The sequence below is a fragment of the Python bivittatus genome, unplaced genomic scaffold (genome assembly GCF_059951505.1).
Source record: "Python bivittatus isolate LINGU-HERP-01145 unplaced genomic scaffold, Pbiv_v1 ctg000580_np1212, whole genome shotgun sequence".
NCBI classification, from domain to species: domain Eukaryota; kingdom Metazoa; phylum Chordata; class Lepidosauria; order Squamata; family Pythonidae; genus Python; species Python bivittatus.
In genome coordinates, this window is record NW_028277087.1 from 31,252,763 (window position 1) to 31,365,332 (window position 112,570).

The following is a 112,570-nucleotide window of genomic DNA, read 5'->3' on the forward strand; positions in this document are numbered from 1 at the left end:
GAGTTTTTAAGCCTCTATGGTTCTAGATACCAAGCCTCCTATCAAATTTACAAGTGGGTAAGTATATCTTGAGAGAGAGAGTTTGGCGTAATGGTTAAGGTACCAGACTAGAAACCAGAAGGGCACATGTTCTAGTCCTACCTTAGGCACAAAGCTAGCTGTATGACCTTGGGCTAGTCACTCTCTCTCAGCCCAAGGAAGAAGGCAATGGCTAACCACTTCTGAAAATCTTGCCAAGAGAACTGCAGGGACCTGTCCAGGCAGCCACCAGGAGTTAACACTGACTTGAAGGCATCAAAAACAAAAAAACAAAAAGCGCTATCTTGAAGTACACTGGATTTCCAGAGTCTTATGCAATCTCTTTTTAGGACTGAACTCTATTTTTGTTTAAAAAAAAATGTCAAGCACTTCTACCAACTTGTTATGGCATCTACAACACTCATATCTGCAACTTACTTGTACCTATTATGATTCCAAACTGCCACTTTTATATGCATACATATAATGTCTGCATATAAAAACATGATTGCTATTATATAAAAACATTTTTATTATAAATGTGCATATAAAATGTGACTTTTATGTGCATGTTTAACTATTTTCTGAGGGATGTTCAATCTGGTGCCTGTCATGAACATAATACTGCTATTCATTAGACAAAACAAAATACCTATCTCTAAACTTGCAGGAAGGTAGAATTTGAGGTCATCTAGTATTTGCCCTGCAGAGTAATCACAGTAAAAATAAATAAATAAATAAATAAATAAATAAATAAATAGTGCTGTTGTGTTAGAAAGTTTTCCACCCACTTTTACTGCAAAAGAAAAAAAAAAAAAGCTCTTCTTTGGGTAAAAACTCTTATTTAAAAGCAGCAATTTAATAGATGTTATACCTCCACAGACTAATTAATGCAGAGGTTTTCAATTGGTTACTAAACAATTTTATTTGAATTCAGCTTCTTTGCACTTTGCTTTAGAGTTTATTTTGTTATATCTTTATTGAAACAATGATGGGAATTCTTAATGTGCTTAAAGCAAATTAAAATCAGTTCCCTGTAGTACTATAGATATGGAGAATATGAACATGGATAGAACAAGGAATATAGACTGCTTGTCATGATTCAACCCTCATCTAAATATGATCACCAAACATTGTGGAATTTAGTATCAACAATATGACATACCGAAACATCACTTAAAAACCATTAAGGTTCTAAATATCAACCAAAACAGATGGGATATCCAGCAATGGTTCATTGTGATATCTTTTTATAACAACACACAGACTCTGAAGTTTGATAGCAAAGTTAGCACTCTTTTGGTGATAATAGTGGCAGATGTTTGATGCCTATAGATTTTAAATACTGGTTTAACCTTCTCACATTGCATCTGCTTCCATCAACAAACTTGTAATACACTGATTCTGCTGAATAATGATCTAATGCTTTAAAGATTAAAGCAAACAAAAATAATTATTAATAAAGTTATGTTCTAGTACATACACAACATACTTTTTGTTTGCTAAAACATGTCTTAGCAAATTACTGAATTAGCAATAAAGATGAATACTTCAAGCCGATTCAGTTTTTATAACTGGGATGTGTAGAAATCTCCAAATTTCTAGGTATATAGAAAGGTAATAAAAATACAAAATAAAATACATGGACATATAAAGGAATACATGAAGCAGCTCTGAGCTTGGTATCTCTCAATTAATAAAACTGGTTTCATTAGTCATTTAAAGATGGAGTCATATCCACAAGACATCAGGTGGAATTTTCTGGAAAAGTCAGGAGCTTCTACGTACTCAAAGATTAAGATCCCTTTGACCTTTATTCTGCTTATCCAATTTCAATTTTTAAAGTGCCTTCTGATGCTACACAAACAGCTGCAGCTGGGGAAATTCTAGAATTCCTTGAAAATGAAACTTAGTTCTTTGAAACATACCACTCTCTAACTAAAGATTAGAAGTTAATGCAACTCTTAATAAACTGGCTATAAACTATTATGTTAATTTAAGCTGTAACTAAATTCTAACCGGATATTTAAATCATCATCATCATCTATTTAAGTCAGGACTGCTTTTTCAAGTTTGAAATAAAAGTGACTGCATAACATTGAGACTTTTCAGTGGTTTTGTTTTAACCTCAAAGCCAGTGGATAAATAATGTTAAGTAGTATATGGGTTTTGGTATGTCTTTGTTATCACTGTGTGTGGGTTTTAATCACTGAAATGAAAGAAACAGTGACATCTCCTGGCTGAACTATTAACTTACATTTTTTTCATAAGTATACATGCTGATCAGTTCAACAACAAAAAAAAAATAGAAATGTCAGAAACTGCTTAAATTCCATACTCTTCCCCAAGTGAATTAAATTCCCATGTTCCACTATTCCAGACTTAGGTCAACAATATGCAACATTAAGTAATAGGTATCCTATTTGGCCTTTTGAAAAATAAAAGCCAGAAAGTAACTAACAGATTCAGACTACGTACATTATTAATGGATCGTTTTAAAATCAGCTTCTTTTACTTTCAGCAGTGTTGTATTCCCATCTAGGTTTCTTATTTAGGAAAAGACAATTAAGCTAATTTAACAATTTTGGAATACCATTATTTACACATTCAAAAGAAACCAAGCAACTGTGGGATTGTGCTGTTTTTTTATTGTTTTCCATGGAGAAATACATCATCTGTTTACAAAATAGCTCTTGAAAAATACAAGGAGTACAGATACTATAAAACAAAGCAACTCCAGTCATGAGACACCTACGTACATCATGCGAAAGCAACAGTCTGATCTCCAGGTTATGAAAACTAGAATTAAAAAGTCACTATACAGGAAAGATTCCAAGTTCCCAGCTTGGCAAAACTTGGGTGCAGATACATGAAACGTTTAATAAAATGAAGAAAAAAAGATGTCCTGATGTGTAAACAAAACAAGACTAAATTTGTGCCTGGCAAGTTCGATCTAAACTCCATAGCTACACAAAATGCACAGACAGCTTGTACACTTCAACTGATACCCTTCTCGTTTGGGCAGCAGGAGAAAGAGAAGGAGCAAGGAGGGTGTGGGAGAATTTAAGAGGGTGGAAGCTGGATCACAGGAGGCAGAAGGGGGCAAGGGTAAGAATTTTTTATACTAGACATCATAGACAAAATGGCAGAAAATAAAGATCTTGGTTACTGCGTGGTTGGGGAGATAGGGAATAAGCTACATTCTCTTGACTTTGGAAAATTAACTTATAGGGAAAAGGGAAAGAGCAATTTATTATTTTTTAACATGGAAATGCACATGTAGAAGGATTGAGCACAATGCAGGGAAGGAAGTTATTAAACATGCTGATCAGAAAAGATGGGAAGGGCAGTTTAACCGTCCCACTTAATTTTGTTGAAATCAAGGTTACATGTAGTTTGTTATCTCCATCTGATAATCACTGGCATTCCACACTTTCTGTTTAGTCATGAGAGATTTTCATTTTTAAACAAACTTGCTGCTAATAATTTTATAGCTCTACAGAACAAAGCAAAAACAACTGGTTAAGGAGAGCTTTATCAGATCATTTAAGTGCCTGCTAGAAATGTGATTCTAAAAAAATTAAACACTGAGAAAGTAAAGCTACTTTCAGATGAGCTATCTAAAAATAAAACTGTTAAAACCCTAGAGTAGGTAAGATCTGCCTTTATATTTAAAATATGAAATCTTTGTAATGCAGACAGGACTCCTCTGGAGTGTACAAAACTCTTATATTTAATGATGAAAAAGCCATCAAAACAGGGCTATGCTTCACAGGCACACTTTATTTTCTTTGTTTTATTTCTGGGGGAAAGTGGCATCTGTAGCTAAGGGCTACAGAGCTTAAAAGAAAAACCACCAGCATTTCACTGACAACATTAGTCCAATTTTGTGCATACAAACTGAAACATGAGTTAAATGCAAACATTTCTTTTTCCTCTCCAAAAAATATGGTAATAGGAATGGGAAGGTAATAAGGAGAAGGCTTGATTAAACTGAAGGAAACAATTACTTGCTTTTTGATAGCTGATTTGTATGCACCATAAAATAATCCCAAAAATAAAAAATAGACCATTTCTTAATCACGCCCCATCAAATATTTTAAATGTATTTTTCCAAACTCATAACCTCAAGATTTGACATTTTCTTATAAGGGTTCACTGCAGCCTAATGGTGACCGAACTAGATATAGTGCATACTTTTACCTTCAGTATACAATATATCAAGCCATTTTCTAATTTGAAGGTCACAGATTTTGAAGAATTTCTTTAATAAAAATAAAATCTATCAAGCTGAAGCACTAAAATTAGTCATATTTCAATAAAAAAGTACATAAAAGTGCATTTAAGGAATTCTTTTGCCAGTTTTAGCTGAATTTCTTTTCTTCCAAACAATGCATCAACACAAACCCAATCAGTACATCAAATATGGCTAGAAATAGTATTCCCATTCCTTTTCATAGGCAGTAATCCTTTAAAGAATTTAATGTAACTGTTGCTAACACATTAATAGTACTCCTGGCTCCACATACTAACCTGGACTTCCAGATCAAGTGATTATAGCCCAGCAAGGGAAGTGCACAAAATATACCTAAATCCATCTGTGTTCACATTCTTGTCTTGCACCTTCTGTTCTCCTTTTCAGTATTAGAAGACAACAGGTTAAATTGGCAGATACTGTTTATGGACCCCTGAGGTTGGTTTTACCGATTCAATCTTAGTTTTATTGAATTTTTGATAACTGGAATAGGATTTGCAGGGAGAGCAGGGATATCTGAAAGATCGGTACTGGGCATTTTCTGGGGAGAGAAAAAAAAGGAAGAAATATTAGATACAATTTTGAACATGCATTATCAAAAGGTTAAACATTAAACTTTCCATTTGTCCTAATTGTTTCAAATCTTAATTTTTCCCCAATTTTACAGTAAGCTCTAGCTTATTTCAGAATGATGCTAAATAAACTTAATAGGAATTTCCCAAAATTCAGAGTTATTGGGTTCTTCAATAACTCCCATTACAATCTGCCACTTCAGAAATGTAATTAATCTACAATTATGCCAAGAATGTATAAAGGCTGCAGAATCCACTACACAGAATTTACTATGAGGACACAGAAAGCAAACAAACTTGTCAATCCACATATCAGCAATGCAGATCACAGCTTTATACCTCAGCAAGTGGCAGCATCTAGCCTACCATGGCTTACCTTGGAAACTAAGCAGGGTTGACCCTAGTTCAAGACCGTTGGCTAGACTGGAAAGTAGCAGCAATAGAAGCAGGAGGAGGAGGCAACACAACCACTTCTATTATGCTCCCAAGAAAACTGCAGAGATGCAGTCATCAGGAGTCAAACTGAAGTTGAAGGCATCTTATTTCTACAAAATGCAAAAACAGATTCATTCCAGTACCTGAGGAGCTTGTAGAGATACTGTGGTCTGAAGAGTTTCCTGCTGAGAGGCCATATCTGATTCTGTATCAAAAGTTTCCTGAAAAGGAAGGAAAAAAAATATGCCAACACTTCTTAGTAGATCACTGTAATTCAATTATGAGTTGTTTGGATTCTTAACATTTTAATATTAACAGAGTTTATATCTTTTATTTTAAAGAAAAGACTCTGAGGTAGTTCAAATATATTTATTTTGTTGCACTTTCTAACATCTACCCCATAACCCTGCAAAATGAATTCATAGGGTTGGATACAGTTTGCTCCACCAGCGGGGCCATTCCTTGAGATCAATTCTGTTAAAGTCACTGGGAATGAGGGGGTATTTCACCAATCTCAGCTTCCCTTGGAGGATATGTAACTGTCCTGAGCAGATTTCAAAGAACATGCTGGTTGCAAAGGAAAGGGTGAATTAACTGGGGCTAATGTGGTTATCAAGCTTCTGTTAGTTGTCTTCTACTGTGTTGAATTTGTATTTTTTGGATGCACAGGTTTCTTTTCATTTTATGGTTCCTACTTTTAAAATGTAAGCCACCCAGAGCTATCTGGGAGTCAGGCAGCCTTTAAATCCGATAAAATAAATCCAGTAAAATAAATAAAATCCAATCCAAGCATTTTCTCCTCCCCTGTTTTGGCAGCAGAAGTGCTCTGCTGGACTATAAGCCATCCACAAGTAGAAAGAGTTCTTTATAGAAAGTAAGAACTGGATCCAAGCCACAGAGTTCCCCTTTGTAGGTTCTTTTTTCAGTGCTTCTGCCAAGTGAGGTATAACATCTGCCTACCGGGGAGAGACTACGCTGTAGTCTTTTAAGCTGCAGCTGAAGAGCCTTTTATTTTCCTGGACCTTTTAAGACTACATTTTATTTTAATTTTAAACCACTATCATTGCTTTGAGCTGTTGTTAATGTCATTTTACAGTGTGAGACTGTTTTTATTTTCTGCTATTAAGAACTTTTCATGATGCACAATCTATAATTGAATGTAAAACTGTGTTCCAATCATAGAACACTCCAGGAAACACCAGAAAACTCCCTGATCAAAACAAAGAACCTGGCACATCCCTGATTATTTACTCACTATTTTTACTTTATTATTATTTTTTTAACTATTAAGCCACCAACAAATATTAGTCATTAAGAGCATATGAAAATTAAAAACAAATAGTAGGGAAACTGTGGACTTCCAGATGCTGTTGAAGTCCATCTCGCAGCAACACTAACTAGTGTAGTGTAGGTTAGGGAGGATTAGTTTGATTCAAACTTTGGAGGCTGACTTCCTTATCTTTGTCAAAGCTGTCTTACTGAGAGGTACCATATCTCTCAATATATTTTGAAGGGCAGGGAGCAAGTGGAGGAAATAGTTATATGTCCTCATTGTCAACTCCCAATGGTATGTGACTGGCCTCAGTGAAGGTGAATTTTTAGACAATTAACTTGATCCATCAGGTGTCTGTGTACTAGAAAGTCTGCAGTCAAAGAGTAGATTCACAAAACATATCCAACAGCTGGAGCCAAAAAAGATACCTTTGTTTTAAGAACTGTAGGTATTCAATATACTACAGCTACTACATAGTCTAAGAAAATTACCTTAGTTTCCATCTTATCATGATCACTCATATCAAGGCAACTAACATCTTCATTCATTTCATCCTGTAATCAAGCAGAATAATCACAATGAAATAGGATAACTGGCCAAGATACAAGAATAAAATTTCTGTCAAGAAATTTAATCACAATTAAGTTCTATCTATAGCTCTATTAAGAGCATAAAGATCTTTAGAACAAATATGAACAAAAGGAAACTAGCCATAATGAGTTTTTCATAAAGGCTTCACCATAAAATTGTACAAGCAATCAGCTGCGGCTATCATGGTTCTGCCTACTCAAGAGATTGCATAAACAGCTTATCATCTCTGGAATTTATTTCAGGTATAGCTCACTTGAGTTCTGCCTCACCCCACAGTCATGCACAGGTCTATTTCATAGGCCCAGCAGATACTATTTATTTTTTAAATATTCAAGTATGGATGTATTAACACCTGATGACCAAACAAGAAATTACTATGCAACTGTGGTAGGCAACTCTATATGAAACAAACAGTTCCAGTAGACCTTTTTGTTAATACTGTGTGCTTCTTTGGTTTGAATTATGCTTTTCTGTAACAGTTTTAATTTTTTTTTAATCATCTTGGACATTTTTGTGTTATTTTGAGAAAACATATTTTGAGAAGATGTTATTATTTCAAATGTTATGCATTTATTTTCCTAAATGTTAAACAGATACAAATTTCAGTTTAAAATGTTTATAAATGCTTAGGCCAGGAATCTTTGGGTATCAAACTCAGGGAGGCAGTGAAGGACAGGAAGGCCTGGCGCAATATGGTTCATGGGGTCACGAAGAGTCGGACACAACTTAACGACTAAACAACAACAACAACAATAAATTTATTACAAGCAGGCCATCAAGCTCCTAAATAAAACTCATAATACTCCCTTCCCCTTGGGATCAAGTCATAATTTGAATTCTCAGGAAAGTTAACAGCAAAAATTATCATTTATTTATTTATTAAACAAATTTATATGGCTGCCCAACTCACACATGGTGATCCCAGGGGGCTTACAGAATTAAAACTCATAATACAAAAATTAATAAACCCCACACCACCCCCCAGGTAGCAACAAACATACTCAGACTAACCATTTGATTGGCTCCATATCAGCCTGGGATCCCCAGGCCCACTGACAAAACCAAATTCTATGTATGCTCATTGAATTCAATATGATTTCCTCCTTAGTCAATAAGTACAGGGCTGCAATTTTAGTCAAGACCACAACAGCCCATAAATAGGAACACAGGTATTTTCAAAGACTGATTTATACTCCTGAATATATCAAATTGTCAGACTCATTCTATTAAAAGCAGTGCTATAATGTGTTACTACATATATAAAGATTGCAGCAGTTCAAATTCAGTCATGATATACCATTAGAAGGCCTGCATACAGTAGCTCTGCACAGACAATTTTTTTCTTGGATTGTTTCTTTTAGTAGCGGTCCCCAGATATGTCCCAAGCATTATTTCCGAGTTTTAAAAATAATTTGAGGATTTGGCCCTAGACAGATGAATACCTGCATAAAAATTCTACCTACTTGGTATGAATTATTCCAAAAACCTAGAGTAGGTTTTTTATAGAGAGGTCAATAAAATATGAATTCAAGTATAAATGTAAAACTTTATATATCATCTTTACCTTCTCTATATATTATCTTCCAAAATTATATTTATACAAGTCACCTGTTCTCACCAAAGGGGGAAAAAAAGCCAACATAACAAGATATATCTAACCCAGTATTTTTTTTTTTTTTTGCATAATGGTCAACCACATGCTTATTACAAGCCTAAACAAACAACACCAGTAGAATAATATCTTTCTGAACATATTTCCTAGCAACTAATACTAAAATATATACTGATTATGGAAATAAAATACAGAGATTGTAATGGCTAGTCAATCTATCTTTAAATGCTTCTTGAAAATATGTCAGGTGCAGTTAACTGTTTTACATCCTTCATAATGAAAACATGCAATAAGCTATTAGTATTCCATTTAATATTTCTTTAACTTTTAACCTTTTATCATCAAAATCTCTCCCTAGTTCAGGAATGGGCAAGCTTTTGGTGATCAAGGACTGAGAGCAGCAAAATGAAGGGGTTTGGAAGGGATTTTAGTATTTTTTAACCATGATGTAACTATTTAATGGCTTACACCAGACCTGCACAATATGCAGCCCACCAAGCAATCTTATGAGGCCCGCCAGTGTTCTTTAAAACGTAACAAATTCACTGCTGCCTCCCTGAAAGACACACTGCCAAACACCTCCAAACCTCACCACTGCCACCAGCTCCAGCACTGCTGCCACTCTGCTAATCATGGAAGAGCCGACTGTGCGCCAGGTATTCTTTTGCAGCTCACAAGGACTTTTAATTTATCAATGTGGCCCTTTCCCTTCTACTAATTGTGGAGGCCTGGCTTACATTCTACCACAGTCATGTATTTTCTACCTCAAAAGAATGGGAAATTGTGCTATCCATTTTAAGCCTTCACTCAAAGGCCCTTCAAAAACTAAATAAAATTGGATATGGAGCTCTATCCTGTCTTCTTCCCCATTTCTGATATCATTTTTTCATGTTAATTCAATCATCAATATGCTCCTCAACATTCTCTGTAGTTTAGTTTACACGCATTTATTTTGTGCTAGTTTTGGCACAGCTGCCATTTACATAATGAACTGGCCTGCTGGGGAAGTCCATTAAAGCACTCTGTTCACAGTACAGAAGAATCAATGCCACAGGCAGCTCCTTATTAACTAACTCTACCATTCGATTCCTGATAGGTTAAGTGCCATGTTTGCATATGCACAAGACGATGGCTATCATCTGAACATGTGCAAACACAGCATAAAGTTGAGATCATCTTGCATTACCCAGGGACCGTGTGCATTGTTCTGCTGCTCCCAACCAGGAAATAGGAATACCTCTTCAGTCTTTATTTTTTTAGGAGACTCTTCTTTATGGGGAGATGATGTCCGCTTCACACCTGCTACAGGGCTAGTTACTTTAGTTGCAGTGTTTCCTGAAGGTCTCTGTGGTTGGTTGACAAGACGGGTTGAAGAAACTACTCTAGAGATGGTAGGCTTTGGTGGTGGAGAGATGGCTGGCTGTGTGGCAGTTTGAGGAATGCTTTCACTTGAAGTACCTATTGAAATATAATTTGATGATTACAATGTAATCCAATTTTCAGTCTACAGTTCCATGGGCTAAAAACAAAGATTTGAATTATTTTCTTCAAACAAACCATATTCTGCACCAAGGGCAATTATATTTTATGACTCATATAAACTTATTTTAGTAAGTTAAGCAAAACTCTATGGTTTCTTGTTATTTTACATAATTTATTCTTCAGGGTTTACTACTGACAACTATGTATCCTGTACAGAAAACTAGTTAACATGATAGGGGAATTGCAAGCATCGAATCTATGACATTACCCAAGAGCAGCTTTGGTTTTTGTTCTAGATCAAAAAACTCGGATCACATCCATTAGCACTACAATGCTGAACAACACTGAACAAGTGATTACAAAATAATGACTATGTACTTCATTACAGTAATGTTAAGCAGGTCTGTATTATTGTCTCCATATTGTGCATTGTGTATAGAAATACAGAAGGTACCAAGCCTATATTAAGGCTGAAAAATGGCAGATGTTTCCAAAGTGTATTCTGAATTATCTCAAAATGTTCTTGGTATCTTCTGAATAAATTGAGCTGAGCTGGATAAACATCAACACGTGCCTGAATGGGCATATGTAGACTCAGTAAATTGAGAAAGTGATGTGGGCGTACGTTTAAGTCCCACCTCCAGTATTCTCTTATATGCAAGTTCTACTTAGAATTAATCATACAAGCAAAGTGATGCAGGCTGGTTTGTACTCCCACCTCCCTCTTTCAATTTTAGGCTTTCATACTTTCACTCAAAGCCTGTACATGGCTAAAATCAGTAACACCAAGTAACCAGCAAAGAGACTGTTTGAAAAGGATTTTGAATTACTAAAGGCAACTTCGCAGTTTTTATTTTGCTACTTAATCAGTATACTCTTTCAATGAATGAAAAGTTGCAAAAATATGTTAATCCTACACTGCAAATAAGTTGTTGTTGAATGGCAAATCACCAAGAGTCTAAACTGAAAAACGGGCTTAAGTAATCTAGGAACAGATTTGAAGATTCATGTGAGTTTCTTACCCCCTGAGCTTTCACTGGAATTTATTTGTGGCACAGTGACTTCAGAAGCTTGTATGTTGGTCACAGATGCTGCTGTCACAGCTGGAGCAGGACTGCTTCTGCTAAAATATTTTTAAAAAGAGAACATGCTGATGAATTACAGTAAGTTGACACAACTGTGACTCAGCAAGATATTACTACCAGGCCATATTCCCCCTCTCTCCCACTTCAAGCTTTTGAGGTTTACTACCTCTCACAATAGCAAAGATGGGCCAGCTGAACTAGAACACATGATTGATGACTGCAATCAATTTGATGGGTTACTGTTTTGCACATCTAAATTACAACATATGCAAGTTCAAGATATTATGCAGCAATGTGGTCAAACTCCTTCATCAACAATTTTGCTCATAGGCTTAGAGAGGTATGTTGGACTCAGAGATGCTCAAAAAAAGTGTGTGTCTCCGAGTGTTCCCATTGGCAGAAAAGAAGAGTGGAGGCACTATACACACCCTCTACAGTCCTTTTTTGTGGGCATAAACAGGGAAGAAATGGCCAGAAAGAAGGAAGACAGGCAAAGATCCCTAGCTCCCCTTGGTCAACTGGCTGAAAATCTCCATGGGATCAAAAGCCTCCCATCGTATCAGCATTTCAAGGAAGATCAGGTCAAGAGACAGACATCTTAGGAATTCCAGGAAGGCTACTTTATTATATAAGGGTAGAATAAGAGAATCTTGAAAACCTGTCAATTCTTCTCTGTGCCCTCTTATACTAACAAAAACCAAGGCAGGATTATTTTGAATTTCTCACACTTGCTTCAACCTCTGTAATCACTTCTCCACATCCCTCCTTAATCGTTCTTTCATAACAAAGTCATCTCTAAATGCCTTTAGAGATGGACGTGGCAGAAACCCTTCTGAGTATTTGCTTGATCCAGCTGTTAAAAAAGCTCTCAATAAAAGCTAGAGCTTCCTACAAACATTTACTTGAATTTGTGTTACACTTATTAGAACTTTCTTGGGAATCTATGCATTAGAAATCAAGGCAGAATAGTATAGAGTATAGTCTAAATTGTTATAATGTAAAAAACGTATAAATTCTGTGTGAACTTTTTGTAAAAAGCTCAACTTCAATGACCTGAACAGTACTGAAAAACTCACCCCAGACTCTCTATTTTAGCCCTCTGACATGTAGGATGGAACAAACAAGATTAATTATCTACCCTTGTTGGATAGATCTAATGAGCCTGTGTGGTGTAATGTTAAGGTGCTGGACTAGGGAAACATAGGCTGTGTGGATTTGAATGGGGAGAGATGGACTCAGGCTCAATCCTGCCAAGACCAAGCAGCTGTGGATATTAGAGCCCCCTTAATCTGGAGACCTTCCATCTATAGTTTTGGAAGGGACTGTACTCCATTTCAGACTGGCCTACAGTCTGGGGATTGCCATGGACTTACAACTCCTACTCAAAGAGCAAGTGGCAGCAGTGGCCAAAAGGCCCTTGCATAGCATCTTATCTGCCTGTTCCTAGATTGAGAGCTCCTTCAGATGGTCACTCATGCCCTCATCACCTCATAGTTGCACTAGTGCAATATGCCCTTGGAGACCATTTGGAAACTACAGGTGGTTCAAAATGCAACGGCGCAGGCAGTGATGGGCATGCATTTGTATGTCCATGTGTCACTATAGCTCCATAAGCTGGACTGGTTGTCAATGAGCTTCTGGGTACAATTCAAGGTGCAGGCTATTACCTATAAAACCCTTCATGGCACAGTGCATGACAGATTTCTGCCCAACTATTAAATAATGCCATCTATCAGGATATATGATATGTAATGTAATGTAATGTAATGTAATGTAATATATAACATAATCTTTGTAAAAATCCAAGTCTGAAGGAAGAAATAAGGTAACTTGTAAATTTATAGTGTTTAAAATCTGAAGCAAATTATATGTTTTAAAAAGTTAAAAGATTCTCCTTGTAAATATTACAGTATTGATTATGTATATTAGCAATACTCTGAATATTAAGGCAAATATTGGAGACAGATACCCCTGAGAGCTTCCAGAACTGTTCAACGGACTTGTCTTCATAGCACTGGTAGGAGAAGGCACAGAAGTGCTGTTATCACTATCCATAGATAAGTCTAGGCTGCTGTCATTCAGCGCAGTCAGCCTAACTCCTTCTGTTGAATGCTGCAACCAAGAAGACAATATATCAAAGAAGGAATTCAGAAGAAGTAAAAAAGGCATATTGCCCCCTCTGATATAGTAATACAAAAAACTAGGTAAGCACTACCATTTTATGGGCCTGTTCAAGTATTAACATTCTATAGCTTGTTCAGGGGCACCAGGAGAAGTAAATTCTGATACACAATGTACCATACTTACGTGAAATATCTGCCTAACAAATTCCCATTCTTTCTGGACTTTTTAGACTATATGTACATGCATGTACTGCTAATTATTGCCTTCAAAACAAGCATGATACATACTGAATCATTTACTGTTTTCTCACAACTGTGCTATGAAGTATAAAAGTGATATAGAAAGTTCTAAACTTCTACAAGCCTTGTTTTTTGTAATTAACAAGTCAACGTTGCTAATGCTAGAGTCCTGTATTATTTGCAATTAGCCACTCAAAAACTGGACAAGAGCAGAGTATTGATTTCAGGAAATAAAAACAAACAAATAATCCATTCTTTCTGTGCAGCAGTTACCATAGGCCTTTATATAGGTGGTCCTCAAGTTACAACTGCAATTGTGACCGGGATTGCCATTGCTAAGCAATGCAGTCATAAAGCATGACTTCATGGGACCACATCGCTTAGTGACGGCAATTCAGGCAGTCCCATTTGTAGATGCATGGGTTGCGGGTCATTAAGCAGGAAACAGAAGGAGTCCCAGGTAAGGAGCGCAGGGGTGCCACAGTGGGCGGGGGGAGGCCCTGGGAGACCCGATGCAAACCATACACAAATTGGGGGAGGGGGGTGCTGCAGTGCAGCGTGAGCTCAGAAAGAGAGCGCCGGGAGCTTGCGAGTGCAGGGAGGCTGGAGAAAAAGGGCACAGGATGCGTGTGTGTGTGTACACAAGTGCCGGGAAGCTGGGGGAAGAGGCTGCAGGGTGAAGGGAGTGCAGTGAAGCTGGGGGGGTAGTGTGAGTGCAGGGAGGCTGGGGAAAGAGGGCATGGGGTATGTGTGAGCACAGGGAGGCTGGGGAAAGAGAGGTTGGATGCATCCGAGAGAGGCCAGAGAAAGAAGGTGTGGGGTATGTGTGAGCAAAGGGAGGCTGGGAAAACAGAGTGCAAGGTGCATGTGAGTGAAGAGGGGAAGGAGGGCATGGAACGTGCAAGAAAAGAAGGGCTGGGGGGCGGGGAGACCTACCTGAGCGATTTGTGACCTTCCCTGCCAGCTTCCCCATGGATTTTGCTTGTGGGAAGCTGGCAGGGCAGGTTGCAAATGGCAATCATGTGACCATGGGACGCTGCAACCAGTCATAACTGCAAGCTAGTTGCAAAGTGCCTGAATTTTGTTCATGTGACTGCGGGGGCACTGCAACAGCCGAAGTTCAAGGACCGGTCATAAATCCCTTTGTTCAGCACTGTTATAACTTTGATTGTTGAACAAATTTTCATAACTCAAGGACTACCTGTACCTTTCTTCTTAGTTTTTTCTCCTCCACTATCTGCCTCCTGATTTAGTAAGAAAGGGTACAATATCTAAGATAGTGCTTTAGAAAAAACAAGATTGAGACAACTCATTTTCACAAATTTGATAGATTTAATAACTGTAAGCCACATAACTAAGAGAATGAAATCATCTTTAACAAACATTAAACTGTGGTCTATTGCCCTGAGGACAAGTGTTTAATATTGCTCCTATTAATCAGTGCAAACTATTTAAAACATTAACAATTACATCTGAACAAATATCCAAATACAAAAACCCAAACTAAAAGTTAAAGTTAACCCAGGAAACAAATATATGGGATAAGTATAGATGGATTAACTTCTTATGCATGCATAAGAATATTTCTTGCTATGAACTTTTTGGGGCGGAGGGGGAAGCAGTATATACATAAAATTATTAATTAATAACAAAAATACATACATACATACATACATATGAAATATAGTATATCACATTATCAGTTAACTTCAGATGTTACCTTTTTCTTTTTCTGAAGGACATGACTAGGTAGCAATTGATGAAGTTGTTTTTTCTTAACATGCATTGCAGCAATTTTCATATCCATTTCAAACATCTTGCTGTTTATTGCTTGCCTATAAACTATATAATTAAAGTAACATGAAGACATTTAAAGTTTTGGAAAGCTGAAACTTGCCCTGAATTAAATTTGCATTCTGCATATGCTGGTTTAAGCAGGAAGATCATAATCCTCAGAAAATACAATATCATATTGTCATAAGTAAAAACTGGAATTTAATCTAGCTTGCCTATCCACAAAACAGAATGATTCCTTCTGTCTGTGAGAGAACTGGAATATAGTGGAACCTCTCTTCACAGAGAAGGAGCAAGTGGTACAAACATTATTTCTTCTTTTTGTAGCTTCCAGGACCTATATGCTTCAAATAAAGTCTCCATTTCTCTAAAACAACCATTGGCTGGAAGGAGGATGAGCCCATTAAAACTACCATCCTTCCCTCTTCTTGCAGCAGTCATAGATTTAGATAACTCTGGATACAAATGAAAGTAAACCATTTTTCAAAAGCTACAAAATACTTATTCTTATGTGACATAGGAGAGAGTTACTATACCTACTATTTACCCAAAATGAAGAGGGCACTGAGCTTAAATAGTAGATAGAATTAAATAGTAAATAAAAAGAAAAGGGGATAATGCGTCCATCCTTGCTCTTCTTGACTTCTCAGCGGTTTTCGATACCATCGACCATGGTATCTTTTTGGGTCGGTTGCGGGAGTTGGGGCTGGGCAGCACAGTTTTGTGCTGGCTGAGCTCTTTCCTCAAAGGCCAACACCAATGGGTGTTGATAGGGAGCAGGAGATCCAGCCTGCGGCCCCTACTTTGTGGGGTGCCTCAGGGTTTGGTGCTCTCACCTCTCCTATTTAACATCTACATGAAACCGCTGGGTGACATCATCCGGCACCATGGGATGAGGTATCATCAGTATGCTGCTGATACTTGACTATATATCTCTATCCCAGGTGACCTAAGTGATGTTGTAGCTACCTTTTCGTGGTGCCTGGAGGCCGTAGGGGCCTGGATGGGAGACAACAGGTTTCAACTGAACCCTGGTAAGATGGAGTGGCTGTGGATATGGGGAGCCTCAAGATCTAGGAGCTTATCATCTCTGGTTCTAGATGGGGTTACACTACACTAGACAGACCCGGTGCATAATCTGGGGGTCCTCCTAGACTCACGACTCCTGTTTGAAGAGCAGGGCGGTAGTCGTGGCTAGGAGGACCTTCACATAGCTTCTTGTTGTGTGTCAGTTATACCCTTTCCTGAATCAGGAGGCCCTCCATACAGTCACTCATGCCCTGGTCACCTCCTGTTTGGATTACTGCAATGTGCTCTACATGGGGCTATCCTTGAAGTGTATTTGGAAGCTACAGTTTACACAAAATGCAGCTGTGCAAACAATCTTGAATGCCCTTAGGGCGACACATATAACACCTCTGTTACACGAGCTGCATTAGTTGCCGGTTTGCTTCTGGGTCCAATTCAAGTTGTTGGTTTAAAGCCCTTCATGGCACAGGACCAGGTTATCTGAGGAACCATCTCGCCCCAGTTATATCTGCCTGCCCCACTTGGTCTGGCAGAGAAGGCATGTTGTGGACCCCACCAGTCAAGGAATTTCGGCTGGCGGGATCTAAGAAGAGGGCCTTTTCTGCCATGACCCATGCCCTGTGGAATAGATTGCCAGCTGAGGTGCAGGCTGTAAAAACACGTCTATGCCGGATGGCCTGGGGGCCTGATGGGGGTTCGCATTGTTGGAGCTGGCTTGTGGGATGGTTGATACTGCTTCCCCCATCTTCTTGATTTGTGTATATATTTTTTTATAGATTTGTTGTTTGTGTTTTAATGGGGGGGATATTTATATTTTTATAATTTTATTGTCTTGGTTTTTAATTGTAAGCCGCCCAGAGTCACCCTCTGGGGAGATGGGCAGCATATAAATTGATAGATAGATAGATAGATAGATAGATAGATAGATAGATAGATAGATAGATAGCGCATAGAGTCCCCACCTTGCTAACCTAAGTTTGCAAATTCTGTCGATTCCAATCCTAAAGATTCTTCCCTTTCACCCAATAAATGTGTGCATGACACATGTATACGTGCATGCGTATACGTGTATGTATGTGTTATATATACCTGTCAGGAGCCACACTCCAAAGAAATGGCAGGGCCAGGACAAAAAAATAAATTCATATTAATTGAATTAATAACTAAACATTAATTGCCTTAAAATAATGTACCTATTTAAAAAATAATTGATTTCCATTTACATATATTAAAATCATCTCTCACACAAATCATTCTTCCTCCTCCTAGCAGAAAACAGCAAAAAAGAAACACATGACAGAAATGTGGTAAGATGGATAACCCCACTGGGAAGTGAGGTGAAGGAAAAAGGGAATCAAAAGCAAGATGAGAGAAAGAGGCAACTGGACAGGGAAGGAAAAAAAGGTTGGGCTGTTTAGTTGTTACACACAGAGCTAAATTCACCAGGCAAACAGCCTTGTCAAGCATGCTTCAGTTTGCCATTTACATCAAATGTTTCAGTTAAATAGTTTTCTTAAAGAGACCCTGTCCGATCCAAAAAAAATCGAAGTCCTGTGGCACCTTTTGACTGACATTTTTTTTATAAAGACATAGCACCTCACCATCTGATGTTCAGAGTTGCTAGACTGATGTAGGCTTTATTTGGGATGGGAGGGATGGAGAGGAAGGCTGGTTGGTTATGCAGATACAGCTTATATGTGAGACAGATCGCAAGTACTTTATCAATTAACAACTGCAATGTTTAAAAACCCACTGTGTTTGCTAAGCCCTTCTGATATTGCCTGAAACCTTTTGATGTATGTGAGTTCAGCAGTCTTTCACTGAATTGTTTCCAAAATGGTCACTTTGAGGAATGCCAATAAAGTGCCCTGGGAAGTTGAAATGATCTGATATTACTTGGTCATTGTTTTGACTCCTGATGTCACACTTGTGTCCATTAATTATTTTGCACCAAGTTTGTACCATTTGTTCTACATAGAATCTATGTAAGAATCTGCTTCAGGTTGGGTGATTGTCTTTTTATAATTATTGGCCTGCTACCCAGTGCCTGAGAAAGTTCAGTGTCATTGTCCACTATGGGCTGTAGCTTATTATAATGCAGTTGAGTGATTTGAGCTCTGAGCTGCAGGTGACAACCAGTGGTGCTCTGTTGTTCTGTTTCTGTGGTTTGTCTTTTAATAGGTACTCCCTGGGAATCAATCTGGCTCTACAGGTGGTCCTTGTTTAATGACCACTTATTCAGTGACCATTCAAACTTGCGATGGCACTGAATGAGTGGTAGTTATGACCAGTCCTCAAAGTTCCAGCCAGGGCAGCAACCTTCCCTGCTGGCTTCCCACAAGCAAAGTCAATGGGGAAGCCAGCAGAAAGTTGGAAGTCACAATCATGTGAGAGTCATCTGTGCGATCCTCTTTTAACAACAGTCACCAGGGACTGCTGGAACCACTTCGCTATGCAGCACGATCATGTGATGTCCTGCTTTACGACCACATTGCTTAGCAGCAGAAATTCCAATCCAATTACCATTGTTAACTGAGGAATACCTGTACTGATTTGTCTGTTCATCTCAGGTAGCTCAGTCTCCTGAATGCCTGATTTAATTTCAATTGAGCATCTCTGTCAAGTGGGTCAGAACAAATGTGGTTATAGCATAGAACCTGGCTGTAGACAATAGACTTGGTGGTGTGCTGGAAGCACTGAAGTACACAGGGCAATATCTAGGTTTCCTGTATAATGTGGCATTTATGTGTTCTTATTGCTTGGTCTTCAACCTACCCTTTTTAGGGAATACTGTTTGGAGAGTGGTGGAGGATCAGATACATAGCACCCTAGAAGAAGAGTATACATTTATACATCCCTGTTTTGTCATTATTTTTCACATTTCACATTTAAAGTTTATAAGTACAGGTGGTCCTAGCTTAACAACTACTTGTTCAGTGACTGTTTGAACTTAAGACAGCACTGAACGAGTAGTGCTTACATCTGGTCCTTAGAGTTCTGGCCATTGCAATGTCCCTGTGGCCATGTGATCACTATCTGGGCACTCAGCACCTGGCACATGATTATGTCGCAGCATCCCGCGGCCACCACTTGTAACCTACTTTGCTGGCTTCCAACAAGTAAAATCAATGGGGCAGCCAGCTGGAGGTTGCAAATGCTTGATGACCTGTGGTGATTTGCTTAAGAACAACAACTGGGAGTGCTGGAATTGCCGTTGCTAAGCAGCATGGCCATGCAATGCCATATGACCACATTACTTAGCAATGGCAATTCTGGTCCCAATTGCTGTCATTAACCAAGAACTACCTGTATTCATTTCAATTCTCTTTTTGATGTATCAATATCACTCCTGTATAAATTTCTAAAACGCTCCTTTTAGCATTACTGAATTTAGTTTTATTCCAAAACATTTAATCACCACAAATGGATAAGCAAAATTATTAGGAAACTAGAGTAGCTCCTTTATCAAGAAAGATTACAGTGTTTGGGGGTTTTAGTTTAGAAAGTTTGTTGATAAAAAGGGGATATGATAGAGGTATCATGGGTGGCATAGAACATACAGACAGAATTGAAGTTAATCTAATGAAGGTAAATAGAGAAGAATCAAAAAGGAGGCACATCTTTATACTATAAATAGTTAAACCATGGTATATACTGCCATTTGATGGAGAAATGGCCACCGTTTGGGATGGATTTAAAAGGAAACCTGAGAAATTCATGCTAAATAGAGTTACAAGGCTTTTTACTACCTCATGAATCAAAGGTAGTATTCTTAAATACCAGTTGCTAAGGAACAACAATGAAAGAGAACTAACTCCCCCTTTTGAGATTCTGGGATTCATCTGGTCACCCTCTATGGATCCAGAATGCTGGATTATATAGGCTTTTGTTCTTATTCATTTACCACCCTTGTAGAAAGTTACTGCTTTTTATAGACAAAAAAAGTATAGACTATTTTGACTATTTTCTGTGAGTTAATATTCAAACAGAATATAAATAATTGCCATGTTATGGAAACTATAGCATAACAGAGTATGATTGGCTGTGCTATCACAGTTACTGCTGATACTGGTCAGAATACTATACTATTTATATTTAAAACTTTGGAAGGGGCAGAATTATTAATATGAAGGCCAATACTCTGCTAACAGTTGCCAGTAACCCCAAAGTACATTTCTATAATCCAAAGCAAAACCAGTTACCCAATTAGCATAGCTTGGGGAAGGGGTTGGAACAGAACAATTTTAATAAGTCAAACTTACCAGTATCAGTAAAAGACTGAATGTCAAATGTAAGATCAACACTCAGATTTTCAGAATTCTCAGTCTTCTTAAACACTAACCCAATCACCCACATTGTACGAAATTCTTCCCTAGGGAAAAAAAAATAAAAATCACAAGGGACAATAGGAAGAATCCTAAAATATAACTTTTGGTAAATAACTCTTTCCAACATCAGCCATGGAAACATTTGTGTAAAATGTTATAAAATATTCAACAGAGTCATGACAGTTCAGTGATTTTAGAATTATATAAAGATCTTGGAATTCTCATAAACTAAGCCTATTGTTCAGTCCCAAGAGGCCAAAACAGCCAAAGGCTTGTTGTCAAAACAGGATAAGTGAAGTTGTGCTGCATCCTAATTTCAATCAGTTCATGATAGGCACAGAAAATCATGGATTTTTATTTTTAAGTTCCCATTGAATGAAATGAACATTAGCTCAGACTGATTTCAGCCTTCCTAACTATTTTTATATTTATTTATTTATACATTCGATTTATTCTCTGCCCATCTCCCCCCAATGGGGAACTCTGGGCGGACAAAGTATATAATCCTAACAGTGACTAACAGTGATTAACAGTTCTTACAATTACAAATCTACAGTGCTATATATTACACTATATGACCAGCAGTGGTCGCTAGGGGGTCATCCAGGCTTTTCCTCCTCCGTAGATCTTTCTCGCCGCTCGCATCAATCATCACTCATGCCGGTTGCATTCGGAGTTTGGTCAGCACCGGTATTTTGCTGCCCCGCGCAGCACTGCTGGTTCCTCCCGTCTAAATGGGAGTCCCCATTTATCTACTCGCAGATGGAATAGCTTTCGAACTGCTGGGTGAGCAGGAACTGGGGACAAGTGATGGGAGCTCATCCTGTCCCGCGGAGCCGGGCCCAAACCACTGGAGTGTAAACTCCAGCGTCATTAAGCCCTGCGGCACCCTGCCAACTATGTGACAATATTGTACTGGCAAACCAAATCTTGTTTGGATATGAACAACTTTTCTCCCTTGCCTTGCCCATCATCATCATCATCAGCTCCTTTGAAAAAGAAATAATAGCTTAGCAGAAATGTGCATCTCTGAATTAGGGCTACACCCTAATTACCTGTTCAACATTTAATGGCTCTCAAATGCGTACACTGCAACCAATTTTGGATTATAAATGGTATCAAACAACTACTTTGCCACTTCTCCAAGTAAGGACACATAATAGCTGTTGTGACCTTTTTCAAACTTTGAGATCCTATTCCATGGTCTATTCCAGGTATAGCAACTGGGAATTGAGAACTGCTTCTCTGCTTAAAAACAAAACATCAATATTTTCTAACAATGTAAAGGATAACAAATGGATAAATCTTTCTAAAACAACTATTCAAATTATGTTATATAGGGTAAACTTAATGAAAGTTATCATTTTCCATAATCCCTTTAGAAATTGTCTTGTTTATTATATCTTATTTACTGAGTAGCAGTTAGCACCTAGAGACGCAGTTCTATGCACAGAAGACTTTATGCAAGAGCCTTGTATGGGTAAAAAACTAAATTCAGAAATAAATATCCATTTGTACAAGGTCTCAGAGAGTATCCCAAGATGCAAGACAATACAAGGCAAAATCTTACACAAGATTTTGTACACATCACCATACAATATCTTCTGCTACCTCTCTTACACAAGTGTTCATAGAACAAAGAGGACAATTGCTAGAAAGTTTTCTGCAAGTATACCTCCAGATCCAACTTCAGCTTTTATAATACAATAAAGGTACTTTAAATCTTCCTGTACTTGCATATATTATCCCAATTTTAAGTGTTTACTGTCAGCTTTTTTACTGCCCCACATTTCCTGTGGAGAACAAGGAACTGATTTTCTTCCAAATGATGACCTAAATTAAACTGTCAACCTTCTGACAATATTAATAGGAAAAACTGTGTTTTTTTCTTTTTAGTAACATTTCTTCCAGTAATTTTATTAAGATTTAAGTGCCTTACTTGTCAGGATTTTCTTTGGGTGCTGGGAATGACTGAGGATTTACATGAGCCAGTGTAATGAATTCATTCTTCTCCAAGCTTCCAACCAAAATACGTATTTTTGACTCTACTAAGCCAACCCTAAAAGAAAACAAGCAATATTGAATAATACAAATAATAGGTATTCATTTGGAATAAGTTAAAACCATAATTGCTTGTGAATGAAATTTTACAGAATGTGTAATGTAATGTAAATGTCTACTCCCCTTCCCCCACTGTTTCTCAGGAAGACTGCAGAATCTTCCATAACAGCATGGATGACAAGGCAGAGTTGTGGAAGATAAGCAAAAATAGTCTTCTTCATGAGCAAGAGATTCCAGTGGATGAAAGAGTTATCCATAAACATTTATCTAGATCACAAAGTCATAATTTTTAGAAAACGCTGATGTTAGTTTTATGACATCTAATTTTTCAAGCTAATCTCCCCATCAAAAGTTCAAGATTTAGATTTCCCCAATCACAGGCAAGGTAAGGATTCTGAGCTCTTTCATCCACTGGAATCTCTTTCTGAATATATTAATTCTACATTGGAAAAATCTGTTATTGCCAAGACCTGGCTGTTCCAGGAAGCTTTGGGCAGTGGTGGGTCCCCTTCCCAGCAGCAGGTAATCTCTGTTGCTAGGGCTGTTGTCCTCAGTGTGTTAATGGCTAGGGAGTTGGTTGTTTGGAATTTGAAATTTTATTTTAATTATTTTTATTTTATTTTTGTATCATTTGTAAAATGCTCATAGCCTTTTTAGAACTGAGTAGCATTCAAATTTTAGGAAGTAAATGAATAAAATAATCAAAGAAGGGATGTTATGCATACTTATTGAGGAGTGATTGTGTTCTGGAAATTCACCTCAATTTGACTTAACTTGGGACTTAACATGTAGTGAGGTAGTCAAACATATCAATTATTTGCTTAAGAAGCTATCAAACTCTAATTAAGACATAGATTATCTGATTATTCTAGTCTTTTAAAGTTTAAGAGCCCTATCAAATAGAGACAAAAATAAATTGACAATAAGTTGTCTGAAGCTTGGCATTCAGACAAATCAGCCATCAACAGATACATAGAGATAAACCACATGAACACACTATTCAAAAAAGACAATGAAAAAGCTAAGAAAGAAAGAAACAAAAAGACCAGAACACATCCACTCCAGCAGTCAACATCCAGATAAGCAGGGAGCAACACCAAACAATCAAGCAGAAAACAATACTCTAATCAAGGAACTACCAAGGAGAAAACCACACCCCCACCAACACAGGCAGGGCAAGCTACTGCATATAAACATGGAGCAAACCCCACACTCAGTAGCACTGGTGACATTACCTAGTCAGGTAAAACATCTGCAAGCAAACAACCAAGCTCAGAGAGCACCAGGGACTCCACAAGAAAAAGTATCATGCTCCGGCTTTAGTTGAGTCTTTCCTCACTTTTCTTTTTGGTTGTAAGCCTTTTCCATTAACAATTTTAACTGAGCATATTTGCTCAGCTGGTAGCATGAATAAAGTGTGGAGAGATTTAAAATTCATATAATCCCACCTGCTGTACTTTTAGTTTTGAGTCCTATTAACTCCAATCAGTGAAGATAGAAGTAAAGATAGTTACCAAATGATCCTTCAGATTGACATTTTTAGAATATGTGCTTATCAGCTGAGCAATAAAGAATTTTATTATTTCTGAGTTTCACCTTTATTGTTCATTCACTCCCCAATAGGAGGGAAAAGTTAACAGCCACACCAGTGGGTTACCATAGCATACTTATTTACAGATTTTTGCTTAGATCTCAGATTATCTATCCATAAACAGAGAAGAGATCACATTCAAATGCTAAAAGATGGAGATATGGGGAATTTGACTCACCATTCTAGTCGCTGCTTTTCTGTTGGTGCGCTTGCTAGAAGTACAATATAATGCCTTTGAAAATAAAAACAATGTACTATTTCCTTTTTGAAAATTTGATTTGTACCCTATTTTTCAACACTTATTGTATCTTCATATGTTAACATTATCTCCAGTTAACCGAATATCTGTTGTAACTCTTTAACTTTAAAAATATGCACAGACCTTATAGTGGTTAATTTTATCTGTCAGAACAATATTGATAAAATCAGTAGACCTGGCAAAAACAGGCTTGCCAGTCCTATAAGTGAGATGAAATGAGGTTCAGATTATGTACTGAAAAACTTTACTAGAACTAAGAAATGTACATTTATCTTTAGTTGAAAACAGTTAGTATTTTGGTAGTGCATTATTTTGAAACTGACCCATCTCCCCACATCCATACAGATAACATAGAATATATTCAAGGTAATTCTGGAACATTTTAAGTTTATGAACTGAGCAAACCATTTGCACCACTATGAAAACACTGTTAAATATAATGGCCTCAATCCAGAACTCACTACATGCTTTGAGTGTATGCAGAACTGCTTCAGTAAAGAAAAACAGCAACTGTGCCAAGAAAAGTTCAGTGATGGTCTGCCTCTATTGAAGTGAATTGTTTTGTAGGCATCTGAATTCTGCCTGTCTGTTGGGACTTCTGTGATGGGATCTAATTGAACAACATACTATATTAATCATCTCTTGATGTGCATATCTACAAACTGAATGCACACACATATAGCACACAAATGGAAATTTGATTAGGATCACTACAGATACAAGAAATGCATGTCACAGCATTTCTGACATTCAGAACAGTCTTAGAAAATTATAGTGAGTGATATGTGGAATGAACAAGGTTAGAATGATGTAACCTGTTTATCTAACTGTCTCTTCCAAACTCTGCTCTTTATTATTGCTGCTAGACAAAATAAAACTGGAAGCAAGATTTGCTTTTGATGGCCTGCAAATAATATTAAAATGGACTTTCCCAAACAAATGTTGGAATTTGTTCAAATTTCTTTTCTAGCAAAATTTATAAACTCATTTGTAAGCCAGGAGAAATTCAAGCAAGTCCTAATTTACAGAAGTTTAGTATGATAGGTAGTCCTTGACTTACGACCACAATAGGGACCGGAAAATTTGTTATTAAGCAGTGTGGTTGTTAAGTGAGGCATCATGGGACTGCACCCAATTTTACAACCTTTTTTGCCACAGCCGTTAAGCAAATCAACGTGGTCATTAAGTGAGACATCATGTGACCATGACTTTTGACCTTCCCTGCTGGCTTCCCCATTGACTTTGCTTGTTGGAAGCCAGCTGGGAAGGTTGCAAATGGCAATCATGTGACTGCAGAACGCTGCACCCGTTGTAAATGTATGACAGTTGCTAAGGGCCTGAATCACAATCATGTGGCCACAGGGATGCTGCAACAGTCTTAAGAGTAAGGACCAGTCATAAGTCACTTTTTTCAGTGCTGTTGTAACTCCAAATGGTCACTAAACAAATGGGCGTAAGTCAAAGATTACCTTTAATAGCTTTACAATTCATACAAATGTTAGGTTAATGTCAGACTTGTTTTCACTTATTAGCAGTAAACTGAGTATAATCCAACCTATTTCAAATGAACTGAAAGTCAACACTTTTAATAATCAATAATATCTATAAGCTTGCGCTTTTTTCAGCATTTTTTTTCTTAACATGAGATAATTTGCATCTGAGAGACAAAGGGTATTTTCTGATGAATTGTCTTTTAATTAATTACTTTGTTATGAAGTATAGTTAAGTAAGTTCTGAGTTTTTCGTGGCAGAATGCAGTAAACAAAATATTGCATCACTGCACCATTAAATATTAATAACAATCTGTAGTTATTAAATTTGTACCTATCAGTATTCGGAGTTGTATCTCTTACAAGTACTCTGTTAAGGATATTACTGCAAGAAGACATACTATAAATTCCATATGCTAAAAAAGTCTTGACCAAAATAATTTGTGATTCTAGTAAGAATAACATCTTTGTAACTATATAAGCATTTTAGGCCTGGGGAATCAACCTTTATCAAAAGATTCTTGAGAACCTACAAAATAAGTTACTCAAACCTAGTTTTCTTACACAGAGCTTTTCAGAAAAGATAGTACACTTGATTAATTATTCAGGTAAGTCAACTGAAGATTTTTCCTTCCAAAGTAGAATTATTATTCATTCTTTAGTTGGAGAGCAGGGAGTCATTACTATAGCACTGGCTGTTGACAAGCTCCCAGATGTGCCTAAAGGAGCTCTCTGAATTGGCAACAGTGCTCTCAAAGTTGTTAAGATTCAGAAACAATCCACAGAATTCTATGCAATATATAGAATTTTGTAGAATTCTATGGAATAACTTTTTTCTCATATTTCTTTTCTTTATCTCATACCTAATTTACATATAGCTCATTAACCTCTTGTTTCTAACCACAAATCAGACTGATCTGGAAGCTGTTTTCAGTTTCCATTGCTTAATCATAGTAAGACATATATTCTCAAATTTAGTTTTACAAATAAATTAATAATGCATACATTCTAATTGTTCATAAATCAGATGAAAGACAAATGAAAAATAAAATATTTATAAAGTATTTATAAATAATAAAGAATTTATAATATAGTAATATTTTTCCAACCTACTTTCACATACACCTAGGAATGTTATCTTATGAAATTAATAAATCTTATGACAACCAATGATCTGTTCATACAGTATTGTTTTTGCAAATGTTCGTACTGTTTTTGCAAAGTAAATAAAGTAATCAGAACTCACTTATCTTTTAATAACAAAAGTTAAGCAATTTTGTTTGCAATATTTTCTTTAATAGTAAAAACATATGGCAACATAGTACATAAAAAGGAAATTATGTGAAATGAGATGTTGATGTTATTGCAACATGTAGAAGGATTAAATGATAAAAGCTTACATAAGAAAAAATTGAACATCCCTTCTATTATCTGGAAGCTGTTTTCAATTTCCAATGCCTAATCATAGTAATATTTTGTGGCAAACTGAGCTGTTGTTAGAAACATTTTCAGTACTAATGAAATTACTAAATATAGGAGAGAAAATACGTTGCTTCTATTCTGACACAAAGAGGAATAACCATCCCAATTTTGTTTAGTATTCTATAGTTTGTAATGCAAGAATTAGAACAAACAAAACACAGACACATTATCATGGTGGCCAGTCTTCTTTTAATGGGGGAAGGGGAGGGCTGCATTGATTTAAGACATAGGCACCCAACAAAAAATATTTAATTTTCTGCTGGGAATGGGCATCTGTAACTATAATACAGAATACATAAAATGCTTTTAAAAATAAGCGATGTTACATTTATTCTACAAAAATACAAGCTATTTCCTATTAAACTACTTCAATTACTAATAACTTAAAATATTTGGGAAGCCCCAAGAAATCCTCCAGAAAAGAGTAAGACAATTATAGAAGCCATTTGCTAAAAAACTATTAAAGATAACATATATTTTATTTCATATTCAGTTGAAATGATAAAAACAACCCATCACACCTATCAGGTAAAATTTAAGCAATTCTGTGGTGATCAAATCAACATTTGCCCATTACAGCAATGCTGGTCAATTTGCCAGTTGAAATCATAGCAGTAAGTGTAAGAATGTTAGAGATTAATATACTTAGAAAGCATCTTTCATGCCATTAAATACATACTTGTATTTTTGAAAGAAGTTTGGAGCTTCAAAAAGTTTGGACCACTCTGCCTTACTCAGCAAAATTTCATCTGTGATAGCAAGACCTGAATTACAAAAACACATTTTCAGCCTTTTATACATTGTTTCTGTTTGAACAATAATTTGCAAATTACAAGGGCTAAGATTAATATTACAGCTACTCAATTCAATGCCTCCATTATGAAGATGGTTTTTTTCCAGTCTACTAATGATTTGAACTTATCAATGATGTATCAGAACTCTGTACTAACAAGCACATATTCTACTGTTTGTTGTGTAAGATTTCGACAAAGACTTCTTTCTTTGGTTTGTTACTTTTGTTATAAGCTCTTGAAAATCAGAAAAGCTGGGGATCAAACCTGGCACGACTACTGTTTTCATGCCATTAAGCTAAGTAGGAGTTATATATGATCAGGAATTTAGACACCAAATTGTACTGTTGCTAAAATAATTAACTCAAAGAGTAATTTGCTGATATTAAATCTTTAACAATTTTTTTCCCCACTCCACAGTTGAAAAGGCTTACTCTATTGTTCTGAGGATATTTGTTGGGTAATTACTACTATACTTGAAAAGACCCTCCTATAAGCAGGAGCCCCTGGAATATTTTGGAAAGCTAGGACTGGATAAGAAGCCATACCCAATTACTTTCCCTTTAATTGGAAAATGTTCTTCCTAAGTTTTAATATTTGGGAAATCCGTGAGTTCACAACTTACTACTAGATATTCACTAACTGCATGGCTCCTAGTTACAGCACACACGATGTAGGGCAGATTTTAATAGTTTCAGGAATAGATGTTCAGAATTACTTACCTTGCTTAAATTCTTCAACCATGACCATACGTGTAGAAACAGACACATTGTAGGTAGAGTTCTGCTGGGGATATGCTGGTGTAATTATAGGCATAAGATGGTACCTATCACTGGGATTTACCTATACATAACAACAGCCAATCAGTTTTCTTCAATCACATTCAAATTAAAAAATTTGGATCTGTCCATTGAAAAAAACTTCAAAATGATTATTTTGGTAAGAACTAGTAACTGTGAACCATATCAAATAATTAAGCAATTTCAAATGCAAAAAATGGCAGAAGAAATTTATTTTGCTTTCAGCAGTTGAAAGAAAACTGCTATTCTATTTTCTTACGATCATAAAACTGAAGCAATACCTCAATAATACTGAGGGATGTTGAATTACCTGGTAATAATCCAGGCAGTACAATAATATTGGTATTCCTAGTAGTACATTACTACCTGGAACTGTTTTGTAATATGTGGTCCAAATTTAATGTAGTATAATTAAGAAAAAGGCCAATTTCATTTTTTAAAAAAACCACAAACAAAAAAAAAGACTAAGCACCCACAGGATCATATGTGTTTAATGTATCTTTTATTTAGAACAGGTTGTTTGATGAAAGATAGCAAATGCATTTCAAAATTTTTAAAGTTGCATTTTTAGACTTGAAACCCTATCATTTCCTTACATTGTTTTATTTATCTATTAGAGTACATACTGCTAATATGCCAAAAGGTAACAAGGCAATAGGAATGGTAAGCATAACATTACATTTAATGAGGGCTTTTATTAAACTATTTACTATAAACAAAAACTGTCGTCTTCACATACACCCATTTTGCTTGTTTTGGTGAACCAAACGAGCTCCGATTCCATGTACTCTGTAGCCACAGGTCTTATATCCAGCTGGGGTTTCAGCAAGCTCATAATTCAAATGAGATAGCCACATATAATAGGGAGGAAAACACCCTATTCTTTTTAAACCTCTTGTGTAAGCCATATAGAAACCCAATAAATTGTCCAGGAGTACATCAGCCTATAGCACTGCTGAACTAAGGGGATGTGGAGCTGGTCAGTGCTGGATAAAAGATGACTGGGAGTCCCATGAAAGTCACTCTGAGTTTTCTAATGGAATAATTGAGAAGTAGAAGAAAACCATGCTCACAGCCATCCACAGAAAAAAGGTACTGTAAGCAACTGCCCATTAGCAGGCATGCGTGACATACGTGTACAGTACTGGGCCCCCTTAGAACCATTATTTCTAGTAACGCTATGGATCATTAACACTTAAATCTCAAATTGTATGGTGAACGAACTGATGTAACTTCAAACCTGAAGCATCACTGGTGAATTTTTACCAACTGATGACACAGACTTTATAGCAGACTTGAAGTGTAATCCAGGACAAAAAAGTCATCATAATCTATATGTTATAAAGAGCAGGAAGTTCTGAAAAACTGCTTAATGTTTGAATTTATAAGGAATAAGTTTTCAGGGGCTTCATCAATTTGTTTTACTTTACAGTTTGAACTTATATGGGGAAAAAATAATACACTAACCCTTGGGTCCCATACAGGCAAATTAAGATTGCATTCTTCTGGCTGTTTCAATAGCACTGGATTTGGCCATTCCCTGTTTAGAGAGATTGTAGCACTGAGTAAGAAAAGCACTTATTAAAAAGCAAACAAGCATGTTTGAATGTGAGCCTTTATTTTATACACCAGATGCAGTATTAGCTGAAGCTTTTTTCCAAAAGAAATCTCTCTACTTTTATTTCTTCATTAAGGAATGTTCCTTCCTTAATTAAAAAAAAATCAAGCCATTAAGTCAGCAAATGCTATTTTAAATAAACCACTCCCCCTCAATTAATCTTTCACATTTAAAGGGCTTCTGCGGGGGTATAGTTATACTATAACTGTTTATGGAGAAAATTATTTTAACATTTATAATCCATTTCTCATGCCTGAATGGATAAGAATTGCCATCAGCAAAGAATACGAATGATATGAACACTCTACATTACTTGGCAAATGCCTGCAGCATTTGTCCCTGTTAGTTGTATCCTCACAGAAGAGTGCCTTGATCTCTTCAAAGCCAATTTAATATGTAAATTGTCCAACATATTGTTATGAATTATGTTTTAATGAGTTAACTAGCTTTAGTAATTCTATTATTCTGCCCAGTCAAGAAATGTTTCTTCTAAGAAACGAATTTCAATGCAAATTTGAAAAGCCACATAGGTATATACTTCATGCACACCATTCCCTCCATCTTACACTTTATAAATACATGGGGCAATTTAAACCACCTGATATTTATAGAGCCCCTTGCAAAAGGTAATGGTGCATGTGTAAAGAACCATAATGTTTTATGTTTAATTCTCTGACCAATACAGGTATTATTTGTTATTCCAGCTCAACCAATATTATAAAAATTAAATCTTCAAAGGCTCCAACATTAAGAATGACCATGAAGACGTGATTATGTTTTTCACCACAGAGCATTCTTTTTATGAAAAAATGAGTTTGTCTCCTAGTGGTACCTGGAATTATTTCATTCTCATCCACCTGCAAAAAGTCTTTGAGGGGAAGGCTTTAAAAAGCATTCAGACCACTATCAAACATCTCAATTATTCCATGAAATATGTAGCATGGAAATTACATCATGCATGGGCAGGCAATCATTGTGAACTACCTACCCACCTTTAAGGGTCTCTATACCACTCAGACTACATATGTTTTGTGTACCCTCTAGCCAGTTAAAATTAAAATGGGTGACAGTATAAACCAAGAGCTCCTAGGCCCACGAAGGCCATATTCGGTTTAGTTTAAATGTCTCATACAATGTAAGTAGAAGCTCTATACTGAGAGCTATAATATAAAGTTTAGCAATTGTATATCCCTGCCAGAGTGTCTTGTAATCTCTTGGGAAGATAAATGCTCCTTTAAGTGAAATTCTTAACCTGACACCATCTGAACAAATGCCATAGAAACAACACTAAAATTCAGGGTCTATAATAATTTTTATTTTAGTGTAATCTAAAGAGACATACCATTTAGAAAATACCAAGAAAAATTTATGTACAAGAGTTGATGCTATTGCATTTGGATAAAGCTGGCAAGTTCTTGCTACTAGCATAGCCCAGGAAACTCCACCAAGGAAACCTAGTATATTGGAATAGATGTTGTGCCCTGTTGTTGTAGAGGGGAAAAGAGACAGATAAGTTTAATTACTTTCATTCAATAGCAAAGTATCTTTTTTTAAATCCAGTTTTGTAAAATTCCACTTACGTTTGGCCCACAGTTTGATAGCTCTCAGTGTTAACCTGAAATTGTCAATGTTTGGTACTAGATGGAGAATTTCATCAGTTACTCTGCAACCTGAAACAAAGAAACAGTATTTAATTGTTCATGTATATTTTCATATATATATTTTCATATATACATTCATACACACACACACACACACATAAAAATTGTGGCAAACCTAGTGGTATATTATTTTATTATTGTTCTCTTTGAAGAAAAAAATTACAAAAAATCTTACTGGAAATCTAGTCAAAAGACAATGCTCAATTCTGATATCTAGCTGTGATGCTTTATATTAGTAATATAATGCATATATGGACAAAATAATAAACAAAATGATACTCAATCTCAAGTTTTAAATTCTTATTTTCAGATGGAAACCATTAAACACAAGCCAAATAACTTTGGTTATTGGGCAGGCAAAAATTATAATAAATAAAGCCTAAATAAAAGCACCGGCCATAATGCACAGAGGTGCAGCAGTCAGGGCAAGAAATTTACTGATTTCCCAAAAGTTATTTCCCCAGAATGTACTACCTCTTCACACACAAGACAAATGTACACTATACGTAAGCCAACATTCCAGTAGAGAGTTGCTATTCTTCACACAATTATTTACTTTCATACCCCAAGTCATGTCATCTACAATATTTTTTTCAATTCGCCACCAATTACTTATTTGGCTGGGGACAAGGAGATAAATGTTCCCATATACTTCTTAGATCCTCTGCCACATGGCTTTTCAAAACAGGTTACACCTTTGTTTTTTATATTTAAGGTAACCCCAGTCCTTTAGCAGAATGAGAACTAATTTAGTTAGCCAATCTGGCTAAAGAACAAATTGTGAAAAACATTAATGTAATTAAAAGCAAGAATTATTAAGAAAGGTCACACATGCTTGCTTGCTTGAACTAAAGTTCAACTTTTGTTCTGTTTATATAAATCTGGTTAAAATAAACTCACCATTAAGACTTCGTATGCATCTAATGTCTAAATTTTTAAGTAGACTATCATCTCGAAGGTCTAGGTCTTCAGGAATAGTTTGCAGTGCTAACCTGGCAAACAAGATATCAATCTAAACAAAAATAAATAAGAGAAAATAAGCTCTCAATCCCATCAAATTATCCCAGTTGCTGACAAAATAGTACAAAACTGTAGTTTTTAGGGGCATTCTAATGTAATTTTATTACAAGGTTCTCTCAACCAGAATAGCCAGTGATTTTAGTAACGCATTCTCCAGCTTTGAGTATGACATACAAATCTAAACAGTAGGTACTTTCATTATTTTCTAATAAAGCCTGATGCTAATCAGTTAAACTAAATATCCTTTAATTTCTTTGTTTCTCCAATAGGCTACAGGTGAAGTCCTGTGTTTACAACTGCAGCAACCACCAAGGTATTTAATTTTCTTATAATTACCTCAGTAACTAAAAACTCATTCTTCAAAGACAGAAACAATAGAAATCGATAATCATCAAAATGCCTTGCCTACCTATTTTAAAGAAAGAATGAAAGAAGCCCTGAACCTCCAAGGCTGCTTTATGTACTGATAAAAACAGCAGCTGTTTTTCCATTCTATTTCAATTTCCTTATTGAATATATGCTCAAATACCAGTTCTAGTAGTTCAGTGGACAAGGTTGGGATATGATTAATAATTATTATCGCATATTCAGAACTTTTCTTAAAGAAAAATATTCATTCTGCATCAGTATAACGCACACATCACAAAAGAGATAAAATGTTATCAGGCTTCATTTGTGGGATGACAGAATAAATAGTTTAGCAGGAGTGGAGTGGAGTGGAGTGGAGTGGAGTGGAGTGGAGTGGAGTGGAGTGGAGTGGAGTGAGAATGATGCCTGGATAGATAGCATATAAAAGCTAATACAGCACAATTAGCTGACAAAAGCAACATAATACTTCTTACTCCAAAAGAACTCTTGGAAGCAAAAACTGTTTTGCATTTTTGTATCCTTTCATTGTCCTTTATTCACTACCTTCTCTGTTCCAAAACAGTCTTGTGACACTGCTTCTTTCTCTCATGTCCTCTGAACAGTATACCCAAATATTGCAATTGCAAGGTAAGTTAAAGAAGCTTTGTAGTTTATTTCACATACAGACTGCAAATAAACTTATGTACACAGAAAGCCTTGAATAATGAGATCTCTTCCCTTACTCCTTCCAGTTAATAAATAAATTACTATCAAACAAGTTTATCCCATGTTATGGTACATATTTTTGACAATTTGAGCATTTTGGAAGTCTTGGTACTACCTGTCACCTTTAGAACACTACATGGCACAGGACCAGGTTATTTGAGGGACTGCCTTTCCCCAGTAGCTTCTGCCCACCCCACCAGATCTGAGGTGTTAGTTTGGAAGCTCTGAGATGAGTGTATGTGTCCAATGGTTTGTGTTTTGACTGCGCCTTGATGTGGTTTCAGCTGGTTTAATTTTAATATAATTCTCTGCTTTTGCTTGTTTGCCATCCAGAGTTTCTTGGGCAAATGGGGAGCCATATGAATTGGATGGGTGGATGGATGGATGGATGGACGGATGGATAGGTTCTTATAACTGAGGCCAAAGACTCATATACTCTGCCATGTAGAATCTCCATCCACTAGGGGTCCTACAAAGAACTAGAGCAGTGATGGCAAACCTTTTGGGCTCAGCATGTCAAAAATTCGGAAAATGCCTAACTTGACTCTGCTGGCATGTCACCCCCCGCCCCGAAAAAAAGAGAAACAATTCTTTACATATGCATTTATTTAAAAAAAAAAATACAGCCCAATCATGCATGATGCTATGTATTATATAAAGAAACATCAAATAATGACAAAAACGAAATATGATTAAACAGACTCCGTTTCTTTGGTAACTCAAACAGGGAGAATAGTTGTTGTTGGGTGTTGGTGAACAATGGTGTGTCACCCAAAACGTCGTGGCGTGTCATCTTTGACACGTGTGTCATAGGTTCGCCATCACTGAACTAGAGCTTCCTGTGAGAATACGTATAGTTGGAGGCTAGAGCAATACTTGTCATCACAGGGTCCCTCATTCTGCCTTGAGGGCTTTGTGAAAGGCCCTAGGAAACAGAAAACAGGAAGTTGGATGATTAGCTACTGGTAACACCTCTCCCACCTGTGGATCTATTATGGGATCTGTAACAGCAGAAGGTACTGGTTCCTTGAGACCTGCATCCTTCCCTGAACAGTTATGGAAAGTCTGCTTTTTCGAAAAGCCTCATAGACTCAGGAACTAGCTGTGGGTCTTCTAATACAATGATTCCTCTAGGCTGGAAAGGCTTCACACTCCTTTGAGAGCAGCCAAGTGAGACTTGATCCTATGCACCCAATTCTTTTCTGAAGAGCAGATGTGTAACTTATAAGAAAGAGATTTCACCTTACCTCTATTCCATCAAAACACAATTTAATAACAGGAACAAATGCTTCTTCGACAGCCTGAAAAATAAGTATTTTGCAATGAGGGCTATTCATTCTATGCAAAAACCTCAACTACAGTATTTAAAAAGATGGATAAGATTGCTTTTGACTCCTACTCAGTTTCTAATTCTATGATAATTATCAATTAAACAATAAGCAGTTGCAATAGAAACAGAATTCCAGTACTGGAGGATACTGCAAAGCTAGCATTACTTCTATTTCATACATTATAGAATCAACTTTAAAACAGTAGTTTGGATTCATAAACTAAAAGAGAATCTGCATACCCGTAAGTCTTTGACTTCTTCCTGTAATTTCAGTTTTTCATAAAATGAGGTGAAAAAATCACTCCTGTCAACATGCCTTGGTGCCACACATAAGGCATCAATGTCTGCACCTAAAACAAGCAATCATGAACTGTTAAATATATCGCATAATCTATGAAAAATATCAAGACTACAATGTTTAGTTTTAATAGCAATATTCTCTAGTGTAATACAGTCAAGTAAACTGACCAACATTTCACATTTTTTCTTGTTAATACGAATGTATAACCTTCAAATCTGCCATTTACAATCATTCAGAATAATCTAGTTATCAGTTATGTTTCTAATTCACCTTACCTTAAAATTTAAGGTAGAACAGGTAATCAATTCAAAGTAATGCAAGTTAAGTTTTACTAATTTTGCGCCCTCATTTCTTCTAGTGGAGAACTGTTATTTTTAATTTAACATTTAAACAAATGTTTCATTATATTCAGTATTACATGGCCCAAACGGAAAGCTACATTCCTACTGATTGGTATCATGTCTATTAAACTAAGAGATACGTTTTTCACTCTCAGGATACATAATATTTTAAACAGCATGTTTTTAAATTAATATATTGTATAAAATTTTACATAGATTTAATGCTGAATGTTATTCAGTTACATAGCATTTACTGGACAGAACTGAGAGTTTATAATAGGGTTTGAAGTATCACAAGCTGCTTCAGAGCTTCCTGAAGCTCTGGATGGCCGCAAACTGCTGTACTGACAGCACAGAAAGGAGTAGGGCTCAACTTTTCAGACCTTTTTTGGATCTTTTTGGAGATCTTAAAGCTGGGATTGGGAGTGGGAGATCTCTCTGATGAAGTCCTTGAAAAATCTCCAAAACATGAACAATGCCCCAAAATCATGGTGCTAATTTTCAGCCCCAAACAGCCAAATTTTGCTAATACACAAATAGAGACTCCAAAGTATGTAACTGTCACCAAGACATGGAAGGATACCCATGCTATTTCCTGAAGAATGCAAGCATCTTTATAATAGGTGCAACATTCTCCATTGTTCTAAGTACAAAAGTACTAAAGGCTAAAAACTATTGTATACTTCATTGTAAGTCACAAGTGCAGAGATCTGAGTTGACCAGAAAAGTTTTAGTTGCAAAATGCAGTTCAATGCCACTGAGTCTGATTCTAATTAACTTAAGTATCACAGTATCTATAGTTTGCCCAAATATTGAGGCTACATGATTTGATGTGAAAATATTGTATCTAGTCTATTTCATTTGCTATGAACAGCATCTTCAAAGAAACTAAAAGCTTTATTGTGTCAAGAAAAAAATGGAATATTGGAAACAATGTTGGGCAATAGGCAGTAAAACATCATATACCATGGATACTCATGGATAAACCAAGAATTTTAGGTTCCAAAATACACCCAAAAAATTGAGTTTGGCTTATCTGTGGATGGGCTTATCCATGATCATATAGGGTAACTTAGAAACTGCCACATTTGCCTGAACTGAAGATTTTTCCACATAAAAAATTGACCTTGGAAATTTTTCTGGCTCATATCGCCACACGAGTATATATGGAAGGACAGGTAGGTTCTGTTGTACTGGTAAGGGTGAATCACATTCAGGACTAGGTACAAACTATCATGTATAACTAAAATAAAGATGAATCTTAATTTAAGATTCCCCCTGCCCACCCACAAAAGATAAGGCAGAAATTCCTACCTCACCTACCTCCATTACTATACTTCAGAAAATCCAAGACCACCTTTCAATTTTATAGTTAACCCAGGGGAGAAAGAAAGCAATCCTCCTTCCCAGTAAATACAGTGTGTCTTCACACGATGCTGCACCAAGCATAATCCTTTCATAAGATGTTATCTGTACTTCAAACATAGCTTACTTCTAAAATATGTTTGGGGCAAAATCGTATTTTAAGCCTAACTGCAGTGCTAGTTACAGTGTATATATGGTACTGCCTAGTTTATCATTCTGCAGTTAATTTAGGTTCAGAAAAGGTTACTGTTATCATTAATACAATGGGACCTCTAGGGAATATCTTTACCTTGTTTGTTTACAAGTACTTTTATGGCATTTCAATCAAGTTGAAGGGGTTGCTACATTCTGCACCAGCTATTCCTTCTGCTTTGTCTTCAAGAGCATGTATCCCATGTATAGCGAGTTACATCAGGCCAGTTGCAAGGTAACAAGGACATGAGTGACTGTTGACAATGCCTCCTGCTCTAGGAATAGCTGGAACTGGTGCAGCAGCTGAAGCTTTCCTGACTATAGTCTCCATCTGCTGATCTTGCAGGAGCTGTAAGTCCAGAAGGACCACTAGATTAAGGACCAGCTCCTCTAGGAGAATCACAAACCTATTCAAAATTGAGAATTGTTTGGATTGCAGAAGGATAGAAAATGAATGAATGAATTCATGCATAAGTATGGAATTGTCCTGGAATGTTGGCTTATGAATCAACAGTCACTCCATCTTATCTGGATTAAGTCTCAAGTGTTTCTCCCCATCCAGATTGTTACAACTCCAGACACAAAGATTTCTACTGTATTTCACATCTGGCTGGGATAGAGATGTCTAGCTGAATAGCATCAGAACACTGATGATAACATATCCTACCTACACTGTTGGTTAACTTCTCCCAGTGGCTTCATGTAGATGTTGACTATAATGGGAGAGGCCTGAGCCTGGGGCATCCCTTATTGAAGATCCAGAAAGATACCATGATTGATGGCATCAGATATCACTGAATCAATAAAATAGGGCTGCACTCCCCTATCTAAGTGCTGCCACAGGTCATTCACAAGAGCAATTAATACGGTTTTCATCCCATTCACAGGTTTGAATCCTGACTCAAAATGGTCCAGATAATCTACTTCTTCCAGACCCCTTTTTATTATGTCACAATAAACTTCTCCCCAAAATTAGAGAGGTTAGAGACTGTAGTTGTCTGGCACAGCTGGATCTAAGGTCAGCCCCTTTTCAAGATTTCCAGTACTTCCTCCTTCCACAATGAGACATTCACTATGGCCTGGATACAGCTCCCTGTCCCTTCTCTGGTAGCTTGCATAAGCCAGATAGGAGTGGGGTACAGTTCCTAGCTGGTGGAGCTCATTTTACTAAGAACTCTTTTACTTTTTTGGGAATCACAGCTTCAAATTCTTCTCAGGTAACATCACGTGGCTTTATCTTAGTTATTTCTTTGAATTCTGCCCAGCCAGCTTCCAATCCCAAGTAGATCTGAATGATTTACATTAATCCCAAATAGATCTGATTTACATCATAGGGCTAACATCTCACAGTGGCCCTATAAAAGATTTTCTGGCCCATCCTTCTCTAAAAGAATCCAGATCAGTTTAGAAGGGGTAACCAGATGGCACTCCCTGAGGCAACAAGGGGTCTTACTGCCACAGTGCATCTGGGCATTTACTTGTCACATGTAGGAGAGCTTCTGCCAAATAAAAGATTAATTTTACTTCCAACAAAATACTTATGATACATTTCTGAGATATTGCATTAGTTTTTATAACTGTGTAGACACAAATATCTCATAGTCCTAATCTATCTATCTATCTATCTATCTATCTATCTATCTATCTATCTATCTATGACAAATTACCTTTTGTGTGCACGCCTAATCGATATGAGCCAAATGTAAAAATTTTCCCTCCAACATTTTCTATTACAGATTGTGGAAGATTCTGAAGAAAGAAAAAACAGGATTTTAATTTTACAAATTTTATAAACCATGTAGCCAATAAAATAAACAGAAGCTAGCTATCATGTAGATAGTGTTTGCTGTTATATACTGAGAGCCAGTTAATAGCTTATTGTTGACATGTATAGGACAAATTCATCTTTATATAACAGAATCACACCATTTCTAATGACATTTTCCTATCTCAACAGAACTATAGTGAAATACTGAGCAGACTTCATCATGAACAACTATATATTCAATGTATCTAATTAGAAGCTATAAAAAATATAGAAACTATAGAAAGAGCACTGCAACAAATTGATAATTGCAAATAAAGTCATTTCAACATTCAGTCCCTCTTTGTTGCTTTCACATTAGGGAGTTCATAATCTCTGCCTATTGGAGATGATAAGAATTGTAGAGCTAAAGAAAAAAGACTTTAAGTAAATCTGCAAGGATGAATGTCTGAAAGTCTACTTATTTTTTCTCTTGCACATTTTTACTATTTCCCACTTTATTCATCTCAAAACTATGAATGAATATGTAATATTCCTCTCAGGATATATTTTATCCATCTGATGAAGTGGATTTTGAGCTACAAAAAGTTTATACCATAATAAATGTGATGGTCTTTTTAAGCTTTGCTTTTAAATAAATAAAAAAATATTCATACCTTAATTTCACTGATTTCTCGTATCCATTCCTTTACTAAGTTATTTAGTTTTCCCAAAATTAGAATTCTGTTGATGAAACATATTACAAAAATATTACACCTACATAATTTGCTAATGTTACTCTTATCATTATCATCATCAGTAGTAAATCAAATCAAATCAAATCAAATCTTTATTACAGTCATAGACCAGCATAATCATTAGTAGTAGTTGTTCTTTATTATGGTCACTGACCAGAATTCTGCAAATTAAGGAATAAACAGTTTCTGTTTCAGGTAAAATAAAATGCAAACATAACATTATAACTAGGTTATAAAAGTGATCAAGGCATGTCAGTTTTACAAACAGTATAACAAAATTTTGCCACATTCGATGAAATGGAATTCTACTGGTCTGAAATTCTACTGGTCTGAAACTCCCATCAAATTGGGAGTTATGAAGAGACTCCTGCATCTTATATAAAGCATAATACATCAGGACATGGGCTATGGATTCAATGGGCTCTTCGCCACAAGGGAACCATCTTATCTCATAAGGAAGTTTTTAATATTTGCTCTCAAAAACAGCTGTTGGGAGGGCATTAAACCATGCTAAAATTAGTGACTTTGAGAATATTTATTTTATTTAAATATCCTGTCAGCCTTTAAAAATGAACTTAACTACTCAGAAATACATTCTTGGATACAGCAGATTGGTCCAATTAGCCTTCCAAGTTTCTACTTCATTGCTTGAGCAGAGTATCATCATCATTAGATCTGTATTCTAATGTTCTTTCAAGAATTCAGCCTAACACATAAGGGTTATTACATATGTTTCTCAAAGCAGCCTGCAATACTGAGATAGTACCGAAGTCAGACCTTTCCTTACATTTTCTACCAGGGTCAGGCAAATCTCTGGAGAAAGAAGACTGCATGTTCTGACTTTTTTGTGTGATAGATATGCAATGCATTTTTGTTTACCTCTACATACCATTCAGGAATCATGATAAATACCTAGCACTTGTAAATACCTGACAACACAACATGAAACCTTCAGCTACGTATATTCTCTACTGGCACAACTAACATTTTTCTAATTCTGTAAACAGAACCCTGCAAATTACTTTTTTAATATATTTTTATTGAATCTTTTAAAAAAGAAGATAAAAACTAATACAAACTAATATACAGTAAGGACAATCCTGCAAATTACTGATAAACACAGATCAATCACCAATGGTAAGGATGTATATGTTCTTCCTGGCTATTTGAAATTTATCAAGAAATTATGGATTTTTCAGGCATATTATTTCAATAATTCTGAAATATTTTCAGAATTATTTTTTCAAGAAATATTATCAAAGTTTTTGAAGTCATTCATTTACAATCTCCCCCATTTTTAAAAACCGCTATTCTTATTAACTTTGTTCTTACATGTATCTTTTAATGCTCTATATGCATTTGTATTTCTTAAAATTTGTTTGTATAATAAAATAAAAGAGATATAAATCTTACATGAAATCCAATAAAAATTTTCCCCTATTCTTTCTCACTGTCAACAGTGAACTTCCTAACATTCTTTTTAACAGGCTTGTAAGTAAAATAGCTAAAACAGATCATAGAAGAACATATGGCTTATACTAATGTTTGGGGAGAAACTGGTTGCAGTTGGGCAATTCTATTTTAATTATGGATTTTTATGTTTGTCTCTGGTTTTATATGTGTTAAGATGTTTGAACAGGAAAAATAAAATATAGAAGTTGTTACTGCATACATACATAAAACGCCTTTTAAAAACAGCAGAACTTCTACCCCATCCTCCCCAAAACAGTCCAACGTATATATACTCATTTGTCACAGAGGTAGAGAAATCTTCTGAGAAAAAACAGAACAGAAAGGAGCCAAGGAGAGTGGAATAGATGCCCTATTCAGAGGAAACAGCTGAAACCCAAAACAGGAGTGCTCCATTTTGCAAGAGGTCTTGCTTGCTTATATTTTTCCTGGTTTTTTTTTAAAGCAAATATTTATCTAAAATTATTTACAATTATTCTGTATTTGATGCTTTTTTACTGTTAGATTGTTAGCTATTTTAGGACTTCCACAGGTAAGAAAAGTTGGCTGTAAGTACTAAATAACATGATTATGTTCTAAGGGCAATGTACAAAATGAACAAAGCTCCCATTTTGCTAACAATTTAGCATATATTTTATATGTAGTAGATATGATTTATATACTCATTTTATTCCTATAAATGACCAACATGACCAGAAACTGCCCATGTGATAGAAGCTATTATACTACAAGATTAAGAATCAAACAATTAATATAAATTTCACAAAACTATCTAAATATAAAAACAATACTGAGATGCTGTTCAGAAATATAATTTTTCAACAACTGGAGCCTGAGACATTTGGAAGAACATTCCTCTTTGTTCTGTGTTGCTTCAGTTATGGATTTTCATCTCTCCAGAGAAAACTGTACACTAGAAAACTGAAAGAGTTGTACTTACCTGCGTTGCAGTTCTTCCTCCTCTTCAAAGACACCAAAGGGTTTTAGGGTTTCAATTAGCTTCTGGGTAAGTATACAGTCATTCTCCTTAGGGGCAGCTAAACTGATAGGTGAGGTAATGCCATAATGTTTCTGCGGCTGTTGTGTTTGTTGTGATCCCTGGGTTGTAACTGGACTAAAAAAAAAGCAAGCAAGACAAAATTAAAATAAATATCATTTTAACAAGAACTAGTTACTGTACTCAAAGGAAAAAATAAACAAAAGCAAGCTAGAAATTAGTAAACATTTATTTAATGACAAAATAAACATACTATTATATATGAAACCAGCTCTATATAAAATAACTTACTTTGGCTTAGGAGATACTCAATGTTCATCAACAACCTTTCCTTATTCTTAAGGAAGATAATTAATATAAGCATAAGCATTTTTTAATCCCTTTATTATTTTATTTTTATAAATAACTCAAGGCAGTGAACATATCTGATACTCCTTCCTCCTCTTATTTTCCCCATGACAATAACCCTGTAGGGTGAGTTGAGCTGAGAGAGAGTGACTGGCCCAAAGTCACCCGGACGGCTTTTAACATATGATAAAACTAGAATAGTTTGTTTTTCCAGATTAGGTAATAAATATTCCAGATATCTGACAAATTAAGCAAATTTGTTCATCTTTGAACTCTATTGCCACTGTATGAAATTAAGCAGTCTAATGGCCAAACACCATTCATGTTTTTCATATTTCATATTTTCAGTGTCTACAGATGGAATCATACAAGAATTAAATATCTGCAAATTACCTATAAATGCCTATCTAATCCAGCATGCTGTTTCCACACTGGCAAACCAGTGCCTTTGGGAAGCCTACAAAAGAATGATGACAGCAACAGTTCCACTATATCTAATGTTCAATGGCATGCTAGCATACTGACCATGCTGGAATTCTGGGTGCTGTTGTCTTATCTCAAATGGATGTTTAACTTCAGTGTTTCAATCATAATTGGTTGGAAAGGTTACTGGGTTATACAAAAATTATAATATATCAGAATTATGATTGGTTCTTTCTCCCAAAGAACTAATGCCAAATACATATAATTCTAGAATTCCAATAGCACATAAATAACTAAAAGTATGTGGTGGGGAGGTATCATCCAATCAAATCTGAAGAGATTTTTTTTGTTGTTAAATGTAAGAATGCTTGGAAAAATGTAAACAAAAACTGATGCAAAGGGAATAAAAACAATTATCTATTTGGGACAGAATCAGTATAATGTATACGCAAGATCCCATTCAAACATTCTAGTACATGTGGTATGGATGTCAAATATTCTAGCACATGTGGCATGGATGTCAACAAATGGGCATATAGATATGTATTTGGTGCAACTGTGAAAAAATAAAAAAATGATAGGAAATGACACTTGCAGAAATAAGTATAGCAAAACATTGATTTTACAAACCTATTTATAAGATTTTAGATGCAATAGCTTAAACTCACTCCAAACAGCAAAGTCCATTTATGTAATTAATGTTTTTATGTTATTTGCATCAGTTTATGTCATTTGTGATATTAATGGAAAATTTAATCAAATGGACATCCCCTCCACTCAATGGTCCATGAAACTAAGATTTCACTACACAAGAAGTCAAACAAACAGCTGGTTTAGTGTGACTAGGATATCTTTTCTAAGATAAGTCAACTGGAAAATGTATACTTGAGGTGTGATTGCAGAAATCTTTTGAAATTTTAGGTGATTTAAATTTTGTTTTGATTTTTTAAACTGATTATGTGCTATCAAGTCATCAAATCTTAGCAATCACATAGACAGATATCTTTTGAATGAGTTCTTCAATTCTTTTTTTGCTTGACAGCATGTGGAAATATAAACATCTTTGTGCAAAATCTTTAAAAACTTGTATCTTTTTCTGGGGTCATGTAGCTAAAGCTCGCAGAGTGGTAGTTTGAATCATTTCCCATTCCAACTTTGTTCCTATCATGCAATATTATGCAATGATGCTAGGCACCTGAATCCTAAACCAGTCTTCCCCAGCCTTGAAAGCATGTTGAATTTCAATTTGCAGGATCCCTACCTAGGGATTCTGGGAACTGTAACATAAATGTAGAAGGCTCCAGGTAGGAGAAGTGTAGCATAAAGTTACTTGATATTAAAAGCATTAATCTCTATTCCTTTCCTAATGATCTTTGGCATACAATCCATATTATTCAATGTTTTGATCAGCCTTCCCTAATCTGATGCCTCCCAAATTCTCAAAATGTTCAACAAAACATGGACACTGAGATTTTCAGTGTTTCTTTAAACAATGTTTCTCTAATTATTTCTTTAAAAAATATCTTACTTCTTTTTCAATCTAGATAAACTCAACTCTAAGTAATACTGTTAGAGCACTATAACCATACAGGTCTATTCAGACACATCCTAACTTTCTCAATATTTTCATGGCAATACATCTTGAAATGAGGTCTTAGAAGTATTCTCTGAGTGATGAGAGCCACACATATCAATGTAATCAGCAGTATTTTCATCTAACCTAAAAACATTTCTTCTACTGTGTTGAAGAATTAGTATTTTCCTTTGAAGCTCATCCAATAAAATATAATTACGTAGAACAGCAACTGTTTATTGCTCCATATATTACTGAATAAACTCTTAATTCTCAAAATCACTACTGACTTACACAAGACAGTAAACTGAGAAACAGATACAGTATCTCTGAGAATTGTTGTTGGTCCACATTTTAAGCACCATGATACAATATAGAGACTACTTATGTTCTGGATTCTATTTTCCACAGGACTTTGTGATGCAGATCTCATTCTGAAATAATCTGCACACAAATGGTTGAGCACAAAAGTAAATAAAATTTTAATTGCAAAATAATGCAGACATTTATCATAGTAAATTTCTATTGGGCACACGTAAAAAAGATAAAGCAGACAAGACTAAGACTGATCCAGATACCCTTTCAAAAAAATGCGTTATGTTGAGTTCATTGATATTTAATGGACAGGAAATATGGCAGAACTGTGCTGCTGACTCCATTTTATAAATGATAAGATTATGTGGGATCAAACATCTTCAGGTGGAGATACAATGTATCTATTGACCTATGATTTTTTTTTTCATTCTAATGTCTCCTACAAAAGTTTATGAGAAGTCTGAAGTTAGTTATTAGTTCACAGTTCTTTATTCCTAGTTCTCAATATAGATAATCCACATAATAGTTGATCAGCTTTTTAAGTAATGTGATATAATTTAGTCTTTCCAAAGAGATTTTCTTTTTCAAATTTTGCACTTCTCTGAATTCTGTGTTGCAGTTCTTAACTCAGCAATTGCATACAGACAAGAGACAAGGAAAAAAATAAAAACAAAATTCATGAAATAGTACAGAAATTTTCTAGAACAGTAGCATAATACAGGAGAGCCAGTCTGGTGGCTAAGACACCAGGCTAGGGTTAGCCATGAGTTCTAGTCCTGCCTTAGGTACGAAGCCAGCTGGGTGACCATGGGTCAATCATTCACTCTTAGTCCTAGGAAGGAGGCAATGGCACACCACTTCCAAAAATCTTGACAAGAAAACTGCAGGGATTAGTCCAGGCAGTTGCCAAGACTCAACATTGATTGGAAGGCACAAAAACCAAACAAACAAAAAGACATAATACATGCAAAACTGAAATTGACCAAATACAGAATGACCCACACATTAATTCCCTAAGCAGTTAAAATAAGAGCTAAATGAGCAGTTTCAGAAAGAAACTAGAATTTATATGATCTTCTGTTCCCAAAGAATATTTAGATTAACATGTGTAACTATCTTTAATATCATGCCAAACAACTGAAATAAGATACTTAAGGATGAATAGTCCAAACTAAGATTTGAGTAACTTCAAATCTTATGCACACTGCCAGGGCACAGCCTCAGTAATAATTCCTATTAGTATCAGCCCAATGCTTTACTCAAGACCATATCATTATCAAACAGATTAAACTAATGTTAATATAAGCACATCCTACTGTAAGTTTTTCCTCACCCTAACCACGCCATTCAGATTGTATCCAGCCTAATACCATATTGTATCACAAGTCCGTAACAGTTATAGCCAGTTTAAGAAGACTTGGATATAAGTATTTTATATCAATGGTTTCCAACCTATGGCCCATGAGATCTACCAATCCTTTGCATTTGGTTGATTTCTCTTCTATAGACTCTCAGAAGAAGCTTTTGGGGAAACAGGGAGAAAGGCAAAATCTAAGACTTTATCATCCATAGGTTGGAAACTTAAGCCATCGGAATCTAATCTGTTAGAATCTCTCCTACAGATACGTACCCACAAACTTTATATTAGTACTGTCTCTTTTGCTTAGTAATTGATACTTGTTAATGAAATGGTTTAGGAGGGAAAGTGAAATATTTAGAATTTCCACATACATGTAAAAACTCCAAAATACTACCATATTTATATTTATCTTAAACAATTTTCATATGTATTTTGGGAAGTTACTATTTTAAAAAAAAGGGAAATTGCTTTGATTGTGGTAAAAGAATTTACTAGCTAACAAATAGTCATTTTACTTGCCAGTCAACTTATTCTTTGCAGTATCTGTCAAGCACAAAACACTGTGCTGTATCCTACTGAATTATTCCTGCCACAGATATATTTAATATAGCTGAGATCTCAATGTTACAGATAGTTTAAAAGCTGTAGCCACTTTATACAAGTAGTTCTCACTTACTGACCATTCGTTCAGTGACTGTTCAAAGTTGCGATGGCACTGAACAAGTGGTACTTATGACCAGTCCTCGAAGTTCTGGCCATCGCAGCACCCCTGTGGTCATGTGATCGCAATTTGCGCACTTGGCAACTGGTTCACATGTAAAACAGTTATAGCATCCTGCAGTCACGTGATTGCCATTTGTGACATTCCCTGCCAGTTTCCCACAAGCAAAGTCAATGGGAAAGCTGGCAGGGAAGGTCACAAGTCACTCTGATAAGTTCCCTAGCCTTCCTGTGCTTGTGCCCCGTCATCCACCCCCTGGTCTTCTGGCGCTTGCATGCAACCTGCACCAGGACTCCCAAGCCCTCCCCCAGCTCACACATAGCCTACTTCAGCCCTCCCAGGGCCTCTCCCACCCCACTGCAGCACCCTTGTGTCTCCTTACCTGGGACTCCCACTGCTTAACGACTTGTATATCTTGTGGTTACAACAGCAACTGGGACTGCTGGGATTGTTGTTGCTAAGTGATGCGGGCACATAACATTTTACAACCTCATTGTTTAGCAATAGCAATCCCGGTCCCAACTGCCATCGTAACCCAAGGACTACCTGTACACTGTTTTATTTGGAAGCCTCCCTCAAATCAGCTCATGCCAGAAATGCTATTTTGGAATATCAAACTGAAAGTGATTGCTGGTGATCCAAGAGCACAAGTATTAAGAAAACGTTAATCCCAAGTGGTACAGTCTAGATCTAACATATTTCATAGGTAAGATTTCAAGTTTCAAAGAAATTCAGAGTACTTGTGCATTATAAAGAATGGCTTTCTGTTAAATTTAGAATAAACTCGACAATACAAGATGCTATTTTGCATCCAATGAGCTACCCATCGCTTATGTAAATTTGAGATAAAAATTATTTATATTTAAAAGGAATGGAGAATATACATTCAAAATCAAAACAAAAAAGCAATAATTACCTGCACTTACAATACTGTTAAACTGTTGAAAGGAATCAAAATAAACTTAATTAAGTTGAACTTTTGACTTATGGAGAGGACATCTAGTAGTGGGTATTTCCTCCCACTTGATCTGTAAGCAGGACCATTTTCACTATCTTCCTTCTTTTAGGTCTGATGGATAATTAAAAGAATATTATTGCAGAGTATGATATAATAAGGAAATCAGTATCTGCTTCATCGATTGTAAAAAGGCCTTTGATTACGTCAGTCATGTCAAACTATGGAAAGTGCTTGGAAAAATGGGAATCCCTTAACTTCTCACTGCCCTCATGAGAAACTTTATAAAGATCAGGATGCCACAGTACAGACAGAACGTAATAAAACAAACTGGCTCCAGGTTGACGAAGGAGTGTGACAAGGCTGCATACATACTCTTCCCTTATTTATTCAACCTATATGCTGAATATATATTAAGGGAAGCTGGATTGGAAGAAGATGAGCATGGTTTTAAAACTGGAGGAAGAACCATCAATAACCTGTGCTAAGCTGATGACACTTGCCCTGATAGCCAAAAATGGAAAGGATCTGCAAACCCTAATACTAAAAGTCAAAGAGCACAATGAAAAAGTGGGACTAAAATTAAATATAAAGAAAAGCAAACTAATGACAGCAGGTAGAACAACCAGCCTTAGAACTGACAATGAAGATATTGAAGTTATCTTCATGAAGATATGAAGATATTGAAATTGTTGATAATAAAGGAACAAGTAGTCAAGAAATATGCTGCAGACTAGCATTTGGTAGAGCAGCCATGAAGGCCTTGGAAAAGATATTCAAATGCCGTGATGTGTCTATACCTATAAAAATTAGAATCACATAAACCATGGTATTGCCTGTGACACTCTATGGAAGCAAAAGTTGGACTTTAAAGAAGCAGGATAGGAAGAGTATTGATGCCTTTGAACTCTGGTGTTGGAGAAGAGTCCTGAGAATACTATGGACAGCCAAGAAATCAAACCAATGGATCATGAACAAATCAACCCAGAGTTCTCACTTGAGGCTCAAATTATCCTACTTTGGACACATTACGCAAAGATCCAGATCTCTAGAAAAGGCTCTAATGCAGGGAAAGGTGGAAGGAAAAAGAGGAGGACCAGCAGCAAGGTGGATGGACTCAGTTACAATGGCAATGAGTGCACCACTGGGAGACTTGAAAGAACAGGTTAGGGACAGACCATCATGGAGAAATGTGGTTGCTAGGAATCAACACCAACTTGATGGCACATCAATCAATAAAGAAAAAATTGCTCTGTGGGCTGTATCTTAGTCATATTTAATTCCTAGAGACACACCCTTCTGTAGTACTCTGATGAAAAATGCTTCAGGTAAGGCATATAACACCTGACAAAGATGTGATGGATGACTATGTGGCCGCTCAGCATATGTCCCCCAATGGAATATTTATGTTGAAGGTGAATGGGGTGGTTACGTTACATAAGGTGAGCTAGACCCTATGGACTAGTAAAAATGTACGCCCTGATCCATTTGGTGATGATGGCTGAGGAGACTCTGACTCAAGGTCACCTCTTAGAAGAACACTAGCTAGTAGTCTGGGAGCCTGAACTATCTAGGTATGTTTTTATGGTCCAGCACACACATAATTTATGCCATTCCTTCTCTAGGTTCTGTTTGGCTCAAATTACAAGAAGATAAACTCTTGACAGTGATGGACTATACAGTTCATCTCTGGCATGAAAGTGGTGTCCATTCATAGAATCTACTTGTGTGATGCATAGCTCCTCTGTAGTGGAAAAAGCTCCAATCTCCAAGACCTATTGTACTGTGATAGCTATTAGGAAGGCACCTTCACAATAAGCATTTTAAGGATATAGTGTGTAAAGATTCAATATGTGGGTGTATTAGTACCTTAAGTTAAGTACCACATGGGAAAGCAGTGCAATATCAGTACCATAAGTATAGGAGACTTCCTAATTAGGATTCTTATGATGTCGAAGTGGGCCAAAAGATGCCTTCTGCAATTACTGATTAGGACTAAGAAAAACACTGTTTCTGAAGATGCTTGGTATAGACTGCTATCCTGTCAAAACTGTAGGAAGGCCAGAGCTTGGGGTGTTGAACCTTAAGTAGACATTCACATTTTTCTTTCTTCCTAGGTCAGCTTGTATATGTGACATGCAGAGTCTGTGAGATTATGATTTTCAGTTGTTATCAGACATAACCTAGCTGGCATAGTTGGTTCTGCTCAACCTTCAGATGCACAATTCTAATCAGCTAAGGACTGAAATATGAAATTCCACTGGGACAGTAATTTCAAGGATATAGACAGACCTGAGCATTTGAGGGCCATCCAATCAGTTCTACTTTCTGTTCCCTTCTTAGGTAAAATAGACTGAGGATCAGCAAGAGGAGTAAGAGGCACAGAGAACACTGTTAGGTCCCTGTCAGGTGGAGATTATCCACCTCTGCCCCTTCTGTAGGGAAGTATAAGAAGCATTTTACCTTGCAGTTGTCTGCTGTTCCGAGAAGATCAATTTCTGTCTTCTGAATCATGTGTGATATGGATTTTTGGTCCAGGCTTCATTTGCCTGAATCTAGGCCTTTGCAACTGAGCCACTCTACCCGAGTTGTTAATTTCCCTGATATGCCCAACCAAGAGGGAGAGGAGGTCATATGTGTCTCAGCTCAGGATACGAATATAACTGCTTCTTTCATGAGAGCATATGATTTGCTTCTCCTTTCACACCTTATATACAATCTTGTCACCCTGACATATGCTAATAATATGACATATTGGTTTCTTAGTACATGCTGGAATCTGAGTAGTATTAGCCAAGCTGCTCTCATTTCTAAGAAAGTAATACTGCACTTCACCTCACCAGTTATCCAGACTTTCAGAGATTCTCCACCTAGGCAGCACATCCCACACTGAAGCTGGATTGCTAGATATGTGACATGAAGACCATGTATGTTTATCTTTTAATCATGCTGTACGGAACCACTGAGATAATTTTCTCGGTAATGTGAATGGCAAGCATCTCTAGAACCTACTTATTGTAAGGCACTGGAAGGGTAACAGTATCCATTGCAGTGGTTGTGATTGTACCTTGTGGATTGGGTGCTATCTATATACAATTATTATCCTCCAGGTGACTAAAGGACTACCATGTCTATGGCCTGCAGGAGCAGAAGGTGTTTCTTTTTGTTTAGTGGGACCTGGGGGAAGAATGAAGTGAAAAAATCTTATAGATACTAAGCTGCAATCTTGGTTCAACATTTCTAAAATCCACAAATCTGTGGTCAACAGTGGAATCATTTGCTCTCCCAGTCTCAAAGAAAGAACTGCATCTATCTTCTGAATGGCATTCTTTAGAAGCTGAATTTTGGGAAAAGATGGTGGTTCCTTCCTCTTCAAAATGTAAAGGGCTCAACTGACATGAACGTTTCAGGGCTATATAAAGCAGGTCCTCCTACCTCCTTTCAGGGGAAGCCTGGGGAACAGGAAAGAAGGACTATTAACTACCTAGCAAAGCCATCTGGAAAGTTCATTGCTTGTCATTTCCTCAGCCATAGGTAATGGAAGGCTAGGATGTTTTCTGTTGCTGGCTTTCTCTGTTGCTCAGGTTGCTCTACTCTTTGTGGTCCCACAAGAGCCAGTTTGGTGTACTGGTTAAAACGCTGGGCCAGAAATCAGGATACTGTGAGTTCTCCCTTAAGTATGGAAGCCAGCTGGGTGACTTCGGACCAATCACTCTCTAAATCCAACCCACAACTCAGGGTTGTTGTGGTGGAGAAAACAGGAGCATACATTGACTTGAGCTGTACAAAATTAAGGCAAAATATAAATCTAATAAATAAATAAATGAGATGGATGTTATGCAGCTGTTGCTAGGACTGTTATCTGGAGCTCACACAGAGGATAGGTAAATTGACATGCCTGAAGGCCTCACTGCCAAGTTGTTACCTCCTAGTGTGGCTCTGGCCTTTGACATACCAAGGGAGTGTACAGAATTCCCAGCCTTGGGACGGAGTGACAAGGAGCTTAAAAATAAAGGAAAAAGGAAAGGAAAAAAAGTTATGAAGCATTGTGGAATTTTCTGCAGCATTTGTACACCAAAGCAAGACAGGGCTGGAATTTGGGGAAAGGTTTTTTTCTCTCACAGTAAGTAGGATAATGAAACTGGAGTAAGTGGGAGAAGATCCTCACTACTGAATGCAGGGCTCTAGTTTAAGAAACAGCCATTCTCTTAACTGAACTTAGAGAAGCTTGGGTATGAAAGAAAACCAAAAAAATGCAGTTATCTTTTTTTCTTGCTATAGTTGTCTCCAACAGATCACTATTGTTATAAACATTAACACTGAGAAAACTGTATAAGAAATAGCTGTCATTCTTTCCCTAAAATAAGTATTTCTAAAAATGCCAAAATTCATGGGAAATATGCATTCTGCTATGTAACTGAAAGTTATATACTTACCCCAAATAATTATTATAAAATTTTAAGAAATGAAGTACATTGCTCTGGGGCAGAGGATACACATACTGGGTGGGTGGGAGGGAGGGAGGGAGGGAGGGAGGGGGAGAGAGAGAGAGAGAGAGAGAAGCCATCTTCCAATCCTTCACTGTTTTCTTTTAAACGACTGGGTATCACCCTTATCTCTACAGTTCAAATAGTATCATATCTAACATTTAAATAATGGGGGGGAGGGGAAGGGAGGGAATTGCACTATAAAACGATGTGATTTCAAGAAACCACATACTAAAAGTAATTATACTGCAACCTTGTTTTACTGAATTGTGGAGAGAGTCCATCTATTACTGAAGAAAGTCTACCTAGAGAGAAGGGCATCATGAGGATTTCCATGATGGCATCATACAAATTCTGCCATTTGGGCTGGTTTATAATACTTATATGATGTCATCACAAAAATGATACAAATTGATGTACACTATCTTATTCATATCACATAAATGACACAATCTCATGACAAGCTAAGATACTAAACCAACATCAAATCCTCCTGTTATGTACACATTAGTTTTCTGGATTAGATGGCATTTAGCATTATTATTAATAATTTCTAACTTGATTGCTTTAGCCTGAGCAAAAGGCTCAGTCATATCTCCAGTTATTAAGGAGATAAATCTCACACTTATTACAGAATAACCACATATACCCCTATATGAATGAATGGAAGCACTGCATGTAACCCAAACCCAGAGAGGCAGAAGTTCACTATGATTAACTTCTCCTTCTGGCCTCCAGACAAAGAGATGGGAAACAAGTAGCTCTAATATAGGGCCACTATATTAGAGGGAGAGATCTCAGTTACCCACCCCATCTCATATGGAGTCTTGATTGGCCCACCAGTTAAAAAAAAAATCAAAACATTAAAAAGATACAGGAGGTATCAGCCAGCCTGCCAACATAAAGATGGCAATGATAAAAACCAACAGAAATGGTGACCCATAACCCATGGCTCACAATCATTTCTTTTTTAATTGACACAGTACCCATGCATGAATGGTTTAGTATATTATAGGGAGGCTCCATTATATTTATTTCCCAAGCTATTATTCATGATTTGTTAGATCCTCTTTTATACTTGGAGTAGAAAGTTTTGCTATGCTTAACAAGAAATGATACTGACAAATGCTCCCACCTTTACAGAGCAGGCTGATTTCAGTTATTTTTCAATAAACCTAACAGCCTTTTAGTTAAAACTGTGTTAGTTTCCTTAAATCAGAGCCAAACAGTCTTCTGAATTTGATTCCAAAAAGATGCTTTGGAGTGCACAGGACACAAGCATAGTATTTATCTGCAACAACTTAAAGCTGCTTTAAGGAGCTGCAGACAGGTAGTATGTTCTCAACCACAGGCATTCCAAAGCACCTTTTTGAAACAGTCTGAAGCACTGCACAACTGTAATTTAAATTGTTGCAAAGCATTCATAAAGAATCATAGCAATTGTTTCCTAATGCTATTTTAACATAGGTTTTACAAGCATACACTATTATAGTTTATACACCTATATGTATTTTGAAGTACAGAAGTAATATAGCAAAGGTTGATCTTGCATGCCTTAATATTGGCATAATCATTGAGGTTCTGCAGTAATACAATCAGAATGCAAAACAATCCATGCTTGGAAACTATTTAAAGGAAAAGTGGCCCAAGAAAATTCTCATATTGCTACTCATAACTCATAAGCTACTGGACTTCCAAATCTTAACATTCCTAGGTGTACCAAAGCATTACAAACAATACAATAGGGGGAAAAAATCTACAGATCTACCGAAAGCCGGTAATTTGAGGCCATACTATGCCAATGACAAAAGAGGAAGAAGAGGAAGGGTAGGAATAAGTTGGCATTCTTCAATATCACATACAATTAACTGCACGGATATATATTATGGAAAGCTGTACGCAAACGTTTCTTAAGAGATAAAATTCAGAACTCCCTTGCTCAATGGAAAATGGGTTTGTTTCTTGCACTAGGGGAGATGGATAGGGGCTGCAACCGGTGAGCAACTTTCACAAGCAGGGGGGATGGCGCCAAGCACCCGCGGAGTTACAACGAGCAGCCGATTCCAGCAAAGGCAGCATGGATGCACAGAGCATCCGGGCCTCCACAGACCAAGCCACCTAGGAGCTTTGTATCCAGACGACCTCCTCCCAGTCCCCACCGAAGAACGGCTTTAAAAATCACGTGAGCAGGGGCGACAACCCGCCACTTGAGTGGCAGAGACGGCGCAGGGAGGGGGCTGCTGCAGTCGGGCTGCTGCCTCTGTTCTGTGGCCGAGGCCCGGCAAGGGACCAGGAAGCACCACACCGACTCCCAAAGTTGTACTTTGGAGGGAGGAAAAAAAGGAGATATAAAATGAGACTCCCGCACGCCGACCCCATCTCTGTATAGGAGGAAATGAACCCGGCTGAGGGAAGATGCTGTCCGGCCTAATAACAAGGAAAAGGGCAGTGTGAGTCCGCAAGCAAAGGGGGGACTGAAGTGGGGATACGAGGAGGAAAGAAAGCCGGCCGGCCGGGCAAATGGCCGCGAACTCGCCGCGGCCCGGAAGCGCTCACTCAGGTTGCCTCCCAAGGCTCCTGTGAGGCCTCACGAGTATGCCCGAGACAGTCCCTCTCCCTCCTTTGGCGGGCCTCAACTTACAACGGCATCGTCTCTTCGGCTGTGGTAAAACGCCGTCACCTCTTCCCCGGAACAATCACTCTTTCCGCCCCTGAAAAACGGGCCCTGTAAGCATGATATGGGCCTGGCTGGGGCCCTCTCAGAGAGGGGAAAGAACCTCTCACTAGGCCTGCTGGTTGCCGCTGTTGTTGCTGCCGCCGCTTCTAATTCTTCCTCTTCCCCTCCGGCCTCCTAACATGGCGCCCAGGCGCTACCACAGCAACGTTCTGGAGATGGGGAAGGAGAAGGAGGGGCAGCGGTGCAGAGGCCAGTAGACGTGCTGACGCAACGGTGCTTCCCACCCTCTGCGTCAAGTGACGCAAGAGGACTCCCGTATGCGCTTGACTCTCACCACTTCACAGTGGTTTGTGGGTAATGTAGTCCTCCAGGCGATTCGGACGTTTGAAGTTGAATAAATTGAAATTGAATTGAATGATAACGGTTCCGGCATTGACTGAGCATGCACCGCGGAAAGACACAGACGCTAGTCGTCTTGATAGGTGTTGCAGGAGATGCTCTGTGTAGTGTAGATTTTTTTCCCTTTACTATTTGTCAAAGGGGCGGCGGGAGAAAAATGAAAAGAGAAATCTCCCTACACTTACAGGTACAGTTCTCACTTCATGCTAAGCTATAATGTTTTCCCTTAGAATGTTGTATAAATTGTGGTTTGTTAATGATCTCTTTTTATAGGTTCATATATATACAAGCCATTATTTTATTACCCATGGTTTGTGAATAAGCTACAGTTGGCAGCATGCTGTACAATAAATACTAGTTGATGTATTTATGCAACATACTAAGTTAAAACCAAACAGATCATATTATGGCTTAGCACTGTGTTTGAACCCAGTCTTGTGTGTCTGTGTAATTAATCCAGGAAGGGGAAAATTTCAGTCGTAAGCTGCCTGAATGGAAGCATAAAAAGAGCAGACTATTTAAGTTTGTAAAAGCAAGGATTTTCTAAGAAAAGTTATCAAGAAAATGTCTATTCATAATTGTTGCCCATGATGCCCAAATGAAACACCCATGTTCATAGGTAGGTATATTTGACAATATCCTGAGGATAAGGGAGGTTGGGGAAGCATACACTCATTTGTAATGTGTACAAAGGGCTGAAGTCAGTATTAGAGCAGAACCGCATGCTTTATATATATAGGAGGCCACGTTTCACCAGATAGGACTGGAATAAAATACTGCCTGAAATTCAGCTGAACCTCAAACTCCCAGCATAGCCAAATGGTAGAGAATTCTGGGATCTGTAGATCAACAACAGCAGGAGAACTGCATGTTTCCTAATCCTATTTTCTAGGATACATCTGAACCTCATTTGCCATTCTAAGCACAAATATTGAATAGTGGAACACGCCAAAAATGCTGAGACTAAATCAGGATTTTGAGTGATAGTACAAAGACATCTGAAACCATCAAGGAGAAAAAGTTATAAGGGTTGTCATGGTACAATTTAAAATCCTCAGATAACCCTTGATACAAATCCTAGTTGTCCCATCTGAATAAGATTGTCATACCACTGAAAAGGCTACAGTCTTATTATTATGCATGATTATGATTCATATAGTAGTATTCATCTTCATGATAATGATGCATTTTTAATATTCAAACACTGGAAAAGGCCATAGAAGATGGCATTTGTTATCCAAAATGACATTCCTATTAACTTAGGCAGTTATGTGGTTTTTATTTATTTCTGGTGAGATAGATTCACAAAGAATAGGCTTATCAGTGGAAACTAAATGAGATCTTCAGATTTGAACAAAGAGTGAATCCGACTGAACCAGTGTAAGATTATCTCATCATATTCAGTGATTCAGGCAGTATATTCAGTGATAAGGGCACTGAAAAAATATTTCTCTGCCATTATTGTGTCCATAGAGTGCCAATTGGTGAGCCTGTTCAAGGTAATCTGGCCCCTCCTGGGTAAGCAGGGCTCACAGGAATACCTGCAGGGGCCACTGTAAGAACTATTCTAGGCATCTGTTGTATAAAGTCACTTGGATTCGGAATCTGGCTGTACAGATCAATTGGAGTTACCTAAGGTGCAGTCTGGCCCAGTTATCTGGGAAGAGTTGAAGCCACTCATCGCTGATGAAGTGGACAGGCTCCTCAGTGCTGTGAGTTCAGCCATCTGTATTTTAGATTCTTGTCACTCCTCACTGATTAAGGTCTCCTGATAGGTGGTGGTTGGGTCCAAACAACAGTGAATGCTTCTCTGCAGGAGGAGGTGATTCTGTCTTGCCTTGAAGGAAGCAATTGTCTGGTAACCCCACAGAAAGAGACTGTTGCTATACCCAATGGATCTGGACAACATTCATCCAATTTCCATTTGAGAAGGTGGATGGCATACAGCTCCAGAGGGCCCTGGAAGAAACAGATTAACTGAACCCTTGTCAGTCACAGTTCAGCTTGGCCTTCCTTGATTTCTCTACAGCCTTTGATACCAGAGCTGTGGAATCAAAGTTGTGGAGTTGGAGTCGAAAGCAATTCTTGGGTTATTGGAGTCGGAGTCGGTAAAAATGTACCGACTCTGACTCCTAATAAATTTAAATTGTATATAATATAAATAATAGGTTAAAATGTCCCATTTCATAAATAATAATTTGATTAACCTATTTTTTCAGGATATATTTTAATTTCAAGTTCTCTACAAATTTCAGAATATATATTTTGATAAAAATATAACCTCATTGTTTTTATTTTTTAGCTTTTATCCTTTGTCCAAACTATAAGGTTACTGAATGTTTGTAATTTCTTAATAATAAAATAAAAAACCCAGAATGCCTTAGCTATAGCCTTTAGACTCAAGCTTTAACAGGTTAGGGTTCTAAAAAGTTGCCTGCGATTCACGTTGGCAGTGATGAAATGCCTTGTATGTTGCATGCTTGCAGTCAATATAGGGACTATATAATTAGTATATTTATAATTTATTTGTATCGATATATAATTAAAGGAGTCAGAGTTGGAGGTACCATGAATAAAGGAGAAAGTCGGAACTGAAAGTTTTATGTGACGACTCCATAGCCCTGTTTGATACTATCAACTATGGAATCCTTCTGGCCCATCTTTAGAGGATTGGGAGGCACTGTGTTATAGTGGATCTCCTCCTTTTTTCGGACCTGGGTCCAGTCAGCGTTGCGGGGGGAGAGGTCACATGGGGTGCGTATCATCAGTATGCTGATGATCTCCACCCTGGGCCAAGTGATGCCACTGAGGTCCTTTTCTGATACCTGGAGGCTGTGAGGGTCTGGATGGGGAAGAACAGGCTCTGGCTGAACACTGGCAAGACTGAGTGGCTGTGGGTGTTAAGACCTCCACCCCTGCACACCACTCCAGAGATTTCCCATCTTTAACTTTGCCTGGGGGTACTTCCCCAGTGAGAATTGGTGTGCAATTTGGGGGTCCTCCTGCACTCATGGTTTCTGCTTGATGAGTAGGTGGCAACCATGGCTAGGGGGTCCTTTGCACAGGTTTGTCTTGTGCACCAATTGCACCCATTCTGGTCTAAAAGGCATTGCTCCTGGTGACTCACATCATAGTCACTTCGGAGTTGGATTACTTTCACACACTCTGCATGAGACTGCCCTTGAAGAGTATTTGGAACCTGCAGCTGGTCCAAAATGCAGTAGCATGGGCAGTTTTTGATGTTTGTCAATACATTCATGTAACACTTCTCTGTGAGCTCCACTGTTTCCCAATAGGCTTATGGGGCATCATGGGGTGTTGCTTCTAACTTGTTTTAATCTTTGCAGACTGTCTGAAGTCACTGTTGTGAGATGGGTAGCCATATACATTATTTTAATTAATTATACGGTACATTTTTTTACCAGATTCAGGGGCTAATAGGTGACAATCTACATCTTTCTGAGCTTCCCAGTGGCACCTTGTCAACCAGTATTGAAGGCAATACAAGACTAAGGACATTTCTCCATTAGTGACACAGAATACAATAATGAGGGGTTGAATGAAAAGTAATGCCTCCACCTCCATAACTTCAGTTTAAATAGGGTTATTTTAACAAATGAAACAGGAAAATAGGAAAATAAATGTTTTTTTAATAAAAGAAAATAGGAAAAAGTAGGTGAGCTCTTCTGTCACCTGTATTTATTTCTCCACCTACAGTAATTGTTTCCATTCTTAAGGCCATCACAAAAGAACTGCATGCTTTATCTCGTTAACCAGCTCCTGAGAGTCCTTTCTATCTGTTCATATGAATCAAACAGATGCCCATTAAAGTATTCCTTCAGCTAGAGGAAAAGGTAGAAAATGCATGGTGCCTAGTATGACAAATAGGGTAAGACAGTGAAATCTAACTTCGTAACTGCCTCTTGGGTGGCTCATGAGGACTGAGAACTGGTGTCCCAAGCAGCAAAATGTCCTTCCTTTGGCTTGTTTTTTCAAAGCATTGTTAAAAGGTAGCACTCTGAGATGGTAGTGTTGCCAGATTTAAATAAATCCATGTGAATATATGCCATCTGCATCCCAACAAACCTGTACAGGTAGTCCTCAATTAATGATGGTAATTGGACCAGAATTTCCGTTGCTAAGCAATGTGGTCGTAAAGTGCAACATCACATGACTGCATTGTTTAGTGATGGCAATTCCACCACTCCCTAATACCGTTGTTAAGCAAGGATCACAGGTCATTAAGCAACTTCCAGGTGACTTGCAAGCAGGCGTGGTTTGGGTGCAACGGTACTGGGGATGGCTGCTGCTGGGTGGGGGAGGGTGCAAGCAACTTACTAGAGTGACTTGTGACCTTCCTTACCAGCTTCCCCATTGACTTTGCTTGTGGGAAGGTCGCAAATGGCGATCACATGACCACAGGATGCTGCAACCATTGTAAGTGCGAGCCAGTTGCCAAGCACCCTGATTACAATCACATGACTATGGGGACGCTGTGATGGCCAGAACTTTGAGTACCGATTATAAGTCTCTTTTTTCAGTGTCATCATATCTTTGAATGGTCGCTGAACGAAAGGTTGGTAAGTGAGGACCACCTGTAAGCATACACTTTCCTGCCAAAGCCTGGATTTTGATTTTTTTTTTTTCCTGCCACAGGTAAATTTTTATGATGATATTCCATGGATTGAAAATTCATTTCTGAGTCATAATGATGACCCGTGTTTCATCACCTTGTCATAGGGCTGTGAAAAAAAATCTTAATTCTCCTAAAGTGACAATAATTGGTGACAAATTTCAACTCTTGAGGCTTTTATCTCTGCAATCAGCATATGAGGAATCCATCTTACGCAAATATTTTGACACTGAAGAACATCATTAATATGACCCATACATTCCTGTGAAATGCCAAGCTTGACAGCAATTTTCCTGTGATTCCATCGATTGTCCTTAATCAGGTCATCAACATTTCTCATGTGAAACTCATCAGTTGCTGTCACAGTTGTCCACTTTGTTCTTGATATCATAAATAAACTCTTCCCAGTTCATCATCTTCACATTTTTTGGCCCAGCAACACAGAGTACTCACATCAACACAGTCATCACCAAAAACAACCTGGTGGTGAATTTCACTGGGGGGACTCCGCTGGCAGTCCAAAATTCAATCATTAAAGCACACTTACCAGTGGCTTCCATTTCATAAGCAATAGCAGCACAAACTTTTTTCGCAGCAACTTCCCACCAAATGAAGTGAAAGAATAGGTGCTAAAGAACACGTGAAAGCTTCTAGCATGCCAGTACTGTCAATTGCTGGCAACTTATACCATTGGAGGTACTACTTTTCATCCAACTCTAGTATTATAGTGTCGCCCAGCTAGCACTGAGATGATATAAAGCATGTCCTCATTACTGTTTTACATTCCTCAAGGAGATATGGTTGATGCTATGTCATGGGAGAAATGGCTTAAGGCTGTAATTTTATTTTGTGAATATAAGCTGAATTAATTACAGTGAGATTACTTTGAATAAATTTGCATATGGTTGCATTGTAAAAGGATTTTTGGTGTAACTGAACAAGTACCAATATTTTTCTTTTCCTTAACTGTACAGCTTAAGTACATGTTCTTAATAAACTTGATAACCTAGATATTTTCCAAGAACAATAGTTTTGAAGTTGTTTCTTTGTTCTAAATGTTTTAAAGGAACTTCCTGCAATTTATCAGATACTACTGTACTTTGTCATTCATTACAGATAAATTTACACACCCTCAAACTTCAGATTTCTTAAATAATTTTTTTTAAAAAGCATTTGTTGTAATATTGAATGTATATTGTACAAGCATATTGCACAACAATAATTTAAAATTAAATTTAACAAGGCATAACAGGGCAACTGTTTATACTTCTTAGTCAAATTCAGGATTATTCTTGAAGAGATATTCTGCCTGTTGATTAAAAAATATCCACATAAAAGATTTGTTAGTTTTCTATCCATTAAAGATATTAGTGCATTTCCTAAAATGAACAGAAACAGAATGAATTTAATGTAATGAATTTAATGTAATGAATTTGAAATATCAAATACCTCTGGTACTGGTAAGGTGCTAGACAGTGGCTTGTACTGTAGCTATAATAGCAACTTCTACTTGGTACATCCACAGTATAGTTCCTGCTACAGGCAATCCCATTATGAAATAGTGCCTCATATATAGAAGTGAATGTGTATTTGGAAATCCAGATCAAAGAAGAATATAGTCAAAACAAACACACAAACTTGAGCATATTGGAAAAACTGTTGAGCTCAGGCTCCATTATTAATCAGATGAAAAATTGCACAAGCCAAACCATCCACCCTAGAGAGATGGCCTATTAATCAAAATCAAAGACTAAGCCAAGAATTATAGCAAGGAGGATCTATTTCAGAACAAGAAAACCTCTGTCCATACCCCAAAAGGTGAGATGTTAAGCAAATTAATATTTAAGATAATGTTAGTTCTACCATGGAATATTTTTAGTAACATTTCCAGTAAAGAAAATTCTAGGCACCAAGATCAAGAAAATCATAGCATTCTTTGAGAATTCCATGTAAAACTATAGATTGGCAGGAATTGGTTCTGAGATGAGGTAATAAAACCCATTGCACCATCAGGTGTTTTCTCTTTCTGCTGTTCTGCTCTGCTCTCTACCAGCACATGTAGACTGGTGGTGTCTCCCTCCCTCTCTCTCCAAACATCATGCCTGGATTTGGCTTGAAAGATTGTGTTGATTCCTGCATCATCCTTTTAGATGCAGAATCAGGAAAGAGATATTTTGAATCCCTTTTGTCTTCAAAGTTTCCCTGTCCTAAGGAAGAGATTTTCTTAGGTTTACTACTCAAGCAGACAATTAGCTCTACATTCTATTGTTGGAATGATTAAAGACGGGACCCAGTGTCCCAGATATTTTCAATGCTATCCTTGATTCAAAATTTATGATCTGCTGGAGGAAGATCCACCTAGAACCAGTCTATTCATAACAGATTACTACTAGGTACAGTGATTTTCAACATTACCTTACAGTATAATTGGGCTACACTGCATAGTGGTAGAATGTTCATAAACAAAGATCCCATCATCAAAGCCCAAACCTGAAAGCCTTGTCTCTACTGGTTCAATGACTTCTAACAGTGTTCCTGACATTTCTACCTCTCTCTAATCTATATTCTATATTCCACTTTCAACCCTGTTTTCGTTATTGTTGAAACTTTCTGAAATGTTTGTAAACTATGTATATGTCAGTTGAGTAAGCTTGCTCCCCTTCCCTTGTCCTTGTACGTCCATCACTTAATAAACTATAAATTGGACTTGATATTTTGTCTCATCCCCCTTTGTTTTTACTTCTTTCTTTATAGATATGGGCCTGGTCTGTTTTACAAAAGTCCATTAATGTGTGGTTTCTCCACATATAGTAACAGATCTGCTCATTTGCTGTCCCTAGGTAGCAGCCTTATCCATACATACCTGGCAGTAAGCAACACTTGACATAGTGGAATGTAATTTTAAGTAAATAGGATTGTACTGTCCATGGTAGAAGTCAATCACAAACTGAAGTATATGGTAAAACTTGGGGAAAAACGTGTTACTGCAAGGGAAATAATATTCTATGCACACATATAAGACTGAATCTAGAGCTAAGATCAGCTAAAAGTCTGTTTTTAGAACCGTAAAGAATGCACAGGAAGCTTGTGACTCTTTCCGTGATGGTTAGAGGAGAGCTTATAAGGTAACAGCGAGCAGATATGTAATTTATAGCATGATGAATAGAAATACAGGTAGTCCCCAGGTTAAGAACACCCAGTTACAGACAACCCATAGTTAAGAACGGAGCCTATTATAGCAAGATTTGAGTTAAATACACAATGGTTTATTACACAATACTACTTATACAGTATTATACAATAATACGGGCTTACATACAGATTTGTTCTGGCTTACATACAGATTTGACTTAAGGACAGACCTTGGGAATGGAACTCATTCTTAAACTGGGGACTACCTGTAAGGCCAAATTATAAAACCTAGTATGGGGTACTGGTGAGTTAGACTGTACTGAGATGCATAGCCTTTTTTTTTTTTCTACACCTGATAAAATAGTTTCAAAAAACAAGTCTTTCAGTTTCAAAGGAATTGTGCTAATGGCAGTGTATGTTGTTTAGAGTAACTGATGGATGCATTGTAGGTTCCTTATAAAGTTACAGGAATCTTTGTCAGCTTTGCTGCAACCAGAAGATTTACAAGTAAGTTATAAAAGGGCTAACTAAAATTTACAAATAAGTAATAAAAATAGAACATTTTTGTCTCCTAAGATAGATAGATAGATAGATAGATAGATAGATAGATAGATAGATAGATAGATAGATAGATAGATAAAGTAAATTCTCTTACCAGAAAGTCAACGGGGTCATCTGGCCTAACCATGCAGCATTGATTCAACCCCTGCATAAGGGTTGGCATCACATGCTTCATTAAGTAGTTTCTCAGTGGAATTGACTGAGCTTCCAGAAGCTCTTGTTCTTGCCGCTTCACTTCTTCTAAACGCTTATTCTAAATACAGACAAATATATCTAAATTATACATAGACATAGTCTAGAATAATAGTATAGAAAACTGATTTTTCAAAATTCTTTTCATGTCATATACCTGGCTTTAGTTTCTTGAATTCTACATTCACTTGCTATTAAAATGTAGCAAAATTTGTATAGCCTACAGTACATATCATGCACATGCCTAAGAGAAAATGTTGACCAAACAGTAAATGTCTGAAAACTGCTATGACATTTCCTGCACATATGTTTCTATATAAAACATTTCTAAACCAGCTGGGCATGTTTCAGGTATATGCACATGTATACTCTATAGATTCTTAACAGAAAGGAAAGTTACATGTTCAATCATAATTGTGATATCAGGTGACACACACATACAAAAAAATGCATGTAGTTGCTCAGTGTAAATTTGTTTCCAAAGGATCCAGAGGACATCAAATGTCAGGCCTCTCTTGGCTAGCAAGGAATAATGCTGCAAGAATTTATTTCCTCAGACACAAAGACTCGACAAGATCAATTGCAATGAAACAGTGAAGTCATTATGAAAAACACATAGCAACTGCTATGTATCAAACCAAACTATTTATCCTACCATGAAAGTTGAAATTATCTAAAGGGCTGGAAGCGATTCTCTTTTATGCAGAAGTTTCCATCCATCCTTAGTTTGATTAGTTGATTAGTATCAGTTTATTTATTTTAAATGTGTGAGGACTTTCACATCATGAATTTTAGCACAAGAAGCTATCTTATTTATGGAGGTGATTTGTCCAAAGTCCAGTATATCTATGTTAATTAACAATAGCTCTTCGAGGAGATAGGCGTAGCCTTACTGCATCAGCTATTTTGAGTGAGCCATGTTCCTTTCCTAAATCTAGTTATTGTTTCTTACCATCATGTCAAATGAATGCAGGAAATATACCACTAAAACAGTATGCCTAGTTTTTATCTATAATTCATCTGAGGCCAAGGTATGTTCATCCTGCATATTTATAAATTAACATCAATAACATCCACAATAATGCAATGCTTTTGTCAAAATGTAGCCAAAATGATAACAAAGGGGCAGAATAGTGATTTCATAGTGATGATGTAAGCTGCTTTCATCATTTGCCTCTATGACCTCCCGTGCAAATGCCTCTGGTTATCATAAAAATTACAAAATGCCAGTAAATCTCTGATGACTTCACTGTAGGATAAGAAATGTACTCTAGTGATTCTTATTACTAATACCATAGAATTTTCTTTTAGGGGGAAGGAGATCTCTTTCCAAATCCAGAAATTAACAATACAAAAAGCAAAATCACACTTTCAGCTGTCTCTGATATGCATGCACACAAATGCTGGATTTCTCAACAGTTTTGTTAAAAAAAACTCCTTTCCAGTGAGTCTCAAACATTCTACTCTCAGTTTCTACAGAACAGTTATCGGAATTATTCTTAATAATTTATTTTAATATAAAATTGATAATACAATAGCATAAACTATTCAATTAATTAATGGTTGTTGGAGAGGATTGGGAGAAAGAATCTGGAGTGCTGGTTAGTTATCATCTGGTGTTGAGAAATATGGGAGGAAAATGGGGGAGAGTGGGGCATGAAAAACTGCATGGAAGTAAACAGTAAAGTATAAAGCATCAGGGGGAAACATCGTATCTTCTTCTCCCTCTTCCCCCTCTCCTGGCTACACTATTCATAGGATCTCATACCATCTACTTTTACTTGAGGGCTCTTCAGGTAATATTAAAAAGTATTCATTTGCTGCTGGAATATACATTTCATTGGTAATTAATTAATTAAAGACAATTAATCTGGTCCTGGAGACTTAAATTCATTCATAGTAGTCAACTGCTCTCTAGCTACCTCTTGCCTTGGGTTGCTACTCCCTCCTTGTGTCAATTGTTCTGCTTCAGTTGTCTGAAAACAGTTTCCTTTGGGAAGAAAACTGAAGCAAAGTATGAATTCAGGATCTCTGCCCACTCCCTGTCATCTGTTACTATCCTAGTAACTATCCTCCTTTCAAGCACTGGGTCTACCTCCCCTACCATAACCCTTACTACTGACAGGGCCAAAGGCCCCTTTTATTGATGTTTCCCTTACAAAACTAGGTTCCTCTTGTGTTTTAGTGTTTCTGAATTTTCACAGGTATTAGCTACTTGCTGGTATGTCTCAATCTTCCATTTCTTATACATGAAATGGATAACTTAGCTCATTCAAAAGGTCCTTGTCCATCCAGAGTGGCTTTCTAAGTTGTCCCCCATGTTTAATTCTCAGTGGAATAGAGTGTGATTAAACTTCTCATTTGTTTCTGAAAATTCCCAATCCTCCTGTGCTCCCTTTGACCTCAAGATTTCTGTTCATGGGATCCTGCCTAGTACTTCTGTAAGGTTGTTGAAATTGGATGTCCTAAAATCTACTTTGTCTGCATGCCTATGCTCCAATTTCCCTTTCTGTAGTGTCTTGAACTCCAAGACTATGTTGTCCGTTCCCCTTGTCTCAACTTTCCAGAAAATAAAACAGTCAGCAAGATTGCTGGTTTTCCAACAGATGTCTGGGTAGTTGAAGTCTCTCATTATTAATATGTCTGTCATCACTGAAAGTTCTGTAATTTGGTCAAGGATAACATAATAACAAAATTACATTATAGGATTTGGGATTGAATTGGATGACATTTCAGGATCTTATGAATTCTGCAATTCTTTAATTATAACATGGGGGAGGGGATGTGGCCCTCCAGATGTCTTTGCATTCCAAGTTGCATCAATCAAGCCAAGTATTAGGGATAATGGGAGGTATAGACACACAATACCTGGAAAATAACTGGTTCTCCATTCCTTATTTAGAGCAGAACTTTTTAAGAGGTTAAAAAAAAAAAAAACCTGACCAGCTCTATCTTTGAATATCTACTGGATTAGGAAATTGTACTATACTGATTTTTATCAGTACATGTCTCTTTTCCTAAGGAAGTGATATTGCTAGCAATAGGCAGCCATCAGTTACAAAGAAATAATCAGCATCTATTATGGAAAGAGAAATCATTTTAGAAAAGAGGAATTTCTTTTCCTTATATTTTTTTCTGGAGATGATTTTATCAATGATATGATTCTATCTAAGAAAGATGATAGAAAGCTGAGTAGAAAGCCAGTTGTCTCCCTACATATATGTTGTAGGAAAAGTAGATTTAGGAACATCTGCCAAAATATTAAAACTATTCATCCATCAATTCACATCTTAAGTCTTTATAAATATATACAAATTTTTTTTTTGTTAAACAAAAGCACTAGTTAGTATCTTCATTCCAAGAAATTCAAATCTGGGTATGTATTGCATCCATGAAATTACTTCTCAAAATTGTGAATGAAATGACACACACCACACTATCTATAATATAGGTTCCTTCTTTGTGGCTTAGCGTATATCTCTGGTTTGGAATTTGTCTGAATTCACACAAGTGTGGTTTCTTTAATAAATTACAATTAATCAAAGCATGGGTTATTGTGTACCTTTTGTACCAGCAAACATACCTGAAATTTAGGAATAAAAAGTGTGTGAGGAATTAATGTAGATGTAAAGCTATTCTATGTTACATTAGGAATGAAAAATCAATATATTTATTAGAATTCAGATGAAATTTAGTCACAGAATTTTAAAGGGAACTTAAATTTCCTATTCTTCCACTTGTATGGAATAACATATGTTTTCTCACCATTTGTCTTTTTCCTTTACATGAAAAAAAATCCATCAGGGAAAGGAGAGTGAATAATTATGCAATATATTTTTATTAATACCACTGGGAGCCATTATTGGGAATCATTCTGAAAATTAAAAAGAGCACCCATAGGAAATGGAAATCGAGAATAAAGAAAAGTGGTCTGGAACTGTAGAGATAGTGTTAGGAAAACTGAAGCTCAGAATGACCTGAGGTTGGCAAAGAGGCTAAGAACAACAAAAAGGGTGGTTTTTTTATTTGTTGTTAGATATGTTCAAAATAAAAAAAGAATCAGTATAGAAATTGCTTAATGAACAACAAATGCTAACAATTAAAAGGTTTCAGCAGCTGGGCAGAATATGGGCAGACAGTGTTCAGGGAGTAAAGCTAATCAGAGTCAGGCCTGGTTAGTATTTGGATGGGACGCCATCAGGGAATTCCAGATTTATAGACTAGATTGGGATCCTGGAAAAAGGCAATGGAAAGTGATATCCATATCACTACCACAAAAACTATATTCACATGTCTATGAGGAGGTCTTTTCATATCAAAGTAAATTTTAATAAAGGCAAAACTACTCAATCATTCTTGTTCAGTCTTCTTCAAGAAGATACATATTCCATTAAGCAATTGTGAAAAGCAGGATGGGACAGCAGGATTGACACTTGAGACTGATAAATACATTGTCAGGAATGTATTACTTAGGCTATATTTGCCCTTACCTTTTAAGCTGTTGTAGTATGCTCATGATTCTAAGCCAGTTTTAAAAATACCTGACTAGCACAGTCCACTATGGTGAAATGGTTGAACTGTACTTATTTCTTTAAAAAATACAAAAAAGGAAGCTCTGAAAGAATAACAAGAACAATAACAGCAACAACACATTATCAGGGCAAATGGAAGGTCTTAAGGTACTAGAGCTAATGGTAAGCATTGGCTCCCTTGAGGGGGTGTTTCTTCTCAGCAAAGTAGGCAATAAACTGGTGAAGTGAACCTGCAAGGAAGTAGTGCTATAGCCGAAACAGATAAGATTATCCAAGATGACATAAGACAAAAAGACTACAGCAAGATTTGCTCAGGGGGATTGAAATTGCAATGGTAAGGAAGAGAGTAAAACTGACATTGTCTGTTTCTGCTCTCAAAAAATGTTTGCTGTCTCTTTCTGGTAATGGGACAACTAGGCAATGTAGATCAGTCCTCTAAGGTAGACCAGACTAGGAAACTAAAGTTCCATAAGCTAATACTACTTTTATTATAAGGTTATAGCAACAGAATCTTGCAAGTTTGAATGCGCTTCCCACCTCCCTTCCTTTATCACCGTGAGAACTAGGGAGAGTGTTGTCTGATATGCTTACTTGGGTTACACATCTGGCTCAGACTCAAATTTCTTTTATCTAACTGTTGTCTTGGTTGCAGCTCTTCTTTCTGTTCCTCAAGTTTATTCCTTCTTCCCATTACATCAGCCTTTGGAATAAGTTAAGGCTGGATGAACTGAATCTTAAAGTACTGAAGGAACTTGCTGATGGTCTGGCTAAATCTTTATATATTAAGTTACAGAAATTCTGGAAAACAGGTGAATTGCTGAATGAATCAAAGAGGGCAAATGTCCCTGTTTTCAAAAGGGTCTGGGAGATAATCAGTATTATATCAATATGTGAGAAGATTCTAGAGGTTTTCAAGCACTCAAAACAAAGCGATAATTATCAGAAGTCAGCATGGACTGGGCAGGTATAAGTCTTTCCAGCCTAACTGTATCTCTTTTTTTTAACTAACTTCCATAGAAGATAGTGGGAATGCTCTAAATATCTTGATGCTAACAAAGAATTTTAAAAAGTACCCAATAACAGCCTGATTAGCAAGTGGGGGCTGGCATGATCATTAAATGAATGTAGCAGGTCTGAAAACCATACACAGAGAGCATTTATCACAAATTCCTCATGAAACTGAAGGTATCAAATGGGATGCCAAAAGATTCACTCCTGGGCCCTATACTTTTCAATATTTATATTTATGACTTGGAGGAAGAGGTAACATGAGTCCTTATCAGATTTGCAGATGAAATAAAAGTGGGTAAAATAGCTAATATGCTAGAAGACAAAAATAAAATTCAAAGAAATGGGCTGAAATATTAACAAACAAATGCTAAGTTAGCTGTGTAGGAAAAAAAGAAATCAGATGTAGATATATAGAATGGGTTATACTTGGCTCAGCAGTAGTTCATGTGAAAAAGATCTTGTAGTCATTGTTGATTGCAAACTGGATATAAGTCAGCAGTATTATGTGGCTGCAAAAATGTTAATGCAATTTCAGGCTCTATTAACAGAAATCTAATTTCCAAATCAAAGGAAGTGATAGTTTCACTTTATTGTATGTTAGACCACACTTAAATATTGCATCCTGTTCTGGGCACCACATTTTAAGGATTCAAAGAAAGTGGAAAAGGTTCAGAGAAGGGCAAGAAAGATGATCAGGGGACTAGAAATTAAGTCCTGTGAAGAGAGGTTCTGGAGATATTAAGCCTTTAAAAAAGAAGACCTGAAAGAGTGTCACACAAGGAAACTAAGTCACATGATGAGCATGAGTATGTTTAGCAGTAACAAAAGATAACTTGGGGGCAGCTGTTTGATAGCACTTTTTTTGTATTGGAAGGGATGTCATAAAAAAGAAGAACATGTTTTCTTTATCATCCCAGGAGACATAACACAATGGATTTATTATATGAAGAAAGGTTTTGGTGAAAAGAGAAATTTTCTTACAGAGCAGTTCTGCAGTCAAACATATTGCCAGAAGATGCTGAGTTCTCCTTCACTGGATGTGTTCAAATAGAGGTTGGACAACCTCTGTTTGGGGTGCTTTAGTGTGAATTCCTGCACTGAGGAGAGGTGTGAACTCAGTAGTTTAAATGGTACTATCCAGCTCTGTTATTCTATTTTTTCCACTGGGATCAATTCATTTGCTGTCACTGCTCTTCCTGAGAACATTTACTAGAGTATAGATATAAACTATCTAAACCTTTTAGCAGCATTTTCTCTCAAACAAAACAAATAGAAAAATCAGGTATAGTGCTTCCTGGAGAAAAATTTATTCACTTTCCTCCTCCTTTGGTAAGAAATCTGTAAATATGTTAAAATTTTCTTATATTTAAGATTTACTTACCCATTCTTCCCAATTTGCTAATTTTTGGGCCCTTTCTTCAAACTCCTTTTTCTCCAAGTCAGCCTTTTCTTTAGCTTCTCTAGCAAGGCATTCTTCTGCTTCTTTCCGTTCAAATTCTTCCCTTTCTTCTTCTGTCATGCCATAATTTCGAGGCTCACCAATGTTTTTAATTATTTCTTTTGTTATAACTCTGTTTTCCAGGCCCTCAAACTTGGATACATCTTTCAAGTGTGGAGGCAGGATAGGAAAGAAATTGTGAATTACATAAAATTAGATTGAATATTATTATTTTTTAATTGTCATGATAAACAGGCCAATGCTTTCACCATAAAAATGCCTCCTTGCAAAGTTTATAAAAAAATAAAAAATAAATGAATGGCACCAAAGAGATAGTAAATATATAATGTGTTTATTAATATAAGCAAATGAATAGTCTTGCAATATATGAGGGGCCCATACAGTTTTTGTGTAACAGAACCCAGGACAATATATTATATGTGTGGAGCAAAAGTAATGAAATTTGTCAAATGTACAAAACTGTTTGCTGAAATAGTTCAAAAAGTTAGGTAGATATGGAAAAGCTGTGGCTTTGTGACTCTCATGCTGTCAAATTCCAATAAGCCCCAGATAACATGGCCAAAAAGGATGGTTGGAATTGTTGCATAATAGCAAACAAATACAAAATTGGGGAAGTCTGTTTTCCATCATGATAGCTTTAAATTTAAGCTGTCATTTAATTCATTTGCTTGTTATACTTATATCCCAACTTTCCTCCAGGAATTCAAGGCAGTATACATAATACTTCCTCTAATTTTTCTCCACAACAACTGTCCTGTGAGATAGTGTGATAAACTGATTTTGGTATGACACAATAGTGTCTCTTCAAAGCATGTGATAAGTCTCCTATGCTGAAGAGCTTGGAAAGATGAAATTCATATTTTGTTTTCCAAAAAAAAAAAAAAAAATCCTCAACCATGTAAGCCTTTGTTATATAACCAACCACTTGGTAATTTTCTGGTTTGCTGGAAAAATCCTCAACCATGTAAACCTTTTTTATATAATCAGCCACTTGGTAATTTTCTGGTTTGCTGCCTAGACACAGGACATCAGAGGAGAAGGATTTTGCCTGACTGGGCAAAGTAAGCCAAATCTTCCCAAAAGAGTTACCTTTCACATCCCCCTTATTCTATAAGACAGAATAGTGCTAAGGAGAAAAAGAAAGGAGAAAAGCAAGAAGAGCCTGCCTAACAACACTCAAGTAGAAGGCATAAACAATCTCTCTCCATTATACTCTCTTCAATAAATTCTGAACATGTGCCTTTCCTTTGAGGTCAGCCAGGTCAGGAAACAAATACTACAAGAACTACTAGAATTCTACTTTATTGTTAAAGTTATTGTTAATAACAGAATCTTGAAAGACTGAACAGAAATTCCCTCTCCCTCTATTATACCAAAGAGAATCAAAGTGGAACAATCTTGAATTTCTTTTTCACTCCCTCCTCCCTTCCAAGGCTAAGCTGGCATTCATCTAATAGCTACTGAATTCCTTCTTCAAGGCCATCTCCATACTTCTTTATAACATGTGCTGAAATCTAAGAATCTATTCAATAACAATTTTGATAGGCTGACTCTTGTTTTATTTGGAATCCTGTGTTTGTGAGAAAGAGCAACTTTTTTTTCCTACATTCCCCTTTTCCCCATAAAGGAACTGCATACAAAAGTCAGCATACAAATGTAAATAAGCACTTGTAAACAAACTCCATTTTATTTCTAGGGATTTGGTTTAATAGGGGAATTTCACATTAAAACCGTTGCCACATGCAAGATTGCATGTGTTCAGGATTAGCAGAAATCCTAATCACAAGTTTGTTAAGTTCTGTGCAGTACTTCTGAGGTTTGAGCAGAAAGCTCCAAAACATTGTAGATGGTAATGGCCTTAAAGAACATGAGAAAGAACTGCTACCAAGGCAATGGTCAGTTAAGAGGAGGGTGAGCCCAAGCCAAGAAAATAATTTGAGAAAATGTCTCAGACAAGCCCCCGCCTAGTTCACATGAAGATAAAGTGGGGGGGGGGGGAAGCATATTCAGACTTGCAAGGTTCTGTTACTTTTAGCTATTACAATAAAAGTAGTCCTGACCTGTATGGCATTGGTTTCTTAGTCTGCTCTACCTTGTTGGGCTGACATACATGTTCTTTTCTCTTTTTCCTACAGTAGGGTTGAAATGGGAAGGCCTTGATCAAGCACTAAAGAACTCAAGCTGGACAATGAAGGTACATCAGGAGGTTCAACTTGATTGGTGGCATCCTATTATAAATACCCTTTATTGAGGAACACTTGGAAATAGTTTGCCAATGAAACTTTATGGTATTCCCAATATTCACTCATAAGAGGTAGTTTGGGCTAAGAGACAGTGATGGGACTAAAGTCAGACACTGAGACTGCGTAACTGAGGAGGGATTTGAACCTGGGTCTACCCTTCTCTTGTCTACCACTTTTACCAATAAACAAACTGTCCCTTAATAGTAAAAGAAATAAGGATATCTATAACTTAAAACAACAACTGCCACATATCTGAACAAAGTGTTTAGCAGCAAGTAATTAAACCATTTAGAAAAGACTATCTGAACTAAATCTGGTTTTGTGACAAGAAGAGTCTCCAAAGGGAGCTCACACATTCACTTGACAAGTGTGAATAGGTTCGTGTGTGAGAAAAGTTATGTGAGTCGTGTGTGCAAAAATGTATGAATAGGAAGGGTACAGAACAGATGTGGCTCTGCCTGAGCCTACCCCCATGGTTACCTCACCTATTGCTGGTCTCCTCAATCATAAATCCCCAGAAAAATTCTCCAACCACCAATGTGGCCTACCATATAAGAAAAAAAAAAAAAAGTTGCCCAAATTAATCTCATTGCTATTAATAACATACCATTTGGTCTAATGCTAGTTTTATTTTCATAATTTAGTGATTGTTGTGGTGGTGGAACAGATGCTGTCTAGATTTTGTAGAAGTGCTGGTTTCTTTAATTACCGCGCAATGCAGCTGAGGTTATATATGCTGACTATGGAGGGCAATAATCCCTTTTTATACTTTAATTCTCTTTTATGACTTCCTTTTCACATGTTGAGAAAATTGGCTCAGTATGGGAAATTGAGACAGGAAGGCATAATTAAAATAATTAAGCTATTTTCTTGTTTCCCTTCATTTGTTTTTTTTTCAAGTTGGCTTAACAAAATTTGACTTATAATACTATGCTTGTTGTAATTTTAACTATTTGTTATCTAAATGTACAAACTGATAGTACATGAAAATGACACAAAAGATTATAATAGCTAGATGAAATGGAATAGAATGAAAGAATTAGATGTATTTTATATCATACCAATATATTGTGGGTGTATTTCTATTTCATCAAAATAGTTGAGTACAGTTTCATCCTCAGAATTTAACTCCCTAAAAAGACTGAGGGATCTTAAGTATCGGTCCTGAGCATAATGCGTTCCAGCAACAATGCTTTCAGGGAGATTCATGATTCGAGTTTTCAAGAATTCATCAGAAGCATTCAAAGAAACAACATGGTCTACAAAGAAAAACATTTCAAGATATTAGAAATATGTTAGAGTGGCCTGCTTTGAGATTCTGTTTAAAAGAATATAGAACGGGTATATAAAGATTACAAGAATGCTGAAATATACACAGCTTGCAAAATTGGATTTGAAACCACCAAGCAGACATTCCTACTTTACATAATTAAGTTTAGATTTCAGGTATCTTACATGCCCATGGACAAAATATCAACATGAAAAAAATCATTTTTGAAAGACTTAAAAGAACAGTATCACACTGTACTGATACAAGATATAATTTGTTCAGTCATGGTGTGTTTCATAGCATCAAGGTGACAGAGGGAATAACATGTCATCACTTAAATACTATGATTTACATACTTGTGTCAGACATCAGGACACAATTATATAATGGACAGTTGCATGATGACATCATTGGGTGCCTGTTGTTATTTTGGCATCATTGCAGTTTGTTGCAGATGCTGCTGGATGCGTTGAAGAAACCACAATTAGCTAGAATCACACAACATAATAATCTATAAAACATGTTTTACAAACCATACTGGCTGGATTCAAACAAATAACTAACCATTATATTTAGTGCAATGGATGCAGTCAAAAACTTGTTATTTATTTATCGCTGGATGTATATTCCACCTTTTTATCTATTTGAAAATCAAGATGACTTACAGCAGTAAAACATATTAATTATAATTAAGGACATTTACTGTAAATACAAGAGATCCACACAATTTAATAATGTCAGTAACAAGTGAGACCTGCCACAATGTTGCAACATAAACACACCTAACTTAGTTTCAATCAACCATATCCTCTCCCATTTTATTCCCCACTGAATTTCCAGCATTTTCTTGCCTTCAACAGTTGGTTAGAAATCCATTCTCACACTAAGGAAATGACTTGACTGTTATACAGTATGCTAATAATGAATTTAAATAAGTATTTAACCAAGTTATTTGATTTACTTAGTATTCTATATATTCTATAGATCTTGGCCACTGGTTATTGAAATTGGCAAATATTGAATTTTAAGTATGGATGCCACTGATTGCCAATGTCTTTTTTAGGATGGTTATTGTCCTGATTGTATTGAAGGTGGAGGCATTTAAGACTATTGAAGAAATAGTTTGACCCTTTCACTTGAACAATTTTAAATTTACCATTGTCCAGTTAGCAATTCTGGAACTAGATATTGGAATATGAAGTAGCTTCTTATACCTTAGATATTTTCACTCTATTTCCAACCTGGTTTCCATACTCGTTACCTTGCTGGACAATTTTCAGTGAGTAATGGATGTGGAACTATACTGGCTAGATACCTCTGTATTTCCCACCAACTTTTCATATTTATCACTATTTAGAATAATCTCTCACAGATGGGATTTGGAGGTGTGAAATCATTATACTTGCAATTATTTTTAGAGGGACTGACTAGGAAGGTGTGCTGTTGTAAGCTACGATGGGACAGGGTCAAAGGCAATATGTAAACTTCCTTTTTCTCAAACACTTGTGTCTTCGGCTTACACCATAATATCATGGTTGAAAAATATGTGTTAACAGGACGGGATGTGGGAAAATTGAAGGTGAAGAATTTTTACTTTCCAGCAGTATGCTTTTAAAAATTGATACTATCCACCTTTTCCCAATTTCCATATGACTAGAATAGATCTAGGTTTAAATATATAGAATTGAAAACATCACCTTAAGTACACTTACCAGGAATTATTAACTTGTCGTAGTGATGTATTTTCCCTCTCATATCTTCTTCTTCTTCTTCCTCTTCAACTAAATTAAAAAAAAATGTTAACATGGCTCCAATAGCAATTAGCATCCTGCAGTTTACAATAAATGTCTAACCAGTACTAACTAGCCTGTTTTGGCCTAGTGTAAATATAATTATTGCCCTTGCTCCTAACCTGCAAGTTATAGACCTCTTCTCTAGTCTTCCTCTTGGCCCTACTTCTCTCCCTTTCATTTTTGTAGATAATCATACTGTAGCATTATATCTACCACTGACATTTTCATAGACCACCATTTCTAGGCCTACTATATCTGGGCTGAAAAAATCCAAGCAGCCACTAGAAGGCAGGAAAGAGATTCTTCTATGTCAGGGGTCGGGAACCTTTTTGTCTGAGAGAGCCATGATCGCCACATATTTTAAAATGTAATTCTGTGAGAGCCATACAATATGTTTAAAACTAAATACAAGTAAATGTGTGCATTTTATGTAAGACCAACACTTTTAAAGTACAATAAGTCTCTGAATTCTTTTTAATAACGTTGTTATGCTGTTGCTAACCAATGATGAATAAAGTACTTCTTAATATTAATGCGACTTCTGGTGCTGCATGGTTTTGCTGATGGCTTTGTAGTCTGGTTGATACGTGGTGAGGTTAAGCTTCATGCAGGTGTTGAGACTTCCATCCGTTAAACGTGATCATAGGTTGGTCTTAATGTTCTTTAGATGTGAGAAAGACTGCTCACATGCATACGTAGAGCCAAACATTGTCAGTACAGCAATACTCACACGATGCAGTGTGTGGTATGTGATGGGAAGTGCGTTCCAAGTTTTGACAATCAGCTGGTCCGCGGGTTGAAGTTTTTTCATTTCTCCCCACTTGTGTTTGCTCGCCAACTCTGCTTGCTGTCATGCAAGTCTTTCCAAATCTTCATTCAGTGACTTGAACTTATTCACCCACATGTCTGAGGCCTTCAGGTCAGCAGCTTGTAGCTCAAAATCTCTGACGGAGACACCGGGGATGTAACTCAGGTCGGCGCTGTCCACTGCACACTCGTGTGGATGGGTGATGAACTTAAAAAGACAAGTGCACTCACGAAATTCTCCAAAGCGCGCTTTGAATGACTGCAGGAGATTAGATGTGAAGCCCGCTAGCTGCTGAAGATCAAGATGTTGAGCAGGGTCACTTGCTGTGCATGCATCTTTAAACTCTCCCAGTTTTTCAAAGTGTAGTAAATGACCTGTTTCAATGTCGGCGATGAAGACTTCTAGCTTGTTTTCAAATGCAAACACTGCTTGTTGAAGGGATAAGACTGTATTTCCAACGCCTTGCATTTTCACATTGAGCTGGTTCAGATGTTCAGTCATGTCCACGAGATAGTAGAACTTCAGGAGCCACTCAGTGTTAGCTAACTCAGGATGCTCGACGTTTTTCATTTCAAGAAAAGTCCGGATTTCGCTCAGACAAGCCGCGAAACGGCTGAGCACCTTCTCTCTTGACAACCAACGCACATTGCTGTGCAGAAGCAGACCAGGATAATTATTCCCAACTTCATCCAGCAGTGTTTTAAACTGGCGATCATTTAAAGCTCGGGCAACAATAAAGTTGACCACCTGAATGACCAGCGACATCACCTCACCAAGCTGCTCGCCACACATCTTAGCACAAAGCGCCTCCTGATGTAGGATGCAGTGAAAACTTAGGATGGGTCTCTTTTCATGTTCACAAAGCGCTACAAATCCTCTGTTTTTCCCCACCATGCACGGAGGACCATCAGTACACACCGAAATAAGTTTATCCATCGGTAGATTTTGTTCTTTAGCGAACTCAGTGAAAGACTTGAATAAATCCTCCCCTCTTGTTGTCCCTTTCATCGGGAAAACAGCAAGACTTTCCTCACGTAGTGTGTCACCGACAGCATACCTTGCAATCACGCTGAACTGGGATAAATGGTTTACATCTGTTGACTCATCCAAAGTGAGAGAAAAGAATGGTGCTGCATTTATGTCCTTCACTTGTGTTGCCTCAGTTTGATTTGCCATCATGATGGTACGATCGTGAACAGTTCTTGCTGACAGAGGCATGTCTTTTATTCGTTTGATTATCTTGTCTTTATCCGAAAAGTCGTCAAAAAGTTCATTGGCAACCTCAAGCATGAATGTTTTGGCATACTCCCCATCTGTGAATGGCTTTCCGTTTCTCACAATTGCTAAAGCACCAGCAAAGCTAGCTGAATTCCAGTCACCTTGTTGGGTCCAAACACGGAGTTGCTGCGGACTAGCTTGCACTCTGCACAGTAGCTCTTGACATGCTTTCTACCTGCTGTCCCCCGCAGGATATTTCGATGCAAATGTAGTATGGCGTGTGTCTAAGTGCCGCTTTATATTTGACCGTTTCATCGATGCAATTTTATCATTGCATATTAGACACACTGCAGAACCTGCTCTCTCTACAAAGGCGAATTCCTCTGTCCATTCCTGCTGAAAAGTACGATACTCCTCATCTTTTTTTCTTTTAGGCATCTTCTTCAGTAAAAGGGTTTTTGCAATTAGCTAGCTGACTGAGGTGAGGAGGATACCACCCCAGGTAGTGGTCCGTGGGGCAGGGCAGAGGTAATGAAGGCAGGGTAGCCAATTGCGGGTGTAGCTGGTGGGATGGACCCTTACAGGCTGTCAAGGAGGTTAGGCCCAAGCCAGGGGCTCGATTTTCGGCCACTGGTGGAAAGTGGCACCGTGCCTGAAATATGTCTCGTACCTCGTTGGGGCCACAAACAGGGGGCCAGCCCAAGATGAGGACTCACCCAACAGAGCAGGGGCAGCGGAAGCAGGATGCAAAGCGGTGCACCCGGATTGCATTCGTGTGGGCCGCCGACGGGAGCTAGGCCAAAGCCGGGGCCTCGATTTGTGGCTGCCTGTGGAGGACGATATGGCTCCAGGCCCGTTCGGCCGCAGATGCTGCGGGGCAAGGTAGGGTGAGTCCCAAGGATGCCGATGTGGATGCGATGCGGAGGAGGGCGTGGCCTGCGCTCAGCGGATAGAAGACGTGTTCTAAGCCTTACCCCGTTATTTTTTTTATTAAAGATTTGGCAGCGAGCCAGATGCAGCCATCAAAAGAGCCACAACTGGCTTGCGAGCCATAGGTTCCCGACCCCTGTTCTATGTCTTTACTCCCAAACTGTATTTGTCTAGTTTTTTTTGCAGCCTGGATAGTATGCCTATAATTAATTTATAGTGAGTAGATACCTTAAAATAGATACATAAAATTAGGAGCTAAGCTGACTAGTTAACATTGCTATAACTCTGTTCCACTGCAGGTAGTCCTCGCTTAACAAACACAACTGGGACCAGAATTAGGTTTCTAAGCAATGCAGTTGTTAAGCGAATCATCACGTGACCACTTTACTTAGAGACTGTAATCCCTGCACTCCTGACTGCCATCATTAAGCAAGAATTGTGGATCATTAAGTGGATGGAGGCCCAGCTAAAGAGTGCAGGGGTGCCTTAGGGGGGTGGGGGAGGTTCTGGGAGGCCCAGCCCAGGCCACACATGAGTTGTGGGGGTACTGCAATGTTGCACAAAACCGTAGCCGCCCTTGGAAGTCTCAGCCACCCCAGCCCCGGCCCAGCAGCACTTACGACTGCAGGGGCACTGCAACTCCCCCATCTGCCTATCTCTCCCCCCTTCTGGCCACCTTGCACAGTGGCACTCATCAGCAGCACTGCTGGGCTGGGGCTGAAGTAGAGGCCCAAAGCCTGCAGCAGTCTCAGCCAGTTACCACCAACCCCAGGCCTCAACTTCAGCCCCAGCACTGCTCATGCCACTGAGAAATGCCACCTCAAGCCCCACACCACTGGCCTTCACTGCCTCACACCATTCTCCTTCAGCTGCCTCACACCATTCTCCTGCTGGCCTTCGCCACCTTGTGCTGTTCTCCAAACTGCGCCTCTTGTTCCTTCCCCAAGCTGGCACCTCTTGTTCCTTCTGCAAGCCAGCATCCCATTCCTTCCCCACGCCAGCATCTCTTGTTCCTTCCCTAAGCTGGGACCTCTTATTCCTTCTGCAAGCCAGCATCCCATTCCTTCCCCAAGCCAGCGTCTCTTGTTCCTTCCCCAAGCTGGTGCCTCTTGTTCCTTCTGCAAGCTGCCATCCCATTCTCGCAATCCTTTGGAAACCTTAGCAGAGAAGGAATGGTGTGCGTCCCATTCTCGCAAGACTTGGGGAAGACCAGGTTTCTGAAGGATAGTGAGAATGGGATGCTAGCTTGCAGAAGGTATGGGACATGCAGCTTGCAGAAGGAACAGGAGGCACCAGCTTGGGGAAGGAACAAGAAGCACGGTTTGGAGAACAGCGCAAGACAGCAAAGGCTAGCAGTGTGGGGCTTGAGGCAGCATTTCTCAGTGGAAGCCGTGGCACTGGGGCTGAAGTCAAGTCCTGGGGGTGGTGGCAGCTGACTAAGACTGCTAAAGGCCTCAGGCCTCTACTTCAGCCCTAGCTCCGGCGCTGTCACTACTGCGTGCCACTATGCAGGGCAGTCAAAGGGGCATAGATCGGGGGGAGATAGGCATCTGGGAGAAGTTGCAGTGCCCCTGAGGTTGTAAGTGCGGACAGGCTGCCAAGCATCCAGATGGACTTATGACCTCTTCGGGCATGGGTTGTAAGTCCACTTTTTCAGTGCCGCTATAATTTTGAATGGTTGCTAAACGAATGGTTGTTAAGCAAGGACTACCTGTATTAGTTTCAAAAATGAAAGGGGAGGCAGAAGTTGCATGGAAAGAATAGGATGAAGGAGTATATAAGACTATGGGTTCTCCCAATTTCATAAATATAGTTAGAAGAATATGCAGGATGTTTTCACCTAGCATTTCAGCAGATTTGACATTAAATACTTAGGCTGCAAGAAAAGACAGGGGAGAAATTGCCTTGATAATTGAATGGATATTGTATTTTGGCTAAATATATATTCCATTTCTATGGCTGAGTTTGCCAACATACCAAGCCATAGTTTCCTTAATCACAGTTTATGAAAAAGCTTGGCTGAATTTATGGAACATGTATGCCATAAACCATATGATGGGGTCACACAACATGCTAAGCCAAAACAAGCAAACCATATTTTGACTCAGCATTTATAGGAATCTAGTTAATATGATATCCATCTCAGAGTATTTCTGAATGTAAGCATTCTACATTCTTTTTAAATACTTTTACACAGTATAAAAATGAAACTTGTAATTATAATTTATTTATTTTATTTGTTCATTAGTAACATTTATATAGCCGCCCATCTCAGACAAAGTGACTCTGAGCAGTGTACAACAATTAAATAAAACAGCAAATAGATAAAAAAACAATCATTATAAAAAGATAAAAAGTAATTATTAAAATAAAATTTATCAAAAATTTTAAAATATATAAATGCCATGTAGAGAGCAGAATATCAATCATAGTGGAGCCACCTGAGAATGTCTCCGGTTCCCAAAGACTCCCAGGCCTGATGATATAACCAGGTCTTGAGGAACTCCCTAAACAATAGCAGGGAAGGAGCAAACCTATCTTCAGGAGGGAGAAGGTTCCACAAGGAGGAAGAGCTCTCCACAAGGAGAGAAGGCCCACCTTCTGGGACTCACCAAATACAAGTCCCTGACCGATGGAACCCGTAACATACCTTCCCTGCCAGACCTAATGGGATGGGCTGATGTAATCAGGGAAAGGCGGTCCCTCAGATAACCTGGCCCCATGCCATGAAGGGCTTTTAAGGTCAAAACTAGCACCTTCAATTGGACCCAGAGGCAAACTAGCAGCCCAATGCAGCTTGTAAAGCAGAGGTGTAATATATGCTCTTCTAGGAGCACATATAACTGCCCACGCTGCCACATTCTGAACCAGTTGAAGCTTCCAGATACTCTTCAAGGGCAGCACCATGTAGAGTGCATTACAGTAGTTCAATCTGGAGGTGACTAGGGCATGACTGACTGTGAGCAGAGCCTCCTGATCCAGGAAGGGGCACGACTGGCGTACAACACGAAGGCCCTCCTAGCCACAACTGCTATCTGCTCTTCGAGCAAGAGTTGTGAGTCTAGGAGGAACCACAGATTATGCACTGGGTCTGTCTGGGACAGTGCCATCCCATCCAGCCCCTGGAATCAACCCCAGAGAAAGGAGGCAAACGAGCACAGCACCGTGCTCCCCACCCCCAGTCCCCTGAGCCGATCCAGATGGGTACCATGGTCGATGGTATTGAAAGCCACCAAGAGGTCAAGTAGGGCAAGGATGGATGCACAACCTCCATCCCACCCACATGAGAGATCATCCAAAAGTGTGACCAATGCTGTTTCTGTCCCATACCTGAGTCTGAATCCTGACTGAAAAGGATCCAGATAATCCGTTTCATCCAGGGTCCTCTGAAGCTATTGTCTGAAGCAACCACCTTCTCAATCACCTTTCCCAAAAAAGGAAGTTAGATTCTAGATGAAAATTGTCCAGTATGGTGGGATCCAGCAATGGGATCCAGATTACCTCTTACCTGTTCCCCTCCCTCAAAGAAGGATTAACCACCACGAGACCCTACTCACACAACACCCTCCTGACCACTTTCACAAGCCAGGAGAGACATGGATCTAGAGAGCAGGTGGCTGAGCTCACAGTTCGAAGGACCCTATCTACTTTCTCAGGTCCAACAGGTTCAGACCATTCCCAGATAATCAAGTCAGACTCCACCTCAGGCATCTCCTCTGGACCTGCAACAAGATCGGCGTCCAAGAATCCAGGTGATTTTATCTGACAGGTGCTGAGAAAATTCCTCCACACACCCCTGCAAAAGGTCCTCTGGGGCCGCTTTTCCCAAAAGGGCTTGTGTCACCTGAAACAGGGCTGCAGGACAGCAATCTGCAGATGCAATAAGGGTGGAGAAATATTGTCGGTTCACCACCCTTACTGCCAGAAGGTAGGCCTTAATAGCAGCTCTAATCCGTGTCCCGTTGAGCTCATCCTTGGTTGAGTGCCAGCAATGCTTTGATTTTTTCTCTCTCGTTTCATCTCCTTCAGCTCTTCCATAAACCATGGAGAGTGACAGGATCCATGGGAGGGGAGAGGTCGCATGGGCATGATCCGATCCAATGCCTTAGCTGCCCCTTTATTCCAAGCAGCAACCAAGGCTTCTGATGGACTCTTAAGCAGACCAACAGGAAGAATCCCCAGTTGCCTCTGAAACCCATCCAGGTCCATCAGTAGCTGGGAGCGAAACAATCTAATGGATCCAGCTTCCCTGCAGTGGATAGTGGCGCTAGAGAATCCCATGGAAATCAGGGCATGATCTGACCATGACAAGGAAGACACCAACAGCTCCCCCAATTTCAGGCACATAGCCACTGCTCTGACAGGAAAATCAAATCTGGAGTGTGACCACTGTCCCAAGTCAGGCTCTGGATGACCTGGATAGCCCCATGGCCGTCATGGTGGCCATAAAACTCCCGAGCCACCTCAGACTCCACCCAGAGAAGGCAGATTGAAGTCCCCAGAACCATAAGTCTGGCGAACCCCACTGCCAACCCTGAGATGGAGTCAAGGAGCTCAGGCAGGGAGGTTGCTATGCAGCAGGGAGGCTAGTACAACTCCAACAATCCCAAATGATCCCTGAAAATGTCTCTTTGAATATATCATTTCTATACCAAGGACTTCAATCGGCTCAGCCAAAAGATTTCCTTATGTCCCAGTCTGCAGATCAAAACAAGAGTGTAATGTTGTTTGTGTGAAATACTATACAGTTTAACTATTTTTACAAAGATGTGCCCCAATGATACAGATATAGGTAGTCCTCAATAACCACAACTGGGACCAGCAACTCCATCGCTAAGTGGCGCAGTCATTAAGCGAGACTTCATGTGACCACAACGGACTTACAACCTCACTTCTGCTGCAGTTATTAAGTGAATCACCCGCGGTTCTTAAGTGAGCCATCCCGTGACTGCGACTTGTGATTTTACTGCCGGCTTCTCCATTGATTCTGCTTGTTAAAAGCCAGCTGTGAAGTGCACTAATGGTGATCATGTGACCACAGGATGCTACAACAAGCATAAACGCCCACCAGTTGCGAAGCACTCAAATCTTGATTGCCTGACTGTGGGGATGCCGCGACCGTCGTAAATGCAAGAACCGGTGATAAATTTATTTTTTCAGTGCTGTCGTAAATTCAAATGGTTGCTAAACAGGGCAATCATTAAGTGAGGACTACCTGTACTTTAGAATTCACTGTAGCTAGGATCACTGAAAGATCTGGGCATACTGAAAGTATTCCAGGCAAGATTTAACAAGATTTACTGAGATAAAAGGAATAATATTACAAGAATTTCAACAACTGAATTATTCCCAATTCAGAACAAATTTATTCCCTATATATTACAGTTGAGATTTTATCTATTTTTAGGGGTCCTTTCCTTTCCTTTCCTTTCCTTTCCTTTCCTTTCCTTTCCTTTCCTTTCCTTTCCTTTCCTTTCCTTTCCTTTCCTTTCCTTTCCATTCCCGTTTTCCTTTTGTGAACTGGCAAGGAGGCAGTACTTTTCACATATAACTAAAGAGTTGGCAAGTAACTGTAAAACCATCTCCTGAATCCTTATGTAACTGACCATTACATAAAGGAATAGGATGGAAATTCACTATTTCCTAAGCCAGACATGTAAAGGAGTAGAATGGAAACCCACTATTTCCTAAGCTAGACAAGACCAATTTCTATATTCCTGGGAGGTACTCCATTTTCCTTTTAGAATGCCATAGTTCCTAAATATTACATAGTAAAATGCTCCTATAGGACACTTGTATGGTTCTTGATATGTCTATACATTGATTAAAATGCTGTTAGCCCATTTTTTTACAGGCCTTAAAAATATGGATGGCAGGGAAAAGATTCCTAAACACAAACTATTCCCATTCTTCTCCCTAAAAAAAATAAAATCCCCCAAATGGATGCTAAGTACTAATGAAATTCAACATTTTGCCACCAAAAGTGGCTATGTAATCCTGAAGTGCTGCTGAAGTGGGGGGGGGGGGGGGACTACAAATGGTTGCCCAGCTCTAACTGAAAAGTTAATCTCTTTGAATTTCAGGTAACATCTTTCCCCATCAAGTAAGATGAAGAGATCAGTTTTATAATGTTTAAATCTGCATGGAGGTGGAACAGAGCTTTCCTGTATTGATCTCAGCACCCTGAAATTCTTTGCTCAGAGCAAGCTGTTTCCAAGATCTATATTAGGCAAGTTGACAGATATCCATGATTACATCTCCTGCAGCTGCAGTGGGAGGGATATGAGCTGAGATCAGAAACACAAATTTCTCCCTATTTCATCAGCCTCATGAAACTACTGTTTATTCAGTATGGAGAAGCGTACATATACAGACGTTTACAAATATACTTATGCATAGAGAGTAAGCATAAGTTGTAGTAAGCGCATGCTGATATTTTCAACTGGAAAATGGTGTAAAGCTGTCCAGTGTTGCCCTTTGTGCAGAACAGACTGCCCATGCCGGTCTTCCAGATTTTCTCAGCAGTAGTCTTTCTTACCACTTACCACATTCTGGGCATGTTAGCTACCCAACAGTAATGCTGGTTGTCAGTGGAACATAGGTGCTATAAGCTAAATACTTTACTTCAGCATAATCTATGAAGCATGAGAAATCTGTTATGGTGAAACTGGCCTCAGGAAAGTAGCTGTAATGCAATGCACTGTACTGTACATTAACATCTAGCAGAGCAGAATACAAATACTTACCGTTAAAAAGATCTTTTGCCAGGTCATAGGTTTTTGGAAAGCCATCCAAAATATATCCTTGGTTTTTACAAGGCATAGACACTAGCATTTCCTTCATAAACCGGATCACATAGTTATCATCGAGACGACCTAATTTTAATGGGAGATATGCATTATCAAACTATTTATTTCTTCTTAGTTTCCAGGGTGAGACATATAGACAAGTAAGTCTGCAAATGAAACAGTATCTTTGGGTCTAAAAACCAATTCCATGAATTCTATCACACTGAAGCATAGTTAAGATGTATTAGTTGAGGCATAGTTGAGTGGGTCAAAACTGAAATTACTGTGGTCAGGACACATACTGAACAAACCTGTACTGCATTAGAATCACATACTTACCCATGGCTTGCTGAATTAACCCAATTAAACTGATCCATAAGCTAACTGCCAAGACTGGCATTGCACAACATGCTACACTAAAACATGGTTTGTTAGTTTGTGACTCAGTTTGTTGCACAGTCTAGTCAATTGGATAAGTTTATAGCTCAGCCCATGGGCATTTGTGGGATACAAGCTGGCTACACTGGAGGAGAAAGCTCGGGTGCCAAGTTTTCGCTTTTGCTTTTATTGGTTTTGATTTTTATTGCCATTGTGAACCACCCAGAGTTGTGCTTCTTAAGATGGGTGGCCTTACAAGCCTTTTAAATAAATAAATGGGGGGGGGGGCAAGAGAGGGTATATACAACATTCTACATATATCGTCATGGCTTCTAACAGATGCCTGTGATTCAGCATGTTATGTGAATGTAGGCTATCAGTTTTTTATCAGAAAAATAATGTTAATTATATATATGACATTTTTCTGTAAGAGTGAATGTCAGCCCATTCACTTATATCTGAAAAAATAAAGGAATGGAAGCAGACAGCAGAAAGTTATGTTTTTAAAATCTGATTAAGTCTTAAATCCTTCCATGATTGTTTCCATAGTAGTGGCCTTTAACACTCCATGACATGTATTTCTGCAATTAGCTGGAAGAAGAAATTAAACCAACTTTCCACATAATGCTTAATATCTCATTTTATTACCAATAATATTCTTCCTTAGGCAGAACATGTTTCAGGAATGATTTGGAAGAAGTGCCTCAGACTTTTTGCAAGAACAGCACCTTTCTGCTATTCATTAAAGAAACCTGACCATTTTCAGGTTTCAATATGAATCTGAAAAAAAGATTCTGTGTTTTAAGGAATTGACTCTTAAAGCAGTTACAATGGTTTTTCAGGCCCATGCATTTCTGAAGCATGCATAGTCCTACTTTCCTCCACAGTTCAAAATAATTATTTAATAGTTACTCAACAGGTTTTGTCCAGCAAAGGTAACCTGCAAAGTTAATTTAATGTTTGTTTTATGTTTATATTAATGTTATATTATTATTGTTTAGAGCAGCTGAAGGGATATTCAGTCATCACTTATCGTTAGATCTATCAAATCTTTGTTTGCATGATCTGGATGACCAAAGAAATAAAATGTTCCATATAGTGGTATGCTAATAAATGTATAGCAACCACCTCTGCCAGTTCGTTTGTTGCCACCATGCTGCAAGACGCCAAACAGCTGATCTGCATGCTAGATGTTGCAGCTCAGCTCTGCACTCAACCAGCTTGCAAAATTCTTGAAAATCCAGTAATCAGTTCTTATGAGCTGATATGAACTGGCTCCAGCACACCACTGGTTCCATACTTTCTGTTGTCTAAATTTTTATCATCAAGATCTCGTGGTCTGCCCATTGCAACAATATTAGTTCCAGTTATTTCAATCATTTCTTTCCTAGTCAATATTTCTTATTCATATTTTATATCATGTTTATGTCCTGATCTTCCTCTGAAGAGTTCACAATAATCTAAATGACATTGGTGAGGCTAGGAGACGATGACTGGATTCATGTATCATGTAATGGCATGGTAAATTGAATCAACCACAAATGGATGAGATTGCAAAATATTCAAAGCATAAATCATTATTTGCAAACCATAAAGTATAGGTTCACACAAAATCAATGAAACCGGGTTATAGTTTCATATTTTTGTGAATCCAGTCAAGAGAATTGTATGGAAGACACAGTATCAGGAAAGCACTACATTCACTCTTCAAGTCTTGCTAATTTTTCATTGGTGATGAAAGTTACCTGCATTTTGCTCCATGTTTTCTTTAACTGCATCTATCAATTCCTGTGCTTCTTCTATATTATCTCCTTCTTCTTCCTCCTCTTCTTCCTCTTCTGCCTCCTCTTCCTCCAGAGACTCTTCTACCTCTCGAGGAGCAACCATTTTCTCCTAGAGATTAAAATAAAATACCAGGAAAATTTGGACTAAATTTTGGTTCAACTGTGGAAAAATTAAAGCAACTTCACCCTGTTGTTTCTACATTCTATGATGTATTTGAGCAAAGGATCAAGAGAGCAGACATTGTAAAAAGTGTTGTATTTAATGAATTTAGGTTTTAAAATGATATATCCTTCTGAAAATATTCTAATTTGTCTCTTCTCCATCATCATCATGCATTGTGGCATGTTGTCTTTGGATGTATCTATGTGGAAACAGAAATTGTCCAATAATTTACTACTATATGTCATTAAGAATACTTGATAACCATAATCAGTTATCCTTTATTATTTATTACTCCTAAGATCTGCAGCCTGGACAAATTTTAGATTTGGCATTCTTGATGTAATTAGATCTTAAAAATAACCTACCAGCTTAGCAAGTCAATATTTTTCTTTTCATTCAGTATATTACATTTTTCCAGATACTTAAGATTTCAATTTTTTACCCATAACTGGAAGCAAATTCTATTGTTCTGAGGAGTGCATTTTAAAACTGGTATTCTGCTGGCACTCTACAATTACTCCTCCCCTTAGGCCTTTTTCTTCACTTAAATTTCACTTAGTTTTTTAAAGTAAAGTTTCACCTAATCTCAAATATACTTTCTCAGAAATAACCCTGCATTCAGTGAGACTTATTACCATGGTTTGCACAATACTCTTAGGCAGGTAGTCAGTTTGTCAAGAGAATATAAACTGCTATTTTATCCCCTCCCTGTCCTCTCTCCCCCCCTCATTTGGTTATTATGTGCAGCCCTTTAAACAAGTTCTTAAGATTGCCTTGGTGCAATACATGGATAGAATTATTGAGAAAACTCTGGTTAAAGATATGTATTCTGGAATATATAGCAACTGAATCATATGCTGACTACTTGGAATTTAACATGTTTCTGAACAACAATCGTTTTTTGTGCTTTAATAATAGCAAGAAGAATAATCTTTAGGAGATGGAAAATATTATAATTCCAGATATAAAGGATTGGATTTCAGAGATGTGTGATTTAGCAATTTTTGAGAAAATTATATATTTACTTAATCAGAAAATGTCACGTTATCTTTCCCTTTGGAAAAAAATTCTTGGATAGGCTTGCTCAACACTGAAAGCTTAGGTATTTTTTTTAGAGAGTTACTAGATCAGGTGAACTCGGGATACAGTTGTAATTACTGTTGTTTGTTTGCTTTTTAATGTATTTTCTTGGTAATGTTTTCTTCTTTTTTTGTGTGTATGTTAAAGTGTTCATTTTTATTTTATTTTACATTATTTTATGTCTGAATATGGATTAATAAAAATATCTGATAAAATTTAAAAATATCACCTAGGTGCACTGCAAACCTAGAGTAGGTACCAATTCAGATTTGCAAGAATTGGAATCTGAAATAATCAGCTGTTGTTGATAAGCATGGTTAAATAACATATTGACATCTTAGATTTTCTGGTTGGGAGAGCTTTTATTCTTTCCAACCTAACAGAAATTTGGGAAAAAATATGCAAAGAGGTTCAGGACTTTGTCCATCAATATGTTAACTCTCTGAAAAAAGAAAAGTATGGTGCCAAATTTAGTATTTGATGGGGAGAACGGGCAAAATGAATATCAAGTTTGAAAATGGTCTGGATGCATCTGAAGGCTGCAGAGAAAAGAATACTAGAAAAAAATTCCCCCATGCATCCCTATGGAAGAAGCAGTTAGGCAGTTCCTGTCACAACTGACTCTGAACAGTCTACATACCAAATAAAGTAATAAGGTTTTTTAAAAAATACATAATCAAGTTATCTCAGGGACCACCAAACAACTACTCTATATAAACACTCCCCTTGCAAGAGGGATCAAAATCAAACATATCAGACCCCTCCCTTCCCCCCAAGGTTTGCTGAAAATGCTAGACTTTAATTCCTTAATTGCAAAGAGTTAACTAACTTTAGTTGTACAAATACATTCTTGACTATTACCAAAACCTGTCCATCCAAATTCACGGCTGAGTCTAAATGCATACCCAAGCTGCCAGCCTAAATATTCATTAGAAGTATGATACTATCAAATACAGTTTGAATTCCTATTCCCTGATTGGTTTTGCAACCCGAATTGGGAACCAATTGTCATGTCTGCATTGCCCTTATCCAGTCCAGGCTCACACAAGTGATTTAGACTTTGTACAAATCCAACTTTGGATGATTGTGCCAATAAACTTTAAAACAGATCTTTAAACTTTAAACTGGATCTCTATGTTAAATTTAAAGGAACATTTAAGATCTATTATTTTAATTTTTATTCTTAAGTCTATTAATGCTGATTTTTATTCTATCACACTTTTATAATAACATGTAGAATAATGAAACAGCCCACAACATCAGTGATATGCTTACCAGATTTTCTATGGCTTTAGTGATCACGTCCTTTATTTTAATGTGGTGCACTTTGTAATATTTGCATAGCTCTTCTGCAATGGAAGTTTTCCCTACTCCAGGAGGACCAAGTATACACATTTTAAGTGGCTAAAAGAGAGAGGATTTAAGCATGCCTATTTATTAATTATTCTTCATGCACCATGACCAAAATTAAAATGAATAAGTATACAATCTTTTACTCAAGTTCTATTGGCTGAAGGATTACAGAGTTTAGAAGAATTCTATGTTGGTGTATTACTAGGCTTGTTGCATCATGATAGTCTGGCTGGCAGAACACTGCCACTGTAGTTCTGCCAATTAAGACATAGTGGCAGAATGATTAAAATATGGCAATCGTGAATAGGATGAAGGGAACTGCAAAGGAGACCACCACTTATGGTACATTGTATAGTCCCATCAGGCCATGGCATGCCCCCCAAATAGCACAAATTCATACCCACCCAAGTGGGGAAATAGCTCTATCCATGCTGACTGGTCCATCCATGGCTATAAGACAGCATAGGATACAGTATAATTGAGGGATGGACAACTTCTGCTGTAGGGCCACATGTACCCCAAGTTCTATTTTTGTAGCCCTCAGAGGACTGCTGATTGACTGCTGAAAACCAGTAACATGGTTTTTTACCAATGGAGGTGGGAAACACAGGAAAGCTGCAGTGTTAGCCTTAGAACAGGCTTATCATGGTTAAAAGAAAAAAAAAATCAACCCCAACCAGCCCCACCCACATGTGATGGGGTCCCACTCAATTTCTGTTGATAAATAAAAGTTGCCTGACTCTGACATAGTTGAACAACCATATGCTAAGATCAGAATCCACATCATACGATTATATTTCTATGATCTAAGACTAGACAAATGTATAACCCAGAGAATTTTAGTCAACAGAAGACAGGGAGAAAGGGCACTTTACATAAAAAGGGAACTCTAATGCAGATAGGAAGTACTTAAGTACATTCCACACAATTTAAATCAAAACCAAGGATTAAAAGAAAGATCTTTAAAAGCCAACTATTATATAAGGTACATCTGTTGAAATTGTCTCCCATATGTGGATATATGCCACACTCAATTTACAGCTGGGAGGAGAGAGGAAGGGCTGATGAATCTTGCTGGGAAGCTATTTATAAGAGCTGGACCACTGAGCTAAATGGGGGGGGGGGGGGATTAAGGGTTGGTCATACAAATTACCAGGAACAGTGATGGCTTTCAATGGGCTGGTTAATCCATAGAGGGCCTACACAATTGATTCATGCAATATTCTTGATTGAATCAGATATGTTTGGGTAGTGAGGAACTTCTCTCTGTCTTTCCTAATGTGAATTTGAATTTGAATGTAAGCCTTTAGGCTCATATACTTGGTCTGGACAAAGACAGATGCTCTATTTCCTGTCTACTAGAATGTTCTAGTTCCTTTTTTTTGTTTTTTTGTTTTTTGTTTATCTACAGGATCAGTAATTAGAAAACTCATTAGGTTTGTTCCTTTTGTAGATGGCTTTGAGTGTTGGCAAGTCTCTGACTGATTGATTTTGGCTATGTTTCCAGTGGTATTTTGAGGTGGTTACCGCTTTTATATTGTTTTTTTGGGTTTTGAACTGTCACTTCTTCCTGCATCCCAGAGTTAAGCAAATCTAGAATTGTTCCACTGATATAGGAGCACTATATCTTCTCCAATATATTGGAATGTGGGATTTGAGATATTTTTATAGGTAATTGGTTGAGCAATGCAATCCTAAGCAGGTTTACTCAGAAGTAAGTCTGATTCCATTCAGAGAAGCTTACTCCCATGTTAATACAGTTCAAATTGCAGCCTACAATTGATATATAAATATGTTTTCTCCAAATTGTACAGGAAATAACAGTTCACAGTTCACTCATGCATTGCTAGTATACATTTCCATTATTTTTACCAGTAATCCTCGAGTTTGTTTATACTCATTGACAACTTGTTCAATATTCTCTACTATCCCTCCTTGAGCAACCCATTTTATGTTGAAATTCTCCTTCAAGAATACAGCTTCCATTCGCAGATTCACAAATAATTCATCCAAATGTGTTTGCTGAAGGAAGTGCAAGAAACTGTTATTAACTGTATTTATAAACTACCTTTCTGCACAGCATATGGCAGCATATTTAATAACAAGTATTACAAAATTAAATTTTAAAATGCAAATGTATAACAAAAAAGGGTAAAACAACACTTTCCTAAATGCCTAATATATTATAAACATCTTAATCTGGAAATCAGAGAAAAAATCATGAGCTTTCTCCAAGATACAACTGAGAAAATCCTACTATGTGCTATCTCTTTCTTCACAGTGGAATGGAACTTAAGCAAGACAACAGAGGCAGATCTTAAACTCAGGGCAGGATGACATAGTGAATAATACAAAAAACAATAATTGCTTCTGATATTTGGGATTCAGAATTTGAGCTACAGGATATGGATTTTTAAAAAGAAGCTTTAAAGGAATGTTTCACAGTGGAGTATTTTCTCTGCAGCTTCTACAGGTAGTACTCACTTAACAATTGTTTGTTTAACAATGGTTTGACATTACAACAGCCTTGGAAAAAGTGCTTTACAACCTGTACTCACACTTATGACTGTTGCAAACCATCACACATACACACATGTGGTCACATGATTGCGATTTGCGACCTTTTTATGATGGTCATTAAGCGAATCACTGCAGTCATTAAGCAAATCACACGGTCATTAAGCAAATCACATGGTTGTTAAGTGAATTCTGGGAAAAAAAGTCCATTGGGGAACCAGGATTTGCTTAACAACCACATATTCACTTAATGATGTGGTGATTTGCTTAATGACCATCATAAAAATGGTTGTTAAGTTGGGTCCGGTCATGTGGCGACTTACTTAATGACCACCCTGCTTAACGATCAATTTTCCAGTCCCTATTGTGATCATTAAGCGAGGACTACCTGTATTAGACAAGCAATGTTACTGATGTACTAGTTTACGCTTACAAAGCATGTCTACATGCATACATTCATTTTGTTTTTTTGGCAACAATACAGAAGTGGTTTACCATTGCTTTTGTACAAAATAGTTTTTCAACTTCCCAACCTATCCTATAGCCCTGGAAACTCCTGATGTTTTTCCCCTCACTGAATAATTTAAAACTAATCTAGAGACCAACCAGAGTCAGCTGGAAACTGTCACCTGCTGTGACAAAGTCCATTACATTATACCAACATGAAAGTTACCAAGGCACATGACTGATAATTAGGTTTAGCTTTTGGGGTTCGTAAGAAATGAATAAATGGAAAATTATTATAAAAGATGGAAAGTGTTGCTTATACATTTAACTGATTCCTCACATTCTCTCAAATAGATCCCTTTTTCCCCCCTCTCCTTTTCTGCTGGTTAGAAGTCTGAGCTGTTGACCACATTGGATACCCTTAGGGACAGGAAATCTTATTTTTAAAGGGCAGTACACTTTTTATTTTCCTGTCATTGTAAATACCAGTTTTAATCCTGTCTTGATCAATCTCTGCCCAAACCTGCTATATGACATGGGAAGGAAACTGCAACCAGTTAACTTCATTTATTTATCAAATTTACACAAGGTTACTCAACTCAGTGATGATTCTGGACAGCATAAAATATTAAAAACAGATTGAAATAGATATACAATGAGAAAAAATATGATGAATATCCAGAATAGAACGACAAACATCTGATCTGACATAACAACATTCCAACAAGTGGCCCACCACCCAACCTAGCCCAAGATTTTAAGGGCTTATTTAAATGAAGTCAATGTAGGAGCAATATGAATCTCTTCTTCAACATGATCTATTGTTAGATATTATCCTTTCTAGCAGAAAATATTCAAAAAGATAGAAGTACCGTTAATTCTTTGTTTAGGAAAGCATTTTCTTTTGGAATCTTCTGTATTTTTCCTGGACCCACATTTTTGCTGATGCACTTATAAAGAAAAACAACAGCTGAGTTTTAAATCTACCACTAATAAACAATCATACAGAAAAAAAACCCAAGCATTGTTTATTAACTTGTAAGCCATAAGATTATAACATTAACACTAAATATTGAATGGGGCTAATAAACAAAGCATAATCCACCAAAAATTATTTTTTGCTATCCCTGCAATTCCTGCTGCAGATTGTAGAAGCTGCCACCATAAATTAAGCAACTTCTTTGTAATAAATGTTTTATTATACAGAAATAAGTTAGATTTATATAGTAAAATTCTACATTTTTAGTTACAGATGTGATCCAGACACATCCCTAAATTGTGTATCTGCTTTTTGGATAGGCATTCAGGAGATTTATCATCTTTCTAGGATTGTGATCCTGTGACAATAAGCACCTTCTTGTCTGGTTTCATGTTTAATGTATTCTTCTTTTAATCTATTACTCATTTCAGGCAGGCATTCTGGGAAGGTACACAATTATTTGTAGGAATTACACAGAACTAGATTTGGGTATCCTCAGCATACTGTTAACATCCAGCTCCAAATCTCCTGAAGATCATTTCCAGGATTCTTATGTAGATATTGAAAAGCATTAGAGACAGATGGGAGCTCAAAGGAACTTCATACAATAGATCCTCTTTCAACAAATGCCTCAAAATAACACCACTACAAATTATTTGACAGGAATAGAACTACTGCAAAGCAATGTCTTCCATTCCCATATCTCTCAGGTGGTCCATAAAGTTAGTGGTTGATAGTACTAAAAGCCACTGAGAGGTCAAGAAAAATCAAGGAAGTCACACACTTTCTGCCTAAGCAAAAGCTCATCCATCAGGCCCAGCAAATGAGACTCTACCCTATAAACAGTTTTAAAGCCAGTTTGAAATGGGTTAAGATAATCTGCTTGACTTCAATATTCAGCAGCTCCAATCAGGTAATACTCAAGGAAGCTTACAATAGAGTAATAGTACACATTTATAAATCCAAATCCCACACTATCAAAGAAATCTTAACTCTCTGACCAATGGATGTCATCTGATTGTGCTTCCTTTCAGCTCACTGGTCCCAAGGTAACTGTTAGTTGATATAGATATTTTTTTAACAGGGAAGAATCACACTCTCAGAGGTTATTCCTTCTCTGTTTGCTTACTGAAATTAGGTTGCCCATACCATGATTTGGGGGGAGGGGGCGGGAGAAGCGGACATTTGGAAGGGGTAGGTGCAACCTCCCAGTGGTCCTGGTTTCTCTGACAGCAGCAGAAGCCAAAGTGTTCTCCCCTTTAGCTCTATAAATCACAGATTTATGTCACAGTAATTTCATTTGTCTTCTATATGCCACATCTTTTTATTTGTATTTAGAATAAAGGTTATCAAAATGTATTGCATACCATGAAGGTAAATATGACAGTCAAAATTCTTCAACCACTTTACCTTCACAATTTCACTCAGGGTTTGTGTTGATTCATCCACTGCAAGTAAGTAATTAGTCCTTGGTCTATGATCTGCTATATTCTGCAACACTCTAATGTGAATGAATACATAGAATATACAGTGAATACATAGTATACAGTGAATATATAGAAGTGAGGGAATAATAATTTAGTACTTCCCCATAACTCCTGAATATTTGATTCACTAGGATTTGTAGATTCAAAAGAGTAATGCTGGAGTATGTGTGTGTGTGTGTGTGTGTGTGTGTGTGTATGTGTGTGAAGTAGAAGAATAGACAAAACATTGCATGGCCTCCCATTATTTCCAGTTGTGAAAATCTCTACTAGACTGAGAATGGAAAGGGGCTTTTGGTGAACAGAAGAATTCTCCTATTCACAGGAGGATATCTGACCCAATGTCTTTAAGTAACTAGGGATATCCCTTCCATATTAACACTCTATACCTATTGTTTACAGATGATTAAATCAGATAATTAATTGCATCATTTCATGAAAGTTTAGCTCTTAACCAAAGACATAAAAGTTTTTATTTCTTAAAGTATTTGGCATTAGGCAACGTTCCTTTTCAGGGATGTCTTTAAAATGCAGGAATCTGTAAATTAATAAAACAATTTGGAAACCTACAAATAAGCTTAAAGCTGGGTTATATTAACTGATTCTCTTTAATGAATGTGAAGGGAGAATCCTATTAGTTTCAATAATACTACAGGGAAGACATCAGCAAAATTCTGAAGTTCTGGGGTATAGCCAAAAAAAGTGTACTTACGCTGCTAAGTCAGTAATGTGAATGGTAGGAACCACATTTCGTCCATCTCCAAAACAGGGTATTGCAGGAGTCTCACCAAGCCAAGATAACTGCAAATATTTACAAAGTAACTTTGTCTTTAGTATGTTTTGTATCATACCCTTAACATGTTAACTTATCAGTTAAAGGGGACAAATTAATTACATGTTTTAAAGGACTTGACTCTACATCTGGTTTAAGGTATTATAAACGGCCATTAAATGACAAGAAATTACAAGTAGAAATGGGTAGAGAAAATGCATGATTGCAAAACCTATTTTCCAATAAGCTTATTCTTTTAATGCAACTTTGTCACATAGCAGAGAATATTAATGGCTTCTCATGCTATGAAAACAGGCTTTTTTATGCATGGGAAAGGTAGATTAGGAGCCATGAATGGGAATACCTTAGAAAAGGAGTACAAAATTGTTTTTGGGTTGAAGGTAGCGCTTGGTCATGAATGGCTTGTTGTGAACCATATTTCAAAAATAGGTAAGCCAAAATAAGTAGATTGTGCCAGGACAGGAATAAATGTTTTAATGTAGTTAAAACTACATGTAGTATAATTAATAAATACAGTATAATTCAGTGGCAACTTCTGAAAGCCTCTAGGGTTGTATTTAATGATTTGGGGGGCCCTGCAGTTTCAGATAATGTCTCTCTCCTTTACATCTAATGCCATCTCCAGGTTTAAAGAAGCTCCATTAGAAGGCTGTGGTGGGCTTACCTAGTCATTCTAATCTGGTAGGTCTACCAATCATTTTGATTTCCCACAATGTCCTTAAGGTAGTATTATTCCATAGCATTATGGGAAATTAAAATGGAAGCTAAATTCAGCTGCACAGTGGAGCTTAAAGCATTGCCCTAAATATTTAAAAAGCTGTATTTGTATGCATACCAAATCAAAAGTAGGCAACCACATTTTATATTAACATGTGGTTTATATAAGCCCATGTAGTTAATTTATAGCTCAGAATGCTATGTGAATCCAGAAAATTTGATCAACTGAATAAACCATGTGTAAGTTAAACTCAGGTAAACAAGTAATGTAAACAGAGGTAATAGATCTTGCAATTGTACAAGGTTGCCAAGTGGTGATATCAGCCTTGACTATTCCACCTTTGATTGAACATAACTTGGCAGTCTGAGATAGTTTCAGCATTTTTGTATAGTTGCTATATTTTATATTCCAAAGGAGACAGATTAGGCTACTATCATAATAGTAGAGGGGCCTGCTACTGGCAAGCATTGGTGCAGGTTCTTCTTCTGTAAATGTATTGCATCACATTAGTCCCACACATGGAAACATGTCCTATATTTCAAAGGAGAAAATGGGGATACCTTTATGTCTTGTGACACCTCAGTTCAAATACCAATATATTGCTATGAAAATTGCAATTCATACCCAACTTGCCCTAAAAACATTCTTAAAAGGTGTTCTCAAAGCTGATCCAAAGCAAAATAGGTATTGTCTTTGGTATACAGGGACAACTGGAATATATGGAATAAGAACACTGGGCAGATGAAAAAGGTTCTGCTCATACAACATACTAACCCACTGTTAAGTGTAACCTGGTTATCTGAATTAGTCAAATTGATATGTGATCCCAGCCCTATGGTTTGCAAATCAGACTGTATGTGTTCAGCATACTGTGGGAACACAATTGTAGTTTATTTCATACACTGTGGTTAAATAAACAATGGTTTACTATGTGGTAAAAACCTAGCTAGGAGAGTCAACCACAGCCTGGTGGGCCATTTCGTACATACAGTGGTGCCTCAGGTTACGAACGCCTCTGTTAACGAACTTTTCGGGTTACGACCAGCTCCGGCCGCAAAAAATTGCCTCGGTTTGCGAACTCCGCCTCGGGATACGAACAGGATATGCGGCCATTTTCCCTCCCGTGACATGGTCCGCGGCCATTTTTCCGCCCGACACGTGGTCCGCGGCCATTTTCCGCCCGACACGTGGTCCACGGCCATTTTTCCGCCCATGTGGTCCGTGGCCATTTTTCCGCCCGACATGTGGTCTGTGGCCATTTTTCTGCCCAACACGTGGCCCGTGGCCATTTTTCCGCCCCTGACATGTGGTCCGTGGCCATTTTTCCGCCCGACACGTGGTCCGCGGCCATTTTCCGCCCCTGACACGTGGTCGTGGGGGGGGACTCTCCCTCCAAGCAATAGCCACCTCCCTGTCCTCCATGCCAGGATGGATTAACGGTAATTACATTGAACCTTATGGGGAAATTTGCTTCGGGTTGCGACCAATTCGGGGTGCGACCAGAGTCACGGAACGAATTAAGTTCGTAACCCGAGGTTCCACTGTACAGCTGAAATCTGCATTAAGCCTTTTGAGTTCTACTGCAGTTGCTTCAACTTTTGCCATAGGAAAAGGCAATAGTGTGTGTTCTTCTCTATCTCCTAGGTGCTAGGCTAGGCATATACCTAACACTGAAGACCAAAGCAAGCTGAATTTTGCATACCACCAATAGTGCTTTAGTGAATGATCCAATCAGTACACAACTTTCTGAATCAAAAACAGGTGGCTCACCTAAATTTATAAAAAAAACCTAAGGCCATTTGATTTACTAGAGCTAGTGTGGTGTAGTAGTCAAAGCACTGAACTAGAAATTAACAGACTGAGTTCTAGGGTTCCTGTAGACACCGAAACCAGCTGGGTGATTTTAGGCAAATTATTCTCTTTCAGCTCAACCCACCTCACAGGATGGTTGCTATCAGAAAAATAGAGAGCATTATATACGCTGCCTTGAGCTGATAAAATAAAGGTGGAGTATAAATAAAATAAATATATACATAAGAATTGTCTTCCAGGATCAAATCAACCCTCCATCTAATTCAGTTTCCATTTCTATAGAAATAATAAATGAATGTATTCAATATACTCTTTGTGGATAAATTATACAATATTAATTTTGTAATACATTACCTTAAAAAAGTAGTGGAGAAGTCTTTCTTCTGCTCCATACTGAACACCTGAAGCAACAACATATGTGCCAAATTTGCTTTTGTTCTGAGGAAAAAGATAAAAAGAATGTCTCTATTCAAAATACTTTAGAAACTTAATTGAATTCATTTCTACTATAACAATCCATATATCAAAGTAGAAGAGGATAAATCAGGATGGAGATTGGATGGAGATAAAACAAAGAGAAGTAACTGGGCAGGGAAGAAAAAAAGAGAGAAGCCCTATTTAGATGTTATTTAAAATATTAAATTTAGTAGGCAAGTAGAATCTGCTAAGCAAGGGCTAATTCTCAGGCTAATCTTCAGAACAACCAGACTTTTCAATAGGTATCTCCAATCATGTTTATTTCCTGACAATTCCTTTATTTTCAACAGCCTCTATTCATGTTAGCCAATGAAAGGAAGCTGCTTTTCCTGCACAGTATTTTTTTGGGGGGCGGGGGGATTCTTCATCTTCTTTAGGTGCTCTCAAATTGTTGGTCACAACCTTGCAGGGAGTTGTGAATCACTTAGAGGGGGCTCGCAAAATTAAATCCTTTGAACAGCACTCCTGCCTTGCACTTGGCAAGTACCACTTTGAGAAACTGCATACACGAGGGTGAGTGGATAGTTCTAGTACCAGAAAGTTTGGGAACCATTGTGATATATAGAGTAAAATGTAATTATTAAAAGATATATATTCATTTATTGTCTAACCCTAATCCTAGTGAAATCAATAGTTTTATTCATGGAGGTCACACTCATTTACGATTTTAGGGGATCATGGTACTGTAAAGTTTGGACCTTTGATCTACTTAGAGAAGATGAAATATTTATAGCATTTATTCTTATCTAAGTGAAAGAAACAGAAAGAGCCTCAACAGGCGATAGAATCCTTGGCACTTTATGGGAGAGGGATGAAAAATGCATTTATTATTCAAGCTGATTCTAGTGTGTTACTTCCATGCCTCAGCTTCTTCCATTGTGGCACCTGGTTATTAACCTCTGCACAATGAATTTAAAAAAAACTGGCTAAATATGTAAGAGTGAGGAAATATAATGCAAGTTTTTTTGTGTTAATACTTACTGTTTTCCCAAGTTTGATAATGGTTTTTTCAGCATTGATGTGTTCCATAAAATTAAGATGAGGCTTCCTTCTACGATAGTCTTCTTCTGTGAAGGGTATTTCTGGATCTTCCTGGATAGAATAGATAGGCAGGGGAAGATAGTGAAAATAATTTTCTTAATGTGAACTTTGTAATTATCCCATGTTTTTAATATGTTTCATCTGAAAGCTGTTCAGGTCTCAATGGAAAAGAACAGGTTTAAGCTCAGAACTGCCAAGTTTGGTTATTGTTATTTGGGCCCCCTGGATATGAGGATTTTCCATCTTTGGTCTTAGATAGGGTTGCACTTCCCCACTTGAGATTGGTGTGCAATCTGTGGGTCATTCAGGACTCACAGCTCCTCCTCAAAGAGCAGGTGGCAGCTACAGACAGGAGGGCCTTCATACAAATCCATTTGGTACGTCAGTTGTGCCCATTCCTAGACTGCATGGCCCTTCAGTCACTAATGCCCTATTCACCTCATACTACGTGTACTGCAATATACTCTACATGGGCTGCCCTTAAAGTCTACTTGGAAGCTACAGATGGTCCAGAATGTGACAGTGCAGGCAGTCATGGAGGTACTACAGTATGCCCACATGTCACTACTGCTTCACTAGTTGCATTGGTTGCCAGTTAATTTCTGGGTGCAATTCAAGGAGCTGGGTGTTACCTATCTGAGGGACTGCCTATTTCCAAGTTTTAGCTTGTAAAATGGCAGAATGGGTGCATTCCAGGTCCCTTCAATTAAACAGTGTCATCTATTGGAACCTGGGAAGTATGCCTTCTCTGTTGGGTCCTCCTGCCCTCTAGAATAGCATCCCCCCAGAGATCTGTATGACTCCCACTGTGAGACTAGGCTGAAGCTTCCATGACTAAAAGATGAAGCAGGCATGTAAGCAGAGAGGACAAAAAGCCAAGAATCTTATCTAAAAACTCCTTTCAGAAGATAGATAAGAAGGAAAAAGGTCGTTAAGGAAACAAAGGAAAAAATGTCACCTGAACCAGACAAAGGAAGTTGGGCCTCAGCACATGGAAACCTCTCCCCAATCCCATCAACAGCTACCAGACTTGTAAATTAACAAGACAAGAGTAGCTGTCAGTCTTGTGAATCAACAATGCAAGGACTTTGGGGGATAAAAGGGGTCCTGAAGCCCACCTACTCCTTGAGTTATCTTTGAGTCATCTTTGGATCCAGACTTGGTGGCTTCCATCCCTCTAGCTAGTGCCTGGCAGCCTAGTTGAGAAGGACATGAGTAAGTGTGGATGTGCATGTGTGAGAAAGAGCAAATGTACATTGTAACTGTGAGAAGGAAATCAAATTCTCACCACCCCCCCATGTCAGCAGGAAGTCAAAGCTTCCCATTTGTCTCACCCTACCATTGTCTATGTTAAACAGCAATCAAAGCATATGGTTAAATTATAATGAGAATGGGCTCACTTAAAAAGGTTAAGACGTAACAGAAAGAATCAAGAGTCTGCCACCCTAGCCCAAAATTAAATAACTAAAGACCTAGCAGGAAGGGCCAACATTCCTTAAACCCAAAAAATCAAATCATGAAAAGATTTCTTCCCAAAAGATCTACATTCCAATTTGACAATACCAGATAAGGCAAACACAGGAAACCCCAGTTCAGTAGGGTCCCTGACCTTAGAAGGCCCCCTAGTCAATTGCTCCCTAGTCACTTTCACAGGCCAAAGCTCTCTCCTGGTATCCCAGCTAATTACCTTTTCTAAGCAATTGAAGAGGGCAGGTTTCCCTTGCACCCTTTAAGGATCTTCCTTATAAAAGGGATTCCTGGGAAGCCGGACAGCTGAGACAGCTGATCATCTTGTGTATCTGGCTCTCCGAAATAAAGTTTTCTCTCTCTTTCAAGCAACCGCCTGTGTGTTTATTCCCGGCTCGGGAGACGAACCTCGTAAGTTTGCTTTCTGACATAACCAGTAAATGTTTGCTGTTACTTTAAATTCACTGGGACTCTGTGTATTCCAAAGAACCTGTTGTGCCTCAGTGTTCAGTTGAAAGTGATGTGTGCATGTCCCTATTACTTTCCTCCTGTTGCCCAAGGTTGTGTGTCTTGTCTGTTCTCTGGAAAACCCAGGTAGAAAGCAAGGGGGGCTTACAAGATTTGCATGCCTCAACAGGTTGTGAGTGTGTGAATGAATGACCGAATGATAAGCTGAACCTGGGAGCGCCTGTAACACCACTTATGATATACTGAAAATCTTTGAGAACTTGGCTTTGTTCTTAGGCCTGGGGGTAGAGTGGTTGCTGAACCCCTGGCTTTTTTTCTTTGGGATCTTTTTGTTGTTATTTCTTCTGGAGATTCATTCTCTTTCTTGTTTTATTGTTGTTACTTTCAAAATCTAAACCACTCAAACTTTTGGAGTTGGCTGGTCTCTAAATTTAATAAAATAAATGAATAAATATTCCCATTAACTGAAATATAGTATGAACTAGCAAGAATTAATCTGTTTTCATGCTATTAAAAAACTATTCAGTAAAATTAATTGTATTGTATTATATATCTGTTTGCTTCTCCATTCACTCACCGGATCAAGAGGCTTGCTTCGTGCCCATGTCATTATTGTTGATAGAAGAATGAACAATTTCTGCTTTTCAAAGTTTTTTGATTCTGCATGTAATGCTGAATAATTATATTATAGTGTATAGGTTAATATAAATAGAAAAACTTCTATTTATACCTTATCACAAATGTTGAGGGCTTTATCTTTCCCCAGGACTACACAGAGAATAGAATTACCTGGAAGACCCGGGAGCCCGGAAGACCCACACCAGCAATAGAATTACCAATTAATGTATTGCCAAATTCCTGTAATGCCCACCCATCACCAGTTGGTGGGGTGATATAACTATACAGTCCATATGGAGAGTGCCTAATAGGAGAAGATGCATTCACAAAGACTGATACACACATATCAGGATTTCACACTTTTTCATTGCCTCTCCTTGACTGCTTTCTGCTGATATGATTACCCAGGATAATTTTGAAGCTGACGTGAGTTGGAAGACTCATCCACTCAAACAGGTGATCCTCTATCGCATCACAAGGAGCATATCCCATACATTTCAATTTAGGCATTATGATAAGCACTGCTAGAGTTCACCTGTACACTTGGATCAAGCCATTTAAACCAGCATTGTCACTGGAAGAATATTTACTCAGTATGAATGTTTTAGTGTAATGAGTGTAAATTCAGCACAAATAAAAAAAAGGAAAAAGAATAGCAACATATGCCCAAGTCAATTTCTGAAGGATTTGAGAAAATGCTTTATAATTTAATGCTTTACTTGCTGAATCATGCTAGATTTACCATCTGCTCCCCAGAATAGGGCAATACGAGGTTATTTGTATTCTTCATACTATTTAAAATAAAGAATTAATCTGACTGACCTGTAGCTGCCCAGACTGCTTCCTCAATTTGCTTTGCATCTTCAGTGATGTTGTAAATAATGATATCACATTCTAACAGGTGAGCTAGCAACTCATCTGGAGAAGGTATCTAAAAACAAGCAACTTATCTTAGGTCATTGTGCTTTTTTCCCCCCATTGATATTTCTCTCATATAAATCCCTCATTGCCTGGCTGAACTTAGCCACCAAAAATAAAATTTGGCATGTTTATGAGGGGGAGACACAACTAGCTTGAAATCCATAAAGTACTCTTCAGTGATTTCTCATCAAACAAGTATGAAATATCAACTGGAGTGCAACAAGGAAAGCACTGCACAAATATAGGATGCAGAATATTTAGTTTGATAACAGTGCATGCATTGCACTGTATATGGATAAGCTGTATATGAATCAGCCCCAGATAAAAAGAGATATGATGTTTGAATCTGTAACAGTGCAATATAGTTTCCAAATAACAGAAAATAATAGTTCCACTATGTTTTGCACTGACAGAACACATTCTGAGCATTATGACTAGTTCTGGGCAACACATTAAGAGAAGAGCATTAAAGATAATATGAGAACTCAAAACTAATTTTACAAGATGAGACCAAGAGAACTGGCTATATTTAGCACTGAGAAAATATGATTGAGAGGAGGATGTAATCGCACTTTTAAAGTTCCTGAATGGCTGTCATAAATAAGGTTAAGACATGTTTTCTATTGTCTCAAAGGGCAAAACCCAGAATAATGCAGAAAGTAGATTCCACTTGAAAGTTAGGAAAAACTAACAATTAGAACAGTTCAGCAGAGGGACTGCTCATAACTCGAGACACTGAGTACCTCTTCACTGATGGAGGCTATACAGCCATATATATGTAATGCTTAAATCTGAATTCCTGCACTGAGCAGGGGATATAGACTTTATGGCCAGGTGTCCACTGAACCAGGAGAAGTGGTCAGAATGATGAAGTATGCCTCATGACATTGCAAGCTCTGCCCCCTGATTTCCATTGACATCACAGCTCGGCATGTGATGCTGCAGTGCATGTAGAAAAGGACTGGAGTTTGTATTATATTACAGTACCCACTTTGTTATTTGTTACTCCTTCTGCCCCCCAAGAATGCCTATGTACACAATATGCTATCTTTTGCTGCTTTATTCTGTCAGACCCTGCAACATGAAAAATTCTAATTGAGTCATCTGCACATATAGAATTTTGTAGGATTAGTATTTTATTAAATGAAATAAATACTTACTGTATATGCTTCCATAGCAAAATCTGGTTTTGCATTCTCTGCCTGTGAAAGAGTTCCCACTATTTGATATATTCCTTCCTTTGGTTTAGGGGGCACAATTTCAACAATTGATCTTCCTTCATCATCTTCTTCTTCTTCCTCTGGTATTTCTTCCAAGGAGGCTCCAACAATACAACTGGCCAGATACTTACAATGTAAAATAAATAGTAAGATGGTGAAATATAATTCCGTATTTATTAGCCATGATTATTTCTTATTTCATCCATCCATCCATCCATCCATCCATCCATCCATCCATCCATCTATCTCAAGGTTGTCATCTACAGTAGCAGGACCTAGGAAGAAACAGTACTGTTTCTGAGTAGCAGTCCCTGCCATGTAGAACACAGTCACCCCTGAGATCTGGCAGGCCTCGCCCTCCTAGCCTTCCAGAAAAACTTAAAAAGCTGGGTCTTCCCCCAAGCATTGGGATGGGGTAAGGTTGGAGCCCAGTGATTGTTTTTGCTATATGGGAGTGTCATTTTAGAGTCACAGGCACTGTTTCGTGGGATTTCTTTTTACATATTTTGTTTCTCATATGTTTTTATTGTTGCTATGAGCCACCCAGAGTTATGGTATATAGGATGGGCAACCATATAAGTTTTTAAATAAATAAAATCTTTCTCTCTCTCTCTCCTTCTCTCTCTCTCTCCCACTTTTCCACCAGAAGCTCTAGGCAACATATATGAGGTAGAGCAGACAAGAAGCACAACCAGGAGTACTAGCTCTATCTGAGTTATAAGGTTACATTAACAGAATCTTGCAAGACTGAAAGTATACCTTTTAGTCTCTGGAAAACTAGAGAGGGTCCCATATGAAATGTTTCCCACCCTTCCTCCTTCTGTGGACTGAGGTATCTTTTACATGCCAATTGTCCAGTCTGTAGCTCTCCCTCCTGTCTCCCAAGGTCATTACCACGTACCATTACACACACACAAACACATGCACACGCACACATACATATTTCTATTCAGCCAAATACAAAGTAACAAATAGACCTAACAAACAGCAGAGCATTGTGAAAACAACAAGCTGATATGAGCCATGGTCCTATGCACTCTTATTTTCTCTTTTTGCTGTCCTATTCTTCTTCAATAAGAAAAAAAAACCCAAAACTTTCACCCATAGTTTGTAACAAACCACAGCTTCCCATTTTGTCTAAATATGAGACATATTTATTTATCAAACTTTTACCTTGCCACAATCAATTTTTCTTGGTGGCACACTGTATAGAGAATATAAGATGTTAAAACATTCACAATCTGATTAAAACCAATCATAATTACTACTGAAACTACAGCTTAAACCCCCAGACAAGGACTGTAAAAACAACATAAACAGGAGGATAACAATGAGATAAAAATAAAAAATAGAAAGTGGGGAAATGCTTGGACTTTTTCATAGTGATGTTGCTGTCACTGCTAAGGGGGAGTTTGAGACCTGGCTTTGACAAAGTATTGGAGAATATATAGGATGGCTATGTTTGCATGACAAACTAGACAGCCACATTTTAGCCTACAATCTTGTGTGAACTCCCATGCACTTAATTGAGTGGGTGTTGAGTAACACTAGAACTTTTGATTAATTGAATTAATTGAATAAACCATTGCACTCTTGAATAATCCTATGCACTCTTATTGCAATCTTATTAATTAATAATTAATCAACCATTTTGATTAATTGAATTAATTGAATAAACCATTGCAAGCGTGTTATACAAGCACAGCCACAAAATATTCAAAATCCTGTCTGAGAGAGAGAGAGGTACAGAGATACAGAGATATAGATATGAATATGGAAAAGCCATTCCATCTTGGTTTAATCTTCACAAAGCAGTTTTAAGAATGCAATTAGGAGATAAAGAAAAAGCCTTGAAAATACTGTACTTGGTTACAAGCAACATAGGAGAAAAGACTAATTTGGACTGCAAATATGATGCTGTACAAAGTCAAGCTGATTCTTTCTTTTCATGCCTCTGTTTTGATTCAGATCACATACCTATACCCTTCATAATCATTATTTATCTCCTAGAACAGAACATGCAGAGCTCATGATGACTAATTGAGTTCCTGCAGATAAAAGCCAGAAGGAGGACTCCCGTATCAGGTAAAACTGTAACTGACATGGGATAAAACTGCAATAACTTAACTTTGTAAATTATTTTGAAGATAAACATTTTACTTCAAATACAGAGCCAGTGGGGTTTAAAGATTAAAGCACTGGGAAGATCCTTGAATGCTCTTGGCCCAATCCCCAAATCCTACTGCAGACTACCTCACTGAATATAGTGGGATGGAAAAATTGACTTCTTTGAACGCCTGAGGGAAAAGCTGGCTATCTTACTTATTCTTTACACGTATGCCATCAACTACCAAGGTCTAACAAATAAATAATCAGACATCCCTCACTTCCTTTCTCCCCCCCCCCGAATTAACCTGTTGAAAGAGTTATAATTTATTATCACGACTAGAAAAAAAAAATCCCACCCCTTTCCCAACGTCCCACCCTCCCTACAGATTGGGCTGCAATTCCCATTTCCTTGCTGCGATGGGGATGCATCTGGCGGGTCCGTGGCGTGCCCCAAAGCGGACGACCACCCTCCCTCCCGCTCCCGAGCTGTGCAGCCTTGCGCCCTCACCTTCCCGATGTTCCTGCCGCCGTAGCTGTCCAAATGGTTGAGAAAGATCCTCTGGCTGCGAATGATCTCTTCAGCCTCAGCCACCGCCTCCTCTTCGTCCGACATGGCTGCAGTTGACAGAGACGCCCGAAGGTTGCCGGGCAACCGAGCCGCGCGCTGGCCTCGGGGAGGGAATGGGTGGAGGAGCAAAAGGGCAAGTGCCGAAAGACTAGAGGGGGCGGGGCTTCGGACTGAAGGGAACCTTAGCCCTCCGCCACTCCCCCCTCAAACGCAGGTCTGCTGGAAAATAAGTAGGGCCGTCCGAGTTGGGGAACCACGGGACTATCCGATCTCGGTGAACCCCGCCGCTCCTCAGTCCCAGCCGGAACGGCCAGTGATGGAAACCACCCCTGGAAAACTAAGGGCAGCCTTATACTGAAGCACACATTTAGTAAACCCAAGTTGATTTGGGTCGCGGGATAAATAATTGGGAGGAAACAAACGTTCCTGCTCCTCGTTGCAAATTCTCCTGATCTGAAAAGTTTAACCCAACCAACCAAGCAACCCTTGCGTGCACATCTAATCAAAAACTGGATAGGTTTACATATTGCTCTAAATAAGTGTTTCTTAAAGTGTGGTTCTTGGACCCCTGTGGGTCCCCCAAGACCCTCTCAGAGGTCCCTGAAATCAAAAATACTTGCCAGTCTATGTTGAAAAATAATACAGTATTAAAATCCCCTCAAACTATCATGAGAAGCGATAGAGTTAGCAAATGCATCAGTTTTAATTTTTAAAATGGTAAATACTGATAAATATAACCCATACAAACAAAAGCTCCATAATTATTAAAAATGGGAAGGGGTCCTGAGAGAAAAAAGTTTAAGAAACATTGCTCTGAATCATATGATTTGTCTGTCTCTTAGCACAATGTGAGAACCTAGCCATTCCATTTCATAAACTATGGCTTAAAGCCAAGCATAATTGCTTGGTTCATGCAACATGCTTAAACCAATAGGTAACTTATTTGGTCTGTATCATGCCTTAATCCATCTTGGTTAGATATGGTCTAGGCTTCTGATTAACATTCAGGAAAAGCAGGGCAGGCACTGAAAAAAGGGGGAAGTAAAAAATCCCAAATGCCAGTGAAGGTATGTTATTGTAAAAGCCTAATGTGTTTCTGACAAAACACTTTGTCAAGGACATTAAAAGACAAAAACGTATTTCAAAAATTCTACAACAATATCCATATAAGAATGTGATAAGAAAAAGTAAAATCCAAAACATTATATTGTGCATTATACAACATAAGAAGCATAGTTTGCAATAAATACTGTATTGTAATACTTATTTTGCGTCTCCATCATTTTATATTTCCAGTGTAGTAAAGATGACAACCCGCCCTGTTTAAACATTGTCTGAGATGGCCAATAAACATGAGAAAATATATTGTTGGCTTAATCTCATTTTACAATTACAAGAAACTTATTTAATATTATTTAACTTATTTAATCATTGATGTGTTTAAAAGGTGTTCCAGTGTTTTATTCCAAAGCACTTACAAGTAACTAATATCCACCTTAGCAATCCTCTAATTGTTTATAAAAATAATGTAAAGTTAATAAATGTCCAAACACATTTCCATGTTATAGTAATTCAATAATTTTAAATGCTGCTTACATGTCTGGACCAAATTATGAAATCCAAAGATGTTAGAGATTCTACAAACATTTTTTCCTTATGATATTATTCCAAGATATTTAAAGGAATTCAGACATCAAGTAAATTCCCAAATTTTACAAATGTCCATATATACTTTAGAAATATACAGTATGAGATCTACCTGACTTATCTGAGCAGCCCAAATTTTGGTTTATTAGACAAAGTTATTATATACTTTGTCCTGAGTATTCTTAATAGTAGAAATATTACTTTGCTGTTGCTGTTTCAGTTGAGAGGTATATGGCAGTAAGCTTTTCCCCTTGCTTCCAGTATCTTTGCTTTGTGAGATTCAACTAACATTCCCTATCAAGTGCATAGAGGGAAATAGGTACTAACCCAGTTTCTGGAGGCTGTTCAGATCTGGATGGGGAAGAACAGATTTTGGCTCAATCCTGACTGAGTGGCTGGAGCTATTTGGCCTCCCAAGATCAGGGACATCTCCATCATTGGTCTTGGATGGGGTTGTAGTTCTCTTTTCAAAACTTGTATGCAACTTGGAACTCTTCCTGGACTCACAGCTACTGCTTGAAGAGCAGATGGCAGCTGTGACCAGGAGGGCCTTTGCATAGATACATCTTGTCTGCCAGTTCTGCCCTTTCCTCAACCAGGAGGCCATGCTGATGGTCACTCATTGCCTGGTCACCTCACAATTGGACTACTGCAATGAAACTCTACATGGGGTTGCCCTTGAAGACCATCCAGAAGCTACAGCTGGTTCAAAATGCAGCAATGTGAACAGTAATGGGCACTTCTCATTATGCCCATGTGTCACCACTGCTCTGTGAACCTCATTGGATACCAGTTGGCTTCTTTCCTTTAAAGCCCTTCATGGTACAGGGCCTGGTTACCTGAAGGACCACCTTTCTCTCATTGTTTCCACCCACCAGTACATTCAAGCAGAGTGGGTACACTCCAGATCCCTTCTATTAAAGACTGTCATCTTGTGGGAGATAGGAAGCGTGTGTTCTCTGCTGCAGCCTCGCTTCTCTCCTGGGTTCTGAAAAGCCCTTAAAACCTGGCTTTGGTCCCAGGCCCAGGGTTAATGTGCGTCGGGGGAGGGGTGTTGTGCTATGTTTTAATCGGCTTCTTAGTCCAGGCTGCCTTGTTTTGTTTAAGTTTTTAATTGTATTAATCTAGTATTATATTTTGTAAGCCACCCAGAGTCCATTGGAATGGGCAGCTATATGAAATGTAATAAATAATATTTTAAAAGTTCCAGTTTAGCAGACATAAAAACTTTATATAGTTCCAATATAAGTTTTCTTATGTGTAACATGAGTGAACATAATCTAAAGATTTTCCTTAACAGCATGGGTGAACTCATTTGAAACTGCCTAGCAAAGAAGTATTTGCAGTGAAAAATATGGTTTAGAGCAGAGTTTGGGAACCTAAGACCTCCAGGTGTTAGTGTCTGTTTGCTGGTCTATCTCTTAGAGATTTACACAAAGTAATGGAAGTTAAATTTGATGAAAAGAAAATTACAACTGAAGAGAGCAGTAGATCTCCAAAATCTGAAGGAGTCTAA

The 112,570-nt window shown here is 37.7% G+C and overlaps 2 protein-coding genes across 2 annotated transcripts; both read right to left on the reverse strand.

The window, feature by feature from the left end:
• Positions 1 to 2,646: 2,646 nt before the first annotated feature.
• Positions 2,647 to 56,311, reverse strand: PAPOLA (poly(A) polymerase alpha). The gene is made up of 22 exons (XM_088149869.1): positions 56,006 to 56,311; positions 43,126 to 43,299; positions 40,635 to 40,701; positions 39,881 to 39,962; positions 36,255 to 36,364; positions 35,932 to 35,985; positions 33,491 to 33,602; positions 32,510 to 32,599; positions 32,272 to 32,410; positions 30,779 to 30,851; positions 29,234 to 29,354; positions 28,400 to 28,484; positions 24,668 to 24,721; positions 22,777 to 22,896; positions 20,772 to 20,881; positions 15,407 to 15,528; positions 13,293 to 13,435; positions 11,261 to 11,361; positions 9,994 to 10,214; positions 7,045 to 7,107; positions 5,424 to 5,501; positions 2,647 to 4,814 (listed from the first exon to the last, which is right to left on the reverse strand). The coding sequence occupies exons 1-22, from the start codon at positions 56,011 to 56,013 to the stop codon at positions 4,719 to 4,721; spliced, it is 2,223 nt and encodes a 740-aa protein (XP_088005995.1). The 5' UTR covers positions 56,014 to 56,311; the 3' UTR covers positions 2,647 to 4,718.
• An 8,082-nt stretch (positions 56,312 to 64,393) lies between these two features.
• On the reverse strand, positions 64,394 to 109,452 carry AK7 (adenylate kinase 7). The gene is made up of 18 exons (XM_088149870.1): positions 109,348 to 109,452; positions 106,671 to 106,856; positions 105,412 to 105,520; positions 104,549 to 104,643; positions 101,977 to 102,087; positions 100,873 to 100,956; positions 97,908 to 97,996; positions 97,122 to 97,212; positions 95,605 to 95,682; positions 93,641 to 93,790; positions 91,691 to 91,819; positions 89,134 to 89,281; positions 86,969 to 87,097; positions 77,186 to 77,254; positions 75,265 to 75,462; positions 71,883 to 72,103; positions 64,861 to 65,019; positions 64,394 to 64,691 (listed from the first exon to the last, which is right to left on the reverse strand). Exons 1-18 carry the CDS (start codon positions 109,450 to 109,452, stop codon positions 64,683 to 64,685), a joined length of 2,160 nt encoding a protein of 719 aa, XP_088005996.1. The 3' UTR covers positions 64,394 to 64,682.
• Positions 109,453 to 112,570: the final 3,118 nt, after the last annotated feature.

Bases quoted from the DNA above. Each gene is read 5' to 3' on its own strand.
- PAPOLA (XM_088149869.1), bottom strand. The intron at 32,411-32,509 runs GTAAGTGGAATT...CTACAACAACAG, and splicing joins TATCAAACTGTGGGCCAAAC to GGCACAACATCTATTCCAAT. The intron at 5,502-7,044 runs GTAATTTTCTTA...CTTCCTTTTCAG, and splicing joins ATGATAAGATGGAAACTAAG to GAAACTTTTGATACAGAATC.
- AK7 (XM_088149870.1), bottom strand. From the start codon at position 109,452: ATGTCGGACGAAGAGGAGGCGGTGGCTGAGGCTGAAGAGATCATTCGC. The intron at 100,957-101,976 runs GTAAGTATTAAC...CTTTTTCCTCAG, and splicing joins TTATCAAACTTGGGAAAACA to AACAAAAGCAAATTTGGCAC. The intron at 91,820-93,640 runs GTAAAAATAATG...TCTCTCTTTTAG, and splicing joins AACAAACTCGAGGATTACTG to CCACTTAAAATGTGTATACT.